Source organism: Narcine bancroftii, chromosome 8 (assembly GCF_036971445.1).
Source record: "Narcine bancroftii isolate sNarBan1 chromosome 8, sNarBan1.hap1, whole genome shotgun sequence".
Taxonomy (NCBI): Eukaryota; Metazoa; Chordata; class Chondrichthyes; order Torpediniformes; family Narcinidae; genus Narcine; species Narcine bancroftii.
The window spans coordinates 87,107,940-87,252,118 of record NC_091476.1 but is presented as its reverse complement, the minus strand read 5'-3'; positions in this window follow the sequence as shown (position 1 = coordinate 87,252,118).

The following is a 144,179-nucleotide window of genomic DNA, read 5'->3' as shown; positions in this document are numbered from 1 at the left end:
TTATTTGATAGTAAGTTTTTATAAATACTTTCTTTTTTTTTCTTTCTTTTCTATTGGGTTGTTAGGGTAGGGGGAGGGTGGGAAGGGGATTTTTTTAAAATTACTATGTATTAGTTTTGTTATTATTTTCAAATAAGAAATTTATGTATGTTTTAATGCATATGTGAAATTAAATTTAAAAAATTACCCTTGCTCCTAATATGAGTTATCATTAAATCATATTCCTGCAGAATTAGATTCCAGTTTAACAATTATCTATTTTGTTTGTCATTTTACTCAAGGACACTCTGATTATGGTCAGTATATACAACAAGCGGTCCCTGAACTGTGCAGATGTACACATTGAAATACTGCAAAGCCAATACAAAGGCCAATAAATCTTCCTCTATAGTATAATAATTCTTTTGAAACTTATTGAATTTCTTGGAGAAATGAGCCACTGGATGGTCAATATCATCACAATTAATCTTTTTGTAATAACATTCCTCTCACAACTTCATCACTAGCATCTACTGCTAAATAAAATGGCTTCTCAAAGTCAAGTGACTTTAGCACAGGCTGGATGCATAAAGTGGCTTTCAGTTTATCATATGTTTCCTGACAAAGTTCTGTCCAAACAAACTTTTCAACCTTCTTCAGAAGGTTAGTCAAAGGAAGGGCGATATCAGAAAAAAAATTCAGAACTTTTGATAATACTCTACCATCCCCAAAAACCTCCTAACTTCTTTCTTACCTGTGGGAATGGGAAACACAGAAATCTTCTAAATTTTCACCTGAACAGTTGTCAACTTACCTTGAACAACAACATAACCAAGATAAGTCACAGTATGGCCAAATTCATTTTTAGCTAAATTAACAATAAGGTTTGCTGTTGAAAATTTGTCAAACAATTTCTCTAACTCAGAGATCCATGCTTCCCAGGTGTTATTCCCCGCAACCAAATCATCCATATAAGCATCCATAGGCTCTAAACCTTGAATCACAGAATTGATCATCCTTTACAATGTTCCTGGAGCATTTTTCATATAACCCAGATAGGTTAAAAATGCAGAATTTTTCCTACCTCTCTCTCTGTTAAGTAACCTTTTAAAAGTCTATCTTCATAAGAAACCTGGCCTTTCCAACTTTTTCCACACAATTATCCATCCAAGGGATAGGATAAGCATCTGTCTTTGTTACCGCATTAGCTGTTCTATAATCACTATAAAATCTAACCATCCCATTTAGTTTAGACACCAGGACACAAGGTGAACTCCAATCTGAGGTAAAATTTGAATAATATCATTCTTTAACATATGTTCAACCTGTTGATCCACCAGTTTAAACTTTTCAACATTCATTCATTAGATATGGATGTTTTTTATTAGGTTTGGCATCTCCAACATCAACATCATGACAAGCTATTGAAGTCCTCTGAGGCCCATTGGCTTCTCTGGAAACAAGTTCCTAAATTTTAAAAGTAGCTCTTTCATTTGTTCCTTTTCCTGGGGCTGAAGATGAGCCAACTTAGCATCTAAATTCTACAAAAATACTCAATTTAGAGAGATAAACTGGAACAGTATTTTGTTTGAAATTACCCTCACAAAAATCAGCTTGTATCATCTCATGGTCCCTAGACTCCTTAGTTCTATCAACAATCAATACCACTGTGAAGGCTGTCCTTGATAAAAGCCAAATGTTCAAAATAAGGTTTTAACATGTTGACATGACAACTCTGAGCTTTACATCTCTGATCAGGTGTTTTAACTGCACAGTTGACTTCATTTACCTTTGACTCTATCTTATATAGGCCTGGAAATCTAGCCCTAAGGAGATTCAGATTTGTTGGGAAAAAGATTAACACTTTATCCATTGGTTCAAATGTCATCACCCTGGACTTTTTATCATACCAGACCTTCACTGAGCCATTTCAAATTTACAGACTTTCTGCAAAAAATCTTTAAACTTTGAAACATAATCTAACAAATTCAACTGTACTTCCTCATTAACCTCTTGTTCCTTCAACAACGTTAAAGGCCCTCTAATTTGTGTCCAAACACCAACTTAAAAGGGTTAAAGCAAAATAATTTTCATGTAGACTCTTTCATTGCAAACAAAAGCAAATGGACACTCTCATCCCAGTCCTTCTCATTCTCAAAACAATAGGTCCTCATCATGTTTTTGTGGGTTGAATGGAACCTCTCTAAGGCCCCTTGAGATTCTGATGACAAGCAGATGGTTTGATTTTTCTTAGCTCCCAATTTATAAACTATCTGCTCAAACAGCCTGACATGAAATTACTTCCCTGATCTTATTGTATCTCTAAAGGCAAAATGATTGAAGTGAAAAATTTTATATCAACTTTAACATTTCTAAGTGGAACTGCTTCTGGAAATCTGGAGGCTGTACTCCTGACAGTTAATAAATACTGGCTCCCAGCATTTTTCTTGGGCAGTGGGCCAACACAAACCACAATAATTTTAGAAAAGGGATTGTCAAAAGCAGAAATGGGTTGTAATGGAGCCACTGGGGGAACCTAATTGGGTTTAACCACAACCTGGTTTTAGGAACAAAAGCCTGGTGAACAACTACCCACTCTTCACTGGCAGAGATATCAGGTGGTCTCCACTTCCTCATCAACACATCATCCTTGAAATAATATCCAACTGGCATTTTCTTAATTTCATCATCAGGGAGGGACTTACCTCTCACTTGTAAGATCGGGATCTTTGTTCTGCCTTGCTATAAACTCTTTTCGGGATAACAACAAATTTTTACACTCGGTTTAATACTGGAACTCTGGTCAAATAAAGGAAGTAAATGCTTTTGCGGGTCATTACAACCTGAATGCTGTTTTGTACAGTCACAGATTCCAGTCCCTGTGAAATCAGTCTGCACAGGACCGTCTGCACTGCCAAGCTTTTCAGCCATGGCCCGAGTCATGGAGTATGCTGGATGTATATCGGAATCCATCTTTGTCTCAACCATGACAGGCTTAGCTGTCAACCACCCCACAGGGACAACATTACCCTCTGCAAGGGCATTCCATAATAACAAAGAAACTCCTTCCATTGGTAAATTTGATCGGATCCCATATCGTAACAGGACCGTCAGCTAATGTTGATTCAAACATTATCCTGTGCAGAGGTATGGACTCTGAATCAACTCCCCCCTCCCCCCAGACCTCAAATTTATTTCAGCCATGACAGTCTCATCAGAAATATCCACAACACTGCTCAACAAGAGTGACTGGGCAGCCCCAGTATCTCAAAGGATTTTGACTTATGTTGACTCTTCGTTTATCAAAAACAAATCCTCTGACACAAAGTATTTGAATTCATCGCTAATGTTAACAGCAGGTCTGGAACCTTTTTGATTTCTATATTTTTCATCCCTCTGAATATAGGCATCTGGCACTGCCTCCTTTTCTCTCAGCACAGAACAATTTGCCATCATGTGACCACGGCTTCTTAGAATAGAGGCAAAGGGGACCTGAAGGTTTTTCCTTTACATTCTTTCCTTCACCTTTACCCTAGCACAGGGGTTCCCAACCTTTTTGTTCCTCTGTACCCCTTGGGCACTTTTATAGGTTCCCATATACCCCTAAAAATTAAGGATTTAAAAAAAAACACAAAATTGTTCAATTTGACTGCAGATTACATCACCATGTATTGTACAGGAGTGGTTATTCTCTCAGACCCAATGTACCCCCTTAAAAGTGCGAATGTACCACTAGGGGTACATGTATCCCAGGTTGGGAACCCCTGCCCTAGCACTACTTCCCCATTTATTTTCTAACTCCTTGGATAGTCCATTTTATCCTTTTGGGAGGTTCTACTTGGTACAAACTTAACCTTCCTACTGGTCATACACCTCTCACTAGGACCAGAAAGTGAAACTCCGCTTCTCATCTCTCTCTCAAACTGCCTTTGCTTCTCTGCTTTCCTCATATCTACGTTTTTCTAATTCAATCTGTTCCAACAATAACCACTGCTCAAGGGATTTGCTCCTGGGAAACTCTTCTAATTCGTCCTCTTCGAACTTCCCCACTGCTATGTAGCTCTTAACTCTAACTCTCTGGCTTTCACCTTCTTTATAGTCAGTTTTATCACAACAAGTCCCAACTTCTGGGTGAAAGCCATCAACTTGTCCTTTTTCTCCCTCTGCAAGCCTACAGAGGATGGTCATTTCAAAAACTCATCAGTATCCATTGCTGCTGTTTCCCCACACACCCACTAGCCCTTTCAAAAAGGAATTTAATCAATCATTGAAAATCAATTGATCAATCGGCTCCAAATTCGGTCGGATCCCGATGACCCCCCTATTTTTTTACATCGGAGATCATCAGCCATTGCACAATTCCAAAAACTCATTCCAAAGTTCAGTCTTAGAAATCAGTTGTTGAAATGCAGACAATTAAAATGGATGCACAAAAGTAATCATAAAGGAGCTGGGAGAGGCTTAGTGACCAGGTTGCCAATACTTGTCAAGTTGCTTCCACAGAAATATCCTTTTGTACAAACTGTTGTCAGAACTCCCCTTTTCCTTACGTAGGAGAAATAAAAAGAATGACTCCCACAATGCTTCCAAAACCCAGCTTATGCGTCAATCAAAAATGACCATGATCCAATACAGCAATTCTCCTTTTCCTTTGGTCACAGTGGGGATTCAATAATTCCTCTGACTGAGGGTATCAGCCAAATTGACCATTATCACCGAAAGTTGTTCCTGGTCTGTGTTCGATTTAGTGGCTGCTGATCATGAAGGGCTGATCCTTCAGTGTTCCAAACACATGACTCTCTCACTGCCTGTGTTCCCGGAAAAAACAACACATTGTCCTTTCTTCTCTCCAAAGTAGTGAATTTGGTACAGCCTGTATTAGTTGTTGCCACCCAGTCTCTCCAAAGCCCTTAAAATAATACTCACACTAAATGAAACAAGAGCTTGTAATAATATCAATAACCACAAGTTTGGAGTCATAGCAACCTAATAAAAGATGCAATACATATCTCCAATTGCATTTACATCTACTTCCATACCATTACTCAAAGCCACAGTCTGTGCACGTGAAGCAACATTTCATTTGTGAATCTGGAGGGGTTATTTACAGCAGTCCTGATGTTGTGGTGAGCTCGCCCGAAATCACTGACACAGTCGTGGTGCTACAATACATTCTTTTTTATCCTCACCTGTAAGGGTTATTTACAGCAGTCTGTGCTCCTGATGTGACCTCCTCTACAACAGGGTGATTGGATATAGACTGGTAGATCATTTTAGTGAGCACCTTTGCTCTGTCTACTGCACCAGCATGGAGCTCCCAGTGGCCAACCATTTTAATTCTACACACCATTGCCACACTGACATGGCTGCCCATGTCCTCATGCACTGCCAAACAGAGGTCACCTCCAAACAGGAGGAACTTCTCCTCGGCAGTCTCCAATCAGACGGCATCAATATCATCTTCTACAGTTTCCGTTAGCTTCCTCCCCCATGTCTCACTCTTTCTGTACTCCTCAGTCTCCTTTGTTTCAGCTCCCCTTCCCTCTCCTACCAGAGCTACTCTTCTCAGCCCTCTCACTCATCACTTCTAACTTCTCATCTGTATCCATCTCTGACCTCTTACGTTTTAGCATTGGCTCCTGTTCCTTCGCCTTCCACACCCCTCTCCGCTCCTCCTCCCTCTTATATAAACAATATATCTGAAATATATTGTTGGGCACATTGGTGAGGAGAAAATGGCAGGAGGGTGGAAAATGGCACAAAAAAAATCAGACAAGCGGCAAATTAAATTTAAAATAAAGAAGTTATGCAGTTTTGTTAGAACAATTATAGGAAATGTGATATAGAATTGTAATGGGGAGAAATGAAAAGGAACCTGGGATGCATTTAAACCAACTGCTGAACATGAAAGGGGAGGTTAAGGGGGTGGTTAGAAGAAGAACAAAGGGGATTTTTAGTTTTATAACCAGAATAAGAAGTACAAAAGTAACATGGAGAGAAAAAAAAACTCAGTGAAATGTAATGATCAGAATACACTGCCAGAGAGACTGGTGGCAGCAGGTTCAAGAATAACTTGCAACTGGAATTGAGTTAATGGTTGAAGGAGATAATAACCAGGCTATGGGAGATGGCAGGCAACTGAAGCTAATTGGAAAGCTCTTTCAAAGATCTGGAAGAGATATTTTTCAGAGACTGAATGGTCACATTCTGTGCTCTGCTGATCCATGGATCTCTGTCAGAGCGAGATATTTGCTCATTAAGGATAATAACAGTGAAAGGTGGAATTCAATTTTGCTATTCTATTAAAGAACGTAATGGTAGATGTCCAAATTGAACTGCACGTCTTTCATCACCGGCTCTTCTGGAGCCAGTTGTCAAAGACATCTTCAGCAACCAAAATTAAAAGCACAGTCAAAGGTGACCACTTCATCATGTTCCATCCACAGATGTGTACAAGTACGATAGCTGAGCAATTTGAGCCAGACTAATACTTCAGACACAGGACTAGCATCCCAGAAAGCCTGAGTTCAAATTCCACTCAGCAGGTCACTCAGCACCCATAAGGTGTAATGGGTGACCAACATTTTGGGCCTGGACCTTTATCAGAGAGTGCAAATATCTGGTTATTGTTGAAACTCATTTGGGTTCATGAATATCCTTTCTAGGATGAAGTCTGCCATCCTGTTGAGGCAGAGACTCTCTGTGACTCCTCACACATTCCATGCAATAACTCTTCACTTGCTATAATGATGCGGCAACTCACAGTCCTATTTAAGCAGAGATGGAATAAAAATGAATGGATCACTGTCCAGACACTAAAGAGATGCAGAAAAGTGCTGACTATCACAAATGGCTGGGTTCTGAGTCTGCTTTGACAGAGCTGTCCCACAGATACAGAACAGTTTGTCATAGCTCTGCTAAGAGGATCGCAACTTGAATCAGGACACCAGATTTGTCCAAGAAAATCTTTTGGTATGTCTTTCTCCTCATGCAGTATGGACAATAAGAGGGGATAATAGAGTGAGAGGGAAAAGTCCTCAGAGTCTTCAACACCACCTCCAGATTTCAGGTTGTCTCATGGCATCAAACTAAGAACAGACAGGGAACTCTCACCAGTTACCACCTACACTCATCAATGACACAACATTCACTAATGACTCCGTATTACACAACACTCACTAATGACTCAGTATTACACAACAATCTCGAATGACACAGTATTACACAACACTCACTAATGACTCCGTATTACACAACACTCACTAATGATTCCGTATTACACAACACTCACTAATGACTCCGTGTTACACAACACTTACTAATGACTCCATATTACACTACACTCTCTAATGACTCAGTATTACACAACACTCACTAATGACTCAGTATTACACAACACTCATTAATGACTCAGTATTACACAACACTCACAAATGACTCAGTATTACACAACACTCACTAATGACTCAGCATTACACAACACTCTCTAATGACTCAGTATTACACAACACTCATTAATGACTCAGTATTACACAACACTCTCTAATGACTCAGTATTACACAACATTCTCTAATGACTCAGTATTACACAACACTCACTAATGACTCAGTATTACACAACACTCACTAATGACTCAGTATTACACAACATTGTCTAATGACTCAATATTACACAACACTCACTAATGACTCAGTATTACACAAAACTCACTAATGACTCAGTATTACACAACACTCTCTAATGACTCAGTATTACACAACACTCACTAATGACTCAATATTACACAACACTCGCTAATGACTCAGTATTACATAACACTCACTAATGACTCAGTATTACACAACATTCTCTAATGATTCAGTATTACACAACACTCACTAATCACTCAGTATTACAAAACACTCACTAATGACTCCATATTACACAACATTCTCTAATGACTCAATATTACACAACACGCTCTAATGACTCGTATTACACAACAATCACTAATGACTCCGTATTACACATTATTATCTAATGACACAGTACTATACAAAACTCACTAATGACTCCGTATTACACAACACTCACTAATGATTCCGTATTACACAACACTCACTAATGACTCCGTGTTACACAACACTTACTAATGACTCCATATTACATTACACTCTCTAATGACTCAGTATTACACAACGCTCACAAATGATTCAGTATTACACAACACTCTCTAATGACTCAGTATTACACAACACTCACTAATGACTCAGTATTACACAACACTCACAAATGATTCAGTATTACACAACAGTCACTAATGACTCAATATTACACAACATGCTCTAATGACTCAATATTACACAACACTCACTAATGACTCCGTACTACACAACATTCCCTAAATACTCCGTAGTACACAACAATCTCTAATGACTGAGTATTACACAACACTCACTAATGACTCCGTATTACACAACACTCACTAATGACTCCGTATTACACAACACTCACTAATGACTCAGTATTACACAGCATTCTCTAATGACCCAGTGTTGCACAACATCACTAATGACTCCATATTACACAACATTCTCTAATGACTCAGTATTGCACAACAGAGAATAAGGTAAGGTTAGCACAATGCTATTACAGCACTAGTGACCTTGTTTCATGTCCACCACCGACTGCAAGGAGTTTGTATGTCTTCCCCATGACCTGCTTGGGATTCCTCTGGGTGCTCCAGTTTCCTTCCACGTTCCAAAGATGTCAGTTAGTTTAGTGGTCACAATTGGATCTCACAAGCCCTGAAACACTGAGAACAAGGAAACAACTTGGAAATCCTGCCGTCTCCCCCTCTACATTTATTTTTCTTTTTCACTCTTTCTTTTCTTCTTTGTATGTTCATATTACTATTTTTAATAATTGATTTTTATGTTATTGCTTGGGTTGAATGGGAGGGAAGGTGAATGTTGGGCGAGAGAGGGGAAGTGAAAAGGGAGGACTCTGCAAACAAAGACCTGTAAAAGGGGAGGATTGTTCCCTTAAAACACTTGGCCAATATGAGTCTGTAAAACTATGAATAAAATTTTCAAAAAGAACTCGTCACATGCATGTGTTTTGGTGGCTCTTGGGTCAGTTCCCATGTTGCATCTTTGAATTTGAATTTGAAAGCACCATTGGCAGCAAGGGGCAAGAATGGTCATTGGATGGGCGGTAGGGGGCAGGGGGGGGTGATTTACGATGGAATTTTTAAAATCATTTACTAATTTACTTAGTCCTCAACTATGTAAAATATTTGAAAATTCTGTTCTCTTTAGACACCTCAAGTACCTCATTTGTTCCTTGTTGCTGATATCTGCTCTACACCTCCTTCACAAGCCTTCCAATATCCCTCGAGAATCACGGTTCCTTGTGCATTTTAACTTTGCCTTTAATCCTTACTAGAACTTTCCACTCTCAAAATTTCACCTTTGAAGGTCTTCCACATCCTTGCCAGAAAACAAATGAGCCTAATCCATGCTTTTTAGATCCTTTCTTATTAGCTCAAAATTGGCCTTTCTCCAATACAAGTTCAAGTTTATTGGCATCTGATTGTACAAGTACAAATATTGAAACAGTGTTCTCCGATCCTTGGTTGCAAAAGCATGGAAACACATATCAGACATAACACTCATTCAGATAAATGACATATCTGTAGTACATATATACATATATAAAAAACAATAAATATTTTTTTAGTAAATAATAAAGTTTTGGAGAATTTGTATGAGCAGTTCTTTTCAGTCATTCAACATCCTCACTGTCTGTGAGAAGAAGCTGTTCCTCAGCCTGGTGGTGCTGGCTCTGGTACTCCTTTATCTCTTCCCTGATGGGAGAAGTGGAAAGATGTTGAATCTCATCCTGAGGACCAGACCTATCTTTATCCATAATTATCTTGAAACTAATGATGTTATGACCACTGGACCCAAAATGTTCCCCTACACATACTTCTATCACCTGTCTGCTCAGTCCCTAATAAGAGATCCAGTATTGCACTCTCTCTCATTGATACTTCGATATATAGATTTAGAAAATTTTACTGAACACATTTGACAAACTCCAAGCCATCCAGCTCTTTTGCAATAACAGAGTCCCAGTCAATAAGTGGAAAGTTAAAATGACCTAATTTTGCAACTCTATGTTTCCTGCAGCTGTCTGCTATCTCTACAGATTTGTTCCTCCAATACTTGCTGACTATTGAGTGGGCTAGAATCCAACCCATTAATGTGGCCATAACTTTCCTATTCCTCAGCTCTGCTTATATAGCCTCAGTAAACAAGCTGTTTTGTTGTCCTGTCTGAGCACAGCTGTGATATTTTCCCTGATGAACAATGCCTTTCATCCTTCCAGTTCAATCATGTCTGAAATAACGGAACCCCGTAACATTGAGCTGCCAGTCCTGGCCCTCCTGCAACCAAGTATCACTGATGCTCACAAATTTTGTAATTCCACGTGTGAATCTGTGCTCTAAGCTTGAATGCTTTTGCTGCAATATACCTGAGAACATTATTTCCACCACACATTCCCCTTTGATTTCTGTCATTATATACAGTCTTAACATCATCTTTTCCCATCTCCACTCCACTATCTGCTCTGGCCCTCTGGTTCCCCTCTACCTGCAAATCTAGTTTTATAAAAAAAAACCTACACAGCACTAGCAAACCTTCTCACAAGGATATTAGACCCTTCAGTTCAGATGCAAACCATCCCGCTAGTACAGGTCCCACCTTCCCTGGATGATCAAGAAATCTGAAGCCTTTTGTCCTGCACTATCTCTTTAGCCATGAGTTAAGGTGCATTATCCTCCAATTTCTAACCACATGAGCACTTGGTACAGGTAGAAATCCTGATATCACAACCTTGGAGGTCCAGTCCTTCACCTTCACACTTAACTCCCTGAACTCCCTTTGCAGAACCTTATTTTCCTTCATACCCATGTCATTGGTCCCTACAAGGGACCCATGTCGTTGGTCCCTACACTCTCCTCTTATTTATTAAAGATCAATCTTCTCTATTTGTTATCTCTTTTTAATTTAATTTGAATTCCACTGAAATTGTTTTTTAAACAAAGTACCTGCTCACTGCAGCTTAAAAATTTGGTGCAAATGTACATTATTGGTCATCCTTCAGTTCAAAGAAGACTTGTGGTTGTGCAGTTCATCTGTGGGCATGAAGGTGACTTTTCAGTCCTAGTTTGGATGGGCTGAATCTACCACAATGGGAGCACTGGAAGTCTGTTGTTGTAATAACCATTGCTACTGCTTTGTGAAGCTTTTCATGGTTTTCCATCAGTTTTTGGCTTCATAGCACAGCTTCTAGTTCTCTTGGCTGGATGTTACAGTAGTGTAAGGTTTCCTTCACAGCATCTTTATAGTGCTTGCATGGATGTCTCCTTCCAGTCGTCAGTTCACCATAGAGCAGCGGTGAGGCATTCTGATGACATACATGTGCAATATATATGGCAATAAACTCATTATCAATGTCATTACCAGTGTTCCTTTAACCATTAGTTCACTTGTTTTAAGCCCATCATGACTGCACATTCAAGTCTAATCTTCTTTTGCATCCCTACTCTTTGGCTTCAAGACATTAGCTGAAGGGTTGGTTGCAACAATAAGTGGGGTGCTCCTGCCTTTCTGTTTCACAAAACTTCCCTGGTTGATGAACCACCAACAATCCCAGTCCCGCATTGTCTGCACAGGCTACCTTTCCCAATGGCTGACCATTCGTGCCACTCTCTATCCCAGTGCCTGCATCGCAGACACGATCAGCTGCTGCAAGTCTCAAAATGCTACCTCATGTGAAGCAATAAAGCCTGCAGGACGGGAGGGGAGGGTTTGGGGGTACGACTGGTGGAAGTGGCAAGATTAGGGTGTCTGTGAGTTGCAGGGAGCATCAGCTCACATTTAACAATTACTATTCATTGACTGGGTCCTGCTTAGGAACAGCCAATTACGATTCAACTCAATGCTAGTGCAAATTTATTCATTGCACACTGCTTGCAAAATTCACTCCATGGAGATTAATGAGGTACCTCTCAGAGGGTGAGTGCAACACATCAATACGATGATTCCCCCCTACCTTTGTGCCTTAGGGGCTAATTTCATGTCCTCGTATATGGAGGATATTATCAGCCTGAAGCAAAATGACTCCAAGATCACCACTCAAGCTTGTGACCCAGAGGCAGACCTTGAAAGAAAATCTATATGCAACTCTCTTAAAAAAAATTATGAAACTAATTCCTTAGGTTGGGTTGCTAAAGTTATCTTTTTGAAAGCAAGTTGAATACCTAAAGGACGAATACAATTCTACAATAAGTTCACTTAACTTGGCTTCCAGAGTTGGGACCTGTAACTGCTCCAGTCCTTCTTCCACAGATGATGGCTTCCAGTTTTGATAAAAGCAATTGATGCATCACATGGAAGCCCAGGCCTGCAATAGCATCATCTCAGAGTGGTGGTGGATGGTTGCTTCTCAGACTGGAGGCTTGTGACTTGTGGTGTGCCTCAAGGATCTGTGTTGGGACCATTATTGTTTGTTATCTATATAAATTACCTAGATGATAACATGGTGAATTGAATCAGCAATTTTTCTGATGTCACAAAGAGGCATAGTGCACTGCGAGGAAGATTTTCAAAGATTGCAGAAGGATCTGGACCAGCTGGGAAAATTGGGAGACTAAATGGGTGATGGAATTTAATGTAGATAAGTGTGAGGTGTTGCATTTTGAAAGAACGAATCAGGGTAGGACATACACAGTAAATGGTAGGCCATTGAGGAGTGTGGAGAAGCAAAGAGATCTGGGAATACATTGTTCCCTGAGGCTGACATCGCTTGTGGACAGGGTTGTAAAGAAAGCTTTTGGTATCTTAGCCTTTATAAATCAATTGATGTTATGTTTGAAATTATTTATGAGGCCACACTTAGAATATTGTGTGCAGTTCTGGGCGCCCAGCAGCAGGAAAGTTATCACTACAACTGAAAGAGTTCAGAGAAGATTTACTAAGATGTTGCTGGGTCTTTAGGAGTTGAGTTACCGGGAAAGATTAAACAGGATAGGACTATACACCTTGGAACGAAGAAGGATGAGGGGACATTTGAGAGAGGTTTATAAGATTATGAGGGGTATAGACAGAGTAGATGTCAGTAGGATGTTTCCACTTAGATTGCGGGAGTTATATGTGAGAGGTTATAGCTTTCAACTGAAAGGGGAGAGATGGAAGGGGAACATTAGGGGGAGGAAAGGGAAGAGATGGAAGGGGAACATTAGGGGGAGGTTCTTCACTCCGAGAGTGGTAGGAGTGTGGAATGAGCTGCCATCTGATATAGTGGAATGCAGATTCGATCTTGACTTTTAAAAATAAATTGGATAAATCCATGGATAGGAGAGGTCTGGAGGGTTATGGAATGAGAGCAGGTCAGTGGGACTAGCTAGTTTTATTGGTCAGCACAGACAGGAAGGGTCGAATGGTCATTTTTTTCTGTGCTGTAACGTTCTATGGTTCTGAAGAAACATTAGCATAGCAGTTCTCTTGAAGGCAGATTAAACATTAGTTCAACCTGATGTTTCTTGCTTGACATAGCAGAGAGACAGAGAAGACTTTGCCAGATGATCAGGGTGCTGGCCGACTGATCTATCTGTATCACACCAACTCTTTTCTGAGCTTGCCTCGACACTTGAATCACCGTGAGGAACTTTGACACATCTTTCATAGGGATAACACCAATTGTTTTTTCTCTCTCACTTCTTCCCCTGCACCCACTCCTCTTAGAGATGGGCATGTCCTTTTGCTCACTGTTTGTAAGACCATCGCAACTGCAATACAAGAGAAACTTCAATTCAGTTTTCATTCTTTTTAAAATATTTTTATTTGAGTTTACATAGTAAACCATAGTTATATATTGTGCTATAATATTCAAGAGGAAAAAAGAATTACTACATAAAACTTCCCTCATGATAAAAAATTCTGAGTGCAATCATATTAAAGAAATAGAATTTAACAACACAAATATAAAAAAAAACCCAAAAGAAATAAAACCTTATAATTCAGAACCACTAAGCAAGGTTAAAAACTGACATATTGGAATCAAGTGACAACCTGGAGGTGAACACCACAGCACCAAAACTTCAGAACAACCCGAATTCTTTACATTATGATAATAGTCCATAAATGGGCCCCATGTGACACCGCACTTAACCGCAGTGGTGAATCGGCCCTGCTTGTCATGTGTGGTCCCTGGGGCAGCTGCGGCAAAGATGATTTCGCAGGGCCTTCTCTTCTGGTACATGGTAAGTTTTGGGATGCAAGGGGCAGGCTCTGGATGGCCTTCAAGGCTGCAGTGCGAACTTCAAAATAAATCAGTTGTGCTCAACGAGCTCACAGCCTGCTGTCTCCCTTCCTTTTGCTGTGCTCGTGCACAACCCACTACACCCACGCATTTTGGAAGTTAATATTTGACTCTTTAATGGAATATCTAATTTTTTTTCTAAACATAAACAAAGCATAATATCACCGAAACATTGTGCATTTGTAGGTGGAGTATTATCTTTCCATTTCATCAAAATTGCACGTCTGGCCATCGATGAAGTAAATGATAAAATTCGGCTATGAATTGAAGTCAGTAAAACATCATTATCTTGAAATGATCCGAAAAGAGCAATTAAAGAGCAAGGTTCTAATTTGAACTTGAAAATCACTGATAATGTTTGAAAAACTTCTTTCTAAATCTTATCTAAACTAGGGCAAGAGCAAAACATGTGAATCAAAGAAGCATTCATCAAGTTTACATTTGTCATATAGAGAATTTACATCTGAATAAAAACAAGATCATTTAACTTTAGACATGTGTACTCTATGGACCACTTTAAATTGCAACAGTGTCGTATACTAAATGAATTGCATTAATCATATTAATCAATTAATTATTCAAAAGCAGATTCTCACCTCACTTCATCCTTTTTCATATTTCATGCCAATGCTAATTGCACTTTGGCGAGACCTAAGGATGGGGAAGGGTTCAAGTTGATTGTCATCTGATTGTACATTTCCAACTTGTTGAAACGGCATATCTGCAGACCATAGTACACACACACAGACATACAGTCCACCCTGCACACAAACGACATATATACCTAACAATCCAAACAAATATAGATACAAATTATTTAGGAGTGTCTAGAATTCAAGATTCAAGATTATTTTGTTGTCATGTAATAAAGCAGAAAATATGATATTACACAAAATTTCGTTAATTCTACTGTAAGGCTAAAAGTTTTGTTTCAGCAGAAATTGTCCGGCGCCCCTTGCAGCCAGAGAAAGAGAAGTGAAAGTGTCCGCCCCGGAGTCATTGAGTGTCCAAGGTTTCGCCTCCAGTACTCTTGCAGCCTCCACAGTCCAAACCACCAGCAACCTGAGCTCCAGATCTGAACCTCTGACATGGTCAGGAAGCCTCTAGCACCCTTGTCACCTTCTCACAACTCGATTCAGATACTTGGTTCCCCTTCATCCGGTTTCGAGCCAGTCTGCAGCCTGGTACAAGTCCTTTGACTGCAGTCAGCAGCGCCCTGCAGCTTGTGTTGCCTTGAGTTGCCAGCGTCCTGCCTCCATTGTATACTTCAGCTTCAGGGCCCCTAGGTGGTTCGCCTCCGTGGGTCCCATTCCATGCGTTGTCTCATCTCTTTCTCCTATTCTAACAGGTCACCCTGTTTTCTGGTGCCTTGCACCAGTCCTCTGCTTCCCTGGAGTCTGCCAGCCTTTGTGACTGCTGCCGTACATTTGTGCCCAGAATGTACCACCATCGGCAACTTTAACAGGCTGTTTAAATCAGTTGGACTGAAGAGTTGGACACAATTGAGGAGTTTGAGGAGTGCTTTCTGCGGGTCCTCACCAGTGTAATCGCTGCCGCTATTCTATTTTTGATTGTTCAAAACTCTCACCACCTGTGGGAAGAAGCTGTTGCCTAGCCTGGCAATCCTGGTTTTGATGCTCCTGTACCCCTTCCCTGAAGGTAATATCTCAAAGATTTTGCAGGTGGATGGTAGGAGTCCTTGATAATTCTCTTAGCCCTTTTTAATCACTGCTCCCCGCAGAAGTCATCTGTAGAGGGAAGGGAGACCGAAGTGATCTTTTCAGCAGTTTTAATCCATACTGATCTCCGATTGGATGCTTGGCGGCTATCATACAATACTAAGATGCAACCTGCCAGGACACTCTCTGTTGTGCTCCTATTAAAATTGTTAGGATGGTGGTCGGAAGGCTTGCCCTCCTCACACTCCTTAGGAAGTGTAGGCACCACTATGCCTTCTTGACTAACAAGAAGCTGTTGTGGGTCTAGGATAGGTCGTTCTTTAAACGGGCACCAAGAAACTTTGTGCTCCCCACTTTCTCTCAACAAAGCCTTTGATAAGGAGTGGGGAGTGATCCTTCATCCCCCTGAAGTCCACAATCATCTCCTTTGTCTTGACCATGCTGAGACTCAGGTTGTTAGTCTTGCAACACTGTCCAAACCTTTCAACTTTCTTTCTGCAAGCCGACTCATTATAGTTCCAGATGAGACCAACTATCAGAGTGTCCTCGGTAAACTTAATGATTCCGTTGGAGCTGACCCTGGCAGTACAGTTGTGAGTTGGCCGTGTGAACAGTCACGGGGTGAGTACGCAGCCCTGAGGTGTGCCAGTTCTCAGTGTGATGGGGCTTGAGGTTCTTCTGCCAACCCCGACTGGCTGATATCAGAAGATAAAGTAACAGAAGTAGGCCACTAGGCCCATCAAGTCTGTTTCACGACTCTACCCTAACCTGAACTGTACCCTGACCAAATAGATACTCATTAATCTCCTGCTTAAACAACCCCAGTGATCTGGCCACCGTCACTGTATGCGGCCGGAGCCCTTACTTGAGTAAGAGCTGAGGTCCGGAAGGGTTGAAGTTTTCTATATTCTGCTCTTTTAATTGGAAATGTATGGTTAGAGCCCTGACCTTCCGAGAGGAGAAACTAGGTGAAGGGTGAATCTAGAATTGCTATTACCTAGCTACCAAATGTATTCATACATTTATATAGTGCCCTTTGGTGTTAAACAAAAAAAAAACCAGGCCTGAACTTTTGGTTACCTTTCCCTTCCAGTGGATGCTGAGCGACTGACTAAGATTCTCCAACACATTCATATTTTGCATAGTCCCTTGTGCTTCCATTTCAAAATATTTTATCTCATCTGTAGTCTGTAGGATACGTGAAGTCACTCTTCACACACTTAGCCACCCCTTAGGTAGCAATCTGTTTCCCTGTGCTGCTGAACAAGGAGTAAATATTGGATCAGATCCTGAAAGGCAGGATTTATGAACATTTGGAGAGGTAGAATAGGATTAGAAGTAGTCAACATGGCTTTGTCAAGGGCAGGTCATGCCTTACGAGCCTGATTAGATTTTTTGAGGATGTGACTAAACATGTTGATGAAGGAAGAGCAGATGTAGTGTATATGGATTTCAGGAAGGCAGTTGATAAGGTTCCCCGTGCATGGCTTATTGAGAAAGTAAGGAGACCAGGGATCCAAGGGGACATTGCTTTGTGAATCTGGAATTGGCTTGCCATAGAAGACAAAGAGTGGTTGTAGACGGGTTATTTTCTGCGTGAAGGCCAGTGGAGGGTCGGCGCCAGAGCAAGTGTTAGTGGAGGGCATTGGGTAACTGTAAGCGGAGGGGGGGGGTTAGTCACAGTCTTCTGCTTTAAAACTTGCTCAGCGAATTGGGGGGAGGGTGTGCTGGTGGTGCTTACTTGATTCCGTGAGCTGCCACGGTTGTACTCTCCCTTTCCCTCCAGTGTTTCATAGAACAGCGCCTGGTTTTGGGAACCATGTGACTCCTTTTGGTGATGTGGTGACATCACCCGCAACCCCCTAGTGGCACTTGGATCTGCAGTCAATGAATGAAAATGAACTGTAGAAACTTTCCTCAAACTTCCATGAACATAAGAGGTCAGTGTTATAAATACAAGTTGATTCAAAAAAAAATTGCTGTATATGTCATATATTCTTTGTTATTTGAACGAATAAATAAAGTTTAAAAAAAAGAATATTCACCTGAGATTAAAAGCAAGCTTGCATTGGAATGTCTATTAAGAACCGATAAATTAAATTATGAAAGTGCATTTTAAAATATTTGATACGAATAATAGCTTAAATTGATTTAAAATTGAAGTTTCATTCCATCTCCCTAGTTTGTGTTTTGAAACCCAGATTTTAAAATGACATGTTGTTTTTGTAAAGAGAATGTGTCCATTACAAATGTTATTGTCTAGACCGGAGAGAACTGGAGCTTCTGTCAATTAGTGAGTCAGCAGGAAACCTGTGGAAAAGGAGAAGAGGTGAAAGTAATATGGGCTTCATGACTATTTTATCATCTTCTCAATGTTATAAATGAGTTGAATGTTGAACCTCAACCAAACTTCATTCACACAGAGTAAAAGAAATACAAATGGAAAACCAGTCAAAGTTCTGTATCCATAAATTGCTATCATGGTACAATTCATTTCTATTTACACCATTACCAGAACCACCACTGTGGCAGCATCTAACCACACAGAAGCTGTGACTATAGGACTTTGACGTCAACAACCAACCTAGTTCCAATTTAAGAGCATGCTGAAAAGTCTCTGTCTTTCACACACACACACACACACACACACACACACACACACACACACACACACACACACACACACACACACACACACACACACACAGATACAGATACACACACACACGCACACACACTCACACACACAGATACAGATACACAAACACACGCACACACACTCACACACACACACACACACACAGATACAGATACACAAACACACGCACACACACTCACACACACACACACACAGATACAGATACACAAACACACGCACACACACTCACACACACACACACACACACAGATACAGATACACAAACACACGCACACACACTCACACACACACACACACAGATACAGATACACAAACACACGCACACACACTCACACACACACAGATACAGATACACAAACACACGCACACACACTCTCACACACACACACACACACACACACACACACACACACACATACATGCACACTGCACGTCATCGTCATTTGAAATAGACTATATACTCCACTCTTACAGAATAAATGCAGACAGACCCAAAAATAATTCAAAATAACATTTTGCATAATAATCATGAAAGCCAAGGCTGGCAACATGAAGTGAATTAAATGCATGGCTTAGCTTCAGAAGAGCTGCAGGCAGCGCGTGTTGGTGCTGAATTCGTTGAGAATGGTGTCCTTCCACTTCATTAGTGCATTTTCGGGTTAGGTCCCTCTCAAACCAGCTGGGCCTTGCATTTGTGGAGCATTGCATGTCTGTGGTCTGAAAAAAAATGTTTCTCTCAGTGGAGAATGAATTCTCACACATTTCTGTGGAGGTGCCAAATGTTACAGCATGCTTGCTTGAAAGCAGTCATTCTGCTCAGATGTGTCTGGTACTTTGAGAGGATGTGCTGTACAGTCCAATCCCCCTCCTTTGGCCGCGATTGTATTTGCGACCGGAAAAACTGTTCAGCATCTTTGAACTCTGTCTCAATTACAGGCAATCGTGACAAGCCCATAAAATGCTTTGCAGGCTTTACATCAAGAAATGTATCGCATCCTGGATTCAGTGCAACAAGTGGACTGTGAGTTGCGCTCGCTGAATCTATGTTCTATCTCTACAAGCAATGAATCAATGGTGTTGTCAAACCCTCTCCAGAGTTCTGATTTGTCATGATCATCCCTGTGTCCTGATAATGACAGAAACATCCTTAATCATGTTTGCTTTGCATCTCCGTTTGGGGATCGTGGGACTCAGTGAGGCACCTTTGGCTATGTCCCACACCTTATTAAATGTCTCATCACAAATGAGTCTCCGTACACAGGCTGTTGCACTAGCCACGATCTTTAAACCTGCCATCAAGACTAACTTGGCAATCAAGGAGAAACTGGCCTGGGTCATCTTGCATAGCGGGCCCACAGCCTCCATTCATAGGCAATAGGCCAGGAAAGAGTCAATCCCACTAGCCAAAAGAGATGCGATGTCATCAAAGAAGTTTAGGATGACTGGCACAGTGGCAGGATTTCCTGTCCATCTCTGCTCCAGAAGGCATTTAAGATGGACACCCTTACAGTGCTCAGCAATTGTGGGCTTCCGGAAGAATTTGTAGGAAGCATCACACACATGAAAGAAGTCCATTACAACTAACTCTGTTGACATTGCCTATACCCCCATTAAGTGTGGAGGTGGTTAAAACAGTGCACATAAGCCATCTCATGACCTAATTTCTCTTGCAGTAGCTTCTGGATGCCACCATGCTTCCAGACATCAGAGCTTAGAATCTTTGATGTATCCAGTCCACCTCATTTAGCTATGCCAAAATGGTGTCTGCTCATGCCTGTGCTCACATTTCTCAGCTGTTGCCATGGTTAGCGGACAATCTGTGACCTTATATGACTCGTTTACAAACTGAATGACAATCGGTACATTTTCTCACCTGGTGGGATCACGGGTTCCATCTTCTTCCAAAGTGTAATAGGAGCCGCCTACATCCTCCACTGTGGCCTCTGTCACCACACTGCTGAGTGTACTTATGAGTTCATTTTGCATATCGCGACAGGTGTCACAGCCAATTCAGGGTCCATTTTAACTATATAAGGAAAAGCCCACTCCCTTCCTCTGACATATAATAAAAGCCTCTATCTTCCCTCATAAAGGCAACTGGTTTCAACCAAAAATCCAAGAACATAGATGAGAGAAGAAACATAATACCTGTTCTTTCATAGTTATTCTGCATTGATAAGTGTTAAAATCTCCTTTCCTGTATTGACGTGCCTCTCCCGTTCCTTCCACAGTATATGCCAAGAGATAAGCTCCTTTGAAGATTCATGCTTATGAAATCCACGATCTCTCTCTCTCTCCACACAGCATTTTTCCAGTAATGAAAGCCCACACTCACAAAGGCATCCAGTGGCTGAGACCTCCCAGTGGTGCTAGATAACTGACAAAAAATGCTGCATTAGCCTTGACACTTTATTCAAGCCAGTTTTGGCTGTGATACCAAGTGGAGACAAATGGATAATTCCTACCACCAAACATGTTGGCAGGGTACTTCTGTAAGATGATCTGGTTGGGCTGGTCAGTCCCGAGGTCATCTATGGCCAACGGTTGTCTTCCACTTACTTTAGGATCATGGCTGCTGCTCACAGAAGGACTAGGAGTTTCTGGCTTAGAGGTGGCCATGCTGGATGCTGGTGGAGCTGTAGGCCTTGAGGAAGCAGATACATCAGCCATCTTCTTATATCCATTTCCCTTGACTTCTGCTGTGTATGTTTCTTTAACAATCGATTGGCAAGGGAGGAACGATGAGTACACTTGCTTCAGGTTTAAATGTGGCTCCGCGTATGACATCACATGCTCATGATCGTTGCACGCATTACAACACAATTTCCCTTCTGATGTCACGAGCATAAGTATTTTTCCTTTCCTTTTTGTTTTTTCATATTTCATTTAAATTCATTTAGAGAACAGGCAAGTTTTAAAATTAAAAATATATTTTAACAAAAAAGGTTTCATAAGTTTTGTACTAAAGGCTTGGCTTGCAGGTGGGTGTGTCACCATGCGTAGTTATGGGGCAAGACCTTGGTTGGGGGGCCAATGGCCTTGAAACCCTCCCCCCCTTGGCACCAATGCTGTGTCAGTGACCAGTGGTGTGCCTCAGGGATCTGTTCTGGGACCCATAATCTTCGGAATTTCTATAAGTGACCAGGATGAGGAAGTGGAGGGATGCGTTTGTAAGTTTGCTGATGACATTAAGGTTGGGGGTGTTGTGGATTGTAGGGAGGGCTGTCAGAGGTTACAGTGGGACATTGATATGATGCAAAACTGGGCTGAGAAGTGGCAGATGGAGTTCAACCCAGATAAGAGTGAAGTGGTTCATTTTGGTCAGTCAAATATGATGACAGAATATAGTATTAATGGTAAGACTCAGCAGTGGGGAGAGTCAGAGGAATCTTGGGGTCTGAGTCCATAGCATGCTCAAAGCAACTGTGCAGGTTGATTCTGTAGTTAATAAGGTATATGGGCTATTACATGTCCAGAGGACCCCAAAACCCGGCAGCAATAGATATGCACCACGACAAAGTGCAGCTTTTAATTATGTTTGAACATGAAAATAAAATCAAACTTTAACTTCTCTCTATTGACTCACTTAACCCATTTAACCCATTTAACCCCCTTCTAATTCTAAGAGTCTGGAAAAACAACCAACTGAAAAACCTCACAAAGATAAGCGTATACAGAGCCGTTGTCATACCCACACTCCTGTTCGGCTCCGAATCATGGGTCCTCTACCGGCACCACCTACGGCTCCTAGAACGCTTCCACCAGCGTTGTCTCCGTCCATCCTCAACATCCATTGGAGCGCTTACACCCCTAACGTCGAAGTACTCGAGATGGCAGAGGTCGACAGCATCGAGTCCATGCTGCTGAAGATCCAGCTGCGCTGGATGGGTCACGTCTCCAGAATGGAGGACCATCGCCTTCCCAAGATCGTATTATATGGCGAGCTCTCCACTGGCCACCGTGACAGAGGTGCACCAAAGAAAAGGTACAAGGACTGCCTAAAGAAATCTCTTGGTGCCTGCCACATTGACCACCGCCAGTGGGCTGATAACGCCTCAAACCGTGCATCTTGGCGCCTCACAGTTTGGCGGGCAGCAACCTCCTTTGAAGAAGACCGCAGAGCCCACCTCACTGACAAAAGGCAAAGGAGGAAAAACCCAACACCCAACCCCAACCAACCAATTTTCCCTTGCAACCGCTGCAATCGTGTCTGCCTGTCCCGCATCGGACTTGTCAGCCACAAACGAGCCTGCAGCTGACGTGGACTTTTTACCCCCTCCATAAATCTTCGTCCGCGAAGCCAAGCCAAAGAATTCTAAGCACACATGTGTTTAATGTGTGTGTAAGTTCAGCAAAGTTCTTTGGTTCACAGTCCAATCTCACTGGTTGCAGGCAATTCATGTACTGTGCACAGAAGTTAACATTAACATTAACATGTACTGTGCACAGAAGTTAACATTAATAAAGTTCACCAGGCTTTGGTGCTTAACAGGTAAATGGTTACCACTCAGAAAGATTTTTGTTGGTTTTCAGAGAGAGAGTTTTTCTTGATCCAGGACATTCACAACAAATTCCTTTTTAATCAACTACGTCACCTTTCAGGGTTCTCCAGATGATAACCTCTTTCTTTCATGTCACCACAGAGTTCCTTTCTGTTTCTCCTATTCCAAGCAAAACACTGGGAAGCCAGTCTTCTCCTTTGACCAGGCCATCTTCCAAAGCTTGCCAGCTTGTCCCTCTGGAAACAATGTCTCTCTCTCTCTCTCTCCCCTTCTCTCTCTCTCTCTCTCTCTCTCTCTCTCTCTCTCTCTCTCTCTCTCTCTCTCTCTCTCTCTCTCTCTCTCTCTCTCTCTCTCTCTCTCTCTCTCTCAAAACCCCTCCAACTCTGAGAGCAAAACTTCTTTTTTTCTGCACTCTGCCTGCAAAGATCACATGACCTTCCAGTCAGTAAGTTCTGTTTTCCAGACAAAGCTGCTACTGCCTGTTGTTACATTTGTTCCCTTTGCAAATAACACCCCATCATGAGTCTCTGAGCACTCCTGCAAAAGCTCCTGCAAACATTCTGTGTTTTAAAGTGTTTGTGTGTGACCTGCTCTAACAAACCTTTCCCAATTTATCTTCCAAACACCTCTATATACTCTGTCACAGGTGTATTGTCCTTCATTAGTTGTGGAGCCGAGAGGACCCTGGTCAGACCCCACTTGGAGTACTGTGCTTATTTCTGGTTGCCTCATTACTGAAAAGATGTGGAAGCCATAGAAAGGGTGCAGATGAGATTTACATTGCCTGGTTTAGGAAGCATGTTACTGCCCTAAAAATGGGGAATAATAATCACAGAAGTGATCGGGTGATGTTTCCTCAGTGGGAACATTTACTCAAATGCAATTATCAAATATATACACAATTTTCAAAACACATCTCAGTTCGGTTACAGTTATAGCTCATGTAATCTTCTCTAGCCGTAAACACGCTCAATTTTGGCACATCCACTGGACATAGGGAGGAGGAATCGAATCTTTCAACTCAAGCAAAATAAATCTTCTAGTCATAGGCATCATGAATGTGACAATATGGCGATCGGATGTACATCTTCCATCAACACTCCGAACAATGCAGTAATTGAATTTGGTTGCAAGTTAACAGCTAAAATTATAGATAAACTTTTGAAAATTTCTTTCCAATAAGATTCCAATGCTGGGCAAAACCAAAATAAATGAATTAACAAATGCAAAGAGGGTTGACATCTAGAAATATACGTGTCAATTTATCTTTAGACATGTACCCTGTGCACAACCTTAAATGGGTGAGTGAGTTACGGGCCAAATCGAGGATGTGTCAATAAGTTTAAAAATACTTTCCCTCAAATAGTTAATTGTAAATTCTGTCCCATGCTCTTTTAATCTTATCCATTGGAACCTGACATAATTTCAATATAATATCATAAATGTGAGCAATTAAGCTCTTCAGAGAGGGATATAGAAAAAAAAATTACATCCACAACATCTACTTCTGGAGAGCAGGGAAAAGTTACTAATTGGGTATTCAAAAAAATCCTAATCTGCAAATACCTAAAAAAAATAGTGAATTTAGAAGATTAAATTTAGTAGATAGTTGCTCAAAAGACATGAGACAACCATCAACAAATAGATCTTGAAAGCAACTTATAACTTTCTCTTTCCAGTTAGAAGAAAGCCTGATCGATCCAGGAAGGAGAGAAAAAAAAATGGTACAAAACTGGATAAAGAGAAAATATGCAGTCTATAAAAATCTGCAAATTTGATACCATTTATATACATAAAATATATGTTTAAACACGACATTGAGTGCCTGGAATTAATTGCTAGGGGTAGTGGTAGAGGCTGGTACATTGGGGGAATTTAAAAATAAGCTGCAAGACAGGCAGAAAAATCTGAATTATAATTTATTGTTATGAACATGTCACAAAGTTAGCTTTTTTTAATATTGCAGTGCAAATATTCCTGTAAATTACACTTAAAAATAAATGAATTCGTGCAAAAGGAAAATAAATTAAGGTCGTGCCTGTTCATCGTCCATTCAGAAATCTGTGGTGCTGGGGAAGAAGTTCTTGTGCTGTTGGGTTTTCATCTTCAAGCTCCTTTACCTCGAGCCACGTTGTTTTAAATAGAGCTCCTGTAGAAGGTTGACAGAATCGTGGCTGGTAGGTTTGGCTGCCTCACTGTTCTAAGGAAATGTAGTTACTGTTGGACTTTCCTTACAAGTGAAGATATGTTGTGAATGCAGGATAGGACACTTCATAATTGGACTCAAAGGAACTCGATAGTCTCCATTCTCTCCACTACTGAGCTATCAATGTGGAGAGTGGCCATCCCTGGTCCCACAATCGTCTCCTTTGTCTTATCCATATTGAGACTCAGACTGTCACTCTTGCACCATTTTTGAGTTTTTCCACCTCTTCCCTGTATTTGAATTAATTGTTGTTGCTGACTAGGCCAACTATTGTCATGTCATCTGCAAACTTGTTAACTCTGTTGCAGCTAGGTCTGGCATTGCAGTCTTGCTTCAGTAGCGTTTAGAGGAGTGGTCTCAGCTCCCAGCCCAGAGGTGCGCCATGTGCGACATTCCACTGCTAACCTGGATAGACCATGGTCTTTCCATTGGGATGTCTAGAATCCAGTTACAGAGAGGGGTGTTGAGTTCCAGCGAGGACAACTTCTCCACCAGTCTCTGGAGTATGATTGTGTTAAATGCTGAGCTGAAGGGAATGAATAGCAGCCTGGTGTATGAGGTTTCATTCTCCAGGTGGATCAGGACAGAATGGAGTGTCAAGGCGCTAGCCGCTAGCATCATCAATGGAATGGTTCCATCTGTAGATGAAACAAAATGGGTCCAGTGTCTCTGTGTGGTAGTCAGCATAGGCTCGAAGCACTTCATAATTATGTGTCCCTGGGGGGTAGACTTTGAGTCCTGTTATTGTCACCTTCTTTGATATCAGGATGATGGTGTCAACCCACAGGGATGGTGTACTGCTGCAATGATATATTGAAGATCTCCGCGTGGATCCCCCTCAGTCAGTCTGCACCGTCCTTCAGCTCGTCTCCTCTGCGTTTATCCTCTGTTGTGAAGGGCGACATTCAGACAAAATCTCACAATTGCATTCGAACTAATCCGGTGCATTTCCACAAATTCCACAATTCAGATCCTTAAGGTGGAATAAAGTTTGAGTTATTTGTACTGTGATGTGAGCAAGAGCCTACTTACTGTTTGCATTCGAATTGACCTTCCTCCTGACTCGTGATGATACATCTAAACAGCAATTGTTTTAACCAGAAGTTTGCAAGATGAATTTAGAGGTTGATAAGCTCCAATCGGATGTTCACCACCTTTGGCTGAGTAGTAGGCCCCTGAGATGGATGGTAGAACATACAATCCGCAGACTTGAACAAATAATATAAGGCAACAACTCAGAGTGAAAAGTCATAGAAGAGAGATATCCTGGATGGCAGCTCTTATCTCTCAGGTAACATCAATAAAGGAGATTATGTATTTCAATGCCAATTTTAGCTGAAGGATTGCAGGTTCTTTGTTCAGACTCTACTTTTTTCTCCTTTCCACCAGAGGCATCTGCAAGGACTTCAATCGAATCTGAAGATTACTTTCTCCATTTAATTTTCTTTCAGCACCAGTAATACCCATGATTCAATGAATATGAGCTCATCAAAAATTTTGTTGGCAGATAGATTAATGTACATGTTGATGTTTCAGGGCAGAATTAGTTAGCCATATCTGAAGGCTTTCCTGTGTACATTTTGGGATGGAGGGGAATTAAGATCTCAGTTTCTCAAGCACCGATTCAGATTTCAGATTCATAGTCAGAGTACATACATGCCATCACATACAACCCTGAGATTCTTTTTCATGCGGGCACGGCAGAATTGCCACTTATTGGTACTCCAAATAAAACCCCAGTGCTCAATATACATTTCAACAAATAAAGAAATGTGAGGAAACTGATTGTGCAATGCAGAAAGAGAAAAAAAATCAATAAAGTGCAAAAGTAAGAGTCCTTAAATGAGTCCTTGAGGAGTCTGATCGTGGAGAGGTAGCAGCTGTTCCTGAACTTGTAATATCTATACCTCTTTCCTGATGGTAGTAGTGAGAATGGAATGAGTGCTGGGTGGTGTAGATCCTTGATAATTGCTGGTGGTCTCTAACGGCAAATTTTCCCACAGATGTTTTCGATAGTTGGGGGGGGGGGATGGAGGTTTTGCCTGTGATGTCCTGGACTGTGTCTGCTACCTTTTGCAGGGCTTTACACTTAGGAGTATTAGTGTCCCCATACCAGGCCATGATGCAACCAGTCAGCACACATCTGTAGAAATTTGTCAGGATTTCTGATGTCATACCAAATCTCCGCTCAGGTCAAATCATTAACTGCTTCCATACACTCACAAGCTTTTCATTCTTTGCTTAAATCCACAATATTTTGTTTATATTATGTAATCTTATTTAATCGGGTGGATGTTTTAATGATTTAAAAGCGTTTAACAAGACAAAAACTTTTGCAACTGTTTGAACATACTCCATCAGCCGCAGAGACCAATTCTCCGATCATTTCCCTTATTTTTCTCCTGAATTAAGAACCGATCCAATTCCATGCTGATGACTTCAGTGGAATCTATGTTCATTCTTTGGGGTTGCAGCCTTTTCTGTAGCTTAGTGACACTGCATTTGAAATATGCAATCATCGTGGGTATATATTCTCTGCTACATCTTCATTTGCTGAAAATGATTTCAAACACCGTTTAACTTGCAAAAGTTCCAACAGATCCACGAAATGTTGGGAGCAACATCCTCCTCTTCATGATAACTGGCACAAAGTCGCAACCCACCCTTGCAATCTTGACAGTAAAACAAGAAAGTCTGCAGACCCTATGATGGTTACTACACGGAAGTGCTGGAGAAACACAGCAGATCCCATGGTGTCCCTTTGGAGGCAAAGAAAAATAACCAATGTTTCAGGCCTGAGCTCTTCATCAAGGAATGAGCAAAAAGCAGACAGGAGCTTAAATAAAAAGGCTGGGGGGAGGAAGGGAAGGAGGGGCAGGGGAAATGAGCGCAGGCCAGCGGCAAAGACACCACAGGTGGACATGGATAGGAAGGCCAGAGAGAAGAGTTGAGAATTGATCAAGATAGGGGATAGTTCTGTGCATTCAGAGCTAGAGGAAAGGAGACTGAGGGATGGGAAAAGTGACAGAGATAGACAGATAGAGAGAAAGAGAGAGGGAAAGACAGACAGACAGACTGAATGACAGGCAGCGAGGGAGAGAGAGAGACTGACACAAACAGACAGAGAGAGATAGAGAAACAGAGACAGAGAGAGAGAGACAGACAGACAGACAGACTGACAGACAGGCAGAGCTGGTGCAAAAAATGACATGAGGATAGGGAAAGGAGGAGATTGGGTGATTGAGGGTGGGGGTGTGTGGGATCCTAACAGAAACTAGAGAAGTTGACATTAATTGCATCCAGTTGGAGGGTGCCCAGATGGAATGCGAGGTGTTATTCCTCAAATTTTCAGGTGGCCTTAGTTTGGTAGTGCACGAGACCACATACAGAAGGACTGTCTGGGGTCCTGAATGGTGGTAAGAGAAGAGGTTTGTGTGTCAGTGGAGCACCTCCTGCAATCACAGGGGTAGGTACCAAGGAGGCGATTTAGTGGGAAGAGAGAGGTGAACAAGGGAGAATGGAGGGAGTGATCCCTGCAAAAAAGTGGAGGGGGAAGCGAATGGAAGAGGAGTCTGGTGGTTGGATCATGTAAAATGTCACAGAAATTGTGGAGAAATTGCAGGGTGTTGGTCCATAATGATTACATCTGCTGTCAACACTGTGGTTTTCCTTCTTGTTGAAAAGTTGGAAGTTTGGCTAATCAAAATCCTACTTCAGTCTCCTGGTTTCTATATGATGCTTGCTGGTCCAGCACTTCTAGCTTCAAGAACCCATTTCTCAGACGATTGTTATGAAACTGGGTAATTTATTTTGTTTCAAAGAATGAAGGAGAAATATGAAATTTCTTCAAATACTTTGTTTACTTGTTGTCAAGTTAGAGCCTTATTGTTTGATAATTTTGGGTGTACGTTATGCTTGCCTAGTCGGTCTAAATTTGAGAGATTACTTAGTGAAGGGGGCAAGAGAGGATTTATATCTGAGATGTATGCTTTATTACAGAATGAAATATTTAAGCTGGATATTCATAAATCTAAATTAAAATGGAAAAAAGATTTATCCATATCTATTTCTCAAGATGATTGGATGACTATATGTGAGGATAGTATGACTAAAATTGTAAATGTAAGGTATAGATTGGTTCATTATAACTTCATTCATCAGTTATATTTAATTCCTTGAGAAGTTAAGGAAATATACATTTATTTCTTCTGATTTATGTTTTAGGTGCCATAAGCAAGTTGGCTCTTTCTTACACTCTACTTCGTTATATGAGACAGTGAAACCTTTCTGGAATAGAATTAAGGATCTTTTAGAAGTTTTATTTAAAGTTAAAATTTCGTTTGATCCTATGGTATTTTTATTGGGTTATATTAAGAAATTGAGTTTAGAATTAAAATTAGATAAGTCTCAAATTGCCTTTTTGAGATTGGCATTAGCTGTGGCTAGAAAATGATTGGCAATTACTTGGAAAAATGAGACTGATTTGAGTATTCAACGATGGCATCTGGAAATGAGGTCTTGTATTCCACTGGAAAAGATCATTTACAATTTACGTAATAATTATCCCTTCTTTGTTAACGTTTGGAGCCCGTATACAAGATATATGGGTTTTAAGTTGTAATAGTTTTTTTTTTCTCCCCCACAGTCATTGGGGTTCCACTAAACCTTGGCAATAATTGAAGGTTGTTATGTAAGTTGATCTCTTTTATTCTATCTTTTCATTTCTTTTCTTAGGGGTAGTCTAGAGGGGGGATGGGAGGGGTGGGTGGGTTAGGGTTGGGGGGGGAGTGGGGATAAAATATTATTTGTATTCGTATTGTATGACTTATTTTGATTAATAAATAAAATTTGCCAAAAAAAGATCCCATTTCTTTCCAATGGCTCTCAAGCTCTTGAACCTGCCTTTGGTATCCTGCCCATGGCCATGTCTGAACTATTGCAAGTCACTTTATGATGCAGTAGGATAACTGAGAGCATTTATTGTCGATCTATTTTATGTATTTATTGTCTCTTTTAATTCAATTAAGTTTATTTTTTTGAACAAGTACCTGTTCAGTTGCAGCAAGTCAGAACTTTAATGGATATGTACACATTGTACAATATGTATGACCATAGACTCATTGTTTGCTGATCCAGAAATATTTTTGAATCAGTCAGGAATCCAGATGCTGATTTGTTCAATCAATGTGGTTTCAGAAGTTGATGCAAGGCAAACTTTTCTGAATGATCAGTTCACATGGTAATTGTCATAAAATTCTGCTGCGAAAGAATTTTGGACTTTACAAATCCATCCGTGGTGAAGCATTTACAGAGCTTTGTTGCAATAGTTAAGTTACTAGTCAAGCAGCTGGAACTCTAACCATTGATCCAGAGATTTGACTCTGAATCCATTAGATGGTTTAGGGAAAAGTCTCATCTCAGTGATAATAACAGAGCCTACGTCAGGTTGTATTGATCCAGGGGAAGAAATCTTCCATCCTTTCCTGGTCTGATATCTATGTGACTCCAGACCCACCCATATTGTTGACTCCTAACTGGTTCTTCAGTTCAAAAGCAATGAGGAAAGGGCAATAAATGTTGTTGCCAGCTACGTGCTCACCCCATTTAAAAAGTAGACAGTTTTTATTATTATCGCAGAGTGAAACTCCATAGGCAGTGAGTGGCTGTTATTTATATACTCCACAACATTTGGCTTTGAAATGATTCGATAGAAAAGAAAACACTGAGGAGTTGAAAATAGCAACCAATCCACAGCCTGTTGATTGTAAAATCTTTGCTTCATAGAGCACGTCGTTGGCATGAAGAGGGATAACAAGCTGTACATTTTCCAAGGTCATCTGCAGTTCGAAAGATGAAAATTTGCAGCCTTTCACCAGAACGGAATAGCGCAGGAGTGGTGAGACCCATCAGGACTGCAAGGAGTGATTGTTTTACATGGGTGGGCAATGTAAATAATTTTTTCTATTCGTATGATTTGGAATTTTCTGTGGACTTTTGGTTCTATCTCTTTGACACCGTAGTGCTGCTGGTGAAGAGGGTATTGGAGTTAGGGAGGGTGGGCTGTGATCCTGTAATGTGATGTGTTCCTCATGGAGATCTGGACAGAAAGGAGCCTCCTCCATTTCATCCATCTTCCATTGAAAGAAAACAAGACCCCAATTGATGAAGTAAAATAGAAACCTTCTGTGACACAGACCCAATTTGTTGCATTAACAATCTCCCACCCAAGCCTTCCAATCCATTGGCTGCTCAGACCTTTATTTGTTTTTGAGATATATTAATGTGAATCTGGGAGGAATGATTGTGGATAGCAAGGATTAAGGTTCCTGAAATATTGTTATCGGTTTGATTATATCATGATGGGAAGAATGTAGGTGCTTTGAAAAGGGTGCAGAACAGTTTTACCAGGATTATGCTTGGATTGGACAGCATTTCCAATGAGGACCAGAGATGAGGAGATGTTTCTTTATCCAGAGGACAGTGAATTTATGGAATTCATTGCCATGTACGCCTATGGAGATCAAGTCATTTGGAATAGTTAAGAGGGAGATAAATCCATTCTTAACCAGGAAGGGAATCTAGGGCAACAGGGAGAAGGCAGGATAATGGGGTTAAAGGATCATATATCAGCAACGGCACAGCAGACTCGTGGGCCAAGTGATCTTATTCTGGTCCTATGTCTTATGATCTTATGGAAAGGTTGAGCAAACTAAGTCTTTTTGTCCTTGGACTGAAGAAGGATACTGGTGTATAAGATTATGAGAGGCCTAGATAGGGTGAACACCCCACACCTTATTCCCAGGATGGCGATGACCAATACCAGAGGACATCTATTTCAGGTTGGTGGAGGAAGGAATATGGGAGATGCCAGTGGTAGTTATTTTTTACATAAAGAGTGGTTGGTGCCTAGAATGCATTGGTGGTGGTGGAGGCTGGTACAATAAGGGCATTCAAAGGACTCTTCGACAGACTTATGGATGTAAGGTAAATATAGGGTCATGGGTGTGAGGGAAGATAGAGTTAGATTGATGTGGTGTAGATTTACATAGGTCATCACAACATTGTGGGCTGAAGGGCCTGTACTGTGCTAAAAAAAAGGAACATGATCCATATAGAACCTGTCTCCATGTTCCAGAAGGATAAGGTGAAAAGTTGGGCAGATGAGTGACATGTGGCATTTAATCCCAACAAGGCTATATAATGCTTTTTGGGAAGTTAAATAAGGGTCTGAAGAAATGGGGGAAATTTAAAATAATTTTTTTCTTCAGTATTGAGTCTGGTGAAGTAGGGAAAATTAGTAGTGAGGTCATGGTAAATATACAGATTAAGGAGGAGTTAGTACTGGATATTTTAGAGAATAATGGTAGATAAGTTTCCGGGTCCAAGATATTCCCTAGGACCTTGAGGGAGGTTAGTGTAGAATATCAGGGGTTCTGACAGAAATATTTAAAACATCATTTGCCATGAGGAATGTGCTGGAGGATTGGAGGGCAGCTCTTGTTGTTCCACTGTTTAAAAAAAGGCTCTAAAAGTAAAATGTGTAATTATAGGCCTGTGAGACTGACGTCAGTCCACAGCCTAAATTCTTCCAGCCTAAATTAATGGAGAGTGTTCTTTGGGATGGAATCTACGATTATTTGGATAGAGAGCGACTGATTAGGGGTAGTCAACACAGTTCTGTACATGGTAGATAATGTTTCCCAAATCTTATGGAATATTTTGAGGAGGTTACTAAGAAGGTTGACAAAGGGAAGGCTGTGGATGTTGTCTGTAAAGTTTTTAGTAAGGACTTTGTCAAGGTTCTGCATAAAAGGTTAGATAGGAAGGTTCAATTATTAGGTATTAATGTTGAAGTAGTGTAATGGATTCAACAATGGTTGGATGGGAGATACAAGAGACTAGTGATGGGAAATTGTCAAATTGGAGGTTGGTAACTTGTGGAGTGCCTCAGGGATTAGTACTGGTCCAATGGAGCATAGAAGATTGAGGGGTGATTTGATAGAGGTATTGAAATTTATGAGGGGAACAGATAGAGTAAATGTGGACAGGCTTTTTCCACTGAGAGTGGGGCAGATTCAAACAAGAGGACATGGATTGAGATTGAAGGGGGAGAAGTATAGGGAAAACACGAGGGGGAATTTCTTCATTCAGATGGGGGTGAGAGTGAGTGTGGAATGAGCTTCCAGCCTAAGTGGTAGATGTGGGCTCGATTTTAATATTTAAGGACATGTTGGATAGGTACATAGTCGAGAATGTTATGAAAGGTTATGGGTTGGGTGCGGGTCAATGGGACTAGGTGGGAGAAGGTGATTGGGATGGATTAGAATGGCCAAACTGGCCATTTTATGTGTTATAAAGGTCATACTTTCATTTGATTATATGGGAGGACATGTACAGTAAATGGTAGAGCATTAAAGAATGTCCATAGTTTCCTAAAAATGGAACACAGGTGACAAGGTGGTGTGGAAGGCATCTGGCTTACTTCTGTTGTAGAGCAGAGCAAAGAAGATAGTTGGGCTGTTACTTTCTATCTGTGCAACATACTGCTATGACAGCACTTGGAGTCTTCTTGTGCAGATCGGGTCACAGAATATATTTACCCAAGTGCTGCCTGGGTGTGTGGACTTTAGTTATGGGAAGAAGCTGCTTTCCCTGGAGTGAAGGGGGAAGAAGGATACCTGATAATAAGATCATCGGAGGCATTGAGAGGGTAGATGCTCAGAATCTTTTTTCCCTTGGTATAAGGTGAGAGGAAGGAATTGTAAAGGGAGGTGTGAGGGATTTGTTTTGACCCAAAGGATGAACAATATCTGAAATGGGTTCCTGGAGAGCAAGATCAAATCAGATACAATCTCTACATTTAGGAGTTATTCAGACCCTTGAACAGGAAAAGTACAGTCCTAATCTGGGCAAATAAGGTTAGTGTTGATGGTGAAGAAATCAGCATGGATATGATGGGGCAAAGGAACTTCTTTGCTGCACAACTTTTGGATACCAAGACTTCATATATCAGGCAATGACCTATCCACACTTCACTTGACAAGGCTTCCAATTAAACAGAGCTTGTCTCCATTGATTAAGGTCGGTGTAATGATATATTGAAACTTGTTTCTCAGAATGTTAATTTTAGCAGTTTTATTTCTACTTAGTGCACAAAAAATGGAGACTCCAATAATGAAAATGTATGAAACATTCCATCGTTTGAATAATTTATCTAGCAATGTTAATGCTTCATTGCATGAAGAAATTTTCAGCTCGACGATAAAGTGTGAGGAAAATTCTACAGTCACAAGGATTTTACAATGCGTCGAGTTGATTTCTGACCTTCTCATCTTCATTAAGAACTTTTCTGAAGCAGATTATCGACTAAAAACCTAACAAAAAGCTGCAGTTACTAGAAATCGGACACAAAAACAGAAAATGGAAGAAACACTCACAGGTCAGGAAGACTCAAGTTATAGGTTGAAAATTCATCTTTATAACTGATTCTAATGAAGGATCCAGTTTGGGCAAAGTTTCTTCAAGTGGTTTCATAGTCCACAAATCTCACCCGCTTTTATTTGCAGATATCTATATTAAACCTTAACACAGTAAACCACAAAACACAAAAAAGCAGGCGGAACTCAACAGGTCACTGGATCCTCCTATGGACACATTGAGGCCTGCTGAGTTCCTCCAGTATTTTTGCATTTTTACTACAATCACAGCATTTGCAGACTTTTGGGTATCACTGTGTATTAAAGTTCAGCACTATTACAGAGCCAGCAAATGAAGTTCAAATCTGCCATTGGTCTCAATGGTGGGAATCAACTTCTGCTTGTTGTAAATAGAGTTAATGTTTAAAGTGTTTAAATTGTCCTAGTGTAGCGGGTTGTGTGCGAGCACGGCGAAAAGACTGAGACAGCAGGCTGAGAGCTCGAGTAACACAACTTCCAAATTCTGCACTGCAGCCTTTAAGGCTGTGTCTAGTCCTGCCCCGAGCACTCCTGAACTTGCGTCACGCTCACGCGCCCTTTGGGTCTGGACATGAAAAGAAGGTCCAATGATGCCATCTTTGTCGCGGCTGCCCCGCTGACCGCACGTGACAAGCGGGCCCGGTTTGCTGCTGCAACTATGTGCACGGCCAAACTAGATAATTTCACAGTGACGTAATCCAACAAAGTTGGCACGGAGTCATAAACAGTGGCTGAAAGCCTGATTAAAGAGACACGTTATGGGCACCTTCAAGGAGAGTTAGGCCCAAGGCTACATTGAGGAACATAATTCAGATGGCCATAATTCAGATGGTGACACTTGAAGGCCTGACCAACGAAGATGGAACCATCCAATTTAAGGTCCCCAGGCTTCGAGAGGTGAAAGCCGCCATAAGACATGTTTTCTCATTCTTTTATGCTGGTCTAATATCCTGCAGAAATAGTATAATCACTCCAGTTCCTCCCTTGGGATCTCAGAGTGTAGATCTTCATTATGAAGTCCTGGATTCCATTTGTAACATTCTCTCAGTCACATCTGGAACTTTCTGGCTGATTAGTATGTTTTGTTTGGGAGAGAAGCTTACCTCATTGTCCACTAGCACCTGATAAAAAAAATGAACTGAAACACCTCTCCCTGTGTCAATAAATAGGATTAGAGGGATCCAAAGATGACAGAATTTGGAATCGAATGTGTGGAATACAATGTGAACTGGCTGTTTTTTGCTGTGTGCTGCAAACATCAGTCTCGTGAACCACAGACTCAAATGTGACACATGATATGACAACTATGGAATGTTTGATTGCTTTTGAAGGTGAAAATTGAGCCATGGATCTCTACAGAACTAAGGTCAAAGTCTCCGAGGCCATCAGCAGGAAAGAACCTTCTCAGGTGAAAATAACATGGAAAAGAAAGGAAAGAAAACAGCTGATTTGGTCAGGAGGCTCCAGACAGACCAGAAAGGTCAGAAATTGGCCAAACTTTGATGGTTCCTTCCACAGATGCTACCTGACCCATTGAGTTCCTCCAACATTTTTTGTGTGTCGCTCCAGTTTGCCAGCATCTGTAGCCTTTGTTTGCAGTCCAGAAGGGTGCCAAAACTATAACCATTAATGCCCAGTATGGCACAATCGTCAGGATTTAGAAATGCCATATATTATTTGAGAAAGTTTAGGGCATTTATCTGTTAAAGTTACCGCAAGCTAGAGGTTAGTTTAAAAATGTGTTATGGAGGAAGAAATCTCTCATCCATACCTAGTGCCACAACCTTATCGGGATCCTGAGAGTGGACAATATCTGTCAACTCTTCCAACACCACCCATATGTAAAAACAAATTTAATTTTCAATTAAAAAAATTAGACATACAGCACTTTAGCAGTCCAATTCAGCACCACGAAACCATGCTGCCCATTTTATACCTCATTATCCTACACCCTGGTACATATTTGAAGGGTGGGAGCATCCAGAACCCTGGAGAAAACCCACGCAGACATGGGTAGAATGTACAAATGCCTTACAGACAGCACAGGATTTGAACCCTGGCCTGGTCCCAATCGCTGGCGCTGTAACTGCTATGCAAACTATGCTGCCCCTAAATCTAAGACATCCTTCATATAATGCAGGTTCTTTGAAGACTGGAAGTTTTCTGATGGCGAGTTGATTGGGAGTTCAAGATCTGATCTCTGGGAAATCACTGTTTCAGAGGATCTTTCCTGGACCCAACTCATCAATGGCGTGAAGAAAGCACGTCAACACCTCTACTTCCTGAGAGTTTCTGGTGGTTTGGTAAATTTCTACAGAGGTGTGGTGGAAAGTTTCAGGGTCTGCTATGGGGACACTGATACCTCCGAGTGTAAAGCCCTCCAAAATCAAGTAGACACAGCCCAGGACATCACAAGCAAAACCCTCCCCACCATTGGGGGCATCTACAGTGGATGCAGCAATCATCAAGGATCCACACCACCCAGCACACACTCTGTTCTCTCCACTGCCATCAGGAAAGGGGTATAGGAAAGACTCGCACCACCAGGTTCAAGAAGAGCTGCACCCCCTCCACCATCAGACTCCTCAACAACAAACTCAATCAGAGACTCATTTAAGGACTCTTAATTTTGTACTTTATGGTTTATTTTTCTCTCTGTATTGCACAGCCATTTTCTTTACATTATTTGTTTACATGTGGACATTGTGTATAGTTTTGTTTTTGCACTCCCAATAAGTGGTAATTCTGCCTTGCCCGCAGGAAAAAGAATCTCAGGCTTGTATGAAATGTCAGGTATGCATTCTAACAATAAATCTGAAATCTGAATCCTGATTGTCATGTGGCTGCTAATTGTATTTTTTAACATCATGAAATATTGCTATAAATGGTTCATTTCAGGAATTCATATCTTAAATATCATCTCTGTCCACCTTCAAGGAAAACAATGTGCTCAATTGAAATGCATGTAACAAAGGAGCACTATTGGTAGATCTACTGAGTTAAGTTGATGTACAGGGACACATAGCGCCTTCCTCAGTCATTTTTCACAGCAGAGCAAGTGAAGGAATGGCTCGTACCAACGAAACCAAAGAAAATTCAAGTCATATATAGGCTTCAGATGATGATAATTTGATAAAATTATCCATCTTTTTCTATTTCTTGCATTGATTGATTGTATAAATTGAAATATGTAATCACACCATGTACACTCACTTGGAAGATTTTTTAATATTTTATTTATAAATAGCCCAAATAAATATATATACATACATACACATACACACACACGCATAGGTGTGTGTGTGTGTGTGTGTGTGTGTGTGTGTGTGTGTGTGTGTGTGTGATTATTTGATCCTGTTCCCCTACTATATGAGTGTGTGTGTGTGTGATTATTTGATCCTGTTCCCCTACTATATGAGTGTGTGTGTGTGTGTGATTATTTGATCCTGTTCCCCTACTATGTGTGTGTGTGTGTGTGTGTGTGTGTGTGTGTGTGTGTGTGTGTGTGTGTGTGTGTGTGTGTGTGTGTGTGTGTGTGTGTGTGTGTGAGAGAGAGAGAGAGAGAGAGATTGTGTTCAATATTTATATGGGTTAAAGAAATGCTTAAAGCATGGAATTCAATTTAAAACTTGAACAACAAATGGAAAGGTAGCCGACTAATCTTATCAGGTGAGTGATTGCACATTTCTGTTGTCATATACTTGGAGGTTTGTTGCATTGCCTTCAACAGATGGATCACCCGGATGAAAAAATTAAGCAGTGAAGAACTCGATTGGGAATTACCAAAGAAGGAGGAGGGAAGTGGGGTGATTTCGGGTAAAATGAAGGATCTCAGCCAAACAAGCAAGAAGCCAAATTGGCGTAGCAGTTAGCACAATGCTGTAATCGGGGTTCGAATCCCGTGCTGTCTTTAAGGAGTTAGTACATGTCTGCATGGATTTTCCTCGGGGGCTCCGGTTTCCTCCCACCTTTCGAAACCTACCTACTAGGTTAATATGGCTGTAAATTGGGCAGTACAGCCTGTTACCATGCTGTATGTCTAAATTTAAGAAATTTTGGACAACAAATGAAGAAGGAGAAAGAATGGAAAATGGTTGTGAATTAATTGTTTCACAGATACAGCAGGGTGATAGGCCTGTCCGGCCCATGAGCTCATGCTGCCCAATTACACCCATGTGACCAATCAACCTACCAACACTGTATGTTTTTGGAATGTGGGTGGAAAGTGGAGCACCCGGAGGAAACCCACGCGGTCATGGGCAGAATGTACAAACATCTTCTCAACAAGGCCGGAATCAAACCTGGGTTGCTGGCACTGTGATAGCATTGCACCAACCCCTAGCCGAGGGGTTGACAAATTGAGATGCGTATTGAACAGAGTGTGGAATATTGAGATTGATTATATGCACATGGCCTTGATAATTGCATTTTCTGTGAGGACATTTTGAAGTAGCATGGGTTCACAGATTTAATGCCATGTGTAAAATTGAATAACTTTTGTTCTGTAAAAGGATAAGATTCTGTAAGGACCAGAAAAACAGAACTGCCAGCAAGTTTACAACCCATTAACTATTTTACCCATGTTACCCACCCCTATACCACAATGAGTAATTTTGTCTTCCATTATCACCTTCTGTGTAATTTATGTTGTTTTTCACATAGACCTTTCATGATTTTTCAGTTCTGAAATTCCTCCCTACGTCTGACGTACACGGGTCGTACAGCGCTACTGCAGTGATGTCGAGTGTGACGTGAATTGTACATCATCGATATGTGCTGTTCATTAGCTCGTTGCTCGCGGAATGCCTGGAGTTCACTTTAGACTGTAGGGGTTCTGGGAAATTTATTAGGGATCAAGGAGGCAAAATATCGGAATGGGAATGACTCTGGGAAAATGGCAATAATTTCCTGGAATGTAGCAGCTATGTAAAAAACATGATTGGCTACTTAAACCTCTGTTAATCTTTACGTCATCTATATCAGACCCGTACAAGCCGATGTGCAGCAGATCGGAATTCCTGTATTCTCTGCAGTTCACCACGGCTTTAATATTACCCTTCATTTAAAAGATTACTAAACCTTTGTCGGATCTGGTTCAGATATTAATGGATTCAATTCCTTATTAAATATTGTTTGTTTAAATATTGATTGATACATGGTTCTGGATTTATTAATTCATTTCATGGTTTATTAATGGAATTTTTAAAACAGCACCCATATTAAATTTTAATTATTAACCTTTCTTTATTCATACAGATAGAAAGTTAAGAATTGAATTAATTAAAATAACTTGCCCAAACCACCTGTGCTATCACTAGAATTTTTCTTGGAAGTTCAATTTCTGATATTAAATAAATGTCCAAATGTACAGAAGCTATTTCTAAAGTAGAACAACTTTACGCCACCATCGTGTGTCTTGTGGCTACCAATTCTGGTTCCAGGCCTCCCAGTTTGGCACCCACAAGGATCTCCAGTACCTGCACTGCATTGGCTCCTGCTCTGTTTCTCCACCGATTTTTATGGACCACCCTCGCCTCCGTGCAATGATGCCAGTGGACACTTGCTGTCTTAACACTGCTCTCTCCCTATCACAGTTGGTGTAGTGGTTAGCGCAACACCATTACAGCGCCACATGTCTGAGAGGGTTTCCTCGGGGGCTCTGGTTTCACCGCACCATTTGAAATGTACTGGGGGCCAAGATTAATTGAGTGTAATTGGGGCTCATGGGCCAAAATGGCCTGTTACTGTGTGGTATGTATGGATGAATAACTCCAGACCTCACTGCCATGGATCTCTCCTGCACTTCAACCTCTGCAGGATCCACGCTTTCACGCTTGCCTGGCAACCATCAAGCTCACCTCTCTGAAGCCTACAGCCTCTGTAACTTTCAATGCGGTTTCTGCCCGGCCCTGCTCCCCCAAATGCTGGAGCTCATGTGCTGGAGCCTCAGTTGTGAGCTCTCAACCTGGTCCTGGCCTCTCAACCTGGCCCTGGGCTCCCATTTTGGCCCTGGCTGCCCATAGGAGCACTCCCAGCATCTCTGCCACTAACCCCTGTCCGGTCACCCATATACTGGAGTCCCTAACATTTCTGCCCACATAGTTACTTACCCACTGTTCAGCACCCATGCTGACTCTCTCATGAATAACCACAGCAACCTCAGCCTCCACAGAGCTCACACTTTAGATTCCTCCATGGCAGAATCCATCTGCCTCATCCCCCCATTCCTTCCCCTTTCCCCTCACAACTCATCATCCACTTACCCTTTTCTTCCCACGCCCTATCCTCAGACGTTCTCATCGCCCCCAAATCTCTTTTTTCCCCTCTACCCCCCTAATCTCTCCTTTGACCTCCTCTCATCAATGCCCTCCATGGCACTGACCCCCAGTCTTACCCCTGCCATGTTCCTTTCCATTCTCTCCGAATTTCCCCTCTCAGCAGGTGGCGTGCTCTGTCCTCAGTGGACTCCTAACCTTCATTCCCCCTTTGCCCACACCTCAAAAAATTTTGTGCATGCCATGATGCTGAACTCTCCATGCCCACTTCCCCCATGATTCTCCACCCCCTCACTGAAGATCCCTATCCCACCTTAAGCCTTCTTCCTCTGCAGGGACACCTCATTCTGGGCTTATGCCTGTTCTAGATCTTTATATTTCCAACTGCCACTGAGTCACCAACTGTCTCAACTTTGCCACTCCCCTATGATCTGCCCTCCACTCTCCCTGCACCAATGCTAACATCACTATTAAACCCACAGACAAAGGTGGTTTTGTGGTCTGGTGCACTGACCCCTACCTTGCTGAGGTCAGGCGAAAACTCTCAGACACCTCCTCATACTTACCCCTTCAAAAGGATCCCAGCAAAATAATCAGGCCATCCCAAGTACCATCTCCACCCTCTTCAATTCAGGTCGTCTCCCTCCTATAGCTTACAAATGTATTGTTTCCCAATCCTGCACTGCCTGGTTCTACCTCCGATCCAAGATCCACGAACTCAATTGTCCCGAAGACCCATTGTTTCCACATGCTCCTGTCCTATTTGCTTTGTATAATCTCATCTCAACTCCATTTTACCCCCTGGTCTAGTGCCTTCCTACTGAGATCCATGATAACTCACACTACCTCCATCATTTCAACAACTTCCAGTTCCCTGAAATCAACCACCTCATTTTCACCATGGACATCGATTCCCTATATACCTCCATCCCCCCCATACTGAATGCCTCAAAGGCCTTCATTTATTTTTCAGCAATAGACCCAACCAGTTCCACTCTACCACCACTCTCCTCCATGAATGGGGATCTCAGGCACCTGGGCAGGAGCTGGGATGGACCCAGCAGAAGTAGGGACATCAAGCCCATGGCAGGACCTGGGACCTCAGGCTTATGACAGGAGTGGGGCCCTTCAGCTCCCAGGCAGGAGCTGGAATGTATTTCCAGCAGGAGCAGGGATCTCAAGGTTCTGGGCAGGACCAAGGACCTTGGGCTCCAGGGCAGGACCAGGGACCTTGGGCTCCAGAGCAGGACCAGGGACCTCGGGCTCCCCAGCAGGACAGAGGACCATGAACTCCTTGCAGGATTGGGGACCTTGGTCTCCCGGCAGGAGCAAGGATGTTGGGTCCATGGGCAGGAGCAGGGACTTCAGGCGTTACAATTTTTTCAACCCCAAAAGTTCATTGACCCCCTTTTGACCCCTGACCTTTTTTGACTTCTTCAATAGCCCTGTTGACCCCCAGAGGTCGATATCGACCACTTTGGAGGCCCCTAATATAGATGATTTAACGTACAACATCACTTTATTCTATTCAACGAAGAGTGGGGCAGGGGGGGCAAGATCAGGGTGGCCCTTACTAAAGCTCATCCTAGGGACCCGGGTGATAGTTAATCTGCCATTGGTAGCCTTGGATACTCACATGGGTCGCAGCTATGTATGCCTTTTGTTGGTTCTGTGAAGCAATCCATGCTGTAAGCTATATAGGCAAGGCTACTCAACACTTCCTCCACTACCTTGATAACTACATCAGTGCTGCCTCCATGATAAGTTTGTCAATTTTATCCACTTTGCTACTAACTTTCACCTAGACCTCAAATTCATCTTGTCCATCTGTGGCAACACTCTCCCCTTCCTCAATATCTCTATCTCCATCTTGGGAGACGAACTTTCTTCAGTCATTTTCTATGAAGCCACCAACTCCCTCAGCTACCTCAACTACACCTCTTCACACCCTATCCCCTTAAAGGATTCCATTCCTTTTTCTCAATTAATCCATCTCTGCTGCATCGGCTCCCAGGATGAGGTCTTCCATGGCTGATCATCCAAGATGTACTGTGTCCTCAAATAACGTGGCTTCCTCTCTGCCACCATTAATTCAGCCTTTACCTTCATCTTCTCCATCTCTTGCACATCTGCCCTCGGCCCCTCTGTCCCCAGATGTAATAAGGACAGGATTCCCCCTTGTCCTTACCTACCACTCCATCTGCCTCAGCATCGAACATGCTACCCTCTGCAATTTCCATCAACTACAACACGATCCCACCGCCAGATACATCTTACCCTTTCCACCTTTGTCTGCCTTCTGCGCTCCCTCTGTGACTCCCTTGTCCAGTCATTCCTTCCCACTCATTGACCCCTTGATACCTACCCCTGAAACTGCCTCACCACCATTCAAGGACCCGAGCACTCCTTCCAAATGGAACAACATTTCACTGGTGAATCTGTTGGGGTCATCTACTGAATCTATTGCTCCTGTTGTGGTCTCTTCTACACCGGAGAGACTGGACGGCAACTGGGAGGTAGTTTAGCTGAGCACCTTCACTCTGTCTGCAACAATGGCGGAGATCTCCCAGTGGTCAACGATTTCAATCCCGCGCCCCACTCCTGCACCAATATATCTGTCCATGGGCTCATGCACTGCTAAACAGGGGCCATCCGCAAATTGGAGGAGCAATACTTAATATTCCTTCTGGGGCACTCTCCAACCACATGGCATTAATGCCAACATTTCTTGCTTCCTTTCAGCCACTCCCTTGTCTTCCTTTCTTCCGCGTCCCTCTGTCTTCTTTCCTCCAGCTCTCACCCCCTTCTCTCATCAGTTTATTTTTCTCTTCTGCCCTCCCTCCCATATCCACCCATGACCTCTTATCCATGTGCTTGCTCTCCTCTCCCTGCCCCTCCTCCCATCATTTTATTCAGGGGCCTGTCTGTATTATGCTCACACCTTGGTGAAGGGCTCAGGCCCAAAATGTTGGTTAGGATCTTTATCTTTCTTACATCAAGAATGCTTGCTTCTCCAGCATTTTAGTGTAATCACAGGATCTGCAGACTTTCCTGTTTAACGAACTCTAACTTTGCATTTAATTTCATGTATTGGTTTCTGGAATTTGAAAGCAAGGAAATCAGCATATTACAGTTTAAAATGTAGAATGAATAGGAGTTCAGAAATATTCCTGACAGGCATTAAGTGTGTGGCTGCAATGACGCCGTGGAAACGTTCTCACCCCAAGCCTGAAACTATGGTTCATGTTCCACTTCTAATATTGAGGCTGATGTAAACTGAGGGAATTCTCAACTGCTGGTGGTGTCATCCTTTGGGTAGGATATTAATTGAGATTCTGCCCACCCTCCTAAAGCACAAGACGAAGAAATCTAGGAGGGCACTGACTTGTAACAAACTGCAAACATCTGAACTCCAGTAACTCGGGTTCAGTCCTGACCTTGAGCCGTAAAGTTGCAGAGACATACAGGTCAGAAAGAGCTCCTTTGACTTAGCATGTCCATGTTGGCACTTCTGCCCATTGACATTGAACCCACCTGCTCACGTTGGGACAGTCTTTGTGTGGAGTTCCTCTGAGTGAGTGAATTTCAACACCGCTCCCCCACCCCCAACCCGAGTGCATGTGTGCATGCGTGTGTGCGTGTATTCATACAACCATTTTAAACTCCATGGATATCAAGGATTTCTGACTTTGTTATTAAGTTAATCCCCTTAGATCTGGGAGACTAAAATATAGGTTATTAGATGGTAAATAGGCAAATGTGACATTCAGTCAAGATGAGAACTGGTTTGAATGTTTTTCACATTCTGTAGTCTCACTAGTAGGAGCACAGAGGACCCATAAACCCAGCAGCAAGAGATATTCACCAAGACAAATGGTTACTTAAACAAAAGTTGCTTTTAATTATCATTAAATATAAAAATAGAATCAAACATTAACTTATCTCTATTGACTTACTTAACCTAATTTAACCCCCTTCCAACTCAAAGCGCACGTGTATTTAATGGGTGTGTAAGGTCAGAAAAGTTCTTTGGTTCACAGTCCAATCTCACTGCTCATTCCTCCAAGTTCATTGGTTGCAGGAAATTCTCATACTGTGCGCAGAATTTAACATTTATAGAAGGATATGACCTCCTTGGAGAAAAACAGATTGGAACTTCGGATGAGGAGTGACGGTCATTCGGGATCAGGAAGCAACTGGGATTGTTCTCCTTTGAGACAAGGTCATGAGATCACTTGATGAATGGTTTTGATGGCACAGAAACAAACTCCTTTTGCTAGTCAAACAGTTGGCATCGGAAGCGAAAGGTTTAAGCAGAAGGATTATATGTAATCAAGGGGAAAGATTATGCTGAAGCATCAAATTACCATTGTCTGAAATGATTTCACAAATGGTCACAGCTGCAAGTAATGTAAGTGGGAAACATAAATGGAGTCATAGAGTCCAACAGTGTGGATACAAGTCCTTTGGGCTAACTTGCAAATGCCGACCAAAATAGTGTCCCACCCACAATAGTCTCATCCACCTGCCTCCAAACCCACCCTATCCATGTATCTGTCCATTTATTACTTAACAAAATTCTAGGTTGAAGCACCATCAAAGGTCCAGTGACATTTTGTCAGGCATGCGGTCCAACAAGCCCACAAAAGTGAGATCAAGGTCCTTGTGCTTTGAAAGTTATTTAGGCTTTTTATTGAAATAAATGTTGGCAGTTCTCTTGATCGTGAATTAAATTGATCTCTGATGAATTCCGAGAGACCTCAGTGTGAAAGATGAGCCTCTGTCATGGGCTTGGTCGCCAGACAGATTTGGTATTCATAAACTCCATCAGAACATCACAGACAAACTCTGTGTGGGCACTGAACTCATTCATTGGTGCCATGTGAGAAGCGCTGCAACACTACAGTACTTTATGTGAAAGTGAGCAGCAAAAAATTTGGCGAAAGGAAATGAGATATTTTCTGTGAAAAGTGAGAACAAAGAAGGTTGAATGATAAAATTAAAAATAATCATTGAATTTCCGATAACAAATCATGAATAATTATTTCTACTGGATTCTGTATTAGGAATAGAATGAGGATTCTCAGTGGTTGGAAAGGGAGGGGAGTAGAAACAACAGACCTTCACACTTATGGCCCAATGCATCCATAATCTGGTTGCAAAAAGATAATGTGGCTTGAATGAATTCTGGGCATAAAAGAACAAGGATCTGCCTACTATAAACTCCAGTTTACACATCCACCCATCAAATCTTCTCTTCTGTATGAACTGATGACACCCGTCTCTTATAGGCTACAGCCTATAATCTACAGCTCCTCCTGACTAAGTGTCGGTGAGCTTGTGACCAGAATTTAGACACAGCAAAGTTCATTTGGCCTGACATATCTTCGCAGTTTTGAGGGATGTTTATCTTTGAATGAATACCATCTGAAACTTGGCCTGTTTTATTTGTTTCTTTTAATGTAACTTTAAGGCAAAGCACAAGTTACATTAAAAATTGTAAACCTTCTCTGCTGGAAACGCACGACCCCTGTTGTGCATGAATGATGGAGAAATGGGGGAAACTTTTAATCTTAAAATTACATGAAGGTGAGTTCAGCATTTCAATACTGTATTTTTCAACCTGATTTATGGCAGTTTATATCCATGTTATGTTTGAGCGTATTCATTTGACATTGAGGGAAGCTCGCCACTTCTTTAAATTGTCGAATCAATCATAGATGTGGGTGGGATTCATAGTTTTATTCACCGAAGAAATTCCAGGCTGGAATTTTCTGTCTCTGAAACCTTTCAAGCTGAGACTGGAACACTCTTTTGTTTGAACATGCTACTTTGAAAGGGATGTTAAAAAAAATATACACAGAGCAGGGAAGTGCCCAGGATAATGAGGAAAGTAATATTTCAGTGGCTCCTCCGAAGAACAAGCTTTGCTTTCAGTTTGTATGAACTGTAGCTCTGCAAGAGTCCTGACCCTGATCAGGTAAAACCGCCCCTTTTCAAGTTGTTTACGAAGCATTGGGGGGTAGCTAAGAAAATTGTCCATCTTCATTGCACAGTAGATCTCACCTACATCGACTATAGCAAGGCTGTTGACTAAGATCCCCCTGCATGGTTGGTCTAGAGGTTATAAGATCTGGAAGCAGAAATAGGCCATTCACCCCATCAGATCTGCTCTGACATTCGATCATTGTTGATATATTTTTCCATCTCAGTCTCATTCTCCCTGTAACTTTTGACACCCTTACTAGTCAAGAACTTATCAACCTCCACTTTAAACCTATCTAATGTCTTGGCCTCTGCAGTTATCTGTGGCAAAAAATTCTATAGATTCACCATCCTCTGGCAGAAGAAATACTTCCTCCTCTCTGTTGTACAGGGCCAAGCAGTGTTGGTAAACTGGGACAAAACTGGCTTTGAGACAGGCTGCAGACGGGTGTTTTCTGACTGAAAATCTGCAGCCAGTGCAGGATATAATGTTGTACAATTCATATGGACAAGAATATAGGTGAACTAATGATTACCCAAAATGCTGGAGAAACTCAACAAGTCACGCACTGTTCTTTATGATGAAAATAAAGATACATCATCCACTTTTTTGAGCCTGAGCACTGCATCGAGGAATGAGCAAATAGCAGACGGGTGTTTGAATAAAATGGTGGTGGGGAGAAGGAGGTGATAGATGGATATGGCTATGAGGACTCCAGAAAAAAAAAGTGGGCTATAGACCACTCCCATCAAATTTTAAAAAAATATTCCTTGATGTTACCATGAATTAAATAATCTGCTCCTTATATCTTGTATCATATTTTACAATGACCTTGATCTCATCCTTAATTAAGAACATTCCCCCACCTCCCTTACTTTCCTGCCGATCCTTCCAAATTCCTTGATACCTTTGGATATTGAATTTGCAAGCATCTCCAACCTGCCACCACATTTCCGTCACAGCCACGAAATCATACCCCCTTTTACTGGTTGGTGCTACAAGTTCACTGACCATGTTTCAAAAACCTTGGGCATTCAGATAAAGTGCCTTTACCCTCCTGGTTCTTTTAGAATCTTGACTAGTAAGGGTGTCAAAAGTTACAGGGAGAATGAGACTGAGATGGAAAAATATATCAACAATGATCGAATGTCAGAGCAGATCTGATGGGGTGAATGGCCTATTTCTGCTTCCAGATCTTATAACCTCTAGACCAACCATGCAGGGGGATCTTAGTCAACAGCCTTGCTATAGTCGATGTAGGTGAGATCTACTGTGCAATGAAGATGGACAATTTTCACTTTTCTGGACTCCAGGCTTAATTTTTTCAAACTTTTGCTTTGCACTCTGTATTGCTTCCCCCTGTCTTTCTGCCTGGATTCCCATTCCCTCTGCCACATTAGTTAAAACCCTCCTCAACAGCACAGGTAAACAATCGCCCAGGATATTGATCCTGGTCTTGCTCTATACTGGTCCAAACTTTCCCAGAGCCAGGTTAAATGCCCCAAGAATCTAAAACTGTCCCTCCTGCATCACTGCCAGGTATTCATTCTAACTATTATGAAATTCTTAATCTAACGACTATGTGCCAATGGTAGCAATACTGAGATTCATACATTTGAGGTCCTACTTTTGAATTTATCTTCTACCTCCCTTATTGCAAGCTTCTGCTTTATTTAGTGAGTGTTGATTTGGGGGTTGGTGCAACCATTCACAGTTTGCATAACATTTACAGACTGCATGGCACCATCAGGTCCAAACTATAAACAAGGTTGATGCTCTCAACTAAGACTGAGAGCAATCGTGGTTTATTCAGGAAAAACTGATGGTGAGGGAGGGTCATGTGATCATGAGTCATGTGACTGGGACACTTAAAGAAACAGATTTCATTAATTGATCAGCCAGCCATCGGATAAACACAGAGGCGGAATGACTCTGTATGGAAATGGACATTTCTGCTGATTCTCTTTGCCAGAGGAATTATTGAACCACTGTTACATTGTGATGGTCATTTTGATTGACCCATGCCTGGGCTTTGGAAGCATCATGGAAGTCACACGTTTGGCTTCCCCTACTCAAGGAAGTGGGAAGTTGTGACAACCATTTGTATGAAAAAACATTTCTCTGGAAGCAACTTGATAGGATTCGCGAATTTTCAGCATTCTGATCACTCATTCTCTCACCTCTTTCACCATTAATTCTGGGCAACACTTTAAAAATCTGAGATTCAACACAGGATTTCTCAGACTAAACTTTGAATTGACCTTCCAGAATTGTGCCTAAGCTGTAATGGGTTGGGTATCCCAAACACACACACACACACACACACACACACACACACACACACACACACACACACACACACACACACACACACACACACACACACACACACACACACACACACACACACACCTATAGTTGTACATAGTTGGGGTTAAGTTCGCTAAGTTATTATATTATTAGTAGTTATTAATAAATAATTTGTTTTAAAAATGACAGTCTCTTGCTGAATTTCTATTGCTGCTGGTCTGTGACATAACACCCTAAATTCAGCTTGTCAGACCACATCCCTTTCTTTAACATACATTGCTGGTATCTACTTATACCACAACAATTGGCTGTTCACCCTCCCCTTTCAGAAGGCCCTGTAGCTGCTCTGAAACATTCCTGACCCAAGAGGGACACCAAGCAGGAGCTCTGTTGGCAGCCACAGTAGCTTCTCTCTATTCCCATCACCATGGAATCCTGACCACGGTAGCCCTGCCACTCTTCCTCCTACCTGCCTATGCAGCAGACACATCCACAGAGCCATCTCCCGCAATAGTACCCAAAGCGATCTATCTGTGTTGGAGGGAGATGACCACAGGGGATTCCTTCATCACCTTCCTGCCACTGTTAGTCACCTATTCCCTATCTTTCCCTAAACTGTAGTATGACCAACCCACTGAATGTGTTGCCAACAACATTCACTCCAAAGTTCCATTGCTGTCCTATGGTCCGTCAGGAGCTCTAGCTGGACACGCATCCTGCGCACATAGTCATCAGGACAGCCTCCCTAAGTTCCCACATGGAGCAGGAGGAGAATTACATGGGTCTGAGCTCACCTGCCATGGCTGAAACCTTTGAGGAAAAGTCTTGACTACCTTTGGAAATAGTGACAAAATAAGAACCATACTTTTACCTGAGCCTGATATAGTTTAAAAAAATTTAGATATACAGCATGGTAACAGACCTTTTCCTCAAGCCTGTGCTTCCCAAATCCACCAATTATTCTATAATCCCCGTATGTTTTTGGAGAATTAAAGTAAACTGGAGCACCCAGGAAAAAGCCCACACAGGCATGGGGAGAACGTATAAACTCCTCACAGACAGCGCCAGGTTTGAACCCGGGTTGCTGGTTCTGTAATAGTGCTGCACTAACCTTTACGCTAAATGTGCTGCTCCAAGTAACTATGGGGTACTCCCTGATTTATGACCATAATTGGGACTGAAGGATCAGTCATATCTCGAAATGGATATAGGTCGGAATTTTGCCCATCCACGTGGAGTTCCGAAGTCTTAAAGCAAACTTTTTAATCAAATGTTATATTTGACAAACTAGAACAGGGTTAGAGGGCATGTAAGAGCCAAAATGTGCGAACTTACTTTATTAGTCAACATCCCAGAGTCCATAGGCTGGACGCAGCAATCTATTTTTATAATATTTTATTTTAATTTTCGTAGACCGGTAAAATTCAAACAAACCATTCAATTTTTTTTAACATACAGAATCTGAATTTATCTACCTCCTATCTTCCGAACCCACCCCTCACCTTCGTACAACTGGAAGTACAGTCAATAAAATTACATTGATACAATTAAATTTAATTAAAAATAAAGTTTAAAAAAATCTCAAAATGGAACTGAAAGAAGCCTGTCACCTGCATCATGTCCCACATTTTTGATCACATTCATTTCCCTTCTGGGATGGATTGATACGGTACCCCAATCAAAGTGGGGGGGGGGGGAACACATCAATCTGTGTGCCAATATATTTCATGTATGGTTGCCACACCCTAACTAATGTGTCGTGATTCTTCCTGTAATGGAATATTGGGAAATAAACTGGTAAAATTAGAGTGGGTTACATCCTTTAAAACAGATCTTATTTGCAATATTGAAGAACTCCTATTCAGTAACTTTACAGAAACTATGGAGAATGCTGTGCACATTTCACAAGTAGGTGCTAATTGAAATGACATAATTAAAGCAACAAGCACAGAAAAGTTACTCCTGGGTTTTTTGTTTACATAAAGACAACAGCTTGACCAAGAAGACTAACTCCTATTGTTTGCTGGAGAAGGTCAGGGGTTTTGCAAGTGAGAGAGTCACATAGGCTTTCTGGCAGTTGGAGAGAGAGAGAGAATGATAGACAGATAGCTGAATAGTACAAGCCAAGAAGCATGTTGGAACTGAAATAAACTCCAGAGCGGCGGATGGCTGGAAGTGCTATCTATCTGATGTTTATCTTGGAATAAGTGGTAACCTGAAAGAAAGAGGGTATCATCTGGAGAACCCTGATGGGGCAAGTTTCATCAACAAGACATTGAGTTCACTAATGGTGGTACCTTAGTTGTCAAAATCCTGGAACATCAAATCTCTCTCTCCAAACCCTAAGAGAACCTTCCTGAACCTTCCTGAGCGGTAAACATTTACCTTTCGAGCACCAAAGCCTGGTGAACTTTATACATGTTAAATTCCGTGCACAGTATAAGAATTCCCTGCAACCAGAGAACGTGGAAGAATGAGAAGTGAGATTGAACTGTGAACCAAAGAATTTTTCTTACGTTTACACGCACATCACATACACATGCGCTTAGAATTAGAAGGGGGTTAAGTTGGGTTTAGTTAATTTAATAGAGATAAGTTTGATTCTGATTTCATGTTTAAAGATAATTAAAAACAACTTTTGTTTAAGCAACTACTTGTCTTGGTGCATGTCTATTGCTGCTGGGTTTTGGGGTCCTTTGGTCTCGTAACATTCCTTAGATTGTACGTGATTTTCTCCAGGGGAATGTAACTCTGCATTTCCACATTCCATCATGTTGTATTTAGTTGGGAGTTGGACTTCCTCGAAATGACCAAGGCAACCTTCACGAATGAAATTCAGACAGTCTAAAACTCACGTCCCCAAAGTCTCCCAGAAGGTACAGTTTTGGATACTGTGGAAAATCCACTTCTGTAATTTTTTTAAAGTCGGTCCCCCATGTCTTCTCGGAAAGATCTTACTCTTGTACACTGCCAGGTGAAGTGGACAAAGTTCCAACCTCCACACCACACCTAAAGCACATTTCTGAAATTTCTGGCTTTGACTTGTGTAATTTTTGTGGTGTGAGGCACAATTGGCCCAATAAATTTTACTGCACCAACCTGTATCTGACATTGATTACTCCAGTCACACTGTCCAAACACATGTCATGCCACCACTTTTCATTGATTGCTGTGCCCAAGTCTGACTCAGATCTATACAGTGATTAAGAAAGAGGAAATGCTGGAGCTTTTGAAGCATATTAAGGTGGACAAATCTCCAGGTCCAGATGGGATTTTCCCCACGACCTTGAGAGAAGTTAGTGAGGAAATAGCAGCGACTTTGACAGTGTTTTTTCAAGTGTCATTAGAGACGGAGTATAATGCCAGAGGATTGGCATGTTGCCCATTTGGTTCCTTTGTTTAAAAAAAGGTTTGAGGAGCAAGCCTAGCAATTATAGGCCAGTAAGTTTGACATCAGTGGTAGGTAAATTAATGGAAAGTATTCTAAGAGATAAATATATATATATAAGTATCTGGAGAGACAGTGTCTGATCAGGAACACTCAACACGTATTTGTGCGTGGAAGGTTATGTTTGACCAATCTTGTTGAATTTTTTGAAGAAATGCATATATTTTAATGCAAGAAACATAGTGAACAAGGTAGATGAGCTTAGAGCATGGACAGATACTTGGGATTATGATATTGTGGCAATTAGTGAAACCTGGCTACAGGAGGAGCAGGACTGGTAACTTAATATTCCAGGATACATTTGTTTTAGATGTGATAGAGCAGGGGATAAAAAAGGGGGAGGAGTTGCTCTGCTTGTTAAGGAGGACATTACTGTCGTGAGGTGGCAGGATGGTCTGGAGGGATCGTCCAGTGAGGCTGTTTGGGTGGAATTGAAGGGTGAAGGAGGCATGAGGGTGCTAATAGGGGTGTATTACAGACCACCAAATGGGCCAAGAAAATTAGAGGAACAAATTTGTAGGGAGATAACGTATATGTGTGAGAATCATAAGGTAGTGATCATGGGAGATTTTAACTTCCCTCACATTGATTGGGATACCCATAGAGTTAGAGGGCTGGATGGGCTAGAGTTCGTTAAATGAGTTCAAGATTTTTTCTAAATTAATTAGTAGAAGAACCGACTCGGGACGGTGTAATACTAGATCTCCTGTTAGGGAATGAGCTAGGTCAGGTATCGGACATTAATGTTGGAGAACAAATTGGGTCTAGTGGTCATAACTCTGTTAGTTTTCGGGTAGTTTTGGGAAGAGCAAGGAGAGGCCTAAAGTTGAGGTTCTGGATTGGAGAAGAGCAAATTTCAAAGGAATAAGAAGGGATTTGGGGAGTATTGAGTGGGACAGGATATTTTCAGGTGAGGGTATAAATGAAAAATGGAGGATATTCAAAAAATAAATTTTGAGGGTACAGAGTAGTTATGTCCCAGTGAGGATCAAAGGAAAGGCTGGAAGTTATAGGGAGGCTTGGTTTTGGAGGAATATTGGAAATTTGGTTAGGAGAAAAAGGGAGGTCAAGAGGTATAAAGAGCAGGGAGCTGAGAGTTTGAAGGAGGACTACAAGGAGTGTAGAAGGAATCTTAAGAAAGAAATTAGAAAGGCCAAAAAAAGGCACGAAGAGGCTTTGGCAGACAGAGTAAAAATAAATCCAAAGGGTTTCTATAGGTACATTAAAAGTAAAAGATTAGTGAGAGATAAAATTGGACCCCTTGTAGATAGCGAAGGTAGGCTGAGTGAGAAGTCAGAGGAAATGGGAGAAATTTTGAATGATTTCTTTGCCTCGGTATTCACTAGGGAAAAAAATATTGAACCAGTTGAAGTAAAGAAAAATAGTGGGGAGGTCATGAAGTATATAAGGATAACCGAGGAGGTAGTGATTGCTGTGTTGAAAAAGATAAAGGTGGATAAATCTCCGGGACCGGACAAAATATTCCCAAGGACACTCAGGGAGGCTTGTGGATAGATAGTGGGGCCATTAACAGAGATATTTAGGATGTCACTGGTCACGGGGGTAATGCCAAAGGATTGGAGGGTGGCGCATGTGGTTCCGTTGTTTAAGAAAGGGTCCAATTGTAAACCTGGGAATTATAGGCCCGTGAGTCTGACATCTGTGGTGGGTAAGTTGATGGAAAGTGTTCTGAGGGATGGTATTTACAAATATTTGGAGGTACAGGGATTGATAGGGAGTAATCAGCATGGTTTTGTCAGGGGTAGATCATGCTTGACAAACCTGATTGAGTTTTTTGAGGGGGTTACAAAAAAGGTTGATGAAGGGAAAGCTGTGGATATTGTCTATTTAGACTTTAGTAAAGCTTTTGACAAAGTTCCTCACAGGAGGTTAGGAAAAAAGGTGGAGGCATTAGGTATAAATAAGGAGGTAGTGAAATGGATTCAGCAATGGTTGGATGGGAGGTGTCAGAGAGTAGTGGTAGAAAATTGTTTGTCCAATTGGAGGCTGGTACCTAGTGGAGTTCCTCAGGGATCGGTCCTGGGTCCACTATTGTTTGTTATATATATTAACGATCTGGAGGTAAGGGTGGAGAATTGGATAAGCAAGTTTGTGGATGATACAAAGATTGGTGGTGTCGTGGACAGTGAGGAAGATTACCGTAGATTAAAAGGTGATTTAGGAAGGCTGGAGGTGTGGGCTGAGAAATGGCTGATGGAATTTAATACAGATAAGTGTGAGGTGTTACATTTCGGAAAGGCAAATCTAACTAGGTCATATGCATTAAATGGTAGGCTATTGAGATGTGCAGAGCAACAAAGGGATTTAGGAGTGATGGTAAATAGTACCTTCAAGGCTGATACTCAGGTAGATGGTGTGGTGAAGAAGGCATTTGGAATGTTGGCCTTCATAAATCGGAGTATTGAATTCAAGAGTAGGGAAGTTATGATGAAATTGTACAAGGCATTGGTGAGGCCAAATTTGGAGTACTGTGTACAGTTTTGGTCACCAAATTATAGGAAAGATATACACAAAATAGAGAGAGTACAGAGAAGGTTCACGAGAATGTTGACAGGATTTCAAAGTTTGAATTACAGGGAAAGGTTGTGCAGACTGGGGCTTTTTTCTCTGGAGTGTAGAAGATTGAGGGGGGACTTGATAGAGGTGTTTAAGATTTTAAAAGTGACAGACAGAGTAAATGTGGATAGGCTTTTTCAATTAAGAGTGGGGGAGATTCAAACTAGAGGGCATGGTTTAAGATTGAAGAGGGAAAATTATAAGGGGAACATGAGGGGAAATTTCTTTACGCAAAGGGTGGTAGGGATGTGGAATGAGCTTCCAGCAGACGTGGTCGAGGCGGGATCATTGGTTACATTTAAGGAAAGACTGGATAGTTACATGGAGAGGAGAGGACTGGAGGGGTATGGACCGGGTGCTGGTCAGTAGGACTAGGAGGGTGGGAATTTGTTACGGCATGGACTAGTAGGGCTGAACTGGCCTGTTCTGTGCTGTAAGTGGTTATATGATTATATGGTTAGGTGACTAGGAATGTTGATGAGAGTAGAGCAGTGGATGTTGTCTATATGGATTTCAGTAATGCCTTCTCTAAGGTTCCACATGGAAGCTTAGTTAGGAAGATTGAGTCACCAGGTATTAATTTTGAGATAGTCAAATGGATTCAACAGTGGCTGGAAGGGAGATGCCAGAGAGTTGTCGTGGATAACTGGATGCTGGTGTGCCTCGGGGATCTGTATTGGGTCCCTTAATGTTTGTTATTTACATTAATGATCTGGTGATGGGGTGGTAAATTGGATTAGTAAGACTAAAATAGGTGGAATTGTGGATAATTAAAAAGGTTTTCAAAGATAGCAGGAGGATTTGGGCTGCTTAGAAGAGTGGGCTGAAAGATGGCAGATGGAGTTTAATGCTGATAATTGTGAAGTGCTTAATTTTGGAAAGAATAATCAAAACATGACATATGCAGTAAATGGGAGGGCATTGAAGAATGCAGCGGAGCAGAAAGATCTAGCAATAACAGTGCATTGTTCCCTGAAGGTAGAATCTCTTGTGGATAGGGTGGTGAAGAAGGCTTTTAGTATACTGGCCTTAATAAATCAAAGCATAGAATACAGGATTTGGGAAGTGATGTTGAGACTGTACAAGGGGCATTAATGAGGCCAAATTTGGAGTACTGTGTGCAGTTCTGGTCACCATATTATAGGAAGGATATCAACAAGGTAGAGAGAGTGCAGAGATGATTTATGAAAATGCTACCTGGTTTTCAGAATCCAGATTACAAAGAAAGATTGAGCAAATTAGATCTTTATTCTTTGGAGCACAGAAGGTTGAGAGGGGATTGGATAGAGGTATTTAAGATTATGAGGGGGATAAATAGAGTTGATATGGATAGGCTTTTTTCCCTTTGAGAGTAGGGGAGATTGAAACAAGAGATCATGCATTAAGAGTAAGGGGAAAAAGTTTAGAAGTAACATGAAGGGGAACTTCTTCACTCAGAGAGTGGTGGTTGTATGGAATGAGCTTCCAGGAGAAATAATGGGAGAAGAAAGGATCAATTTTGTAATTTAAGGAAAAATTGGATAGGTATATGGATGGGAGGGGAATGGAAGATTATGGGCATGGTGAATGTATGTGTGACTAGAGGTGAGGACTTAGTTTGGTGTGGACTAGAAGGGCCGAAATGGCCTGTTTCCAGGCTGTAATTGTCATATGGTTATGTATGGTTATATGAAAGTAGGGGGTGTGGTGGGGGAGCTGGTGGTGGTGGGAGGCAGGATATGATTTTGGGATCATAGAACACAATGGCATAGAAACAGACTCTTCGCCCCATCTCATCCATTCCAAATTATTTATTCCGCCTAGTCCCATTGACCTGCACATGGACCATATCTCTCCATACCCCTCCCATCCAGGTATCCATTCTTAAATGTCAAAATCAAACCCAGATCCACCATTTCTGCATGCATCTCATTCCACATGCTCACTGTTGTCTAAGGGAAGATGTTCCCCCAACATTTCACCTTTCACCCTTAACTCATGTGCTCTACCTACTTGTTTCCCTCACCTTCAAATAGAAAACCAAGCTTGCACTTACCTTACTTTAAAACCTCATAATATTGTACACCTCCATCAAATCTCCCCTCATTCTCTGACCCTCCAGAGAATAAAGGTTGTTCAACCTTTCCCTGAAACTCAGCTCCTCAAGTCCCGGTAAATATTTTTGCCACTCTTTCAATTTTATTGATGCCTTTTCTCCCACTGGGAGCCGTACTAATCGGCTGCTTTCTCAGAGGCCAGAACCATCATGGTCCGCCTGCCATCTTGGATCTGCACCTTCGAGAGCGTCAATGTAAAAACGGCTACCGGCCCCATTCTACAAGAACTGAACCATCGAATAGAATGGGGGGCAATGGGACCCCACAGAGTGGTGCTGACAGACAAAAAGAGGCTGCAGGGACTTCATGATTCTAAGACCAATATCCCTTATTCCGTTAGCATCTAACAATCTATCGACCCGGGCCTTGAATGTGTCATACTTATAAATTCGAAACTACTTCACTGTGAACATGCTGGAACCATGAATCCACATTGTAAGGCTGAAGTATTTTATGTGTCTTTGAAAGCAATTAGCAACTAAATGCTGATTATTCTACACAACACAGATGAAGTGCTTAGCTGGGGTCCGAGTAAAACTGGGAAATTGTAAAAGCAAGCAAGTCATTCACAGAAGGAGCATATCTCAGGGACTGAGTTGAGGAAAACAAAAGCAGCACGGTTGAGGATCAGCACTGCTGGATGCAGTTGTCCCTAATTGAGAATGCACAGACTTGCAACCAGCAAATTGAGAAATGTGTTGGACCAGCAGAAAAGACCATCAAATTTAATTTGATGTGAATTGCTGTAAAATAAATTGCTTTTTTTTTTGCATTGAGACATCAGCTAAATTGCAAAGAATTTAAAAGTAACCCATATAATTTGGAAGCCATCTGGTTTATCTGAGTTCTGATTACCCAGCCAACAAAAAAATCTTTGAATGACACACTTTCCTGCCTGTAATTTTGTGGAAGTTGTACTAACCATTGGTTAAGGAGCTGGACCATTGTTCACCAAGGCCACAGGCATTAACCGACCCTCTGTGACGTTATCAGCTCGAGCTCCCAATCTGTGGTTGAACTTAACTGGAGTTAAAAGGTGAGGAGAAATATCTAATTCAAAGCAGTGCTTTGTTCCAGCAAGTTCTGGGTTATGATGCAAATTACCCAGCAGAAGCCTCGAAACATCAGTTGAGTCAAAAGTGGGCTGTGAAAGGCTCCATGGTGTTAAATCAATCCCTTAACTGGCAGGCAAATTTTGGAGCGAGGAACTGGCTCTGTGGCCTGGTGTTGAGGTGGGAGGGTTGGCAGAATCCATCTAATCACCAGGTTCCCTGACAGGAAAATGGAACGGACTGAAGAAAATAATTGGTGAATTTCTTTCCAATGGTTGTTGGATTTTAGTGAAAACCTCAATAACAATAGGAGGATCCACTAAAATTAAAGCATCCTGTCCAGGTCAAATAAAAATGAAACAAAATTTAAAAATATTAAGCAAAATTATATGATTTTAAAGTGTAAATAAATTAATGTTAACATCAAAAATAGGTAGGTATCTGGTACAGTAAAACCTCGTTAGAACGCGGTAGTTGGGGTCCAAGATTTCATACCACGTCACAGCCGAGTCGCGGAACAGATTCATATATGTCATGATACAGGAAGCCGGAAAACAGAATACTGTGACTCAAACCCTATAATCAGACCTTTAAGACCTTTAAACTCCACATATTAACATTCACATCTTGTAAATGTGTCACATAAGAGTCCATTTTGGAATTTGTGACTGTTAGCCACTGTTAGCCTGGCATCGTAAAAATCAATCTTTGGGGTCCACAGATACCTGCGCTATAAGCGATTCTGCAGATGAACGAATTGTGTTTTAACGTGGTTTCACTAGATATTTTGTCACTGACAAAAGGCAAAGGAGGAAAAACCCAACACCCAACCCCAACCAACCAATTTTCCCATGCAACCGCTGCAACCGTGTCTGCCTGTCCCGCATCGGACTTGTCAGCCACAAACGAGCCTGCAGCTGACGTGGACATTTACCTCCTCCATAAATCTTCGTTTGCGAAGCCAAGCCAAAGAAGAAGAAAAAGAAAATGAAGGCATCAGGTCCATTTAAAATAACAACGAAATAATATTCATAAATAAAAAGCAAAATGAGTTAATTTTAACATATACATAAATTAATAAGACAACATTTTTAAAAATGAAATTTAGGCAACCGGTAATTTATAATTAAGGAGTCTGGTACAATTGTTGTGATGGGTTGAAGTTGGATTTCTTGTGTTTAAATTCCCCCGCATCATCTACCTGGTCCTCTTCGGATCCTAATGGTAGGAGAGAAGTCGCCCATGAGTTGGTTCATACTGCCCCAAGAGTCCTTCTTGCCCCTGCTGGACCAGACCTACATCTTCATCCAGCAATCTGACCATCCCATGAGCCAATCTGGTGATCTTTTGTTCACCCCCTCAATGACAGGAATGTCCTTCCTCAGATGTGGAGACCAACTGTGTGTTATATTACAGGTGTAGCCTCACCAATGCCCCACATGGCTGCAGTAAGACCTCCCTATTTCTATATTCAAATAAACATTATAAACAAAAGTAAAAAAAAAACACAAATAACATATTTGGAACATTAAACATGCCAAGTGAAGATTCATAAAAATGGGTCAGTCCTGTGCACACTAATTAATGGAAACTGATGGCGATGATCAACACCTCTGCTAATATTGCACCAAGCACTGCCAACATGTTAAAGGCGAACCAGATGGAATTTTCATGGTAGACCTCCCTGTGTAAATAAGTCACATGGTCAGGGTATGCAGTGAGACAATCAACAGGACACATGAGGTAAGCCCCAAATGCAGCAAGTTGAAAGTTGGAATAAATAACACAGGATCTCCTGTGACATGCACAATACACAAACATGCTGGAGAAACTCAGCAGGTCACTCATCATCGATAGAAAGTGAAGGCAGATATCCAAACAGCTGAAACATTTGTTACCTTTTGCTTCCTATGGATCCTGAGTGACTTGGTGCATTTCTCCAGCACATTTATGTGGTACACTTGACCCCAGTGTCAGCAGATTTTCTTGTTTAACTCCTGTGACATGCAGTGGTTGCCAATGGAACTTACCATAACCACAGCAGGGGATGTGGTTGATAACCAATTGAGAAGGTTTGAAAAATGGAGGAAAATAAGATGCAATTCACCTTTAAGAAGTCTTCCTAATGGGTGGACTGCAAAAATAAAGTGGGTGTAAGTAAGCATTTGGAAATAAAGGAAGAAGACAAGGCCTAATTTTGAACCTGACTGGACCTATTCTGCATTGGTCTCTCTGCATGGGTCTTGGAGTCAGATCAAAGGGAGACCGAGTGCTCCAGGCAACTGATTTGACAGAAGAAATCTGTACCAATCAATGTTTCAGGCAAAAATTAAAAAAAAGGGAAAAAACAGTGGAAGTCTGAAATTAGGTGAAAAAAGCTGAGTTTAACCACACAGGTGGGTTTGAGGTCTGCAAAATCAATGGGAAAGAAATGTTTTCTCAGGCACAAGCACGTGGTTTCTGAGTGCAATGTTTGCTGAGCATGGGATAATTTTATTTTCAATTTGAATTTATTGGTTTAATTTTGTTTTGCAGTAAAATTCACTTAAAATCATGGTATTAAATCCCAGTGAGACAAAGTAGTTTTAGTCTCCAGGGTAGTTGAATAATTAGACAGAACTGGTTTATTGAAGTCAGTTGAAGTTTACTCCAGGGCTGCAAATTGGTGGGCCCAGCTCAAAGTGTTATGTTTTAAGCACAGGAAAAATCTGCAGTCACTGAAGTGCTGGAGAGAGTCAGCAGGTCATGTGGCGTCTTAGGAAGCAAAGGGATATAACCAATGTTTTGGCACTGAGCTCCGCATCAAAGGGTGAGCAAAAAAGCAGGCAGGCTCCTGAAGATAAAGGCTGGGGGAGGAGAGAAGAGGAGCGAAGAATGGGCAGAGGAAGGAGTGTAGGCGAAGAGGTCGGAGGTGGATATGGGTAGGAGGGTAAAAGAGAAAAAAAGGGAGGAGATGGGGAGGGAAGGGGGATGGGGAACTGGAGGAAAGGAGACAGAGGTGTAGGGGAAGAGAGAGAAACAGGGAGGGACCTAATGGAAACTGGAGGTCGATGTTAATGGTGTCTGGGGTTGGGGTCCGCCCAGATGGAATTTTTTGGTATTCATATTGAGTATTCTTCTAATCAATTCATAGTGCCTGTACTTTGGTGCGGTTCAGGTGGCAGTGGCAGAATTAATTATCTGATTTAAATATCTGAAGGGCAGTTGGTGCGATGAAGCTGTAGCACATGGGAGCTGTTAGAAATCTCAGGGATCCATGATGGCCGCAACTGCACCCCGAATTCACAGCTCAGGGCCAATTATTTGTTGAGTTGGAGTCTGAGATGTGAACATTGCCATGCATTAAGGTGGGGGAAGGTATCTGGACACTCTGCTCTAGGGTGCTGCAGAAACAGGATGGTGACTCCGTGAGGCAGGTATGATAATCCAAAAATAGAACATTGCACAATTACCCCTGTTTTGGCACCGGCACAAGTTTCTTACAATCTCTCTGGATTTACAAGGATGTTACCGGAACTTGAGGAACTAAGTTGCAGGGAAAGGTTAAACAGGTTCCCTGGAGCAATGGAGATTTGGAGAGTAGATTTGAAAGCAGTATACACACTTATGACAGTTGTAGATAAAGATGAATAAGTAAAAGCAGGTTTGTCTACTGAGGTTAGGTGAGACTGGAACTGGAGGGCATGGGTTGAGGGTGAAAGGTGAAAGGTTGAAGGGGAAGTTCTTCACACAGAGAGTGGTGAGAGAGTGTGAAGTGATAAATGTGAGCACAATTTTCAACATTCAAGAAAAATTTGAATAGGTATATGGATAGGAGGGGAATGGAGGGTGATTGTCTGGGGGGCAGGTTACTGGGACTAGGCAGCATAATAATTTGGCATGTACCAAATGGGCTGAAAGTGTTCTAGTGTTCTATGGTCCTTGGGAGCAGGGATTGCTGGATAGCTGAGCAAACTGCACACATCTTCCATAGCACAGAGGTGCAGCCAAATTGAAGGGTGTAAAGGAATATGGTGGTAACAGCTACTGATGTCTATGGCCGGGGATGTCAGTGTGCAAGGCTGCCTCTCCTCAAACCAACCCAGAAATTCCTGTCATTTGTCTATGTCCCATGATTATTAATTTCCCTACCCAGGGAACCTATCCACCCTGTTCACCTTCTTCCGGCTTTCTCTTTACTTTATTCATCCACATCATTAGTTCCAGAGAAAAGAGCCCAGCCTGGGAGATCTTTCCTCATGGCTATCATTATCTGAATGTGGCCCCACTCTCATAAATCTTTGCAGTCTAGTATTATTATATCACACACTGCAGAACTGTGCAGTGATCTCTCACTGTGGCCTGTTGTATTTCCTGGGATTAAGTGCACAGAGATTGCAGTCAATGCCTTGGTCAATAAGGGCTGGTGGAGAGGCTCAGAACCTTCAAGTTCTTGGTACCCCATATGATAGAAGACCTCTCCTGGAGCCAGCTCGTTGAGGTCACCAAAGAAGGCACACTAACACCACCACTTCCAAAGGAGATCCACTCTATTAAACTTCTTCAGGTGCACTGTAAGAAATATTCTGACTGGTTGCATCGCAGCCTGGCTTGGGAATTCAACTGCCCACGAAATCTCGAGGCTCCAGAAAGTAACAAACATAACCAAGTCCGCCACAGTTTCTGACCTCCCATGCACTGAAGGCATTCATGCAAAGTGCTGCCTCTCAGCGTCATGTAGGACCCCTTATCACCCTGGTCACAACCTCTGCTCACTGCTACATTTGGGCAGAGACGTAGAAGGATGAAGACCAGTACCTCAAGGTTCAAGAACAGCTTCTTTCCAACAACGATCAGACTCTTGAACCCCACCCCTGTTACACTAATCAGGGACTGTTCTGACACAGCAAAAGGATTTTTACTATCCATCTTTGATATATTATTGTCTCTATTCAATTCAATCAAGTTGACCATTGCAATTGATCTTTAGTTGTTTAGTAGATTTTTTTAGATACCTATTCAGTTGCAGCAAGTAAGAATTACTGTGCATAGGTACATTGTACAATGTATATGACAATAAACTCATTCTCATTGTAACTGCTATTGAAGGCAATTATCGAGCATCTTATCCAGCGTGTCAAGTTCAGGGATGTGCGTATGCACCCTAAGATCTCCACTTCTAAGATTAGATCATTTATCCCCCATCCCTTTGTTTGCTTCTCTGAAATATATCACATATTTTTCTCTGCATTTACCACATTTGTGCTCACTCAGCTCACTCATATGTGAGTTTCCTTCCTCACCGTACACCACTCTATTGATGAAGTGCTTCACCATGGCCTCTACATTTATTTCCATGTCATTAAACATACAACAGACAAGGAGCTACTGCTGCATGGAGCTGAACCTGCACTAAACACTTTCCAATGAAAATGGTCCTGTGCTAGTTCTCAGCTTTTAAATAATTAAATTTAGACATACAGCACGGCAACAGGCCATTTCGGCCCATGAGTCCGTGCCGCCCAAATTTACACTACAACCCCGGTACATTTCAAATGGTGGGAGGAAAATGAAGCCCCTGGGTTAAACCCATGCAGACACAGGGAGAGCATACAAACTCCTTACATACAGCGTGCAATTCAAACCTTGATTCTGACCGCTGGCATTGTAACAGTGCTGCACCAACTGTGCTGCCCCAAATCCAACATTGCTTTCCCAAGCATCTCATATGTTTTTACTTTCCCGCTTAATCTGCCTTGTGGGTCTTTGTTAAACACATTGCTGGAATCCATGTATATCAATGCCCTTCCCTTATTGAACTATCTTACCCACACCTCAAAAAAATAAATAATGAGACAAATCTTCCATTAATATATCCATGTTAACTTATTGAAACATATCTCTCCAAATTCTGATATAAAATCTTTTAAGAAATTTTCCAGAAATTTCACCCAAATTTATGATGATTACTTTATCAAATCATCTTGGCCCGTACTCAAGAAGGGTTAGCGAGCGGCCATGTTATTTCCTCCCATCCAATTTTGCATCTTAATATGCTACAGTATTTATTCCAAGCTTGGTGATTTATCATCTTTTAATGATGTTAGATCAGCTAAAAAAGTCATTTGTCCTTGTGTAGGCATAAGAGAATGCAAATGCTGAAAGATGAAATACAAATCAAACAGTGGAGTCTAGCAAAGTCTGTGGAGGAAGAGGTATGGTCAAAGTTTCAACCCGACACAAGTTTTGCATCAGGGTCTGCAACTGGAGCTTCCCTGTGTCAAAAAAAAACTTGCCTCTGACATTGTCCCTAAACTCCTTCCACTCACCTTAAAGCAACATCTTCTGGTATTTGCTGTGCCTGTGCCAGAAAGAAGGTGCCTGTTGCCCACCCTATCTAAGCCCCACATATTAATGAAGAGATGCTTGGACACAAGCTCCACGAGACACAATCACATCTACCTGCTCCTCTCCCCTGGAAAGAGGACTATCAAGTCCAACACAATACATCAAATGGTTGTCAAGAATGGGCCAATCTAAGAATTTAAGACTTCTACATAAGAGCGACATGGTTGGTGTAGCGATTAGCGCAACATCTTTACAGAGTCAGCGATCGGGTCCAAGGTTCGAATCCCATACTCTCTGTAAGGAGTTTGTACATTCTCCTCATGTCTGTGTGGGTTTCGCCTGTTCAAAATATACCAGTAGTGCAGATTAATTTCATGGCATCAACTCATGGGCTGAAATGGCCTGTTACTGTACTGTATGTCTAAATTTAAAAAAATTAATTCAAGCTGCTTAACTAACCTGATGTCATTCAGCTCAGGACTGATGTGAAAGATTGCTGGTGGCAAGAAAAGTACTTGGTTTCATAGATCCCAGATCTCATCACCTTTCTCGATCCTACGGTGGATTGTTATAGATTTTACAAAATTTATTTAAACATAGCACCTGAGGAAAATGAGGTTAATGTGGTGTATATGGATTTTTAAAAATGATTCGACAAAATGTCACAGAATACTCCTCTCATTAAAAGTGAAATTCGTGAAATAAAAAGGAGCTATAGAAAGCAGGGAAAATGACAAAATAATAGGGAATTGTGAGACTAGGGAAATACTTTTGGTTTCTGATTGGAGGGAAGGGCGTTGCAAAGTGCCCCAGATGCTGGTACTCTCATACGCAGAGGTCTTTATGTTGGCTCTCAGAGAAATCCCTGCATTCTCTTCCCATCACCCACTTCTGGGTAACCTATTCTCCTTCACACACATGCCACTTACCTTTCTGCCATTTGTTCACGTCAGGAGAAATTTGCAGCAGCCGGTTGAGCTGCTAGCATTGCGGTCGCGTACTTACGGCGCCGGCCGTCGCTGATGACATAAGCGATGCGACGCATGGGGCAGGGTAATAGCGCGCATGTGTGGGTGTGTTAAGTGTCAGTATGGGGTGTCAGATGCAGGAGGAGGAGAGTGAGAGTGTCAGGGTTACCCGTGCGGTAGCGAGCCAATGAAAAGGTCAGCTGGGTGGTGTTTGGAGAGTTGAAGAATGCAATGTTGTGTCTCGGGAATAATAAAAAGAAAATCGGCTTCATGGTGGCTGAAAGTGCGCAAGCTGTGGTAAATCAGTGCTGTAACACTAGATAGCGGCAGAAGGAGAAACCCAAGGTAGAGCATGCAAACTCCCCATTTGGCGCCTGAAGTCAGGTTTGAACCTGGGTGGCTGCAACAGCCCTAACTCAGGCAACTGCTGTTCTCAGTATATACAAATGTCACCGAGGAGATCAGTGCATAGTTTTGCAGAGGACACAAAACCAACAGGTTCAGTGAACTCTAAGGAAGGCAACAGTAGCAGGTGTAGATAGGAAAGATGTTGGATGAAGCTAAATGCTGAGAATGTCAATTTAAATGTTTAAGTTCAATTTATTTTTCCGTTAGCATGGCGGTTAGCGCAATGCTGTTAAAGTGCCAGCGATCGCAACCGGGCTTCTGTAAGGAGTTTGTCCATTCTCCCGGTGGTGTGTGGGTTTTCCCCTGGGGTTCTGGTTTCCTCCCACCATTCAAAATGTACTGGGGGTGTAGGTTAATTGACTGAAACGTCCTGTTACTGTGCTGTATATCTCAATTTTTAAAAATATCAATAAATAATTGTAATACCACTTTTTAGCACTAGGATGACTGTGAATATTTATTATCATTATATGTTTTAGACTTCTTGTCTCTTTTTAATCAACTAAGCATACTACTGAAGTTGATTTTCTTCACAAAAACCAGTTTGGCTGCAGCAAGTAAGAATGTCAGTGCAAATGTTCATTTTACAATGTATATGACAATAAATTCATTGCCATAAAATGCGAGAATATTTGCCTTGTCTATAGAAAGTGGAATTCTGTGGAAAGAGTTTTGTCCAATCAGAGAATTCTTAGACTGGCCTTAGGAAAGATGTAAAGGCTCTGGGGAGAGGGTAGTAGAGAGTGACCACTGTGATCTCAGGCTGATGGGCTTCAGTTCTTCAGATGGCCTCTGGGAACTGAGGCTGCTTCTTTGGGACAAAGATGATTATGATAAGATCTGACAGAGCTATTTTGAACATTTCATAGCATAGGGGAGTCAGGAGAAAGATCAGTTCCCATTGGAGTAAGCGTGTAGAGCTCATGCCACAGAGCATTTGGTTAAAGGATCAAAAGAGACCCAAGGAGGAGGTTTTAAAAAAAAATGCAGCAGGTTGTTTTGCTCTGGAATGCAGTTCCAGGGGTAGCAGTGGGCCCAGATTTAATTGTAGCATCTAAACCAGAGCAGGGTAACCATTTGATAGGAAATAATTTGCAAGGTTGTAGGGAAGTGGGAATGAAGATTTTTTTTTCACTTTAGACATACGGCACAATAACAAGCTCTTTCAGCCCACAAGCCCTTGCTGCCCAACTACACCCAACTGACCAACAACCCTCATCATGTTCTGAATGGAGGAAACCGAGGAGACATGGGAAGCATGTACAATCTCCTTACAGACAGCGCTGGATTTGAAGGCCGGTGCCAGTCGCTGATGTGTAAAGGTGTCACGTTAACAGCGCCATCCATGTCAGAGATACAGCCCTCCCGGCCCATAAGCCCATGCCGCCCAAATTCCCCCATTAAACTAAAAATTCCGTATGATTAAAATCCAGCAACTAGAGTTACCCCATGCAGGTCATGGGCAGAACATATAAATTCCTCAAGGATAGCACGTGATTCAAAACCGGGTCTCTGATGCTGTTATAGGGTTGCCCTAACTTGCACACTAACCATGCTATCCAAACCCATTTCTCCCCATAAAAACCCATGTGCTCTTTCCATTGATGTTTGGGGTAGGGGTGGGGGGGGGGGTGGATTTAATAAGATTCTTCTGAAGGTTTCTAATATTAAAATGCAATTGATTTACCTGTAAACAAAGAAACACTTTTGCCTGCTTTGGAGAATAAATCAATTTGGTTAATTTATAATTGACTGTGAGTGGTAAAGAAATGAGGTTCCCATGGAATCTGAGAAAATAGATAATAATAAAGGAATCCATTCTCCCTGTTGCATCAAAATTGGTGAATAAAGGGATAACCACGTAATCCCACCTTGTAGCACTTGTCCATTGTCTTGTTCCATCAATACACGTATTACACAAGAACATTTTTTCCTGAGTGTTTGTAATTTTGCAGTAAAAGATTCTGGTGGTAAACATCATTGTTTTGACCAGCAGTGACCAGGCTATAATGGTACAAGTTTGTAACTGAAAGTTTCATTTAGTACATCAAAAAATTGTCACCAGGGTAGCTATACAATTCAGAAAAATAAAATCAGTGACAAGGGACAATTCAGTTTATAATACTTCACATCTTCTGACAATATGTTGCGACAATGTGACATTTCTATGAGCACAGCCCCATTTGCAAATTGGATGACAATATCACTGTAGTGAGCTAAAAAAAAGGGTAGATGATTCAACATACATGAGGAAGATTGAAAACTTGGCTTAATGGTGTACTGACTACAAGCTTTTATTTAATGTCACCAAAACCAAGGAGCTGATTGTAGACTTCAGGAAGCAAATTTAAATTGCTGGCAGTCACTATCTTGGAGGACCTTTCCTGGGCCCAACATACTAATGTCACTGTGAAGAAAGCAGTTTGAGGAGGTTCAGTGTGACATCGGAAACTCTGGGACACTTCCACAGAGGTGTAGTGGAAAATACACTGACCAGCTACATCACGGTCTGGTATGGGAGCACCAATAATGGAAACAGCCCAATACAATCACAGCATAACCATCCACACCATCAAGGAAATCTATATGGAATGTTCCCATTGGAGAGCAGTAGCAATTATCAAACATCTACACCATCCAGGTTGTGCATTGCTGGGGATGGTGATGGAAGCTGAAACAATTCAGACATTCAAAAGGCTCTTAGATGGGTACATGTATATAAGAAGAGTAGATGGCTATGGGTGTGAGGTAGGGAGAAATCAGTTAGTTGTGGAGAGGTTTGCATAGGTCGACACATCATCATGCACTACAATGTTCTTTGTTCCTAATGGCCATTTACATTTCTGGAGTCAGTACCAGTAAGCTTGGTGCAGTGACCTTATCCAAGTGAATATTTCGAATTTCATTCCAAAAAAGGTAGAGATCCATTAAAAGTGTTGTCTTCGTAGAGACCTATCTCTTTATTAAATGTAGATTATAAAATTACAGTGAAAGTATTAGCTAATAGACTTGCTAAATATTTACCTAAATTGGTACACATTGATCAAACAGGTTTTATTAAGAATAGAAATGCATCAGACAATATATTTCGATTAATTACTTTGGTCAACGCATATCTTTTGCTTTTGATAGGGTTGAGTGGGATTTTTTATTTAAAGTGTTAGAGAAATTTAAATTCAGCCCTTTTTTATTGGTTGGGTTAAGGCTTTATATACGAACCCGATTGCTAGGGTGGTGACAAATAGACAGATTTCTTGACCATTTAAATTGACTTGTTCAACTCAACAGGGCTGCCCATTGTCACCAGCATTATTTGCATTGGTTATTGAACCGTTAGCTCAGGTTATTAGACAAAATGAATAAATTAGAGGGATGAGGGTTAAGAATGAATAATATAAAATTAATTTATTTGCAGACGATGTGTTGGTATATTTTATGGAACAGGAACTGTCATTGAAACAATTCCAAGAGCGTTTGTTGAAATTTGGAGAATTATTGGGATATAAAGTTAATTTGGATAAAAGTGAAATTTTACCATTTGGAGTGGGAGATTATTCTGAATTTAAAACAATTACAAAATTAAGGTGGACAAGTAAAATTAAATATTTAGGTGTGTTTATGGATATGAACTATCAATCATTATATAAATTAAATTATGTACCTATATTAAGATGGATTAAAGCAGATTTGATTTAAGTGGAAAGATCTTTCATTAACTTTGAATGGTCAGGTTAATTGTATTAAAATGAATATTTTTCCTCAAATTCAATATTTATTTCAGTCACTACCTTGTTTATTTTATAAGGACATTTTTTCAAGATTTGAATAAAGCAGTGCATGAGTTTTTATGGAAAGGTAAATTAGCCTAAATGGCATTGCATAGATTTACATGGTAGTATACATTGGGCAGTCTACAATCACCACATTTTTAAAATTATTATGAAGCGGCCCAGTTAAAGTTTATTAGTAGATTGATGGATTTAGATCAGCCTCCTAACTGCACTAAAATTGAGATGGCATGTATTTCTAGGGTTGAAATACATGAATTTATATTTTGTTGGAATTTGATTTTGTTACAGCAATACGATATGCCGATATTTAAGCATTTGGTTAAAAAAATTGGGTGCTATGGTCAAAAACTCCATTGAATAACAATCAGCTTATTCCTTTTTCAATGCTTAATAATCATTTAAAGATTTGGGATTCTAAAGGTATAAAGACAATACAAGATTGTTTTGTAGAGGGCATTTTCTTTCTTGTAATCAATTGAGAGAAAGACTTGATGTACCTGTAAATTTTTTGTTTGCATATTATCAACTTAGAGCTTTGATTAAAAATAATTACGGTAGAGAGATGATATTACCTACTTTGTCAAGATTTGAATCTTTGATTTCATCTATACCGAAAAAGGGTTATATTTCAGTTATGTATAATTTGATACAAGATAGTATGGATAAACCAGATTTGGAGAAATCTAAACTTTAATGGGAGAGTAATTTAGTATTTATTTTTCCCAAAGATGATTTGGTGAATATGTGTCAGGACAATGTAATTAAATTGACTAATGTACGATATGGAATGGTTAATTATAATTTTTAGCATCAATTATATATGACCCTGGAAAAGTTAAAAAAATATGGGTTTAGTAATTTGGATTCTTGTTTTAGATGTGGTTCATGTATTGGAACTTTTCCACATGCTGTATGGAATTGTGTTAAAGTTTAATCATTTTGGCAAGGAATTAAAGTAGTTTTGGAGAAATTATATAATTTTATACTACCGTTAGATCCAACGATTTTCTTGTTTGGAAATTTGTATCCGTTAAGCGGAATGGGATTGGATAAAATTCAAATTGCTTTTGTACATTTGGTATTATCAGTAGCGCATAAATGCGTTGCTAGTACTTGGAAAGATAATACTGAGATTAATATAGCACGTTGGCATAATGAAGTGAAAGTATGTATTGTTATGGAAAAAATTACTTATAATTTAAATAATAATTATTCTTTCTTTGATATTAAGTGGTTTCTATATTTGAAATATTTGCATTTAGACATACTTTGAAATGTTATTAATATTTACAATATTTTTTTATATATATATAACCTATATAAAAAAAATTCTTGCTTCACTTAAGGGAGTTGGTTGTTGGGGTGGGAGGGTGGGATGGGTGTGAATGAAAAAATTTCTTTGATTATTTCTATACTGTATGTTATGTTTTGTGTTATCTTTTAAATAAAGTTGGAAAAAATACTCTGCACATCTTTACTCCACGGCTAGCAACTATATAGTCAGCCATCGAACTCCAAACCCTTGGAACTCGAACTTTAAAATCTGCACTTTGAATTTCCTCTCAAAACCTCTCTCATATAATGTATTTCTTTCAAAATATAGCTTTATGGTTCAAGATTTTGGCTGCCCTGAATAATATCGTCTTTAATTATTTTTTTAAAAATTAAGACATACAGCACAAGTCCATGCTTCCCAATTAACCTACACACCCCAGTACATTTCAAATGATGGGAGGAAACTGGAGCCCCCGGGGAAAATCCATGCAGACATGGGGAGAACGTACAAACGCCTTACAGTCAGCGTGGGATTTGAACCCTGATCCTGATCGCTGGCGCTGTAAAAACATTGTGCTAACTGCTACACCAACTGTGCTGCCCTTCTTTGACTGATTTATTTTTGTCAGCATACTTTTCTGTGCAGCACCTTGGGACATTCCACGCTGTATCAAAGGCACTAATGAGCACACTGTTGCCATAATGTCAGTAACTAATTTGCTTTACAACACCAGTAATTAATGAACCTAAGTTGTTGTCAGTGTTATTTAAACAAACATTAAACCTGTTTGTTACAAATATAGAACTGCAAAGGATTTACATACATTGATTTTTCATTTTATTCATGGAAATCAATCAGCTTCACCCCATTTTTGGTGTTTATTGACACCTCACTTGCAGTACATTCAAATTCCTGCTGCAAAATAACCAAATTCAGTATCCATTTTTTGCCAACCAGTCCATACTACCCAATTACACCAAAATGACCTATAACCCCCATTGCGATTTTGAACGGTAGGAGGAAAGCAGAGGCCCCCATGGAAAACTGACACAGATGCGGGGAGAACGTGCAAACTCCTGATCACTGGTGCTGTAAAGGCATTGAGCTAACCACTACACCAACTGTACTGCCCCTAACCGTGCCACTGTTGTGGGATTCATTTAGGAGCCTGATGATTGCAGGGAAGAAATTGTTTTTAACCCTGCTCAAGACCATAAAATCATCAGACATCGGGGCAGAAAAAGGCTATTCAGCCAACCAAGTCTACCCCACCATTTAATCATGAGCTGATTCACCTTCTCACTCAGCCCCACTGCCTAACCTTTCCCCCATAATCTTTGATGCCCTGGCTAATTAAGAACCTATCAATCTCAGCCTTTAATGCACCTAATAACCTGGCCTCCACAATCACCTGTGGCAACAAATTCCACAGATTCCAAATTGCCAGGTGAGAGGGGCCGAGAGGAGACAGAGTATTGATGAAAGTAGTGGGCGGTGAAGAGAAGGCAGAAAACATTAGGGAGAGAAATAAATGTAAGCACAGATTGACATAAAAAAGAGATGGAAACAGTGCAATCAGATGTGTTGAGGGTGGGGGTGTAAACTTAAATTTATAAAAAGTGTTCATTCCAGTAGGTTCCAGGTTGTCTAGGTGGAAAGGTTAAGAAGGATAAAAGAAAACTGATGACAACTTATTAAGTGACATGGGACCTGCTGAACCTCCTTATCCTTCTAAGAAATTAGAGGTATTTGTGCATGTTTCTCATTCATCATATCAATGTGGTGAAATCACTGGAAATGTTTACTCCCAAGAACTGCTTCTAAGTCAGCACCTTTGATGTAGGTTCCCTCACCCACCCCATTGAAGTCCATAAGACATAGGAGCAGAATTAGGCCTTTTGGCCCCATTGAGTCTGCTCCACCAATCAAATCATGGTTGATGTATTTCTCCTCTCAACCCCATTCTTCTGCACCGTCCCCATAATCTTTGAAACCTTTACTGATTAAGAACCTATTAACCTCCACTTTAAATCTTGGCTTCTGTGACAACAAATTCCATAGATACACCACCCTCTGAATGAAGGCATTTCTCCTCATCTGTCCCTTTATCCAGAGGCTGTGCTCCCTTGTCCTAGACTCACCCACATTCATGTTATGTAGCCCTTTCAATAATTAGTAGGTCTCAATGAGATCTCTCCTCATCCAGCAAGTACAGGCCCAGAACCATCAAATGCTCCTCATAACTCACTCAAGGATCATTCTTATAAACCCACCACCCCCCTCTCCCCACCCCTGGACACCCTCAGCACACCCTTCCTTAAATAAGGGGCTCAAAACTTCTATTAATACTACAAATGTCATCTGAATTATGCCTTAAAGACTCCGCATTGCATCTTTTACATTCTAGTCTTGTTGAAAAGAATGCTCCTTCCATACTACCTATTCAACCTGCAAGTTAACCTTTAGAGAATCTTGCAGTGGCCCTCCCAAGTCCCTTTTCATCTCCACTTTCAGAAATCTCTCCCTATTTAGAGTTGAATCTACTTTTATTTAATTCCATCTTCCGATCAGCTCCTTTATCTTTTTGATGTTGAGATAGAGAGAGAGAGAGAGAGAGAGAGAGAGAGAGAGAGAGAGAGAGAGAGAGAGAGAGAGAGAGAGAGAGAGAGAGAGAGAGGTTATCATCTCGGTCACTCACCTCTCAATTCCATCTCATCATGATTTTATATTCTTCTAATCCCACGCTTGGTCTCCCCCTCGGCTTGATTCCATCTGATCCAACTTTTCTTGCCTCTGCGCTAAGAGAACCTATCACCATTTTCTCCAGCCACTATCTTTGTCTCCAGTTATCACTCCTCTCAAGTCATCTTCTACCCCACTCTGTATAACTCATCTCCTTCCCCTTTGATCTCATGCCCCCCCTTTCTCTCTTTCTCTCTCTCTCTCTCTCTCTCTCTCTCTCTCTCTCTCTCTGTCTCTCTCTGAAACCTGCCAATTAACTCCATCAGGCTGTCATCCTTCACTGCCCCTTGGTTCACCAATCCTCTACTTGGTCCTGTCCAATTCCTCTCTCCCATTTACACTGGCTCTCTCCCCTCTGCACTCTCAGTCTTGATGAAGGGCTTCAGCCCAAAATGTTGACTATTTGTCCCCGCTCAGGCTGCTCAACCAGCTGAGTTCCTCCAGCAGATTGGAATTTTGCTTCAGATTCCAGCATCTACTTTCTCTCGTGGGGTAAGAAAACTGGAACCATTTGATACTTGGTCTATAATTCTGTGTTGTCACTAAACGTAGAGATGGACCAGTATTTGGCTCCTGAGTAATGGGTATAGAGAGAATATCATAGTCGACTGCATACACAGCTTTGCTGGTGTTCAGTTTGACTGTGGAGGAGATGCTATTGATTGTGGTTGATAGGACAGAATGTCAATTAACAGGTTGGAGAGAGAGGTACTAAGGCCAAGATCCCAAAGTTTGGGGATGAATTTTGCAATGATTCAGTTATTGAAGGCAGAACTTTGGTTTGACATTGGTGTTTGACATGTCCTTGGTGTTCACATCTGAGTGGGGAACCGGGGACATGATGTCTGCCATGGACTTGTTTGGAAGGTAGCCAAATTGTAGTGGGTCAAAAATGTATGGGAGGCGAGAGTTGCTGTGAGCTACAACCAGTCTCTCAAAGCACTTCATCATTGTGGATGATCGGTTGTCATTTAGTGCCCTTCTTGAAAGAATGGTCTGTTGCAGGGAGAGATTAAGGGCATCCATGCGAACTCCTGCCAACTAATCAGCATAGGCTTTCCAAACAATTCCCAGGACTCCATATGAACCAGATACTTTCCACAAGTTCAATCTCTGGAAGGCCAATCTGATGTCAGCAGCAGTGACCATGGGGGAAGGAGCACCTGGAGTAGTTGAGGTTAGTGTTGCCTGCTCACTGGCTCTCCCTGTTCTTAGTGGCCAGAGAACACATAGCTCATCGGGCAGTGTTGCGGTGTTGCACGCTATGAGGTCAACCTAATACCACGCGTGCCCTGCCATAGCCACCAGATGTTCTCATGTGACCCGAGCCATAAGAATTGGCCATTGGCGGGCTGCTCTGTTGCACATTTAGCCCATGAATGAAGGATTGATAATTTTTTAAATCAGACAATTTGACACGAATACTTTGCTATGTTAGATATTTGTGCCTGTGACAGTATGATTATGCATGAAAGGCCATTTTGCATGCTACACTATCTCTGGGAGGAAAGACCAGCTTTCCCTGCTTTGACGCCGAAACAAAGCTAAAAAAAAAGCACTCCCGAACCACCAGTCCTTTACACTGATGAGAATAGGCTCTGACTCTCACATTAATGGAAATAAATGGCTATAACTTTGTGAGAGGTAATTACTCTCAATCAACAAGGAGCCGAAAAAGCCTTTGCAACAGAAAATATTTGGGTTGTGCAGTGCTTAGTTTTGGGAATAAAAAATAAAATGCTGACCTTAATACAATGAAAACAAGGTTTAATTTGAACCATCAATTTATTAGAAATAAAATACAATGGGCCTTAACTGTAAATGATTGTAAAGCCTGCAGCGATTTGCATATGTCACTACTCTGCAATCATTGGAGGGACTGGGTCATGCACACACCACCTAGGAAGTCTCAAGGACAACCATCCTTTCCAGCACCACATGAGGCTGAGCAGGCGCGAGTTTGCAGATCACCCCTGGTTTCCATTTAGATCATCACCGTTAGGCCAGCATGGGCAGCGTAGTGGTTAGTGCAACACCTTTGCAGCTTTTGCGACCAGGACTAGGATTCAAATCCCGCGCTGTCTGCAAGGAGTTAGTACATTCTTCCCGTGTCTGTGTGGAATTTCTCCAGTGGCTCTGGTTTCCTCCCACTGTTCGAAGCATAGCGGGGGGTTGTAGGCTAACTGGGTATAACTGGGTGGCACAGACTCATGGGCCGAAGCTATACATCTAAATTTAAATTAAAAAACTTAACTTTATTCTCTCAAGGGTAACTATGGATGGCGGTAAATGCCAGCCTTTATCAACAATGATCACCTTTGCAATAAATGTAGTTCCTGGTGATGAGGGATCCAAAAAGAGAGTTGGGAGGGGAGGGTGTGCAAAGGTGGTACAAAGGGAGTAGATTATAGGTGGAGAAAGGAGGGAGGGAGCAGCAGTGATGAGGGGAGGGGGGATGACGGGGTGGGTGGCTGGACAAGCAACAGAGAGGTAATTATGTTGTCTTGATGAGCATGAGTCATGTGGGTGTGTTAGAGACACAATATTTACTCCAAATTAAATCATTTCCTCATGGGTATGATGTTTAAAGTTTCTGAACCAGCCATTTCAATTTTCATCCACACTTCACCCATTGGATCCCCTTCCCATCTGGCCCTTCTGCCCATCTCCTCTTCCCCTTTTATCACATTCCTTGTATCAGATTCCAACAGTCTTAAGCTGGGACACAAGTTGGCTCACCTCTCCGGCAGCCGTCTCTCCCCTCCCCTTCCCGCACCGTGCTCAATCTGCTCCTTTATTTCCCCCCTTCGTCTACCTACCACACCACCCCTACCACTCCTCTATCTGACCTCAGGCCTCTACTCAAAGCATGGGTCATTTCCTTGCCTCCTCCAGACGCTGCTGACTTCCTTCAGCAGTTTTTTTTTCCCTTGCCTTACCTTCCAGTATCTGCGGCCTCTTGAACCTCCAAGCCAATTTCTAGATGAGGGTTTTTTTTTACAGTAACGAATAGTGGCTGAGGTCTGGAATTAAGAACACAGAAAAACTCAGCAGGTGAGGTGGAATCTCTAGAGGGGGAATCAATGTACATGTTTTAAATCTATCATCAAAACTATGAGCGGTTCGAAACAGAATACGCTTTGCACAGAAGGAAAATGAACGGGGAACATAAAGTTGGATCACACAGTCCGGGTTGGTGGCATCTGACAGAGGGTGGAGAAGGTTTGTTAATTTCAGTTAATCTGTCTGGAGGAGGTGTCAACAGAAAGATATGAAACAGTGTGGAGGAGAGAAAGAGAATATACCAATGCTGGAACTGTGAGATATAGAATACCACAGTTACTAGCAGTCTGAGAGGAGAGAGTGGGGGAGATATTGAACTGGCCAGACAGCATCTGTGAAGAAAGAAAAGGTATGTCAGCATTGCCTGTTGACGAGCTTTTATCTGAACTGCCAGGTTGTCAGATGAGGTGCTGCTCCTCAAGCTTCACTGGAGCAGTGTAGATCCAAGAGGAACCTGATGGAGAAATTGATGATCCATTGGGAGCTCGCGGCTGTCCCTGTGGACTGAACCAACTGTTTTGCAAAATAGTCACCCAATCTGCATCTGGCGTCTCCGTTATAGAGTGAATGAAAAGATGATCACTATCTGGCAAAAGTGCAGGTGTTTCAGTGTTTCACATGGAAGGATAGGATTTGGAACTGCAATGGACTTTCAGCATTCTTTGCAGATATTGTAAATGCCAATGCCTCTTGCAGTGCAATATCCTCCCAAATCCTTTCTCCCCCTGACTTTTCTCAGGCCTATCTCTCTTCTCAGTCCTTACAGCATCCCTTCTGATTAGCAGAGTCCTCTTTAACCCCATCTCAATGACACAAAAATTCCTTCTTCATCTGCAACCTAATTTCTTCATCCAGGAATCTTCACCCCTAGCTGTGGACTTCCTCCCATGTCTTCAGGATTGCCGATCTTGTGGATACCTGCTTCTGACCACTTAATCCCTTCAGCTCACTTCATTGCCCAGAGTATGGCATGAACGATCTTGACTCTTCCACCCTCATCTCATGGTCTCACCCATCTCTTTATGAATTTGCAGCACTGCATTCATCAAGAATCAACTCCAATATCATCAAGAGACTTATTGACAAGGATAGTGGTGTTGTGATCTAGTTAACTGACCTCTACCTCATAGAGTTAAACAATAAAGTCTCCAGATGCTGGTGTCAAGTGCAATCCACAAATGCACTTGAGAAACTCAGCAGGTCACGCAACATCTATAGGAAGTAAAGGGTAACCAACATTTCATGCCTGAGGCCTTTGCCTATTAGAAGCAAAACCAGGCAAGAGCTCGAATTAAAAGGTGTAAGAACGTGTGGGGGGCAGGGTGGGGTTGGAAGGAGAGGAGAGGATGGGGAAAGGGGCAGTGGTTACAGGTGGGAGGGAAAACAGAAAAAAAAATCTGAGATATGATTGGGGCAGAGGGTAGCTCTCTTATAGGAGAAGAAAGAGGGTGGATGCTGCAGAAAAGGAAACAAGGGTAGGGAAGGACAGAGAGATGGGTGGGGAAAATGGAAATTGGGAGGCCAATGTTAATGCCATCTAGTTGGAGAGTGGCCAGATGGAATGTAAGGTGTTGTTGTCCAATTTGTGGGTAGCTTCAGTTTAGCAGTACGTGAAGTCATGGACAGGCATGTTGCCATATGTGGAATTAAAATGGTTGCTTGCTTGCAGCGGACAGAGCGAAGGTGTTCAATGAAGTGGGTCTGTGTCCAGTCTCGCTGATATAGAGGAGAGCACATCATGAGCATGGCATGTCTTATATGACCCCCTACAGATTCACAAGTAAAGTGTTGCTTGACTTTGAAGGACTGTTTGGGTCCCTGAATTGTGGTGAGGGAGTAGAGGCCAGATGTCACCAATCATGCATCTCTCTGCACCATGGCTCCACCATTGACCATCGGGCCATGGTCACCCACATGGTCAGAAACCTCACTTGCTTTTAAAAAGATCACTTCGATCTTTTTAAAAATATTTTATTTAAATTAATACATCCATTAATATCAAGATACCGAAAATATCCCACACACGTATCAAATCAATAATACAGAATGTTATCTCATCCAGCCCCTCCCTCCCCTTCCCCCAACCATAAAAGCCCCAAAAACATAAAACAGAAGTAAAAATAAGAATAAAAAGGAAGAAAAGATACAAGAAAAAGGAAGGAAAAAGAGGAAGAAGAAACACATCTAGTTACTGAAGTTAACATATTCAATCAAATTTTGCCTTTACAATATTAAACATATGTTAATTCCAAGGAGTTGATAAGGTTCTTGAGGTTTAGGGAATAGTTTTCATAATGTAATACCTACAATATGTAAATATGGGCACCAAAATTTTAATAAAATAACATATTTATTTCTTACATTATATGTAATTTTCTCAAGTGGTATACAACTCTGTATTTCTGCATTCCATCTATCCATCCCCAAATGCAAATCTGATTTCCATGTCACTGCTAGACATTTTCTTGCAACCACTAATGCAATTTTCACAAGTTCCTTTTGAAACGCATTTAGTTTCAGTTTGGCCTTGTCCCAGATATGTTACCCAGTAAGAATAACATTGGATCTTGAGGAAATTTAAATGGTTCTATAAATACTCCTAATTCCGTACAAAATGGTCTCTTTTCTGAATGTGACCTTGTGGAATGTAAAAAGGTACCTATCTCTTGATTACATCTGACACATTTATCTAATAAATTTGATTTCAGTTGATTTAATTTCTGTGGGGTAAGATATAATTGATGTAAAAAGTTAAATTGAACCAATCTATATCTGACATTTATTGTGTTTGTCAGACTATCATGACACAGTTCCAACCAATTTTTCTCCCCAATGTTAACATTTAGATTAGTTTCCTACCTTTGTCTAGATCTGTGAATTCCTTGTTTTTGTATTGCCTTTTGCAATAATGCATACATAGCTGAAATAAACTTTTGATATGTTTATCACAAATCAGACTTACTATTTCATTTCACTCCTTTCAGATAATAAGATTGTTGGACCCAATTTATCCTGAAAATAAGCCTTTATGTAATAACAAAATATTGTATTGTGTTGTATTCCATATTTATTTTTCAGTTGATCATATGACATTAAACATCTTCCTTCAAAATAATCCACTATTCTCCAAAGACCTTTACTCGACCAAGTATTAAAAAGTCGGTTGTTCATTGTAAAAGCAATTTCTATTTTAAGTCAATGGCAATTTAGGTATCTCATAATGCCTCATTCCCATTTCAGCATTTACCATATTTCATATATTTATCAAATGTTTCAACAGTGGTATATATCTCCAATTATTAACCTCTTATCACATCCGTATATAAAATCTTCAGGCAATGCTTCCCCTATTTCATTCAGCCCTCTCTTAATCCAAGCTGGTTTCTCTCCCTCTTCAAAGAAGGAAGAGAGAAATCTCATTTGTCCTGCTTTATAATAATTTTTAAAATTTGGAAGTTGTAATGCTCCCAATTTAAATTTTCGTTAATTTTTCTAACAAGACCCTTCACATTTTGCCCTTCCAAATAAACTTACACATTTATTTAATTCTTGAAAAGAATTCTGTGGAATAAATATAGGCAATGTTTGAAAAAGATATTGTAACTTAGGAAAAATATTCTTTTTTATACAATTAAATCTTCCCAATAAAGTTATAGGTAATTACATCCAATTTTAAAAATCTTCATCTTTCGATCTCTTTTCATCCCAGGTCCACATGACAAGCTTCCATCTCCTGTCAAAAAATTATGAACAGAAGTACCCTGGTGGACAATTGTTTCTGTTACATTTGTTCCACCAAACTTACTTCAGAATCAGAGACAGAATCAGAATTTATTCTTACGAATAAGTCATAAAATTGGATCTTTTGCTGCAGCGTCATATTATAACCATTACAACTTTAATATAAAAAAGTAAAATAATATGCATGAAAAGTAAGGCAGTGTCTTTGGTTCATTGATTATTCAGGAATCTGATGGCAGTGGGGAGGAAGCTGTCCTTGTGCCGCTGAGTGCTCATCTTTAGGCTCCTTTCCTTTCCCATTGGTAGCAGAGTGAAGAGGGTATGGCCTGGGTGGTGGGGGTCTTAGAAGCTGCTTTTTTAAGACACCGCCTCATGTAGATGTCCACTATGGAGTAAGTCTGGTGCCTGTGATGTCACAGGCTGAGTTAACAGGCCGAGTTACTTCCTCCCAAATCAAGGGTCCTGATACAATACACTGACTGATCATTTCCCTCTATGGCGGCTGCCTGACCCATTGAATCTCTCCATATTTGCATTGTTTTCTCAAGGTTCCAGTATCTTGGGTTTATTTCATTCAACCTTGACTTTATTCCTTCTTTTCTGGTTCAGTCCCTTCTCACTTAGATCCATGACACAGCTCCCACTTAGACAGTTTTCAGTTCCCTGCTCCCAACACACTTGTGTGTTATTGTGGCTGTACAATCCATGAATACCTCCATCCTTCATCAGGATGGTCTGAGGGACATCCACCTCTTCCCTGAGAAGATGCCCAAGTGGTTCCCCTCCAATAACACACTCATTTACTTGACTGAATGTGTTCTCGCATTGAGCAACTTCTCCGACTCTGCTCACTTTCTCTTGAGATGTAGCTATGGGCTGATGAAGAGGGACTCAGTGGTTCACACAACATCAATTGATAGAAATGGACTGTCAGTATTGTGGATTTATTGAGGTTGATATTCACATGGGTCCAAGCTATCTTTTTTTAATTGGATTTGCATAACAATCTTTGTTTCCATCCTGCCCAGCTCCATTTGCTCTTATTCTGCTGCATCACTGACTACATTACTGCAGCCTCCTACCGTGCACATCTCAACAATGTCATAATGTTCGCTGCCATTTTTCACTCAGCTCTCGCCTTCATTTGCCCAATCTCTGCGACTCTTTTCTGGATCTCTCGGTTCCATTTCAGAAGATAGATTAGCTGCAGACATAATTAAGAAACTTCCCAACTCCCACGGCTACTGCAATCACTCTTTTCCCCAGCCAATTTTTCATAAGGATTCTATTCCCAGTTCCACCATCTCTATCGTACTTGCTCTGATGGCGAGACTCTCCATGCCAGTGTCTGTGAGATGTCTACCTTCATTCTGAATCATTGTTAATGAAGGCCTTGCCTGCAACCTCATCCATTTGCCTCACTTTTGCCCCGACTGCCTCTCACCGTGATGGGAAAAGAATCAATTTCCTATGGTCCTCACCTTCTGCCCTCTGGATTCATCTCTGCCATTTCCATCATCTTCAAAGAGATTCTGCCACCAGACACTTTAACCCTTTCTAGGAGACTGTTTCCTTCGAGATTCCATAGTCCACCAGTTCATTCCATCTGTTCCAAAAGGTGCTTCCTCTAATAATTGCAGGCAATGCTGTATTTGTAATCCACCCTCCAGGCTTTGAAATAGAAACTCCAAATAAAGCAGTATTTCACTCTTCTAGTGTTCACTATATTCCTTTTATACTGCAGAAGCCAGACATAGATTGGGTGTCCGCTTGCCGAATATCAAGGAATACAGTGGAGTACGGGCCCTTTAGCCCACTATGGTGTGCCGACCTAAATCAATTCCCTTCCCTTCCTCACAGCTTGTAAGCCTCAATGTTTCTTCCACATTCAATCCTCTTGCACCAGCCTCCACCCTCGGCAAAACATTCCAGGCACCCACAACTCCCTGTGTATGAAATCTACCTCTGACGTCTTCCCTAAACTTTCCTCCATTCATCTGGCATTGGCCATTTCTACCCTGAGAAACATTGACCAGGGTCCTCATCTTCCATTTCCCTACCACTTCAATTCCTCCTCCCAATCATACTCTGATCTATCATCCTGGTTGGAACAAGGCTCAATGCAAGCTTGAGAAGCAGCACCTCATCTTCTGCCTGAAAACTTTGCAGCCTTTTGAGCTCAACATTGAATTCTACAACTGCAGGTAAATTGATTTATCTGTCTGTATCAGATGCCTATCTGTAATATTGGCTCCTGAGTTAAACAGGAAAGTCTGTGGATGTTGTGATTGTAGTGCAACATGTAAAAGTGCTGAAGAAACTCAGCAGGTCACACAGCATCTACAGAAAGTAAAGGGTAACCAAAGCTTTGGGCCTGAGCCCTTCGTCAAGGTATGGACGTGCCTGCATTTTGCTTACTTTTGGTGCATGCTACCTTGACGAAGGACACAGGCCCAAAATGTTGTTTACTCTAATATTGGCTCAGCTTTGCTGATTTTCTTTTCCACTTTCTCTCTCTCTCTGGGAGCAGATGACATACCCACCTGCTCTGCTTTTTTTGTAGATCCTGTATTCATTCATCCATGGTCTCTTGTCTCTGTACCCCCTCTGTGACTGTTCCCATTCACTGACCACATCAGCCTGCATCCAACTGATCGCCATGGTCACCCCAGTTGTACCTAACCAGAGGCAACAGCACCTCTCCTTGTCCCTGTGGCTTATCAAGCTTCTTTTGTCTCCTTCCTGGTCTGACATGGGCTCTTCAAACTGAAATATTAGCAATTTATCTCCCACTGAAACAACTTGACCTGCTGAGTATTGTTTTTTTAAATTTTAACTCACAGCACAGTAGATGGACCTTCCCGTTCACGGCACTCATGCCACCTAATTACACCCAGTTGATGTACAACTCCATAGTTTTAGAGGGTGGGAATGAACTGCAGCACCCAGAGAAAAACCCATACATGGACAGAATGTACAAATCTTTATAAACAGTTTGACCCCAAAAACTAGCATTATTCGATGGAAACTATTCTTTCAGCTTTTTCCATTTTTATTTGATTTCCATCACCTAAATGTTTGTTGAGCAGGGCTCAACCATCTCTTGAGCATGGGGGATGGTTGGTGTCACTGCTGTCTTATAGTCCACAAGCTCTGACCTTCACCATCAACCAGACAGCTGATGTGCTGAATCGGAGATGCCTGTATTCACGTGGAGGTGTCACTCAAAATCTGAGGTTGCCCATTTTCCAGGCTTGTCTGGGTGGTCCTGTTTATGAAGATCAAGCAGTTTGTGTTGAGGACCTTCACTTCAGAAGGTTTTGTGCAAGGGTGGTTTCTCCTGTGTGAGGCCATGTTGTCTAAGGGTCGTCTCCTGAATGTAGGGGCTAATGTATTGGAGTTTGATGGCTGAGGCTGCTGTGAGCTTGGTTTGTTAATGAAGACCGTGTAGGTTGAGCAGCTTCCCAATTAATTGAGGACAACCTGTGTGGGGTTCTGAATGGATTTGTCCCACTAGGATAAAGGAGGTGAGACATCTGTTTAAGACATAAGGTTTAGGTAACATAAGTTAAGGAGGACTTATGGGAATTGTATGGTTGCAACCAAGGAAAGGGCTCGGGAGAGTTAGAAGCAGAGATGCAGTCATGGGAGTGGCCATTATGTAAGTGGGCCAGAGTTAGAGTGGAGAGTTGAGGCTTTGGCTCAGGGGGCTTTGAGGAGAAGACATTGAGGTGGTGGTGCAGGAGTCAATATAGGCCCATCCTATTGAGGAACAAAAATGATTCAGCAGGAAGGCAGAAAAGGCAGGGTTTTCTTTTTCTCTTCAGTTCAGGGACAGTGGGCAGCCAAAGCAGGGCCATGCTCCTCTTGCCAAATGTGGATACTCAGGGAAGCCAACAGTGTCCCTGATGACTTCACAGAGAAGTGCATCCAGCCACAGCTCATGACAAAATGAGTTAATGAACTGGAGCTGGTGTCGGATGGATTCCAGATCATTCAGGAGGCTAAGGCAGTGATAGGCAGCAGGTACAGAGATGTTATCACACCTATGAGACAGGAGGAATATAGCTAGGTGACAATCAGCAGAGGGAAAGGGAACAAGGAGGCAGTGCAAGCCACCTCTCTGGCGGTTTTCCTCAAAAAAAGTATACTATTTCGTTGAAGATCGGGAGGGGGAGCAACCTATCAGGAACAAGCCACGTGTGATGATATGCTGCGGTACATCTCTCGGCCAACAGGTGGTCTTGAGGCTCGGCACCCGGCCTAATGACATCCGACCAGCAGGTGGGCCCAAAGGGCCCATGGTATAAAGCCAAGGTCCCAACTGTGTGCTCTCTCTTTCTCCCCAGGATCACACTGTAAGCACAGCTAGCAGCCAACTAGATATTTATGTGAGTAGAATAAAGCTCTGTTGTCCCAAACAGTATTGTGCCTGTGTTTTCGTTTGGTGCAGCCTGCCACACCACGGTGATCAGATCTCTTGCACGGAGTCTGATCATGTGGCAAAGAAGCGAAGGGAGAAGAGGTGAGCTGTAGTGATGGGAATGCCATAGTTAGGGGGATAGATAAGAGGTTCTGTGGAAGAGATCGAGTATCCGGGATGGTATGTTGCCTTCCTGGTGCCAGAGTCCGAGATATCTCAGGAGGGAGGGTGAGCAGCCAGATGTTGTGGTCCATGTAGGGACTAACATGTGGGTAGGATAGGAAGGGTGAGGAGGTCCCACAATGAGAGTTCAGGGAGTTAGGCCTTAAGTTGAAGCACATGATCTCCAGGATAGTGATATCAAGATTGCTACCTGTGCCATGTACTAGAGAGGTTAGAAATAGGAGAATAGTGCAGCTTAACACGGCTAAAGATTTGGTGCATGAAGGGAGGGCTTCAGATTTCTGGATCTTTTGGCTCTCTTGCAGGGAAGGTGGGACCGCTTCCAATGGGATGGTTTGCACCTGAACTTGAGGGGGACTAAAAACCTTGCGGGAGATTTGCTAGTCCTGCTCCAGTGGGTTTAAACTAGATTTACAGGGGGATGGGAACCAGAGCAGATAGTGGAGTGGAGGGGGAAACTGATGATGTGAAGACTGCATGTAAAGTCAGATCTCAAAGGGATGTTCATGCTGAAAATATTCTCATGTGCATCTATTTCATTGTCAGGAAAAGGCAGATAGGCTTCGAGCATCAATTGGCACGTGGAATTCTGACATTGCGGTCATTAGTGAAACTTGGTTTCAGGAAGGATAGGACAATGTTCCAGGGTTCTGTTGTTACAGATGCGATAGAGAGATATAGATAAAAGGCATTGCTCGTCAGGGAAAATATCACATCTGTGCTCAGACAGGACAAATGAGAGGGCTTGTCTACTGGGGCTACATGGGTGGAGCTGATGAGTGGGAAAGACAGTACAACCACACACATGGGTTTGCATGACAGATCATCCCCAATAGTCAGCAAGAATTGGAGGAGCAAGATCTAGATGTCAAACTATGCTGGTCCCAGCACCGCTCCCTGCAGCACACCACTAGTCACAGGCCTCCAGTCTGAGAAGCTATTGTCCACGGCCACTCACTGGCTTCTCCCACACAGCCAATGTTTTTGAGATTTCACATCCGAAGTACAGAGTACCTATGGATAGATGTTAAAATTCTCAAAGATACACTACACTTAAAATCACCAATGCCTGAAGAGGGTGCACAAATTCAGTGAACCGGTGTGGACTCGAAAGGCCAACATGGCCTGTTTCCGCTCCATAAATGGTTATATGATTATATGGTTAAATCTGTAGAGAGATAGTAGACAGCTGCGGGAAACATAAAGTTCTGATAGAAGGAAATTTTAACTTCTCACATATTGTCTGGGACTCCCATACTGTAAAAGAGATGGATGGCTTAGAGCTATCAAATGTATGTAGGAAAGTTTTCTAAATCAAAGTATAGAGCACATATTTATTGTGGCAAACTGGCTTTGCTTGTTACGCCTGGTAAGCGGAGCAGCCATGGCAAAGATGGCGTCGCAGGTCGTTCACTTCTGGTACAGACCTGAAGTACGTATATGCGCTCGTGACAGCATGACGTAAGTTCCGATACTTCAGTGGCAGGCTCCGGCGGGCCTTAAGGGCTGCAGCGCAAACTTAAAGTAACCCTTTTGTGCTTAATGAGCTCACAGCCTGTTGTGTCAGTGTTTCCTGCTGTGCTCACGCACTCACCACTACAGTACCAACGAGAGAGAATGAAATATTGGATCTCCTGTAAGGGAATGAGACAGGACAAGTGAGAGATGTATGTGTAGAGGAATATTTTAGGTCCAGTGATCAGAATGTCTTTAATTTCAAGTTAATAATGGAAAAGGATTGAGATTCTTCATCTGTGAGAAGTGCATCCAGGTACTGCTCCTTACAAAATGAGTTGGGGAATTGGAGCTAAAATTGGATGAACTCCAGATCATTCAGGAGGTTAAGGATGTCCTTGGATGAGATTCTAAATTGTTGAAAGGTCAATTTTGAAGAAATGAGAAAGTGTGGATTGATATGTTGTTTTCTGACAAGGATGTGTGAGGTAAGTGGTAGGCATTCTGTAGTGGTCAAAATGCATAATTATTTTACTTACCTTGTAAGGTCGGTGCTCCACTTGGTTACTGTGAGCATCAGAGACGTCCCGAGTTAGTTTTAGTTTCTGCGGCCATCTTTGTTGTTGTGAGCATGTGTGGTTCCAGGAGATTGAGCAGTGCGTTTGGGTGTGGTAGTGCCAGCTGGAGCATGCATGGTGTGTTCGGATGTTGAAGTGCTGGTGGGAGAATACACTGTGACGCAGAGCACAAATTGGGAGTTTAAAGAGCATATTATAAACATGGAACCATAGAGAAGGGTGAATGAGACCCTCATAAATTTAGTTGACTGTGATTATAAATATTACTGGAAGTTTATACAAATGTTATTTATGGATATTTCACTTCAATGTTAAAGAATATAATTTCAAAAAAAGGGTTAAAATACACCTGGACTTGAACTGAATCTAATTGAAAATTCGTCACTAATAAGTGTCTCACTTAGCCTTCAACCATCTATTTATTGGATCAAAGTCACTGTACCTTCAAAGGTGAAATTATGAGAGTATAGAGTTTATATGTTCCTGTCAGAATAAAGAGGCACAATGAACAGGCATATGGAACCTTGGTTTGTGAGGGATATTGGGGATCTGGTGAAGAAGATTTATAGCAACAAGGAGCAAATGAGGTACTTGAGGAGTATAAAAAATAGAATAAATTTGAGAAGGAAGTCCGGAAGGCTAAAAGGAGACATTAGGTTGCTTTGGCAGACAATGTGAAAGAAAATCCTTACAGGTATATTAAGAGCAAAAGGATAGTAAGGGACAAAATTGGTCTCCTTGAAGATTAGAGTGGTCGGCTTTGTATGGAGACAGAAGAGTTGGGAGTGATCGTAAATGGGTCTTTTACATCAGTGTTGCTCAGGAAACTGGTACAGAGTCTAGGGAATTGAAGAACATAAGCAACAAGGTAATGGAACTATAATGATATTAAAGAGGAGGGATTGCTTGCTGTCTTAAAGCAAAAAGGATAGATAAGTCTCTAGGGCCAGACAAGATATTCCCTCAGACTTTGAGGGAGGCTAGTACATAAATTGCACGGGCCCTGGCAGAAATATTTAAAATGTCCTTAGCCACGGGTGTGGTGCCAAAGGATTGGAGGGTAGCTTATGTTGTTCTGTGTTTAAAAAAGACTTCAAAAATAACCCTGGAAATTATAGGCCAGTGAGCCTGACATCAATATTAGGTAAATTATTACAAGGTGTTTCAAAAGATTGGATAGATATGGATATACAAATGTTTAGATAGCCAGGGACAGATTAAGTATAGTTAATATTGCCTTGTACATGGTCGGTCATGTTGTCTTGGGTAAACTTGTACCTTTCACTTTGTTCGTTTTAGATTGGTCACAGTGTTTGAGCTACCGAAAGAAAATAGAGACACACAGCGAGAGCAGTTCAGTCTACACAAATGTTTATTACAAATATAAAGCAGGTTTCAAACTACAATATGCAAGCCTGCCTAATCATACTTAACAACGCCTGGACTGGTCCCAACTGCCGAAGCGAGGCAATGACGGCACACTTGTAGTAGGCTGCCGGGGCGCCGGTAGCAGCTCCTTCACCTCCCCTGACCGGGACGTTGCTCGGACTCTAGCTGTTCTTCCTTCTTGACAAGGGATGTTCCCATCCCTCGGAGAGTCTAAACTTCAGCAGCAGGACCACAGACTTTTATACCCCAAAAACAATTAATCATGCACCCACTCCCTCTAACATTTGTCAGTCAAAATCAAAGCTGAGCATACTATTCTACAATTTAGAAGATTAATTATTATGGAGCAGGATGCTATGATATCCTGGTTTATCTCATAGATACAAAGACTTATTGAAACTTCTAAGGCTTTAGCAATACCGTGCCATCCTGCATTTAGGAAAGAACAATTAATCATGCACCCACTCCTTCTAACATTTGTCAGTCAAAATCAAAGCTGAGCATACTATTGATTATTATGGAACCAGGATGCTATGATTTCCTGGTTTATCTCAAGGACTCATTAAAACTTCTTGAGCAAGACAGGTTGTGACCAATACGTCAATTTCAGAGTGTCGTATTTGACAACTGCTTTCCCTGGGCCTCACGGTGGAATTCCATTTCAAAGTGTATCTTCAGATAAATCCCCATGGCTGAGTTTAATTACATCTGCTAATTCTGAAAGTAAGGTGACCTGAGTGTGGCCCCAGTGTTGTCAGTTTCACATAAGCAAGGAAGCATCTGACCACATGGTTTTAACCCTCCATTACACATGTTTAACCAATTTCATGGACTTTTTTGAGGGGTTACCAGGAAAGTTGAAGAAAACTTGTGGATGTTTTCAACATGAACTTTAGTAAGGCCTCTGACAAGGCCCCACATGGAAGGTTAGCCAGGAAGGTTCAGTCTCTCAGAATTCATGGTGAGGTAGTGAACTGGATTCGACAATGGCTGAATGGAAGAAGCCAGGGTGTGGTGGTGAATAGTTGCTTCTCAGACTGGAAGCCTGTGATTAGTGGTGTGCCTCAGGGATCGGTGCTGGGTCCATTGTTGTTTGTTGTCCATATCAATGATCTGGATGATAATGTGATAAATTGGATCAGCAAGTTTGCAGATGACACAAGGATTGGAGGTGTGGTGGACAGCGAGGAAGACTTTCAAAGCTTATAGAGGGGTCTGGACCAGCTGGAAAAAATGTGCTGAAAAATGGCAGATGACATTGAATGCAGACAAGTGTGGAGTGTTGCATTTGGAAGGACAAACTAAGATATGGAAGGGAACTGAGAAATGTGGTAGAACAGAGGGATTTGGGACTACAGATACATAATTCCCTGAAAGTGGTGTCATAGTTAGATGGGGTACTTATGGTATATTGGCTATCATAAATCAAAGTATTGAGTATAGCAGTTGGGATATAAAGCTGTATAAGACATTGGTGAGGCCAAATTTGGAGTGTTGTATGCAATTTAGGTCACAACTACAGGAAAGATATCAATAAGTTTGGAAGAGGGCAGAGAAGATTTATCAGATGTTACTGGGACTTCAGGAACTGAGTTACAGGGAAAGGTTAAACATGATAGAACTTTATTTCCTGGAGTGTAGAAGAATGGAAGAGATTTGATAGAGGTAAACAAAATTATAAGTGGTAGAAACAGACTAATTGGAACTAGGTTTTTTCCACTGAGGGAAAGTGAGATATAAACCAGAGGACATGGATTAAGGGTGAAAGAGAGGATGCTGGATTTTCTTTAAAATCTCGGATTGATAAATCCCCGGAGCCAGGTGTGATACATCCCAGGTTACTCAGTAAGCAAAGGAGGAGATTGCAGGGGTGCTGGCAGTAATATTTGGATTCGCCCTGACCACGAGGGAGATGCCAAAGTGTTTAAGAATGGAAAATGTAATCCTCGTGTTAAAAAAGTTAAGAGTATCCTGAGAATTATAAACCAATGAATTTCATGTCATTGGTGGGCAAACTATTAGAGAGGATTCTTATAGGATGGATTTATGAGTCTGCTCAGGGATATTCAATGTGGCTTTGTGAGGGGCAGTTGTGCCCATGAAATTAAATGAATTATTTTGTACAAGTGGCAAAATACATTGATAAAGATAAGGTGGCAGATGTGATGTTCAGTCTATGAATTTTACTAAAGGATTTGACAAGGTCCCCCATGGTAAACTCATTCAGAAATTCATGAGGCATGGGATTCATGGAACATTTTTTTAGAATTGGTTCACCTGCAGAAAGGAGAGGGTAGTAGTAGATGGAATGTATTCAACCTGGAGGCCAGTTCTGGGACCCCTGCTCTTTGTGATTTTTATGAATGACTTGAATGAAAAAATGGAAGGATGTGTCAGGAAGTGAGCAGAAGACAGGAAGGTTTGAGGAAGTGCAGAAGAATGTTGTAGATTACAACAAGGTACAGACAGGATGCAGAGTTGGGCAAGGAAGTGACAGATAGAGTTCAAACCAGATGCATGTTATGTAAAACATTTGGGAAGGTTGAATTTGAAAGCAGAGCACATAGTTAATATAGGATTCTTAGCAGAGTCAAATCTGTGCAGGTTGATAGGGTCGTTAAGAAGCTATATGGTACGCTGGCCTTCATTGGCTGCGGGATTGATTTCTACAGCCATGAGGTAATTTTGCAATTTATGAAACTCTGGCTAGACCACACTTAGAGTAGTTTGCTTAGTTTACACCATTACAGGAAGGTTATGGGCAGGAGGTCAAAACCTCTAGACTTTAACATTTTTAATTCCAGCAAGAAGCTTGTTGGAGGTGAATTGAAAAGTTCTTTGGAGGAAGACTGAAGAAAGAATTTAGGGTGATGATGCGAATCTTCTATGAGATTGTTTGTGTGGTGGATCAATGGGTTAGAATCATGACTTCTGTACTATCTTGCCTTCATAATGCCTCTTGACTAATGGAATCAAGAGCTTTTGAAAGGTCATGCACAGTGATAGATGTTGATCTGTGATTTCTTTCAACATCACAAATGGAGGACCATTTCCACCATGCCTCTTAATGGATGCGATCCACACTGCAATTCAAAGAGTAGTTCTTCAGTCATGAGGAGGGGAAGGTTGGGACTGATCTGGGTAAGCATGTGGAGAAACCTTCCTTTCGTAACCACAGCTGAACTTGGCACCTTACCTGACGATATGCGTAACTTGGTTTTCGGGGACCTCTATCATGCCCAAATTTGGGAGAAGAAGCTCTAAGTTCATCTCCTCTAGAATTTCAAATTTTAGCAGAGAAGTGGACAAGGTCTTGTGACCTTTGTAACATCTTGTTGCTTTGAGATGATGATAAAGGTTTGGATACCTTGGTGTGGAATGGAATCAATGGGCCTAATGCCAAGAACAAAATCTTGATTGGGAAGATCTTGGATGGCCCTTGCAGATGATGCCTAATGCTTTAATCTCCTTCATCATCATTGCTACCTATACGGCTCTCAGTGGGGTGGGGGGCACGGATATTTGGACTGTCAATGGTTTTGACAGTGCTAAGGAGTATGTGATATAGTCATGATCAGGGAGATGCTGGACCTGTGTTTTTGCATCTACCAACTATTCCTCTTCATGATATGGATGGCCTTTTGATGACTGTCAAAATCCTTCTATTCCCTCAAACCATAACGAAGCCTCCAAGACAAGAAAACCTTGAGTTTGTAGTTAATTTCCCCTTGAATCTTTTGGTCATTCTCATTTCAGTGTTCAATAGTCGAGTAATCAGGAGACTCTTCACAGGAATTAATCACGATTGACTTCAGGTCAGACCAGACTCTCGGGCACTCTGAAGCTGTCAGGTTGTCCAAGAAACAATCAGTCCTTGTAAACTCCTTAAAAGCTTTTAACATTAATTTTCATGTGTGTGTATATTGGTTGCTGCTCTTTTTCCTTGAATGAGAAGAAGGAGGCAAACACTAATGATGTCACTGTAGGAAACAAATCTTTAGGTAATTTCCATTTCATTTATGAAGAGCATTTTATTAAATTTGCTGATATTTTTCTCATTTTCTGAACAAGTCACCTTTACAAGCTTTGATTAAATATGGCAAATGTTTTCCTATAACTAGCAAGAGCAGGATACATCTGACTGCACACAGCTAACTTGGGAGGGCAATTGTTGCCAATCAGTCTTATTACCACTGAGTGTGACTACAGGCAAGCGGGTATGTCGTGTGCATATTGTGAAGTGTTGATGAGAGTGACATTATATAGCAGTTGATACATGATTGTGAACTGAATGTGAATGAAAACTTGCTTGGAAAAAGGAGAGAAGGAGGCAGATGATGCAGAGATCAGACCAACAGTCATCAGCACCTGTTGTGGTGGAGGTGAAGTGGTCAGACAACAATATAAACTAGCAGGTGCCTGCATCAGGTATGTTGTTCTTGTCTGTCTGATGAACAGAGTTATGGTCATGAGAAGAATGCATTCCAAGCATCTTGCCAAGGAGAAGTTAGTTACTGAAGCACTGATGTGGAAGGCAGTTCAGTAAAAAATGTATGTGCCAGGGATGAGAAGTGGGACAACAGAATGGAGTCCTTTCTGGAATGTGGGCAGAGGAGGTGTACAAAGATAACTGTTGGCGGGTGTAGGGTTCTGATGGAAGCTGATTGTCAAGCTACAACCTGAGATAGAAACAGAGTAAGCAATGAAGGGAAGGAATGAGTCAACAAATTGTCAAATTGTACAGCATGGAACACTTCAGCCCAACTTGCAGATACTTTCCAAGTCGTCTCCCTGAGTTAGTCAAATATAGACCATGTGAAAATAAAATCAGGATGGGAATTAGCAGGAAATGGAAGAATTTCCATTTGCAATGAAGTAAGACTGATTAAAAGCATTAAGAAAAGAGATAATGAAGGACTGATCTGTTGAATGCTCCTTGTCATGTGAATGAACATAGAACAGAGAACATTACAGCACAGTACAGGCCCTTTGGCCCTTGAAGTTGTGCTGACCTATATGTTCTTACCAAAATAAAATATTAAACCCTTCCTACCTCATAACCTATTTTTCTTTCATCTGTGTGCCTGTGTCTGAGTTTCTTAAATGTCCCCAATGTTTCAGCCTCCACTACCATCCCTGACAAGGCATTTCAGGCACCCACACCTCTCTGTGTAAAAAACAACAATGAAAAACCTTTACCCTGATGTCTCCCATTAACTTCCCTCCCTTCGCTTTGTACAGATGTCCTCTGATGTTTGCTATTCCTGCCCTGGGAAAAAGGCACTGGCTGGCTACCTTATCTATCGATCTCAGAACCTAGTAGACCACTATTAAATCTCCTCTCATCCTTCTTCACTCCAAAGAGAAAAGTCCTAGCTCTGCTAACTTTGCCTCATTTTCTGAAACCAAGTCACCTTTAAAGTTAGCCTCATAAGACTTATTTTTCAATTCAGGCAACATTCTGGTAAATCTCTGCACCCTCTCCATAGCTCCCACATCCTTCCTTTCATGACGTGACCAGAACCAAACACAATACTCCAAGTGTGATCTCACCAGAGGTTTGTAGAGTTGCAACATGACTTCTTCACCCTTGAACTCAATCCCCTGACTAATGTAGCCAAGTTTGCCAAAGGCATTCTTAACTATCCTATCAACCTGTGTAGCAACCTTGAGAGATGTATGGACATTTTATCCTCACTGCCGTCTCCCTGTATAAATTAACAGTATGTAGCTCTGCATTTACTAATGATCTTTGTGCCATGAATAGTTAAACCTCAGTAACCATTGCTGCAAGTAACAATCACTGTTCCATGGTCCCCTCCTCGTAAATCCAGAGGAGTACATCCTCTCAAGCCCTGGCACTGAATTCACCTTGGATGATCAGTTTAACCCTCTCTGGGTCAGAGGTTAGGATTTGTCCTCTTGCCAATGTAGAAGGTTTTTGTGGCACCGTCGATAGCATCCAGAGAGTCCTAGGGTGCTAGTTCAATTTTAGAATTCACTTTTCCCACCGTAGCGAGTCACTGAGTCAGCCCCACTGGAAATGGCATTCTACTTCCATTATGATAATGGATTTGTAGAGTAGAAACATTACAATGCAGTTTGGTCTAAGTGCTGGATGTTATATATGCTTAATTGCTGTATGCTTCATAAATCTGTGAAATCTGGTGAATAATGCTGAAAGGTCTATTACCCTGAGAGGTAAATTAAACCTTTCCTCTGAATAAAGGATTGAAGAAGACCTGATGTTGAGCTCGGAAGTCTAATATATTTCACTGCTCCATATCAATCTCTGAAGTTTGCAGGGCAGCCTGGAGAACTAGGAGTCCAGTGAGGCCTGAAGGAGAAATTCTTCATCGCTCTCCGCAAGATAATAGTGCACCTATTGATTGAGGTCTTTCCAGCTCTGGACTCATTGCCTCTTGGGAGGATGGGAAGGGAAGAATTTCTCCCTGCACCTGCACTGCATCCCTCTGGTCCCATTCCATTTCCAGTGCATGGAAATATGTGCGAAGTTTTCACTTGCCCTGTCCCTCATGTGACCCGGTAAGATCTCAGTGTAGATGCTGGATTAAAATTATTGAATTATGCCTGGCTTATCTCATCATTGATTTCTTAATGAACATGGCATCTTCATACAGTTTATTTTAGTTCAACCTTGAACAATGGTGGTTCACAGATTTTTCCCATTACGCCTCCCTCCTACAAACCCATCAAAGGAATGTTGTCATGAGCAATAGCCACACAACTTTAACTGTTCATGTTACAGTAAAACCCCTGTTATCTGGAAATCAAGCAAACAGCTGCCTCAAGCAACTGGCTAAAACATTACAGAAAATAAATTGGTAAAAAATGAAGAAGTTTAAAACTGGCGACTCTTGCTATTAGTTCATCAAGCCATGCAGCACACAATCTCAAACAACTGGAAAGTTCACTCATCTGTAATCTACCAATCCAGATAACATGGGTTTTAGTGTGTTATTATATCTGGGCCACATTCTGTATATTTATACAGGGAGATGGCAGAGAGGGTCAAATGTTTATTCACATGACAAGGAATTGGAGCTCATCATGGTTAAGAAAGAGGAACAGCCTAATCTTCTTAAAAATATTCAGATCGATATGTCCCCGGGAACAAACGTCAAGTTATTACAGAAAGCACAGGAAATGTTTTCTGGAGTGTGGGCAATGATCTTTGCATCCTCCCAGGCATTTGCTCTTTGTTTCTACAATGGATCTCACCACATCTTGGCTTGTACCTGCCCCATTCACTAGACTGCCGGTTAACTCCTGACATCCACTACATCACTCCTCAGTGCAATTACACTTTTGAGTTTTGGGTCATGTGCGCATTTAGAAATTATATTTTTTCAACCCATAGTCCAATGATCAATGTATAACCATGTTCTGAAACTAATGCTGAGAAATGTTCGCTTCCTTGAGACAATAAAAATCCTTTGCCAGGAAGGTCTCTGAGGTGGTCATAGTGAGTGAGCTGTGGAAAGTGACATGTTAGAGTATCTCGAGGGAGGTGGGGGAGGTGAACTCCTGCCAATGGACTCCATCCCTTTTCAGGGAGTAAGGCATGTCATGGAGATGTGTCTGGAGAGTAGGATTCTGACAATGGCAACAAGGGTGTTATTCTCATTTATTCTCCTTTTCTTCCATAATTTAAGTGCCATTTATTTGCCATCTCACATTGTCCTTGAGAAGGTGGGGGTGAGCAACTGCTCAATTGCTGTTGGGGTGGGAGTTCTGGGATTTTGTCAAGGCAACTATGAATAATATAGGGATAATGTATGATGCATCCTGGAGAGAGTCTGAAGCTCTCTGGGCCTATTGCTCTTTGGGCCTACAGCTCTCTAGCCTTGCTGCTTTCTGGGCCGGCTGCTTTTGTCTTACTGGGTGGTAGTTGTTATAGGTTTAAGCTTTGTCAAAGTGATGGGACAAGTGACAGAGGTGAAATGCATACATCATCCATGTTACAGCCACCTATGAGGCAGAGAATGAATATTTAGGGTGATGAAAGTGGTACTGATCTATTGGATGGGATTGTTTCTTAAGCATTGTAGAGGTGCACTGATTTAGGCAAGTGCAGAATATCCCAATGCACTTGTGCCTTGTAGATGTTTCACAGACTAGGTGACTAATTTTAAGAGCATCCAGGCTCTGTCTGCAGTGACTGTTCCAAGATCAGTTGCAACAGTTCCAGGATTGAGGCGATACCTTTGACAGAGGCAGCGGACCTTCCTGTGTTGCTGTCATTTGTGGGATGAATCATCCTGGTATCAATTTCACCAGGCTGCACCTTTCTGCCACCTCAACTTCTGGATCCACTGATCAAGAGACATGCATCCTCCTCCCACTCTCAGTCACAAGGACAGTGTAATTACGCCTGTTCCATCCCTTGCCTCCATTCCTCCAGAACACTGCTATGTAATGGAGAGTGCCTTTACGTGCTAGAGCCCTGAGATCAATCAGTCTTGTGACTCTAACCATTGGTTATTACAAGGGAACTCAAAGTGCACGTACATATTTTTACAGTGATTACAATTAAATACTATGTGCAGACTGAACTGTTGTGGAGGGATTTCAGTGCAGTCTCACACCTACCTCATGCAATGATTTTTAATTCCAATGTCTCTTCTCTCTATCACAATGCCTGCAATGTTCTCAATAGATCAATAAAGATGAGCAGACAGACATTGTTAATTGTCATTCTGCACTGAAGTTCAATCTATCTGCTTGTTATTTTTCTTTACAAAAAGAACGTCAGTTCAAACACCACACGATTCCTTTCGACACCGAGGAAGTTGTAACAGAGTGATCCACTCTCCTGTAGTCAAAACTCAACAACTCTACCCAGAACTAGGTCCTCAGGTTATCACATCCCCAGGAGCATCCTGGCACTTTTTTCCCTGGTCCTTCCTGTCATCCCTAGGAATAACCTTTCTGCTGAAGAAAATAGGCTCTTCCCACTTGTAGAAGCAAGTTGAAGGTGGCAAATCAGTCCTTTGAACCATCTCCACCATCCAATACTATGGTAGCTCATCAGAATTATACCCCATACTTTTCCATTGCGGCCTTGACGTCTTTATCTTGAAGTCCATCCAGCTCCTTTATAATATATTCACAATGACTTGTCCTCAATGGCTCTCTCTGCTGGAGAATTCCACAAGTTCCCTCACTTCTGTGCAAATAAATTTCTCCCTCATCTCAGTCCTATAGGTTTTAGTCCACAACTTAAATCTGTGATCCTTGGGCCTACATCCCTGGAACAAAGCAGAGAGGCTTTGGTTTTAAAACTAGAGGACATGGATTTAAGGAAAGGTTTAAAAAGGTCTTCTGAGGGGCACCTTCTTTACACCAGTGTAAAGGGAATGAAATACCAGAGGAAGTGGAAGAAATGGGGACAAGTGTAATGTTGAAAAGACATTCAGACAAGTACATGGGAAAGAGGGATCTGGGCCGATTACGGATCAATGCGATTGACTTAGCCAGCATGCACAAGTTGGGCTGAAGGGCCTGATTCCATGCTGTAGAACTCTAAGACGCAATATCTCCATTAAATTGGAGGTCCTGTCCCCATGATGTGAGGAAACACAATCTGTTTATTCCTCAAATTTCCTGACTCAAACAAGGAAACAACTCAACCATAGAGTCTCCATCAAGGGAACTCATGGCTGGCTTGGGAAAGATCCTTGCCATATGAATTTAAAGTCACAATTGGACAGAAAAAGTCCCTTACGTACCACGGGTCACTTCTTGCTAGTCTGACCCACCTCACCTCTGAATTCAGCAACAATGTAATTGGAAGCAATGAAGCTTTATGTTTTGTGATTTAATGATAGGAATTGTGCCGCATATTTGCTGTAAAATACATACAGAGAGAGATAGCTAATAAAAGATCCGTCTAAAGCCATTTTTCAGCTCCCACGTCAAAGATTTTAGAGGCATATTTCACGTGACTCTGTGCTGCGATGACTTGCTAATCCATATTTATTACTGCCTTTTATATTTGGTGTTGCAACATATTTTAGAATGAGAAGGTGATGTAGTGTATTTTATTACTTTTGCTTCATCTCACAGAGCTTGACTTGAATCCAGAACAGGCAGCAATGATGAAGGTGAGTAACGTGCCACAGCTTTGCATCTACATTCTTGCAAATTGTCTTTCCATTCAGTCCAAGCACAGAGCTGCTTTCCTCCCATGGCAGTGCCAAAGAAAATTGAGTCGGTGCGCTGGGGGCAGAATGAAACACTCGAGTCCCATGTGCAGTCCAGAAGCAGCATCAAACTTTGATCAAAAGTTCAAGTTTAATGTCATCTGATTGTACGTAAGAGTGTTCTCTGTCCTCGGTGCAAAAAACATGCAGACACACAACCAGACGTAACCCACATAGAGAGAAATAATACATACGCAGGACAGCTATACATTTTCACAATTAAGTAAATAAATATTATTTTGTGAATATGAGAACTTGGATTGTTAGTGTGAGCAGTTCCTTTTGGTTGTACAGTTTTCTCACTGCCCAAGAGAAGCCTGGTGGTGCTGGATCTGAAACTCCTGTATCTCTTTCCCCGACAGGAGCAAGTGAAAGATGCTGTGTGTGGAGTGGTCGGCACCCTCAATTAATTTGTGCACCCTCTTGAGATAATGATCCTGGTGGAACATGTCAATTGGTCGGGGGGGGGGGGGGGAAGTTGTGGAGAGACTCCAGTGATTCTCTCTGCCATTCCTGTAGTCCTGTGGAGTGACTTCTGATCCAATTCTCTACAGCAGCCATACCCACACTGTGATGCAGCTGGCCAGGACACTCTCGATGGAGCTCCTGCAGAAGGTTGACATGATGGTGGCCGGTCGCCTTGCCCGCTTCAGTCTTCTCAAGGAGTGCAGTCACTGTTGCACTTTCCTGACAAGTGAGGAGATGTTGTGTGCCCAGGATAGGTCTCTTACTAAATGGACTCCAATGAACTTGGTGCTCTCTAGTTCCTCTATTACTGAGTGGAATAAGAATTCCATGCTGCGGAAATGGGTGGCAGATAGGAAAAATTAACGTAACCAGGAAACAGCCATAAGAAGTCAAATTTCTGCATTGCTTTTCTGATTTTTTTTTCCATTTTCAATCTATGTGATCATACTTAAACTGAGGCTTGTCTCAATGAACATAACTCAGAGTTCAATGTGTTCATCAGATGCCAGGATACCTCATGACCTCAAAATGAAGGTATTCCTCGTCCCTCTGTCTCCCTTGTCAACCCCTTCCCTTCCTTCTCCCAACAGAGAGCTGCCTTTCTCAGCCCTCTACTCTCCCCAAATCACTTCTCAAATTTTTTCTCTCCATCTCATTTTGTTTGCTTGTGTTCCTCCCTCTTCCCCTTCCACCAGCCTTCCCCTCACCTCCCCCCGCCAACCTTTAATCGGTTGTCTGCCTCTACTTTTGGTGTTACTCAAGAAGCGTGCAGACCTGAGATATTGATGGCCTTCGACTTCCTATGGATGCTGTGTAACCTGCACAGTTTCTCCAGCACTTTTGCAGACCACTCCTTTCTAATTACCACCTCCCTCTTGATGAATCAGTGATCTTCACCAGTTTATCAATTGCAGGAACACATATTCATGACTCCACTGCCATTGTGCTGTGATTGTGAAATCAACACCCCATCTTCAGCCCATCACCAGTCACAACCACTGTCCACAAAATAAGTATCCATGAGGCAAGTTGGACCATCATCATCGACAGCAGGAATGCCCATCACCATTTGTAACCTCATGGCCCAACATATGCCTCATTCCGACAGAGGATTCACACTGATTAGATGAGGGATTCACCAGAGCATGTCAAGTGCGGCAGCAGGCAAATGTTAACATGGGATGTCATCCTGGGAATGTGCTGTACAGAGTTGCCTGCTAAATAGACCCAAATAAACTCTCAACAATTGGATCAAGTCCAATGTACAAACGTTTGGGAGAAGTAAAAGGTAACTAATGTTTCTGGTCTGGACCTTATGGCAGGAATAAGCTTGAATAATAAGTGTGGGTGGGAGGGGGGGAAGAGGGAAGGAAAGGGGAGGTAGAGAAGCATAGGCTTACAGGTCAGAGGTCACAGGGGATACGGGTGGGAAGGTAGAAGAGTAATAAGCTGAGAAGTGATGGGGAGAGGGTAGCTCTGAATGGATGAGGGTGGTGGGATGGAGGCAAAGGAAAGAGAGAGACTCACAGGAGAGGTTTAAATTGGAGAGGTCGATATTAATGCCATCTGGTTGGAGTGCACCCAGACAGACTCCAGCACATGTGTGTATTGTACTTGATCCCAGCAGCTGCAGACTTTCTTGTTTAACTGGAACTGGAAGCACCAAAAGCCACCAAGCTGATGAACAAACCAGTTGTAGGGCTGAAGTTTTGTTCTCCTGGGTCTTGATAGAAGGTGCTTAAGAACATTCACAATACCAACATCTGCCTAAACATGTGGAAAATGATTCAGCTGGACAAATTCAATCTGACCAAACTGCCCCACTCTGCAAAATGATGGAAAATGCCATGAACAGGGCTACAAGCATCCAAGTACCTTTCCCTCATACCACATTACTTTAAGGAGCTAAATTCCAACAAATAAATGAGGGTAACTGGCCTTGACATGAAGAAAGCTTTTGATCAGGTGTGGTATTGAGGAGCCCTGGTAAAACAGAAGCCAATGGGTATCTTCTTGTTGTTTCTCCTTCTTTTATTGTTCGGGGTATTGGGCAATGTTAGTGGCAACTCTTTATATGCCTTTTTGAAAAGCAAAAATTGCTGAATTTTGTTGAAAGGAATCTGATAATAAAGGAATCAAAGGGCAACCCTCCAATAGTTGGCATTATTTTTACATAAAGGAAAATGGCTGTGATTATTGGAGGTCAACGATCCAATGTCCCAGGACATCACTACAGGAGTTCTTCATGGGGCAGTGTCCTGACCTCATCCATCTTCAGCTGCTTGTTCACTGATTTCCCTTCCATCATGAAGCCCAAAATGAGGCTCTGGGGATTATTGCCCAGCATTCAATTCCATTCACAACTCCACAGTGACGGAAGCAGCCCATTTCTATAGAAAGGCATGGTGCACAGACATGAGAAAATAAATCACAAGAGACATTCCCATCACAAGCAATGATCATCTTCACCAGGAGAAAGTTTAACTGCTTGGCCTTGAAATTCCATGATGTTACTCTCACTAATTCCTCCACTATCCACATCTTGAGTTAGTTCTGCCTCCTAGCGCAGAGTCACAGATTGGGTATCCTTCAGCAAATGACTTACCAGACATGCCAAAGCCTTTACACCATCTACACCAGGACAGGTGAAGATACAAAGCCTCTCAGGAAAATCAACATCATCTGAGTTAAAACAGCTTGCTTAACTGGCATCGATTTACCATCCAAAACATTCACTGTGTCTACCACTCGCCCTCTACAATGTCACGCAGCAATCATTCCCTTTGGTTAACACAACAGTAATTCCCAATTCCTGAACTCCATCACCAAGGAGGCACATGCTAACACCAACACCAGTATTTTCCCCTCTAAGTCACAAGTAAACAGGGACATAAAGAGAACATTTTGGCATACTGGCCTTCAAAAATCAAGGTATTGAGTATAGGAGTTTGGATCATTTGGTGAAAAGTTGTGTAACTCTTCAGTGAGGCCAAATTTACCATATTGTGTGCAATTTTGGCCACTTAACTACAGGAAAGATATAAATGAGATTGAAAGAGTGCAGATAAGATTACAACAGTTAATCTCAACCTTTTTATCCCCCACTCACGTACCACCTTAAGTAATCAATTATTAACCACAGAGCACCTATGGCATAGGGATTTACAAGAATTTGAGGAATTAAAAGGTTAAATAGGTTAGATCTTTAGTCATTGAAGAATGAGGGACGATTTGATAGAGGCATACAAAATTACGATGTGTGATTCTCAACATTTTTGCCCACTCACCTGCCATCTTAAGTAATCCCTTACTAACCAAAGAGCACCCACGACATTCTAGGAGTGAGGGTGGGGTCCAGCAAAAAATCTCAGGGCTGTATGTAATGTCATGTATGTAGTCTGTCAATAAATCTGAATCTGAGTGAGAACCACTGGTATAGAAAAGGAGGCTTTTTTTTCCCCACTGATGTTGGGTAAAACAAGAACGAGAGGAAATGGATTAAGGGTATAAGGTTCCAAGGGGACATTAGATAAACCATGCAGATTGTGGAACGAGCTGCCCTCTGAAGTGGTGAATTTGGGCTCAATTTTGATATTGAAGAATGATTTGGACAGGTACACAGAAGGGAGGGGGTATGGAGGGATATGGTGCTGGTGCAGAACAATGCAACCAGGTAGAATAAAAGATTACACAAAAAATGCTGGAGAAACTCAGCAAGCCACACAGTCTTATTTATGTAGCAAAGATAAAGTTACCCAAGCAACATTTTGAGCCTGAACTTTGAACTGAAGTTTGAATTATGAACTTCATCAAGGTATGAGCAAAGAACATGCAAGTGCCCGATTAAAATGGTGGGGGAGGGATTCGCAGATGGCACCAGTCCACAGGCAAGAGGTGGATATGGGTGGGAGGGCGCATGAGTAAAAAAGCTGAGAAATTGTTGGGGGGAGGGGTTAGCTCTCTGAGTGGAGAAAGAAGGGGGAAGATAGCTGGAGGAAAGGAGATGGATGGGGAAGAGAAGGAGGGAGGAGAGCATCCTAATGGAAACTGGAGAAGTCAATGTCAATGCTGTCTGGTTGGAGAGTGTCCAAGTGAAACATGATGTGCTACTCCTCCAATTTAAGTGTGGCCTCAGTTTGACAGTGCATGAGGCTATAGACAGACATGCTGGTGTGGGAGTGGGGTACAAAACTGCAATGGTTGGCCACTGGGAGATCCTTGCCATTGCTGCGGAAAGGTCAAAGGCGATCAACGAAGAGATCACCGATGTAGAGAAAACCATAACAGGAGCACTAGGTGCAGTAGATGACTTCCACAGATTCACAAGTGAATGTCACTTCACTTGGAAAAGACTGTTTGGGGCCCCAAATGGTGGTGGGAGAGGAAGTGTGGGTGCAAGTGTGGCACTTCCCATGGTCACAGGGGTAGTAGGTATCAAAGGCAGAATAATAGTTTGATACAGACTAGGGGCTAAGGGTTCTGTTTGTATTGTAGTGTTCTAAGGATCAATGATTCATCCTGAATTGGAAATATCTTGCCTTCCTGGACCCCTTTCTCTTTGGCTTGGCTTCGCGATGAAGATTTATAGAGGGGTATGTCCACATTTGCTGCAGGCTCGTTGGTGACTGACAAGTCCGATGCGGGACAGGCAGGCACGGTTGCAGCGGTTGCAAGGGAAAATTGGTTGGTTGGGGCTGGGTGTTGGGTTTTTCCTCCTTTGTCTTTTGTCAGTGAGGTGGGCTGCCCACCGAACTGTGATTGCCAGGAAAAAGCCTGAAATTCCTGGCCAACAGCACTGTATGAATACCTCAACAGTGGAGCAGGTGGTCAGTTCATCCCTCCCTTCAACACACCCTTTCCAAATGAAGAGGGGCCTTACCAGCGTGAGAGATGTTCCACTGATGAATTAAAAGTTGTAAGTGACATTGTGCTTTTTGTCTGAACAGATGCTGCAGATCCAACCCTCAGGTGAGGCTTTAGAATCTGTTTACATAAACAATTGCCATTTTAAATGTCATGTTGAGGATTTGGAATGAAATTTTTAAAGAATCACCTCTGGTCCCAACTGAAGATCACACATTTGCTTGATTTTCATTTGTGATCATCTAATGGATTATAAAAACGGGCATGATTTATAACAGAGTCACATTGACATCCTGATGCTCTGCTTCAGTGATGTTTTCCCAGCTGAACAATTGAAGAATCGAAGACGTGGATTCGCAGAGTGGGATTGAAAATTTCCTTGCTCACCAAGCTGCTACAACTCTGATGAAGGCTGTAGCATGTAGCTGAAGCATGCAACTGTTTCTCACTCTCCACAGTTGCTGTCTGATTTGCTGATCGTTCACAGCAAGTTCTGCTTTTACTTCAGATTTTCAATGTCTGCAGCATTTGATTCTGTAGTAATGGACCTGAATTCACAGAACTTTCTACTGCTGTGTCCATGATGAATACATCCTCATATTTTTCCCCAATCTTTTAAATTAAGTTTAAGCACACACAAAATCACAATATATAGAATGCAAAGTTACAGATAAACAAATAAATCAAATAAAACAAATAAACAAATCAAATAAACAAAGAGTAATTGATTCCTCACAGCTCTATTATTCAAACAATAAAAACGGTAGAAAAGGATATATGTGGTAGACCACTGTTAAGCTCTAATTAGCTGATGCTGGCTGGACACACCCCCTGAGATTGATCCATAGCCCTTTGCACGCTCTTCATTCCACTCTGCCTCGATCAGTCAATCAATGAGGTTGACAGCTGTTCCAGTCTATAGTTAATGAAAGCTTATTATCAGTTTCACAATTTCAGTCTTTTGTGATTATTGATGGTGCATCAATATATAATCTAAACCAACTAACTAACCCTAAATTAAGCTAGCTAACCCCTTAACTTAATATAAGTTGGGATGCCTTGAAATATAAAATTAAATAATAAACAAAAAAATGTTCAATTGCAAAAATGAAAAGACTTGACATGATAGAGAAAACAATAGTAAAATATATCATATTAAAACAGGTTTAAGAATCATGAAAAAAATTTCATAAATGGGCTCCACATTCTATCAAACTTAATACATGCATCTAATCATCTCTAAATGTACACCAACTAAGTTAATTATGTCCTAAATGTGATCCCAACGTCAACTTAGATACCCCTCTAAATAAGAGACTGAAGAAGCATCATGTCGCACATAGAAGTGATGGATAGGAACCTGTACTGTTGATAATCCTGGCAGGACATTTCATAAGCTTCTCCCTTGTTTATAAGCAATGCAGCAGTATGTAGTCATGGTTTGACCTGAATGTGTGTGGAAGAGAGTTTATACGCAAATGCAATGCATAGATGCAAAACTTTTGCTAACTGTAGCGACATAGGTTCTGTACCTTGGAGACTCATACGGGATTTGATTGAGGAACGTGTAGTCAAAAGTTTGTATTCACACCAAAGTGCCATTGAAAGATTTACAGGACATTGCCAAGGCTGGGGAATGTTATTTATGAGAAGGGACTAGCAAAGGATGGAGTCATTAACCCTTCAACAGATAGTCAGAGTCTGGAAACAGGGCCTTCAGCCCAACTTGTCCACGTCGACCAAAATGTACCACCCACACTCGTGTATGGCCTATATCCCTCTTAACTTATCCTATTCATGATCTAATCTACATTTATGCCCTTGGAAATATAATTTTAATTTAAACAAAAAGCAATACAGCATGTTAACATTCCATTACGGCCCCCAAGTCCATGCCGCCCAATTTAAACCCAATTAACCTACATCCCCGATAGATTTTCAACAATGGAAGGAAACCGGAGCCCCCGGGGAAAACCCACACAGACACGTACAAATTCCTTACAGATAGGGCGGGATTTGAACCCCTGTCACTAGCACCGTAAACGCATTGTGATAACCGCTACACCAACCGTGACGCTTGTTGATGATCTTTCCATGGTTTGTGGCCTTTATCCTCCGTGCCAATGAGGGATCCACAATGGTGCAGAACGCAGTTTCTTTTGAATAAATTATTTGGCAATATTGCCCAGCCTTCATCGTTTTCACTACTTGGCCCAGATAAGGCCAAGTGATGAATATGCAGAATATTGCTTCTGACAGACTAATGCCCTCAATGAGATTTACCCATTCTCCACATTGCAGCTTCAAAAATTGCAAGAGGTACCAAATGTGAAAAATATTTGAAAACTTGACGCCATGAAATGATGTAACAGGGAAGAAGCTCATTTTTCCCATTGAAGTTGTGCTGAGGGTTGAAAGAACTTTCCCGTTACTGCACCTCTGATCACACTCCAAGTACTTCACATTTTCCATCCAATTCCCTTTAAGATTTTGCTAACCAAATCACAACCCACTGCCTAAAATTATTTCTCTTCATTTGCCCCCTAGGTCCTTTGCCATTACATTAAATTAGTATTTGGTTATTATTGGACCTCCTGTGCTTGTAATAGTTCCCTTTTATTTTCATTTTCAGAGCCCTTTGCGATTTTAATAATCGCACGCACCAAATGGGAGGATGCTGGAGATGTGCAGTTTGAGATCCAGTGCTTGTGGAGCGAGGTGATAGCATTTTCCTGGTGTTGCTTCAGTTATGATTAAATGAGAGATTATTAATTCAATAATTGCCTAAGGATATATTTACTCCAGAGACTCATTTTCATTCATATTTTTGTGAAACTTTTTTTGTTTTAACCTCCACATTTTTGTTGCTAGCTCAACAACTCAAGTAGTTATTATGGTGCAGGTGTTTCCTTCTGTTTAAAATAACATGCAAAGATGTCCTCAAGATCTTTGAATAATGAGCTTATTGTCATACACACAAGTGCAATGCACAGATGCATTAAACTTCTTGTTCGCTGCAGACAAACACATCCACAATAGTATACTACAATATGAGAAGACTGAAAATTAAATAATAAGTACAAAAGGATAGATAACTATTTACAGTTGTAGTTAGTGTGAGGAAATTAAAGTGCTGCTTCAATAGTGCAGTAAAGTTTTGAACTACTGCAGACTACTTCATCGCGAGAGTTAGGTGTCACGGGGAAGGTGAAGAGCATGATAACTGATGGATTAAACATTGTTCTGGGAACTAGAGGTGCTTCTGCACCTTCTGCCTGAAAGAGGCAGCCAATAGAGGCTGTGACCAGGGGTATGTGGGTCCTTCATGAGGCACCACCTCACGTAGATGTCTTCAGAGGCTGGTGGCCATGCTGCACTTGACTAGGCTTGCCATTTTCTTCGGCCTTTTGCATTCCTGGGCACTTGAGTTAACAAACCATGTTTTGATGCATCCAGTCAGTATATTTTACACAGTGCAGTTTGATGGAGTATTCAATGCATGCCAAACATTGTTAAACTTCTTAGAAGGTAGGTAGAGGCATTGTTGTGGCTTCTTCGTGGTTGGTACACTATGCTGACTCCATGAGATGTCTTCCAATATTTGTGTTGGGTATAGCCTGCCCTCTGCTGGACATCATGACACCCACGTCATGATGTCACCCTTCCACATATATATAAATATATATATATAAAAGCCTGTGTGTCAGTAGCCATGTTAGTCCAACAGAAGTAAAGGATGAGAAAGCATCACGTCTCAGAGTCTTAATTGTGTGAGGGCAAACACAATAGTGGCGATGAGGAACAAAATGAACTCTACACATACTCCATGCACCAACTCTGAGAAAGAAAACAACAAAAGGTAGAAAACAACTACCTAACAAACCCAACAAATTTCTGCCAAAAGATCAAGGTTAAAGCAGGCCAAGATGGTAGAGGTAAAGTTCGGGGAATTCAACAAAGTAGAAGAAAGTTGGCATAATTCTGTAGAATGATTTAACCACTATTGTGTAGCCAAAATATGGCGGAAAGTCCAGTCAACTGCAAGCGTTCCCTCTTCCTCAGTATAATGGGCAGCAAGACATTCAACCTCCTTAAGACCTTGCTGCTGGAACAAAGATATTCAATGAATTATGCACAGCTCTAAGGGATCATTTAAGCCCAAAACCACCAGTTATAGAAAAAAGGGAACGATTCTCTGAAAGGAGTCAAGGACTTGGAGAAACAGTAAGTGAATACCTGGCATCGTTGCACAACCTGGCAGAGCACTGTCATTTCATAGAGTTTCTAAATCAAACACTGCGAGACAGTGATGGGCTGGAAAATCGCCAAGTAAGACAAAAGTTATTAGCAATGGTTCAAGACGTTACATTACAGATTACAGACAGAACTGCCTGCAGCTCTAAAATGGCAGATAAAAACTTGGATGTGGGACAACCAGACCTACTGGTCTGGAGTTCTTTCTGCCAACAATGTTGGAAATACAACCACCGATCAGAAAACTGTTGCTACAAAAATTCTAAATGCAACCATTGCAAAACAGAAGGATATATCAAAGCTAAATGTCCTCTTCTAAAATGCAGGGTGGCCTGCAAATAAACAGGCAGCTAAAGTCAAAAAAATTGCAGAGAGGCAACCTAGCAACAAAATCCCTTGAAGATGGAGTTAGACATAGGGGCAGAGGTGTCCTTAATGCCATTATATGTAAAGGAACGTTTGCTATCATGCCTCCCAATTAAAAACAACTGAAATAACTCTAAGATCTTTTATAGGAGACAGAATCAAAGTGTTTGGAAAATGTACGGTCCCACTACAATACCAACAAAAGCAACCAAAAACACACTCTCTCTCTACATCGTAGATACCCAGGGACCAGCACTTTTCGGAAGAAACTGGCTACAACACATTCTCCTAGACTGACTGAAAATCGGTTAAATACTAAATGTAAACCACACAGACACCTCCCAGCCAGAACTCCATCAAATCCTCAACAACCACACAATGGTTTTCCAACAAGAATTGGGGAAAATCAAATGTTTTCAAGCTAAAATGCAATTAAAAGTAAATGCAGAACCAAAATTCTTCAAAGCCAGAACAGTCTCATTTGCTATGAAAGGAAAGATTGAGACGGAATTAAATAGACTAAAAGAGGAAGGCATATTAGAACCAATGCAATACAGCAATTGGACAGTGCCCATCATACCTGTATGAAAAGCAAATGGTGAAATTCACATTTGTGGCGATTACAAAATCACCATCAATCCATCACTTAAAATACCTGAACACCCCATGCCCAAGACAGAATAATTGTTCCAAGCACTAAACAGAGGGCAAAAATTCACAAAACTAGATTTGTCACAAACATATGAACAGATAGAATTGGACAAAAAAAAAAAAAAAATCAAAAAAAAATCGAGGGAATAGGTGACAATCAATATGCATCTGGGACTATTCACCTATACACAGGCATGCCTTACAGAATTTCAGTAGCACCTGCCGTTTTTCAAGCAACAATGGACAAATTACTACATGGACTCTCCGTTGGATGTTACCTAGATGATGTCATCAGCATGGGCCAAAATGACGGTGAACACTTACAAAATCTTTGAAAGGTTTTAAGCAGTCTACAACAGGCTAATGTACAATTATGATAGGACAAATGTATCTTTATATGCCCCTCAGGAACATATCTTGAGTTTACAATTGACAGCCAGGGGATGTGAATAAATCCAGCAGGAATAGAAGCCATTCACAAGGCCCCATACCCAACCAACAAATCGGAATTGCAGTCCTTCCTAGGACTTGTCAATTACTACCAAAAACATATCCCTAATATGTCTACACTATGCTGTCCGCTGCACCAATTACTCAGGAAAGATCAAACATGGTATTGGAACACAGAAACTGAAAACACAGTCGATCAACTAAAGGAAATACCAACATCAACAAATAAGGTGCTGATCCACTATGACCCTGGTAAAGAAGTTACACTGGCTGTAGAAGCTTCACCAGTGGGACTAGGAGCAGTACTATCCCAAATCACAGAAAAAGGTGAGCAACTAGTAGTGTGTGCTTCACGAACATTAACCACGAGTGAATGCAACTATGCCTGACTAGAAAAAGAAAGATTGGGAATAATTTTTGGTGTACAAAAATTCCACCATTATCTTTACGGAAAAAAATTCACCCTGATAACAATCCTGGGGCCACACAAAGGTATACATGCTACTAGACGCATGTAACTATGATATAAAACATAAACCAGGAACACTCAACAGCCAGGCAGATGCCTTATCATGCATACCACTATCCGAGACTGAACAACGAGAAGAAATTATTAAATGGACAGAGGAGACAGCAGCCATCAACCAAAAACAACCCTATACTTCACCCTCAATGGGTGGCCCAAATCTGAAGTTATCCCAGAAGATCTAAAACTTTACCACTCATGCCATCATGAACTATTAGTTGAAGAAGGATGTTTAGTCTGGGGTGCCCATACAATTATTCCAGCCAAATGGTAAACTACTATGTTAGTAGAACTGCGCCTTGACTATCCGGGAATGGTATGAATGAAGGCTCTGGCCTGGATGCATATCTGGTTGCCCTCCATAGACAGAGACATTGAAACAACAGTAAGAGAATGCAAAGTATGTCAGACAATGCAGCCAAAAATGCCACAAGCCGAAGCTAACTCATGGAAATAGCCATCCAAACCCTGGCATTGGATTCATGTAGACTTCACTGGACTATTCATGGGTGAGACTTTCCTAATAGCTATGGATGTATGTTCCAAATGGCCAGTAGTTTCACAGCTGAAAAATACCAAAACAGATCCCACGATTGATGGTCTACTAGCTATCTTTCCTACTTACGATTGCCTCATGAATTAGTTATGGACAATGGGCCTCAATTTACATCAGAACATATTAAAATATTTATGTATGACAACAATCTCAGACATATTTTCTCCGCACCCTATCACCTATTTACTAATGGGGAGGCAGAACTTTTTGAGCAAACATTCAAAAAAACAATGAAAACCATTAAACTTCTGAATGCCTCCTGGATACACAAAATCACAGATTTCCTATTGGGATGCAGAAACACGCCATGTTCTACTACAAAATGCACCCCAGCAGAACTAATGTTTGGCCGCAAACTGCGGACCAGGCTGTCCACAGTTCATCCAGATCTGGGTCTCCGATTGCAAAAAGCAGCGTTGCCACAGACCTCACCTTGAACATTGGAAGTGGGCAAGAGAGTTCTGGTACAAGATTATAGATGATATATAGGTGGTACGAGTAATCTTACAAAAATTGAGCCCCTGCTCATACTCTGTTCTAGTGGGAGGACAGATTGTGGAAGCAACACATTGACCAATTACGAGCATTGACTGTCTCATGAACTGGAGGAGATGGAACCAGACCTGCCATCGCCTGCCCCAACCATCCCACCTCTCAGGCTGAGTGAGGGGGGCAGAGATGGTCACAGAGCCAAGCAATCCAGTGAGGAGTCCAGTAACTGAGACATGCAGCCAGGATAGCAACCAAGATGGGCAGTCACCACCGACTCGACTGCTGACCCGACTATCTACGGGTCCCGAGCAACGATTAGCACAGCAAACCATGCTGTGGCAGTCCAAAAGAGAAAGAAGACCACCTGAATGCTTTAAGGAGTATGTGTCCTGATTATTATTAAATACTTTCCAATTTATAATTATAATTACTCATGAGATGTATTCTAATTCTCACTTGTAGTCCCAGGCCCAATGTAATCTTTTTAGTTTGAAGGGGCCCAGTCAGCATTTATCGCGGCGGGGGAAGAGTGTTGGGTACAAGCCCACCCTCTGCTTCACATCATGATGCCCACATCATGATGTAGTCTAATAGAAGTAAAGGATGAGAAAGCATCACGTCTCCAAGTCTTAATTGTGTGACTGCATACACAACAATTTGGACTCCAGGAATTAAGTTGCTCCACTTTTGTCCCATCAACGCAGGAAGGTGCGTGGTCTCTCAGCCTTGCCTTTCTAAAGTTCGCAATAAGTTCACTGATCTGGCTGATGTTGAGAGCAAGATTTTGTTCTGACACCACCCAACCAGATGATGGTCCAATAATGATTCAGGCAGAATGTGGGATTATTGGATGAAACTCACCATTACAAGGGATCTCTCTCCCCCTCCCTCCTACAACAATGAAGGCATTTGGGTAGTTATCAGAATTAGGGAATAAAGCATTAATTCAAAGATTTAAAATATTTTATTTTTGGTTTGATTTACTTCAGGCCTATTATTGTTGGTGAAAAGTTATTTGACTAAAGTATTGGGTTAGTCATTCGATCTCACTTACAGGTGAAATGATTTGAGCTTAAGAGTCGTCAAGTTATAAACCACAGAAATGGGCATTTGGGCCCAATTTGACTATGCCAGCCAAGTTGTCTATCTGAACTAGTCCCAAATTGCCCCTCAGACCCCCTTTAAATCTTCCCCTCACTGTACTCCTATTCTCCCAAGTTTTATATTCCCCTCATGATTTCATAAACCTCTAAAATGTCCCCCTCAGCCTCCTAATGATTCAGGGACAAAAACTTCTGCCTATCAATCTCTCCTTGTAACTCAAACATTCCAATCCCTGAAACATCTTCTTAAAATGTTTCTGCACTCTTTTCAGCTTAATGACATCTTAATGAAGAGCTAGGTGACCGGAACTGGCCACAGTACTTACTCCAAGGGGTGACTCAACATAGCTGTGTCATTTCATCCTGAGTCTTCTACTCAGCACTGTGACTGATCAAGGCAAATATGCCAAACACTTTCTTCATTACCTTGGAACACAGATGGCATAGCAAAGCCTTCGCAGCGCCAGTAATCGAGATTGGGGTTTGAATCCTACGCTGTCTGTAAGGAGTTTGTAGGTTCTACCCGTGTCTGTGTGGGTTTTCTCCGGGGACTCCAGTTTCCTCCCACTATTTGAAATGTACTGGGCATTATTGGACGGCATGAGCTCATGGGCCAAAATGGCCGGTTGCCGTGCTGTATGTCTAAATAAAAAGAACTTATCTACCTGGGTTTCCACTTTCAGAGGATATGTACTTGCACCCCTCAGCCACTCTCTTCTTCAACATTCTACAGGGCCCTGTCAATTTCTCAACATTTTATTGACCTCAGGAAGGGAAAGCCAGAGATGTACCATCCAGTGATCACTGAGGGAAATCAGAGGTGGAGAGGGGGGAGAAAATTTAAGTTCTTGGGAGTCACTAACTCGGAGGATCTTTCCTGGTCTGAATACATCATGAAGAACACACATCAGCACCTCTACTTCCTCAGGAGTTTGCAGAGGTTTTGTATGACATCATAAATCCTGGCAAAGTTTTTATTAAAATGTCATGTTTTTTGAGAATTAATTAAAAACAAATTAGATATATAGCATGGTAACAGGTCATTTCAGCCCATGAGTCCATATTGCACATTTTTATTTATTTATTTATCTATCTATCTGTTTATTTATTTACACATAATTAACCTACATCCTGATAGGTTTTGAACAGTGGGAGGAAACTGGAGCCTCCAAGGGAAATGCATGCAGACACAGGGAGAACACTCAACTCCTTACAGACAGCACGGGATTCGAACCAGAGTCCTGATCGCTGGCGCTGTAAAGGCATTGCACTAACTGCTACTCCAAACGTGACACCATTCAGGAAAGTTTTCTAAATCAATATATAGTTTCCAACGAGAGAGGACACAATACTGGATCTCTTACCAGGGAGCTGGACAGGTCAGGTGACAGAAGTATGTATAGGTGAACATTTTGGGTCCAGTGAACATAATGTCGTTAGTTTCAAGTTAACTATGGATAAGAATAGGTCATTTCTTTGAGTTGAGTTTCTAAATTGGAGAAAGGCCATTTTTTTTGGAAATTAGAAAGGATCAGGAAGAGTGAATTGGGATAAGTTGTTTTCTGATAAGGGTGTTTTCAGTAAGTGGAAAGTCTTCAAAGGCATAACATTTTGAGAGGGCAGAGTTTGCATGTTCCTGTTGGGATTAAAGGCAATGTTAACAGGCAGAGGGAACCTTGAATTTCAAGGGATATTGGTGATCTGGATAAGAAGAAGAGGGAGGTGTCTAACAGGCATAGGTAACAAGGAGCTAATGAGGTACTAGAAGAATATAGAAAATGTAGAAAATACTTAAAAAGGAAATCAGGAAGCCAAAAAGAAAACATGAGGTTGCTTTGGCAGATAATGCGAAGGAAAACCCAAAGGGTTTCTAGAGTGTAGGGAGCATGTCACATGATGACGTGAAGTTAGTAACAGAATCTCTACTCTCCCTTCAAAAAGTTGAAGAGTTAAAAAAAAATACAGAAAAGTTTAAAAGGACAGTGAAAGAATCCGTCGGAAGAGTTGAAGAACAGGATGGCACCAAGGGAGGAAAAACTTATTACAGTGATGGAGCCAGAAAAAGAAAAGGACAAGGAGGAAGAAATAAGGCCTACCTCAAAGAAGGAGCCTGGAGCTGTTCGGAGGCTGGCCCTCCGCAGTGAACACCAGGGAGTTGGAGAGACCTTGAGTTTTTTCACTCAGGGTCTCCCCCAACAATGCCCATTGAATACTGAAGAAGAGCATCTACTGCGCAGGCGCGAGGAGTTGCGCATGCACAGAGAAGAAAAAGAATCGGAGGCACTTTTAAAGAAATATCCTGAACCTGACAGAGCCGGGGAGAACCCATTGAAGAAATAATAGAGGTTGTAGTTGAATCGAATATAGAACAAGGATTCAGAGAGGATGGTAAAGAAGCTTTATTATTGGCTTCAGAGGTCAAAATATATATGGGTAATCTGCAGCGTCTCTGGAAGAGTCATTGCAACGGACTCTTAACGTCTTATCTGATAAAGTGACAGAAGCCAGATATGTGACAGGTCATGTGCAGAAAACCGTAAAGCAAATGGATAAGAAATTAGAAGTTATGGAAGAAAGAATAAAAGGAAATTAATTGGAAATACACCAACTAAAAGACCAGGTGAAAAATTTGCAAGCAGAATCAAAAATAATGAAGGATCATTTTAATCAGAAGATGGACACTTAGGAAAATTACAGTAGAGAAAATAACATCAAGATTATGAGGATAAGAGAAGGTGATGAAGGTCAGGAAATGAGGACATTTTTTCAAAGCTGGATACTACAAGTAGTGGGAATGGAAGAATTTAAAGGAGACATTGAAATTGAAAGAGTGCATAGAATCTCAAGATCAAAACCACAAGGTCAAAACCCTCGTCCAAAATTGGTCAATTCCCTTCGCTGAGGTGAGAGAAAGTGTTGGAACTAGTAACAAAGCAAGAGAGGGCAAGACAAGCCCCAGTGATCTACAATTAAAACAAGATCTTCTTTTATCCGGATATAACTTTTGAACTATTGAAAAAGAAAAAGGAATTTAATGTAGTTAAAAATCTTTTGTGGAAGAAAGGATATGCATTTGTTTTGAGATATCCTGCTGTATTGAATTTTTTCTTGATGATGAACATTTTCTTTTTGGAATCCTGATGAAGCCAAAGCTTTTGCTGAGTCTTTGCCTGTTAAGATGGGAAGTAAGGGGTAACCTGCTAAGATGGGAAGCAAGGGGTGACGAGGTACACTGTTCGGTTTGATGGTAAAGATGGAAGATTATAGGTTTATTTGATTTTTCTTTAATTATAAGGGTGGGCAGTTTAGATAATATCAATAGGTAATTAAGTAACTAAGATGTATGTAATGGCTTGTCAGTACAATATTGTTGGGGGGGGGGGGTGTTGGGAGCAAAGGGAATGTTTGCTAGCTGCCTCAGAATCATGTGTGCGGGAGTAGGCTGGACTACTACTCCTATAAACAAGGGCGATAAAAAGGGTATGTTTTTACCGTGAGCCTTTTTTGGGATATTCTATCATTTCTTGTTTCTCAACTTTACATTTTTCCACACATTTATTAGTATAATAGATCTAATAAAGTATAATGTTTTTGTTATGTTAAAGGGGGATTGGAGGATGAAGGCTGGATGAGTAGAAGGTTAATTTGATTGAAAATGATTGGAAAGATTAATTTTATAGGTTTTAATGAAAATGGGATACAAAATCAAATAAAAAGTAAAAAGATACTAGTATTTATGCCCTCTTCTTTTTTTCTCTCTGTAAGGGTTAGGGATGGTGGGAGGTGGGAGGTGGGGGGGGGGGGCGGGGGTGAAAATTGAAAATTATTTAGTATATATTATGTAATGTTATAGCAAGTTAATTTTAAATGTTTGAAGATACTAATAAAATTTTCAAAGAAAGAAAAACAAATTTGGGGCTGCCAGTAATGGAGCAGTTCGCAGATTGTTTCACATTCCTTTGAATGTAATCTGTGAAACAAAGATCTTTTTCTATGTGGTTTCAAGGTAAGAAAGCCAGTTTTGAATTATTCTTTGTTCTGAGGAGATGCAGAATCTAGAGCTGGATTTGAAACTCTATTGACCCCATCAAGTATCACATCAATTGCACGTTTTAAGTGATGTATTAAGTTAATCATATAATCAAAGTTGCAAAGTAATAACCCTCATAAGGTACAATAAACCTTGAAAGATGCATAACAAAGTTGACTAGATTTTTCAAGAAGAACGAGTCATAAATAAAGGAATTCCATACTCTACAGGTGATTATAATGGAAGATAGTTACTACAACTTATTCAATAGAGTGGTTGTTATTGACTCCTTTATCTATAGAAGACTGATCTCCAATCAAGACTCGTAAGCCAAAGAAAATCTGGACCATTGACTCTTTAGTCAATAGAAGGATGAATTGGAAGATAACAGAAAGTTGGAAATTGAATTTGGAATGAGATTGGAGTGAATGGGCTCAATTCAGAGCAACTTGGAAAAAGAAACATAACAATCAAAACCATTAGATTAAGTGGTAAGCATTCTGTATTTATTACAGATTAGAACACGGTTTGTGGCATCGGAGCCGCCTGTCCAACGGACTGTTTTAGTTTTTGGTAAGATTGTTGTGCATTCTGTTATCTCAGTGTGACAGACGACTCAAATGTTTCAAAATAAAAAAGAAAGGCAGCTGCTGCTGCTAAGAAATTATGTATCAAGAAAATGAAAATAACAGAGCTCGTAATAGAACTGGAAAAGCGGAAATTAAGCCACAAGGGGCACTTTAAACAAAATTGATGGAGGACATAGATAAGAAAACAAATGCAGTTGTGACCACAGCCAGGGCCTGGTCTTGAAATAGACAGTTCTAGGTACAAAACTGAACCTGTGCTACAGACACAATTAGGACTTGGTCTTGAACCAGGCAGAGGAGGGACTGAACTATTGCCACGGATGCAAGATGAACCAGATTCACCAGATGAACAAGGTGGATCCTAGGAGCTAAAGCTCAAACCCTGATGGACAAAGATAGGAGCCAAATGCCATCTCTTACAGGGTCATACCACTGGCTCTTGGCAAGAAGCAGAAATCCGGGTACACAATGTAATGTAAACCTCAGCATGTCAAGACAGGATGAAATGGCTGTATTGTTAATTCAGTTACAGACACTCACTTCTCTATCTAAGAGAACAATTCCAATTTTTGATGGTGCCCCACTTCAATTTCAAGGGTTCATGAAAAATTTTGAATGCAGCATTGAAATTAAAAGTCACAGCTCGGAGGATTGTTTAGAGTACTTGCTTCAGTTCACAGTGGACGACTATGAGAACTTGTAAAGAGTTGCCAGCATATGGATCCGAATCAAGGATTTACAATGGATAAGTGGTTATTAGAGAAACATTTTGATGACAAGTATAGCATTTCTAGAGCTTATCTACAGAAGGGTCTTTCATGGTCATCAATAAGACTAAAGGACATGAATGGTTTACCAGCTTATGCTTTCTTTTTAAGAGGATGTGGCGAAGTCATGACAGAGATTGGCTATCTTGAACAGATTAACATGCCTACATGGTAAACATTGTAGGTAAATTACCCAACTGGATAAAAGAGTTATGCAGAAGACAAGTTGTTGAATATCAAGGAAAACACAAGGTTTTAATGCTTCCCAAAAAATAAACATCCTCTATGGAGTGTAAATTAGTATCACAAAATAATTCAATATGCTGGCTGATAAAAGCACAAAAATCTTCCCTTTTCAATAACAAAAAACTTAATCTCCATCCATATACTGACTGCTGTTTTTCACCTCATTCCAATTCCATCAATAATGGAAAATGATTCAGGTACACTATCCTTTATCTGGACATCTAAAATCCAGAAAGCTCCAAAATGGGGCAAGTGTGGAGGGAGATGGCAGAGTGATTCAAATGGGTGAGGGGAGTGGGGGGGGAGACCGGCAGCATGACTGGAAGAGGGTGGGAGTGGATATCACAGCACAATTCAGGTGGGCTTAAATCTGGCTTTCCGAAATCTGGAAAAATCCAAAATTCGGAACACATTGTCCCCCAAGGGTTCCGGATAAAGGATCATGTATCTGTTCTTACTTTATAATCAATATTCAAAACTCGATTGATTTTGAGCTGAAAGTAAAAACAAATCAATTCTAGAGTATGTATCAAATTTATTAGAATAAAAAGAATAATCTCTATCTCTGGGATTCTTTCTTCCTTCATATATCGACTAAGTTTAAATCCTCCTTTAAATATAACAGTTTTAGGTTCTTTAGATTTAACTATTGTTCTTGATAATCTATCTAATAAAGGATCCAAACAAAAATGGAAATCACCTACTAAAATATTTTCATGAACATCTCCCGAAATTTTTTTTTTTAAAGTACCTTGTATGAATTTTTTGTACATGTATATTTAATAAAAACCACTCCTCAGAAGATGTTTGACAATTTACCATTACATAACTACCTGCAGGATCCGTAATCACACTCTAGATTTTAATTGATAAATTTTTCTTAAATAAAATTGCCACTCCCCTGGCTTTAGAATTACCCAATCTCTTCACTTTTAGGTGTTCTAGTAATAAAGCAATATCCACACCTAATTTCTTAATATAAGACAAAATCTTTTTTATTGTTCTGTGATTTCCACTAATATTAACACATAATCTTAATTGCTTTATTCATTTTTTCTTTTTTTAATATCCATTTTCATTACTCCCATCCAGGAAAAATTTCCATAAAATAATTTGGTCCTGAGTCTCATCATCTGCAATCCAAAAACATTAAAACAGTTCAGATTAAATACATCATGTTTGATTATTAAAATAGTTCACAAGTGGACGACCACGAGAACTTGCAAAGAGTTAGCAGCATATGGATCCAGATCAAGGATTCACAATGGCTAAGTGGTTATTAGAGAAGCATTTTGGTGACAAGTATAGAATTTCTAGAGCTCATATACAGAAGGCTTTTCATGGCCATCAATGAAACTAAAGGACACGAAGGGTTTACAAGCTTATGCTCTCCTTCTGCGAAGATGCTGCAAAGTCATGACAGAGATTGGCCATCTTGGAGAGCTTAACATGACTCACAATATGGTAAGCATTGTGGATAAATTAACCAACCAGATAAAAGAATCATGGAGGAGTCAAGTTGTTGAATAACAAGGAAAAAATAAGGTTGCAGCTACTTTTAAGGATTTGGTGGATTTTATCGAAAGACAAGTGAATGTTGTTACGGATCCAGTGCATGGAATTAAGAATACTCAAACCATGAGTAAAGAAGTTGAAAAGTCAAAATTGTATCCTCAACCAAAATTGAAGTACATTTGCCATCTCTCTGACAATGGTGGTTAAAGAAATTAAGGACAATAAAAGTTCACCGAGAAAAAAAATATTTGTTATGTAATGATAAGGAATGATTTGAAAAAGATTTGTGGAGATGGTAAAAGAAGATGCATAAATGAGAGAATTGCTTTCCTAGAGGAAAATGGAGTGGGTTTTGGCTGCCTGTTGTAAAGGACAGAGCAGCAAAGACTGCAAAAAATGACTCAGCTGCAATATATGTATTCTAAAGCATCACATCTTCAAGGAAAAGGAAACACAAAAGAAACAAACGTCAATAAAGGAAGCAGATAAAACAGTGCTGAAGCTTCAATGTCGACAAGTGGGTTTACTGGGGCCAGTATTGATAACTGCAAACTCCCTATAGTAGCTGTTCAAGCTACAGACTTGAGTTTCTTGACCCAGGAAGCACTCATCATTTTGTACTGAGAGGCTTATGAAAATACTTAATCCTGAAGGAGAAAATACAAAAGATTCTATTGGAAACCATAGGACAAAGAAAGGTTGTTGAAACTAACTTGGTTTCAGGATTAAAGGTTACTGGAAAACAGTGATGGTTTTGTGATCATCAAGGTGCATAAATGAAACATCCCACTTCAAAGTAATGTGGATCTGTGGAAATATCTGAGAAAGATATTTCTCAGATAACTCTGAGGTAGAAATGGTAATTGGTTTAAATATACCAAAGGCACTTGAACCAATATAAATAATCCCTAGTGAGGGAGATAGACCTTATGTTATTAGAACTATGCTCCGTTGTCATACCCACACTCCTGTTCGGCTCCGAATCATGGGTCCTCTACCGGCACCACCTACGGCTCCTAGAACGCTTCCACCAGCGTTGTCTCCGCTCCATCCTCAACATCCATTGGAGCGCTTTCATCCCTAACGTCGAAGTACTTCGAGATGGCAGAGGTCGACAGCATCGAGTCCACGCTGCTGAAGATCCAGCTGCGCTGGATGGGTCATGTCTCCAGAATGGAGGACCATCGCCTTCCCAAGATCATGTTCTATGGCGAGCTCTCCACTGGCCACCGTGACAGAGGTGCACCAAAGAAAAGGTACAAGGACTGCCTAAAGAAATCTCTTGGTGCCTGCCACATTGACCACCGCCAGTGGGCTGATAACGCCTCAAACCGTGCATCTTGGTGCCTCACAGTTTGGCGGGCAGCAACCTCCTTTGAAGAAGAGCGCAGAGCCCACCTCACTGACAAAAGACAAAGGAGGAAAAACCCAACACCCAACCCCAACCAACCAATTTTCCCATGCAACCGCTGCAACCGTGTCTGCCTGTCCCACATCGGACTTGTCAGCCACAAACGAGCCTGCAGCTGACGTGGACTTTTACCCCCTCCTTAAATCTTCGTCCGCGAAGCCAAGCCAAAGAAAGAAATGATAGACAATCAATGAACCATTAGAAAGAAAATGTTATTGCTCACATGCAGCAGCAAAAAGTGTCAACACAATATCTGTGGTGACACTCAAAAGAACCTTCAGAAGGATGCAAACAGTCTCAGAAAATCTTACTGATGAAATTAAATCAAAAGCAGGAATGAAAACAAAGATCTGGAAGCCAATCTGACAATATGGTCAACTAGCTTCAAAATGCTGAAAAAGAACTTAAAATATTGGATGGGCCAGAGAACAGTGTCCAAAATAATTTTAACTTTGCACTTGGAAACAAATCTGAAATCTGATGAATCTTCAGTTTTGAAAGTTGACAAAAATGAAGAATTAATTGTAAATAGAATTTGTAAAACCAAGTGGAAGAAAAGAATAACTGCTAAAGAAATGAATGCAGCATTATCAAGATATAAAAAGTTGGACGAGGAGATTCGTGTCTTGTTTAATGACACCAGATGACCAACTATGGAAAACAAGGTCTTCATTCTTGAAGACACAGTTGATAAGTACAGCTAGAGTGTGATAATGCATATATTTGATGGCCAGACAAATTGGCTCTGTGTGTTACGTGCATATCATTGGAGCAGCCACATCAAAGGTGGCTTTGCCTCCCTTTCCCGGTAGAGGATTGGGGGCTGTATGCACGCTGGTAGCTCACTGACATAGCTTCCGGTGTGCAATGGTGGGGGGAGGGGGTGGGGGAGCTTCAAATGCCTTAAAAGTGGCAGCATACTAGTAAAAAAAAGTCCACAAGTTTTAATGAGCCCACTGACTGCTGGTCTCATTCATTCGCTCGGTTAGCACACTCGCTACATTGGTGACCACCGACGAGTCCAAACTTTTTTTGGACTGCTCAACATGGACACCGTAGCAGTAAGCACCATTGCGCTAGAACTGCCCACCTTCTGGGCACTACGACCTCACACATGTTTGGTCAAGTGGAGGCACAGTTCCAGATTAAACAAATCACTTCTGACTCTACTAAGTATTACCATGTGGCCAGCTCCTTGGATCGTAGCCAAGGTAGACAACCTCATCCAGGACCCACCAGAGGAAGGTAATAATAATCCACTGAAACCATTTGTCATCAACATGCATGAGCTCTCTAGACGCGAGAGGACAGCTAGGCTCATGCACCTGGATGGGGCCTGGGGGACAGAACACCATCCGCCCTCATGGATGAGATGCTCACACTGGCAGAAGGTCACAAACCCTGCCTTATGTTCGAGCAGGCATTTCTGGAACAGCTGCCCATTGACATTCAGAAGCTGTTGGCTGATGCAGTTTTCAGAAACTCCAGAAAGGTTGCAGCCAAAGCAGACATCCTCTGGCATGCCAAACGAGACAGCTGACCAGACATCAGACAGGGCCACAGACAGAGACCAACATTGCCCCTGCAAAATGAACGAGGCAGCAGACATCAAATGGTGTTTCAACCGCCAAAGGTAGGGAGCAGACGCCTGCAAATGCAGACAGCCCTGTCTGTTTCTGGGAATCGCCATAGCTAGTTGCCACTGATGGCTTCAGCAGCTGGTCACCCAGACAGCCTCCTTCATGTTTGTGATAAGATCTTTGGCTGCAGGTTTCTCATTGACACAGGCACAGAAATCAGCACCATTCCGCCAACAGCACTCAAAACCCATACAAGGGACTGGGTCCCCATCCTGTAAGCTGCCAATAACAGCTCCATAAAGACCTTCAATAAGCAATGGGTGGTGGTGCAGTTCAACTGGGTTTTCACACTCACTTCAGTGGAAAAATCACTCCTCTGGGCAAATTTATTGAGGGCACACAGCTTGATGGTTGACCCAAAATCCAAAAGACTGATCCGTGCCGAGGTTTTTCAAACATTCCCTCTCAGAAAGACCGGAATGCCAGCCTCGATTGCATCTTGTCTGAGTTGCCGTCCATCCTCAGGCAGCAATTCGCCTCCACCATGCTGAAGTTCGAGGTGCAGCATTATATAACCACCCAGGGACCACCCCTCCATGCACATGCCCGACGGTTGCCACTGGTGGAGGAAGAGCATGGAAGAACTGGGCTTTGTATGTAAATCCGATAGTCCCTGGACCTCACGTTGACACATGGTCCCGAAGGCCACTGGTGACTAGTGACCACGTGGTAACTACAGAGGCCTGAACAATGACACCACTTCAGACCACCATTCTATTCCCATCATCCAGGATTTTGCTGCCAACCTATACGGAGTTCACATCTTCTCCAAGATCAGCCTGGTGTGTGGTTACCACCAGATCCCCGAATGCCCTGACAACATCCAGAAGGCAGCTTCAATTACCCCTTTTGGCCTCTGAATTCCTGTGGATGCCATTCAGCTCAAGAATGTGGCACAAACGTTCCAGTGTCTCATGGACACGGTCAGCAGGGACATGGACTTTCTATTCATCTACTTGGATGACATCCTCATCGCAAGCAGAGATCGCCAGGAGCACATTTTCCACTTATGTCAGCTGTACACCCACCTCAGCAAGTTCAGTCTCACCATCAACCCTGCCAAGTGTCAGTTCAGGTTGGAGGTCATCAACTTCCTGGGCCATAGGATCATCAGGGATGGCGCAACACCCCTACCCAACAAAGTGGAGGCCATCCGCCAATTCACCAGACCTACCACGGTAAAAGGTCTGCAGAAATTTATGGGGATGGTCAACTTTTACAACTGTTTCATCCCAGCGGCTACCAGCATTACATTCACCGTGTTGTTCGCAACGAGGAAATATTTGGCATTGGTCGATGAAGTCACAACAACTTTCTAGCAGACTAAGGAGGCCCTGGCCAATGCCACCTTGCTCTTACACCCAAGAATGGTTTCCCCCACCGACATGTCGGCACATCAAGCACTGTAATTGGGGGAGTGAGAAAACACCTTGTGGAATGTTTTCAGCAGACACTTATGACCACCAGAGCTGAAGTACAGTCCTATCAACAGAGAGCTGCTAGCACTCTACCTTGCCATATGACATTTTCGATACTTCCCGGAGAAGAGGCTATTCACGGTTTTTACAGATCATAAACTTTTAAGTTTTGCGTTTTCAAAAGTTTCAGAGACTTGGTCAGCCCACTAACAGGACCACCTCTCCTACTTCTCCAAGTTCATAACAACCATCCAACACCTCTTGGGGAGAGACAACATAGAGGCGGACATAGCTGGCAAAGCCCAACAGATGGATGCTGAGACCAGCAATTTCCGCACTGCAGTGACCAGATAACAGCTGGAGGACATACCACCAGGCCCAGGCCACAGGATGCTGCTCTGCAACGTGTCCACAGGCCACCCCCACCCCATTATTCCAGCACCTTGGAGAAAGAGGGCATTAACCTCAGTTCACGGCCTTTCACATTCCTCAATTAGTACCACAGTCTGCATGGGCACGGATGTGCATGCACTGTCAGACTGCCAAGGTCCACAGGCACACGAAAGCACCCCCTCCAGGTGTTCAAAACACCGACTTGTACATATACACATTGACATTATAGTCCAGCGTGGCAATCAATGCTACCTCCTTACTATCGTAGGCTGGTTCACCAGATGGCCTGAGCCTGTCCCGATCACCAAGAACACAGCTGAGTCCTGCGTCAAAGCCCTGCTGTCTACATGGATATCCCATTTAGGCATCCCAGCACATAACCACAGACCAAGGAGCACAGTTCACTTCTGCCCTTTGGTCTGAATTAGCCAGCTTCCTTGGAACAGAGCTACACCCCACCATGGCCTACCACCCCCAATCCAAAAGCCTGGTTGAACGTTTCTACAGGCACTCAAGTCAGCGCTCATGGCCAGGTTGACAAGCCCCAATTGGGTAGAAGAGCTCCCCTGGGGCCTTCTCGGGATCTGCGCAGCCCCGAAAGAAGTCCTTCAGGCATCATCAGCTGAGATGGTTTACGGCGCACCCCTGACAGTACCTGGCGAATTCCTGCCAGTAACATGTGACCAGGAGTCAGAAAAAATTGCTGTGCTACAGTGGCTCTGTGAGAAACTAAGTAACCCTGCACCCAGATCACTGACCCACCATGGACAAACGCCCTTCTCCATCCCTGAAGTAAAAAAAAAATTCAGTTTGTGTTTGTCTGCAGAGGCATACACCATTTTCCCCTCCAACGACCTTATGAGGGCCCTTACAAAGTGATGCGGGACCACAGTTCAACTTTCACTCTGGACATTGGGGGAAAGGAGGAGTTTTCCACTATCGACTCCTTGAAGCCAACACACCTGGACTTAAGCCAGCCAGTTCCACCACAGCCAGCCAAGCACCTGGGTGAACCTCCTAAACAAAAGACTACAAACTTTGAACAAGGCAAACACTAGTGCCAGTTCTGTCTGGGGTGTCGGGGGGCGGGGGGGGGGGGGGAAGGTGTTAAGTGGTGACGCACAAATTTGATGGCCAGGTGAAAGGGCTCTGCACGTTACGCGTGCCACATCAAAGATTACATTGTGTGGCCTTCTTTTCCGGTAGAAGCTCGGGGCCTGCATGCATGCAAGTAGCGCACTTACGTCATGGTGGTGCGCAGGGGAAGGAGCTTCAAATGCGTTAAAAGCAGCAGCACGCTCGTCAAAAAGGTCTATGATTTCTAACGAGCCCACTGACTGCTGCTCTCGTTCATTCTCTCAGTTGGCACGCTCACTGCAAGAGAATTTGATAGAAAACCTCAAAGTAACTACTGAATTGAAGTTTGCAAATTTGAATCTGAAACTACAGCAAAAGCCAATGAAAGTTAAAGTGGCGGTTGATAAGTTTGATGAAGCAATCCTGTTTGAGTCCTACTCTTTCTATAACCGACCACAGGAGAGAAAGACTCATCTTGTGATGCCAAGAAAATTAATACCTTGAAAATTGAAAGTGACTTTCTGAGAACGATTGCTAAAATATGACATTTTCAAGAAGCAGAATTCTTTGATGATCGACTTTCACTTTCTTTTGAATGCTTGATTTGTTTGATAATGGCAATTATTATTAGTATTCATTGATGATTGTGAGGAAGTAGACATTCTGGTTGGATGAGGTGAGGAGTCTCTTGAAATTAATGCTTAGGCACTTGAAGGGGCGGGTGGCTTTGATCAGTTGCACCTTGTCCATTCAGTAGAATTGTGGTTTGCATTCAGCGCAGACCTGGCAGTTTTTAGTCATCGTCTAGACTTCTCACCAGAGGATGGTAGGTACCGAGCTTTGATAAAATGGAAAAATCTGGTTACTTCAGGGTGACAAAGGTTCTAATGGAGAATCTGCAGCCAGACCATTTGGACACTAGCAGAGGTTCCGCTGGATAGAGCGTCTGGAGGCTCGTTAAGTTTGCCAGAGGATGTTGCAGTTGTAAGTGGACAATTCGATTCTCAACCTGAGGATCTTATCATTCTTGATTTTGCCCCTTTGCTTATTATTAGACATGAATGCGACCACTCGCTGATTTGTGAGGAGAGTGAATAGTTTTCCAGTGAGGTAGTGTCTCTAGTGGCCTGGGACGACTCCTGAATGGAGGAATGGTGAATTTCAGGGTCCTGGAAGGTGCGTGAGAAAAAGGTGATGGGACTGCCTGCTGGATTGAGTGAGTGTGGCAGCCAGAGATCTCCACTTGGAATGGTGTGGACTCATGCAAAGCATGCATGACTTCCTTGGCAATATTGTCTTTGATGCAGTCGAATGCAGCTTTGGCCTCTGCTAGCAGGGGAAATGTGGTGGGTTTAACCAATGGGCGAACTTTTTCCACATAGTTGGGGACCCATTGAGCGCATTATGAGAAGAACCTGAGGCATCTCTTCAGTGCTTTGAGGGTATGTGGGAGAGTTAGCTCCAGCAACTGACACATGGTCAGGATCAGGGCCAAGGACATTGTTCTCAACCACACAGCCAAGGAGGGCTAGTTATGCTGTCTGGAACACATATTTGTCCTTTATAAAAGTAAGATTCAGGCATTTTGCTGCCCGAATAAACTTACAGAGATTTGCCTCATGATCTTGCAGATTGTGGCTGCAGATGGTTACATTATCTAGGTATGGGAAGGTGGCCTGCAGGATATAGTGGTCACCAATGTGGTCCATCTGCCACTGAAAGATGGAGACCCTATTAGTGATGCCAAAAGGGGCCTGGGTGAAGTGGTAGAGGCAGTCATTCACCTCAAACGCCATATACTGTCAGTCCTCTGGGGAGATCAGGAGCTGGTGATTCGTCAATTGTGTAAGATACCTGATATTGGTGATCTTGTTGACCATATAAGATAGTGCGGGGAAGGGGGTATGCATCGAGCTGCGTGTACCGATTTATGGTCTGCCTGTAGACAATGACCATCCTATTCTTTTCCCCTTCCTTTACCCCAACCATCTGGGCCTTCCAAGGGCTATTGCTGGCCTCGATGATGCCCTCGTCCAACAAGCGCTGAATCTCCAACTTAATGAATGCCTTGTCAGTTGCACAGTACCTTCTATTCCTGGTGACCACCGGCTTGAAGTCGGGGGTGATGTTGGAGAACAGTTTGGGGGGAATCAACCTTGAGGGTCGAGAGGCCACAAGTCAGATGCAGAGGGCCATCTGTGAAGTTTTTCTTTTGTTTATACAGAAGGTGAGGGGGGAAATGGGGCCCATCAAGTTTCAATGTAACATTTTAAAGTTGGCATTGGAAGTCCAGCCCCAGTTGCCAGGGGAAACAGAGTTTTGGCATGATGAGTAACCTGAATTGTATGTAAACTATGCCTTCAATGGTCAGGGTCACTACGCAGGATTCATGGATTGCTGCCGTGTGTGAGTTGGATGCAAGCAATATCCTGCGTTTGGCAGGCTGTACTTTAAGGTATCGGGGTGGATAAAACTTTCTGTACTTCAACTATTGAATAAACAGTTGGTAATGCACCATGTACCTGGATATCCATCATGAACCTGAAGAGTTCATGTAGTGCCTTTTGTTTCAGCATGATGGAGGCCAGTATAGACTCATTGTCCAAGTCTTATGGGTGGTCACAATCCCAAGGTGGCCACCCTCAAACCCAAGATGGCTGCTTCGCTGTTCCCTTGTTGTGTCATATTTCTGAGAAGATGGCATTTGCCATGCGGTCCAAGAGAGCGGCCCCAATGACTCATACATGGCTTCACTGGTTCGCAGAGGAAATGGTGCTGATCATGCTGTCCAGAGTGGCGACTGTCAGCACATGGTGCTACTAGGTTTTGCAGATGGTTTGGACTGGCAAACTTGGCATAATGTTCCACCTACCGCATGTCGCCTCCTTGACAGGGCAGCATTATCTTGGGTGCTTACCCTGCCCCCAGAAGTAGCAATTGGAGAGATCACCTGCAACAGTGGTGGAGGCCAGGTCACTAAAGGAGCAGGATGGTGCAGGCGATCAGTCGCTCACGGTGTGGAATGATCCCCCATCCCAGGATAGCGGCACCCGTGACAAGCAAGTAGTGGTTGAGTAATCATCTGAATTTTGAAGGGCCACCTCCAGTGCTTTCATCAGCTCAACTGCCCTCTGTAGATCAAGTACCTTTTGTTCCAGGAGTCTGTCTTATATACTTGGAGCATATACCGGCCATGTAAGCATCCCGGATGAGGTCCTCAGCATTCTGGACAGCCAACATGGCCTTACAGTCGCACTCACTGCATAGGCTCTGGAGGGGCTGCAGGTGATCAGCACTTGACTCCCTGGGTCACTGTTTTCTGGTAGCCAGGAGGTGCCTGGTGTAGACCTTATTTACTTTCTTACAATAGTGGGCCTTCAGGATTTCCAATCCTGTCAGGCATGAGCTGGTATTGCTGATCATCTTGGAATACTTGGGGTCCATCTCATGAGAAGAGTAATCTCAGTTGGTTAACATCCTTGGTGACAACATCCGTGGCTGCCACCAGGAAGTCTTCCAAAACAGTGTAATCTCAATCATCAATATACATTGTAAAAAGGAGCAGCCCCAACAACGACCCCTGCCGAACACCACTAGTAACTGGCAACCAAACAGAATAGGATCCCTTTACTACCACTCATTGCTTCCTGCCTATCAGCCAATGCTCCATGCAGTCTAATATGCTTCCTCTAATTCCATGGGCTCTCATCTTATTGAAGGGCTTTTGAAATTCCAAATACACAACATCCACAGCCTCTGCCTTGTCCACCCTACTTGAGATTACCTCAAAAAATTCCAAAAGGTTGGTCAGGCTGGATCTTCCCTTCATTAAATCATGCCGGCTTGGACCGATCATGTCAATCACCAAGAGGTATTTCACAACTCCAATAACTCAACTACTGACGTCAGACTAATAAGCCTATAATTTCCTTTTCCAGCCTCCCTCCTTTCTTTAACAACAGAACTACATTTGCAACCTCCCAATCCTCCAGAACCATGACAGAGTCTATGGATTTCTGGAAAGTAATTTCATTGCCTCCAGTCTTCAAAGCCACCTCCTTCAGAACTCTCATCTGGTCTGGAAAACTTATCTACCTTCCGTCCATTCAGCTTCCTAAGCTCTATCTCTCTGTTCTATTCCCTGAGACCTGACTATCAGGTATATTGCTATGGTCTTCCTTAGTAAAGACTGACAAAAAATATTCATTTAGTTCCTCTGCCGTCTCTTTGTTACCCATTATAATTTCTCCAGCATAATTTTCATTGGTCCTATATCTACCCATGTCTCTCATTTACTCTTTATATATTTTAAAAAATCTTTTAGTATTCTTTTGTATGTTATTTGCCAACTTCCTTTCATAACTCATCGTTTCTTTCCTAATTACTTTCTTTGTCTCTCTATAAGTTTATAAACACTTCCCAGTCCTTTGTTTTTTCACTAATTTTTGCTTCCTTGTCTGCCCTCCCTTTTGCTTTTATTATAGCCTTAACCTCTCTCGTTACCCACATTTGTGCCATTTTTCCATTCACAATTTTCCTTTTTCTAGGAATATATCTATTCTGCACTTTATTTCTTGTAGAAATATCATCCAATTCTGCTCGGTGGCCCCTCCATCCAGTTTACTTTACCAGTCAACATGGGTCAGTTTCTCTCTCTCATATCACTAATTTCCTTTGTTCTACTGAAATATTGACACACCTAATATCAGCTTCTCCTTTTCAAATTTGAAACTGAACTCCATATTATGATCATTATTCCCCAAGGGTTCCATTACCTTTAATTCCCTAATATTTTCAAACAATTTGCTTCCTGAATAAAAACTGGAAATTTTGATAGACAACTTCAAGCTGAGCACAGATAATGTCAGATTTGCTGCATCACGTAGGAAATTGAAGAAACATTAAATTAACTTTTATTGAATTTAGCATGTTTAATTGCATAATGATGTTAACACATTGCGTTAGTTCAACTGACCTAAAAAACGTTTCGCTGTTGATTTTCATTTGTCCTCAGCATCCAATGTCTCTCACATCAGTACTCAACAATAGTTGGCCAGCACTGATGGATTCCAGTTGCCCTGATTCTTCTTTTCCATGGTCGCAATGTCCTGATGAAACATTCCACTCTGTTAGTCACTGACTGCACCAAGATCAGCAGGGAGGAAGTCCAAGAGCGAATGCAGAAAATGAATTTTCAATGACATGTTGCAAATCATGGCTTTGTCTGCTTGAAGTAGACTTAAAATAGGACAAGAAATCACAAAAATGGATTATATAGGAAAACGGAAAATGTTAAGGTAATTTTCATGATCAGCAACCCAGAATCCATGAAATGCACCCAAAAATGTTCAGGAAGCATAATCATTGTCCTGTGTTGCTGGCAGACAATATTGCTAATAATGATCAAGTTATGGAGAAGGCCAATGAGCCTGCACGGGGGCTAACATTGTGCGAGCTCCATGAGAAACTAATTCAGAAATACAGCACAGAAACGGGCCTTCTGGTCCACAAGCCTGCACTACTCAAATATGCACGAGACCAATTAACGTTTAGACTCTGCAGGTCTTTGGAGTGTGGGAGGAAACTGGAGCACCCAGAGGAAAGGCACGCAGACACAGGGAGAACATACAAACTCCTTACAGACAGCAATGGATTTGAATCCGGGCCTGTAGAACTTAGAACATTATACAAATCGCTTTAGCCCACTATGTCGTGCTGACTTTTGTAGGCCCACCCCATAACAAGCTCATTTGTTCCCCTATCTTACATGCATAACCCTCTATTTGCCTTGCTTCCTTGTGCCTGTCTAAGAGTCTTATGAATGCCCCCATTGTACCAGCCTCCACCATCACCCGTGGCAATGCATTCCAGGCAATTGCTGAGTAAATTATTTAGCTCAGACATCTCTGCTAAACTTCTCTCAACTCCTCTTAAATCTGTTATTTGGTAACATTACCCCAGAATAAAGGTGGTGTCTGCCACCCTATCTAGGTCACTTACAATCTTATACCTGTATACCGCTATTAAGTCACCTTCATCCCTCCATAGAGAAAAGCCCTCGCTCTGTCAACCTGTCACTGCTTTGCACATCTCCACCATACTGACCGTGCCCATCAGGGAGTTCTTTCTTTGCCACGTGGTCAATGCCTGCCTCTCCTGTAGGTGATTAGTAAGCACAAATATCTCCCAGTAACCTACTGCTGCTTCTGCACCTACTGCTCCCCATACTTTGCCTCGTGCCCCTCAGACCCCAGGACCCTGTGCTTGTTTTCGTCTAGTTCTAGCTGTTAATCAATTCAAATTCAAATTGTTCATTTCCATCACTTTTCTCTGACATGAAAGGATTGTGTTATTCCAGGTGACAGAGTCAAAAATGATTTCTCATAATCTGCAAAACAAGCCTTAGAATTAATGTTCCCAATGGAATTACAGTTGCTGGAGAGAGGCAAAGTCAAGGAAGTGTAAATCAACAACAAGATTGTACCTTCAAAGGGAAAAATTCAGAAGCAGAAACGTTAATGAGCCCAGATGGTTGAGACCAGTTTTCTATATGTTAAGGAACTTCCTTACTGTTGGTTAGTGCTGTATGAAATAAATACATATTGTTGTCAGCCAGATCAATCATAAACAATGGATCCATTTCCAGCCATAATTTGTTTATTAGATTTTTCCACTTACACAATTTTCTATCTATTTTATACCTATTTATAGTAATTAAGTTATATCTTTTACATAATTGTAATATGCTCTCCTTGATTATGTGAATAATTCATGTTATGATTCACGAATGCAAATTAAATTCTGCATGTGGTTGTCAATTCCAAGAATGTACACCTGACACTGTGGAAGGTCAGATTGCAGTAACAAGACTGAACACTCTTTAATTTCATCAGTATATCTCGATCAAGTTACTTTCACATGTCCTCTTCAATCCTGAAAATGGAAGCATTCATGGTTTCATCCTTTCAGGTGCAGTTAATTATTGGAAATAAATTTATTTCAGAATACAGAATGAAATGTACATTGCAGCACAAAAGAAACCAACAACGGGACCTGATGCGCATTAGAACAGCATCAAAGGAGAACCATACCTGCAGTTGAACAGCACCAGACAGGATACCAGAACTGCATCTGCATGAAAAAGGTAGCAAGGGCAGAACAGCATAAACATTGAAGGGCCTTTACACCTAAACAGTGCCACTGCCAAAATAGCATCAAAAGCACAGCACCATCTCACTAAAACAGTAATGACACCCCATAATTAGCAACATAGGAGCTGTATCAATCCTAATCAACAGTTACTCAAGGACAACATCCTCTAAAGCATCATGTTCAAACTACAGGAAGACAACATCAATATTTAAATAGTTAGACCGTCAATATGAGGGCAGCAGGGTAATAATCCCTCTTGTGTTCACTGGTCTCCCCTCTCGGAGGTTCTGCGTCACTATAAACCGCCGCTTTTGGTTGGCCCATGCTTTCATTATACTGTGTCTATTTCTAGCTCCTGGTGGGATCAGTGCCTTGTTCCTCCTCCTTTGGAGCTCATTGTGTCCTTTTGTCTGTCCAGGGGTGAGTTTTTCTCTCTGCCCTCGTGGGAGACTTACAATTTGGCTCAGGATCTATTGCGAGGTTTTAGCAGGTAGGGTTGGGTGTGGAGTTCTGGTTTGGGTTAGATTAGGATTAGGGTTCTGGTTAGTTGGAGAGCTCAGATTTGGGTTAGTGGGCGGAGGGGGGGGGGTGGGGGTGGTCAGTATCTACACCAGAACCAGATCTGCACAGGAATAGCAACAATAGAAAAAAAAACCCACACCTTCTGCTTCTGAACATTATCTTCACCCATTAGCATCAAGACCACGTCACCCAACAGGCATTGATACCCAAAAGTATCAACAGTAGAAAAATATTTGTCCGGCAAGATGATCCATTCCAGACCATCTTCAACTCAAACAATGACTCCAAGAACCAGAGGGACGCCAGAACCATGTCCAAAAGTGAACTACTTTAACACCACAATTCCATCAATAACAGAACACCATCTGAACACAACAACATTGATACAGAAGTATGTCAGCATTTACTGAACACAAATATTGCATCTGCACTGAAATGTAGAATATGAAGCAAATGTAGAAAAAAAGCAGCTTATAACACTTCATGGTGATCTTTTTATCTCAATGTCTCATTTCTGCCTGCTTTCTTCCCTCATTCCTTGTTGTTTTTTTATAATTTAAAATTTAAATTAGATGTACAGCACAGTAACTGGCCCATCCAGCCTTTGAACTCATGCTGCCCAAATTTATCAATCAACCTGCAACCACCCCCCCCCCCCCCCACCGCCTTTCATTTTGAAGGAAGGGATGAAACCAGAGCACTTGGAGGAACCCCTGCAGATATGCAAAGAACGTACAAACTTCTTACAGACAGCACCAGATTCCCTGTCACTGGTGCAATAATAGCTTGTGCTAACCGTGACACTAACCCGGTTTAGAAATTTTGATGCTTGCAGTGTTCATTGATGTATTCCATAGGTTAAGTGAAGTATTTTTTTTCCTGATCTCATCCTCTACCTCAAAAGGGAGATAGATCCACACCTCAGCCACCTGAAACATTCTAACCCCAGCCAGTCTGTCTAACTTTATAATGTGTGTCAATCACTCCCTGTAAACCAATGGTTTTCAACCATTTTTGTTCCACACATCCCACTTTCAGTAATTGCTATGGCATCGGTCCTCTGTGATTAGTAAGGGATTCCTTAAGGTGGTATGTGAGTGGGACGGGAAGGTTGAGAATCACTGCTCTAGACCCAATTGTTACTGAAATATTTTGATTGAGAAAAATTGTCATTGGTCCATTCTGTTTGGAGTTCTGAAACTGTCCACATAACAATATGTACGATTAAAACAGTGGTTTTCAAACTTTTTCTTTCTTCTCACAGACCATCTTAAGTAATCCCTTATTAATGACAGAGAACCTATAGCATAGGGATTGCTTAAGGTGATCTGTGAGTGGAAAGAAAAAGTTTGAAAACAATTGCTCTAAACTAAAGTAAATATCAGCCTCGTCAATTTATTCTTTCCTCAGACAATAATTCTGGAATCCTAAGATTAAGCCTGATATTTGTCTCTCCATAGATAAAGAAAATAAGGGTGTACACAACATTGCAGGGGTGGTCACTAAAGCCCAGTATAATTTTAACATTGCTCCTGTATTCAAATCTTGCAACGAAAGCCAATATATCAATTGCCTCCTTAGCTTTTCACTCCACCTATATATTAACTTTCAGTGACTGGAGTATGAGAACATCTCTGTACGTCAGCACTTTGCCAAGTTATCACAAAGAGGGATGATATTACGTAACGACATCGTTGATTTTCCGATCAAAGTGAACAAATTCAGCTTTATCCCAACTTCAGCTGCATTACAAACCCCTTGAGACTCTGCATTTACCTCACAGATCATAATTCTATCCAGATTTGTTTGACATTCCTGCCAGAACAACATCATTGTAAAAACAGGACAAAAACAAAACACCTTCAGAACCAGGACCTCAACCATTATGTGTTGGCGCGGGGAGATGTAACATAATTAATGCAAAGATATGACACATGATTTCCCCTGGGGTTGATGGTCAAGGATATTACACAATGTTTATGTGAGGACTGTTGTGCTTCCTTAGCCTAGGGTGTGGACATATTGTTTATGGGGGAATATGCAACATTGTCTCAGAATGAGTTGTTGTTGCATGGACTTCATGTGGGACATATCTGACTATGTTAGTGCGGGAAGTGTCTCACACTAGCTGTTAAGTGTACGTCTCATGTTCTATCATGTAGATTTGAGCACTAATAGGCCACATGGCCAGTAGACCCTGCTCCAGTCAATTATCTGAAAGATTGTTGTTGCTTTTATTCACACAACAATGGCACATCCATACTGTTCAACTGTCCTGCACTGAGGAGGGGGTTGTGGAACCATCGCCTTTATGCAGGAGCCTGTGGGGAGGGGCCACAGGTACAATAGGTCTGACCAATTATACATTACAGTGGTTTACCATATTCACCCTTTGATTTTTAGAGTCCAGTTGGGTGAAGTGGAACTTACAGGGTTACAATTCAATGTCAGAAGTTCAGTCTTTCAGGTGGTCTGGATGTTTGTTGGGACCATCGAAGAACCGGTTGCGGATGCGGCGCAGTGGACGGTCTCGGGCGTCTGTACATACTTACCAGTGTCATGCTGGTGAGTAGGTGCTGATGATGAGTCTCATGTATCCTCCCTCGGGGCAGGGTATCAGGGGTCAGGTGCATCATGCATGTTCAGTAGTGAGGGGGGAGGTGTGGGGTGATCTCCTGAGGGAGTCAAGTCCCTGACAGAGACGGTGTCTGTCATGGTACACCACATAGACAAATTGGGGGTTGGCATTGGGGGGTGGACCCTTTTGACCAGAGGGTCAGACTTATGGCTCTTCACATGCTTCCGGAGTAGGATAGGCCCTGGGGATATCAGACACACCGGTAGTGTCGTCCCTATCACAGATTTCCTGGGGAAGGAAAACGTACATTCACACGGTGCGGCATTTGTGGCCATACATGACAGGGACCTGATAGAGTAGAGCATCTCTGGGAGGACCTCTTGCCAGCAGGAGACTGAGAAGCCTGAAAACCTCAAAGCTAGGAGGACTGCCTTCCAAACATTAGCATTGTCCTCTCCACTTCCCCGTACCTTAGGGGTTGTATCTAGTGGTCCTGATCGTGGCAATTCCTCTGGCCAACAGGTACTGGCACAGGTCATCACTCATAATGGAAGGCCCCCGGTCACCGTGGATATAGCTGGGGAAGCCAAACAGAGTGAAGAACCTTGATGACCGTGGCAGCCGTCATGTCCAAGCAGGGGATGGCAAATGGAAAACTGGAGTAGTGATCAATAATGTTGAGAAAATACACATTGCAGTCAGTGGAAGGCAGGAGTCCTTTAAAGTCGACACCGAGTCGCTCAAAGGGGCAAGTGGCTTTAATTAATTCTGCTGTCTGGCCTGTAGAAGTGCGGCTTGCACTCAGATCAGACCTGACAGCTCTGTCATGGACCTGATCTCATCGATAGAGTTCGGCAGGTTGTGTGCTTTGACAAAATTAAAAACCTGGTAACTCCAGGGTGACAGAGATCATTGTGGAGGTTTTAGAGCCGGTCGATCTGTGCGCTGGCACAGGTCCAGTGAGACAGGGCATCTGGCAGCTCTAAGCTTCCCTGGTTGGTTCAAGATATTGTAATTGTAGGTGGACAATTCAATTCTCCACCTCAGTATTTAGTCATTTTTGATTTTTCCCCATGCTGATTATTAAACACGAATACATCTGCATGTTTATCAGTCAGCAGGTGAATCTCTTACTGGCCACTGCCTCGACAATGGCCTGGGCCACTGCCTCGACAATGGCCTGGGCCACTTCCTTGACAATGGCCTGGGCCACTTCCTCGACAATGGCCTGGGCCACTGCCTCGACAATGGCCTGGGCCACTGCCTCGACAATGGCCTGGGCCACTGCCTCGACAATGGCCTGGGCCACTGCCTCGACAATGGCCTGGGCCACTGCCTCGACAATGGCCTGGGCCACTGCCTCGACAATGGCCTGGGCCACTGCCTCGACAATGGCCTGGGCCACTGCCTCGACAATGGCCTGGGCCACTGCCTCGACAATGGCCTGGGCCACTTTCTCGACTGAGGAATGTCGAATCTGCAGGGGATGGAAAAAAAATACAACTGGCCTGCCTGCCTGGTTAAGGGTGGCTGCCAGAGAGAAGTCTGATGCATCGCTTTCCACCTGAAACGGAGTGGATTCATCCACAGCATGTGGCCTTAATGATATCTGCCTTAATGCAATTGAAGGCTGCACGAGTCTCCACCACCGGGGGTGGATGTGATCAACGGGCGGGTCTTGTCCGCCTAATTGGGGACCCACTGAGCATAATAGGAAAAGAACTCAAGGCACCTCTTCAGGGACTTAAGGCTGGGTGGTAGGGGAAGCATCAGGAGTGGCTGCATGCAGTTATGGTCTGGGCCAATGAATCCATTCTCTGCAACGCGGCCAAGGATGGCCAGACAGGTTGTGCAAAACACGCACTTGGCCTTATTCTAAGCAAGGATAAAAAGCTTGGTGGTTTTGAGAAATTTCTGGAGATTGGTGTTATGGTGCTGCAGGCCTTGGCCGGAGATGGTGACATTATCAAGGAAGGTAGCCCACAACCTATACTGATCCATCATGCAGAACATCTCCCGCTGGAAGACCAAGACACTGTTTGTAACACAGAAGGGAACCCGCAGGAAGTGGTAATCTGCCTCAAATGCTGTATACTGGCAGTCTTCTGGGCAGATAGGGAGCTGGTGATGTGCCGACTTCAGGTCAATGGGTGAAAACTCCTGATACTGGAAAATTTGGTGTTGGAGGGGGTTTGCATTCAATTGCCTGTATCTTTTGATGGTCTAACTGTAGTTGATGACCATTCTATTCTTTTCCCCATTCCACACTACCACTACCTGCACTCTCCAGGGGCTGGTGCTGGGCTCAATGACCCCCTCCTTGAGTAAGAGCTGTACCTCTGTCCAGATGAAGGCCCTGTCCCTGGCACTGAACCGCCTACTTTTAGTGGTGATGGTTGTACAGTCAGGAGTCAGGTTGGCAAATAACAATGGGGGGGGAGGGGGTGGTAATTTTAAGTGTGGAGAGCCCGAAGGTCATGCATGGTAAGCGATTGGGCTGTTGGTTTGAAAATTGCAGGTGACAGAGTGAGGGCTTGATGGGGCCCATCGAACTTCATCATCATGCTTTTAAGGTGATACTGAAGATCCAGTCCCAACAGTTCAGCAGCCCAGAGCTGTGGCTTTACTATCAGTCTAAAGTCTTTATATTCAACGCCCTGCACTGTTAGAGTCACTACGCAGAAGCCTTGGTCATCCGCTGGGAGTGGCCTGGATGGTAAGACGACTTTCTGGTGCACTGGCAATACTGTAAAGGAAAAGCTCTGCACTGTGCCCAGATGTATAATGCACTCCGTGCTCCTATTATCAAATAAGCAACTAGTCTTGTGACCATTTACCTGAATATTCATCATCGACCTGGCGAGTTGATGTGAGCTGTCCTGGTCTAGTGTGATGGAGGCTGAACATCACTGCTGTGGAAGATGGCAGTGTCCAGGATGGCCACCCCCAGGACTCATACATGGTGCTGCTGGGTCCTGAAGATCAGGCCAAAGATGGTGGCCCTCATGGATCGCATATGGTGCGGCTGTCCCTCGGTGACAATGGTGTCTAGGATGGCGGTCCCCACGATCCGCATATGACGCTGCTAGGAAGAGGTTTAGACTTACATACTTTGGCATTGCGGCCCTTCTTTCCACAGCTGGAGCATGTTGAATCCTTTGCTGGGAAAGGGAAATTTATATTGAGTAATGAGGAAATGACCAAAGTATTGAACAGATAGGGATATGAAGGGAGGCAAGGGCCTCGATAAAATAATTACTACAAAAGAGAGAGTGTTGAGCAAACTAATGGGACTGAAGGCAAACAAATCCCCTGGTCCTGATGGGATGCATCCCAGGATATTGAAGGAAATGGCAGAAGTTTATAGTCGATGCGTTGGTAGTCATTTACCAAAATTCTCTGCATTCTGGGCAGGTCCTCGCAGACTGGAAGACAGCAAATGTCACGACACTTTTTAAAAAGGAATGTAGGCAGAAGACTGGTAACTATAAATCAGGTGGCTTAACGTCTGTAGTCAGGAAAAAGCTTGAAGTACATTAAGGATGAGATAGCAAGACTGAAGGAGTTCAATCAGATAGATGCTGTATAGATTCTGAAAGGGCAAGTCTTGTTTGACAAACTTGCTGGAGTTCTTTGAGGATATAATGGGTGCAGTAGATAGAGGGGAACAGGTTGATGTTGTATATTTGGATTTCGAGAAGGCGTTTGATAAGGTGCCGCACAAGAAACTTATTAATAAGATACAGATGAATGGTGTCAGGGGAAGTATATTGGCAAGGATTGAAGGAGTGGTTAACTGACAGAAGGCAGAGTCGGGATAAATGGGTGTTTTTCTGATTGGCAGAAAGTGGTAAATGGGATGTCACAGGGGTTAGCAGCTGATTACCATTTACAATGATGATTTGGAAGAAGGGTCAGAGTGAGGTGTAGCCAAGTTTGTTAATGATACTAAATTGAGTGGAAAAGCAAATTGTACAGAGGATGTGAAGAGGCTGCAGATGGATCTAGTTAAGTTACTTGAGTGGGCAAATTTCTGGCAGATGGTTAGTAAATGTGAGGTCATCCACTTTGGTCGGAAAAAAAATAGAAGAACAGATTATTATTTAAATGGTGAAAGACTGCAGCATGCTGTAGTGCAGTAGGACTTGGAAGTGCTTGTGCGTGAATCACAAAAAATTGGGTTGCAGGTACAACAGGTTATTAAGAAGGCAAATGGAATGTAGGCCATTGCTGGAGGAATTGAAATTAAGAGCAGGGAGGTCATGCTGCAACTGTACAAGGTACTGGTGAAGCTGCACCTGGAGTACTACGGGTACAGTTCTGGTCTCCATGCTTGAGGAAGGATGTACTGGCCATGGAGGCAGTCCAGCGGAGATTTATCTGGTTGATCTCGGAGATGAGGAGGTTGACCAATGAGGAGAGATTAAATTGCCTGGGATTATACTCATTCAAATTCAGAAGAATGAGAAGAGATCTTATAGAAACACAAAATTATGAAAGAGATAGACAAGAGAGTCAGGAAAATTGTTTTCTCTGGTGGGTGAGACCAGAACTAAGGGTTACCGCCTCAAGATTCAGGGGAGTAGATTTAAGACAGTTGAGGAAAAATTGTTTTTTTTCCCTAGAGAGTAGTGAATCTGAAGAATTCTCTGCCCAGGGAAGCAGTTGAGGAGACTTCATTAAACATATTTAAGGTTCAGTTAGATAGGTTTTTACATAAAAAAGAAAAAAAAGGATATGGGTAAAAGGCAGTAGGTGGAGTTGAGTCAATGATCAGATTAGCCATAATCTTATTGAATGGTGGAGCAGGCTCGACGGGCCGAATGGCCGACTCTCGCTCTTAATTTTTTATATTCTTATGTTCTCTGATTGTAGGTCAGTAGAAGTAGAACTTTGGTTGCTCCTGTTGTACCGCAGCTGTGGGAGGGTCGCCATAGGAGCTGGACAATGACGGGAAGTGGTCGCAGAGCGCTGTTGCCATGGTCGTCGTTATTGGAGTGAAGGGATGGCAGTGTGTCCCAAGATGGTGGTGCCAAGGGTAAGCATGAAGCATCCACGTTGTTGGTGGAGTAGGCATCCATGTTCTAGAGAGCCACCTCCAGCATACCTGTCAGCTCGACTGCTCTCCGCAGAGTGATCTTCCCTTACTCCAGGAGTCCCTGTTGGATGTAGTTTGACCTGATCCCCATGCCGTAGGTGTCCCAGATCAGGTCCTCTGTGTACTCTGCAGTGGACGCGACCTTGTATTCACAGGCCCTGCTGAGGGCTCACAGGGCCCGAAGATATTCAGCATTGAACTCACCAGGTCATTGTTTGCTGGTCACTAGAAGGTGTCTGGCATAGATAACATTGATCTTATGCATGTACTGCCCTTTGAGTATGTCCAAGGTTTCCTGGTATGATGTAGCATCCCTGATGACGGATTACACCAGGGTGCCGACCGGGGAGTTTATCGGTCTCTGATCGCACCAAGGTGGAGGAAGCCTGCAGGAATGCTTCAAAACAGCACAGCCAGAGCTCAATGTTAGTGAATGCCTCAGGATTTACTGGCTTCAGGATCTGCTCCATTATTTAAAATAAAATTGATGCACCATCAATTTCTCGAAAGACTTTTGTTGACAGACCAATAGGTTTTTATTAAGAGTAACAGTACATCCATACTGCTCGACTGTCCTGCACTCAGAAGGGGGGTGTGGAACAGTCACCTTTATACAGAAGCCTAAGGGTACAATCATCCAATAGGTGTGCCTGACCAGACAATTATACATTAACAGTTGTTTACCACAACAGTCATGGCTGATATCATCATCATCTAAAATCTATATTCCTTCCCACCTTGAAAATAATCAAAGACTCTGGTTCCATTGTTTCATGAGGGAGAGTTCTTGATTCTCCCACAAGAATCTTCTCCACATTAACACCATTGACATTGAGAATCCATGGTTCACACATGTTTCAATCAAGTTGACCTTCACTCTTCAACACTAACAGACACAATCCTGCCTCAACTTTCCTTCCAATGTGAGATATCTCACTATGGGTGCAAGATGTATCATGGCATCAATGTGAAATTTAAGGATGGAGATTTGTTGCACTCTCAGGGCGGTGATGAGCCACACCGTTGCTTATTAAATGTATGGTCAGAATTTGGGGATCACAGCCAGGGTTCAACATTTATTGCCCACCTTTAATTGCCTGTGAGAGAGTGACAGTGAGCTGCCTTTCTTCGGTTGAGTTACTCACAGGTGGCTAAAAGTCTGGCACCATTTTGTGGTTCTGATGAGCTGCCTTTCTTCGGTTGAGTTACTCACAGGTGGCTAAAAGTCTGGCACCATTTTGTAGTTCTGATGAAGTGTCCCATACCCAAAACATTAACCATTTCAATTTCCCCAAATGTTTCCTGACCTGCTGAGATTTTTTTTTAATTTTTTTTTTTTTTAAAAACAGCATTTTCTGCTTTTAATACTACTAATAATTTTGTGATAGCATAGAACATTCCAGCACAGAACAGGCCCTTCAGCCCAAGATGTAGTGTTAACTATGTACACCTACTCCACAAAAATCTAGTTATTCCCCACCTCAAACCATGACTCTCTATATTTCTTGCATCCATCCCTGTCTGAGTCTTTTAAATGTCCCTATTATACCAGCCTCCATCACTGCCCTTGACAATACATTTTAGCCGACTTCCATTCTCTGTGTAAATACTTCCCTCTGATATCTTCCCTAAATTTTCCTCCACACACCATAAACAGATGCTTTGGGTACTTGCTAATATTGCCCTAGGAAAACAATAATGGCTTCCACCCTATCTATGCCTTTCATAATCTTCTAAAGCTCCATTAAATCACCTCTCCTCCTTCATTGCTCCAAAGAGAAAAGCCCTAGCTCAGTTATTTGACATGTTCACCAACCCAGGCAACATCATAGCAAATCTCCTCGGCACCCTCTCGAAAGCATCTACATCCTTCCTGTAATGAGGCTACCGAACTGTACATGGCCTAACCAGTTTTCTAGAGTTGCAAAATTATAGCCCTGATGGAAGTTATTAGCAGAAATAACAAGTTCATTGATTAATTCACTGAAGATGAGAGAGTCTGAGAGCTGGCTCTGAGAAAGTCCTGCAGTGATAGGGTGGGATGATTAACCACAGAGAATCTGTTGCATTCCTTTGTGCAGAGTATGACTCCACCATAGGAAAGTAATCTCTGATGTCAGTGACTCCAATTGGAGCTGGACACCTAGTAGAGTTAGTATAGGTGGTAGTTTTGGATATGTTGCATCGTGTTGTGTGGTGATGTGTTTGAATGAATTATGTCTGAGTGTGGAACATGCCACATTGACTAATGAGAGGTATGGCCATTCCACTTCCATATGTGAATGTCCAACACAGTGTTAATGAGGGATGGGTCATCTTGTGTTCATGTGGTAAACATTGTGATATTTCAGGATGTGTAATGCTTGGTGTTCGTAGGGGATGTGCTATACGTGAGTGACAGATTTCATGTGCAAGTGTTGCAAAGTGGAAGTGTGAGTTGATTCACATAGGTCAGTGAAGGATGTGCCATCCTATTAATATGGATGTGTCATTCTTTTAGCGTGCAATATGCTGCACTGTCTGGATGTGTTACAGTGTTTAAGTGTGTGATGTGTAACACCAAATGTACAGGATGCATCACTTCTCTAATGTGGGATGTGTCACACTGGTTAGCATAGCACAGAGGTTCTCCACCTTTTTTTCAACTCCCTTACTAACCACAGAGCACCTATGGTGAGGGATTACTTAAGATGATAAGTGAATGGAAAGAAAAAGGTTGAGAACCATTGTCTTGTGTTGGATAGGATGTGTGGCTGATATACTCCGAGTATCTGGTATTTTTTTTAAATATTTTAGATATACCTCATGGCAAAAGGCCCTTCTATCCCAAACATACTGTAACCATGTG